The 144,179-nt window shown below is 37.2% G+C and overlaps 3 protein-coding genes across 4 annotated transcripts; 1 reads left to right on the forward strand and 2 right to left on the reverse strand.

The window, feature by feature from the left end:
* Positions 1-1,746: 1,746 nt before the first annotated feature.
* Positions 1,747-65,228, reverse strand: LOC139118631 (basic immunoglobulin-like variable motif-containing protein). 2 transcript variants are annotated; one of them, XM_070682047.1, is made up of 9 exons: positions 64,944-65,228; positions 45,777-45,953; positions 42,343-42,486; positions 37,808-37,931; positions 28,927-29,022; positions 15,425-15,529; positions 8,698-8,925; positions 7,356-7,439; positions 1,747-6,592 (listed from the first exon to the last, which is right to left on the reverse strand). In XM_070682047.1, the coding sequence occupies exons 2-9, from the start codon at positions 45,943-45,945 to the stop codon at positions 6,244-6,246; spliced, it is 1,299 nt and encodes a 432-aa protein (XP_070538148.1). In that variant the 5' UTR covers positions 45,946-45,953; positions 64,944-65,228; the 3' UTR covers positions 1,747-6,243. The 2 variants fall into 2 exon arrangements, with proteins under 2 accessions (XP_070538148.1, XP_070538149.1); XM_070682048.1 differs by lacking the exon at positions 64,944-65,228 and adding an exon at positions 50,716-50,787.
* A 10,360-nt stretch (positions 65,229-75,588) lies between these two features.
* Positions 75,589-114,698, reverse strand: LOC139118632 (atrial natriuretic peptide receptor 1-like). Its single transcript, XM_070682049.1, has 21 exons — positions 113,872-114,698; positions 96,920-97,110; positions 96,013-96,129; positions 95,077-95,215; positions 92,237-92,328; positions 91,530-91,671; positions 90,985-91,069; positions 90,297-90,399; positions 89,376-89,456; positions 88,385-88,462; positions 87,978-88,082; positions 87,047-87,118; positions 86,116-86,284; positions 85,203-85,367; positions 84,127-84,304; positions 82,007-82,150; positions 80,344-80,536; positions 79,349-79,523; positions 78,646-78,744; positions 77,370-77,461; positions 75,589-76,667 (listed from the first exon to the last, which is right to left on the reverse strand). The coding sequence occupies exons 1-21, from the start codon at positions 114,530-114,532 to the stop codon at positions 76,596-76,598; spliced, it is 3,153 nt and encodes a 1,050-aa protein (XP_070538150.1). The 5' UTR covers positions 114,533-114,698; the 3' UTR covers positions 75,589-76,595.
* Positions 114,699-138,748: 24,050 nt separating this feature from the next.
* Positions 138,749-140,878, forward strand: LOC139118636 (thiol S-methyltransferase TMT1A-like). Its single transcript, XM_070682054.1, has 2 exons — positions 138,749-139,274; positions 140,510-140,878. Exons 1-2 carry the CDS (start codon positions 138,822-138,824, stop codon positions 140,747-140,749), a joined length of 693 nt encoding a protein of 230 aa, XP_070538155.1. The 5' UTR covers positions 138,749-138,821; the 3' UTR covers positions 140,750-140,878.
* The last annotated feature ends 3,301 nt before the right edge of the window (positions 140,879-144,179 follow it).

Below are 144,179 nucleotides of genomic sequence, written 5' to 3' on the forward strand. Positions count from 1 at the left end.
TTTTTCCCTGGCCCTCCTGTGATGTTGACACTGGGATTGTGGTGCCAGTGGCTGTTTGAACAGGAAAACGAAGGACCACAAACTTTCTATTACAATCTCCCTTAGTTCTGGCCTAAAACAAACTAGATAGTTTCCTATTTTAGTTCCTTGTGCCTATTTTGGATACTGTCATAACCAGTCATATAATATTTGTCCTATTAAAGTGAGTATTGTAGATAGAAAATTCTCAAATTGCAGGGTACCGTAATACACTATAGGCACAAGTTCCCAGCACTGAATCACATGATTATGCCTGGTAGTCAGTCCGTATATCACAAAAGTTCTACCAGTAGTGGCACAAGCACTAAATAAATTTTTTTTGAATGGTATGTGTCAGGTAATAATATTGTTATTTTTTCTCTCTTGTGTTGCTCCATTGATTATCTTCCATTTAGGACAAATATTGTTGGCTATTGAATTCATTCATTCATGAACTTTTTTCTCATGGGTATCTCAGATTTTACATCTTGCAAGGTCCCTGGCTATTGAAGCTTTATTAAAAGCACTTTGAAAGATAAAAGTACTGAAATGCACAGAGGTCACTCAGATACAATAATCAGCAAATGTTGGGCTTAGACTTGTCGCACGTCTGTGGGTATATAAATATTAAATATCATGTTGACATTTAGGTAATTGTGCAATTGAAGCAATTAAATATACTTTGGCAGACTTTTCTTTGATGGTGGGGTGGATGTCCTAGAAAAGCAAAGTGACTAGTGGGCCAGTCAATGCTGGGCTTTGTATTCTGAGATGTTTAAAATGAGTTATCAGTGACAATGATATAATATTGAATGTATAACCATAGGATACTATTATTAACATGAGTAAAAGCTAGTTGACAAACTATTCATTTTCAGCTGAAAGAGTCTTTTCCCAGAATCTGTAGCTCTGTACCATCCCTATCCCTGGCTACAGTGCAGGTTTTCTTCTCAGGTCAAATGCATCCAGAATATCAGGGGCTACATCGCTGCAGCTAGACTCTATCCCTAACCATTAAATCTCAATCAGTTATGATTTCATCAATTAATTCTCATTCTTGATGTATCATCAATTAGAAGCCTGTAAAATAAGACTTGCTTGCCAGCAGGTCTCCCTGACTGAATAAACAAATAAATATATAAATACAAAATAAGAGCATGAAAACAGATACGAGTCATGTCTGCACTTCTTGACATTTAACAGTCATTTTCATCAATACATGTATTTATGTAGATCTCATGAATTATGATTCTTTGAATTGTCAAAGCTAAATAAAATGAGTCATTCAATGGGAAATATCCATTGGTCTTAATTGAGCATTTATATAGTTTTGTTATGTGTCGACATAACAAATTTCCTATGTAAACGACAGGTTCTGGATTTTATTTTCCTGGGCGACAAGACAACATATGTACAAGCAACTTTGCCTTATCATATCCTCATGTTCCTATATATAGATCCGTAATTGGGCAGAGATGTGGTAATGTAAAGGGTAAGGAGAGAAAACAGAATCTATCAACAAATGCTTCTCTGTAAGGTTCTAGCACAGCTTTCCTTTTCGGTTTATCTTGTTTTAGCACTTTCAAATATACCAAAGCAAGTCATGTAGTCCAGGATATGAAATGAGCACCACACTCTACAGATTTGTCAGTTCTTTTTTTTTGGGGGGGGGGGGGGGGGGCGCAAAATTTTTAAAACTACATCAAGTAAGTAGTCATCGCAATTAAATCAATTTTAATCATCAACATCTCATGTTTATTGATAGATCAGTAAAAATATACATAACCAGCATGTGACGGTGGTAGATCAACAATAAGATTCCAGAATTCTATTCTACTGTACAGGAAAATAATTTCCAAAGAAGCCGGTAGCATGTGCAGAGAATATCTAATCACGTTTGAGAAAATACATATTCTGTGCTGCTTCTTTTTTTCAGTGGACAGATATGAAAAATATTGCGTTCAAATTTGACTGTAAAATTTTATTCGCACACATTTTAATGTCAGTAACATAATAATCATAAAGTCTTGAACTTAACAAATCTGTACTTTGTGTTTAATTTGCATAGACATACCAGGACATCACAAACAGTCTCATTAGCAGAAAAAAGAACAGCTGATAAAAAAGTCAAGATTGAAAAGTAGACATTCATGTCACAATGACTGCATCTCATGATAGCATTTCACTGTTACAGTGTATCAAGTAGGTGTTCTTGTTCTAGCAGAATGTGTAGATGTTTTTCAGCAGTGTCCTAAGAAACTATTTTTCTGCAAACTGTGTGCGGAATTCTTTTTCAACTCAAGAGTAAAATCTTTCTGAAATGTTGACTTAACAGCTTTCCATCATTAACACAACATGCACTGCTATTGTATGGAATTGCATCATGTCCCAATTAAATGGTTGTAGGTTTGTTACTACAGCTGCATGCACGCAACATCTGATACTTCTGCTAGAAATTCTGACATATTTTGTCAGTGTTGTATGCTTGATTGTTGTAGCAGGTTCTTGTCTGAGCCATCTATAGTGTTCATTGTTACATTGCCAGTCACCTATCGAGTTATATTTTGTCGTTCTTGCATGAGTAATTAAAAAAAAATAAATCTAAACAATAATTTATTTTTGCATATTAATGAGAGAACAGTAACATAATTTGCAAACAGCTCTATTCAGTAGTGTATGTAACCAACCTGGCTGCATTCATGTATGCCATCCCAAGCTGCATGCCACAGATTTCACTGAAATATTCACTGCCCGAGGGCCCTCTCCTTTGGGGAACATGGAGAGCGCCCTCAAGGGGCAAACTTTTCAGTGTAACTTGGCCCTTGAGAATTTTTTGGGACAAGAACAAACTGTGCTTGATACACAGAATTAAATCAAAAGACACTTGTAATGTCTCTTCTTTAAAAAGTGGTTAAACACTTCCATTTTTAAAAACAGATACACCTATTAGCTTTCCTTCATTCAGATGGGACAATTTGTAAGGGATCATTATACACAATCTAATTCATCAAACCAAGACAAATTGTACATATTGATCTCCCTCACACAGTGTCCCCATGCAAAACCTGCATCCACTTTGTCCAAAATGGAAATCCTAACATATTTTATATGTGTGTTGTCAGTGTGACAGATCACTTATCATAAAATGAGGGCAATGTCCTGTCATTTACTGCAGATAAGCTGGTCCCTAGAACCAGCTACGCAGATATGATTCAATAGATGATAAAACACATACTTTGAGATACTGCAAGAAATCTTAGGACCATAACTATACATAATTGTTTGGAACACTGTGAAATGCTACCCTGGATACTGACAAAGTTCATTCGAGGACATCTCTCAGTGACCATCACCTGACCTTCACCCCTTGACCTTCATCTGACCCTCATCTCCTGATCCTCATCTGACCCTCATGGTAGAATCTTGGCATATATTCAATAAGGTAACACTGTCACAAGATTTCACATTCCAGATCCCACTATGCTATGGTGGGACAAAAAGAGTTTGTGCAAAATCTAGAAGTGAAAGAGTTTCTGCAGAGGACAGCTAAGGTACACGGTCCATTTATACTGACAAGAGCAAAGTAAGATTATGGGTTGTGCTAATCATAGTAAGTATTTTGCTGTGTTTGTAGAGATTGAACATTGCACTCTAACGTTCCAATTGAGATTTTTTGCCGGCAAAAAATTATGTTCTTTAGGAAAACCAGGTTGCAAAGAAAAAATATTCTCTCAAGAGGTAGGGGGTCATCAATTGATGCTGGATATTTTCATATCTAGCTGTTGTTTCAACCCTAAAACTGTACAGTTCAAACAACAGTAGATACTGGACAAGATATTTTATGGACGAAAGGGGCTTGTACGGTACAATGGGTGCACTGTGAAGAAACAATTGGAGGTTTTGAAAGAACTATGGATGTAAGATACAAGATGTCTTGTAAGGCCAGCAGAAGTCACTCAATTTCTTAGGAACCTCAACATTTGACGGTTTTTGTAGTGTAGTGACCCAAAAATCAAAATTCAAATCAATTTGGGAACAATTTTTGATAAAACTTCAAATTCTCTGTTATCTGGGGTAACTACTACAAAATAAATATGAGCGCAACCCAACCATACATAATACATACATACTGGTACAAACATTTACACATACGTGCAGACATACCTACAGATACAGAATTTACCATTTATGGGAAAAGCTCCAATCATCATGTAAGTATGACACCAAAGGAGCCACAAAACATTCCTCAGAATAGCAGGCATTTACTTTTCCAAAAATTTTGATTTTTCTCTCAAAAATAGGCAAGAAATCTGCTGCAAATGCTTTCACATTACAATTTTCCTCACTGTTGAATAATCGACAAAGTTCTTCTCATACCGCTTTCAACTGAAGGTCAATCGACAAGATGTCTTTTAAGGCCAGCAGAAGTCACTCAATTTCTTAGGAACCTCAACATTTGAAGGTTTTTGTAGTGTAGTGACCCAAAAATCAAAGTTCAAATCAATTGGGGAACAATTTTTGATAAAATATTTTTTCACAGAAAAGGAAAAAAATCAGAAAAAATTCACTAAACTTTCAAATTCTCTGTTACCTAGGGTAACTACTACAAAATAAATATGAGAGCAACCCAACCATACATACATACATACTTACTGGTACAAAATGTATACACATAGGTGTAGACATACATATAGACTAATACAGATACAGAATTTACCATCTATAAGAAAAGCTCCAATTGTCATGTACATATGAAATGAAAGGAGCCCAAAAATATTTCTCACGATAGCAGGCATTTACTTTTCCCAAAATTTTGATTTTTCTCTCAAAACGACAAGAAAACCCCTCCAAATTCTTTCATATTAAAATTTTTCTCAGTGTTGAATCATTGACAAACTTCTTCGTAAACTGAATAATGTCAATCGAAAACATCATTTTGTTTTAGTTGTTATAATCCACTGCTTCACCCAGAAAATCTGAGGGACAATCTGTAAAGAATGGGCAACATGGTTCACTGGTAAATTACATATACTAGTATGGCCACAAATGTAAGTGCTATAAAATTGGCATAACCAGAGGAGACGGTTGCAACCTATGACTGACATTTGTGGTCACTCTGCCAGGGCTGTCCAAGATTTAGACGGTAAAAGCAAGTCAATAGATGTATGATATGTTTGATATTGCATGATTTAGAAATCTGTCTCCAGAGAATACAGCATAACACTAAATGTAGACTGCACCTCAGGGACAGATATTCAGACTCTCAAAGTTTTAAGATACTTTTCTGGTCTTCCGTTGCTGGACCATCGCACATTTACGACAAGTGAGAATTCTCCTTAAAAATTTATGCATGAAACCCGCGCCATCAAAATTTTCCACAAAAATAGTGATTTGAGAGTAATCATCACAATGAATTATTAATTGGTTAATCTTCTCTTAGTGTAACAAGTTATCCCATTTTAACTTGTGCAGCAGTCCCGTAACAACAATATAAAAACACCCAATACTATGTAAAACTATAAATCTGCATATTTATGAATATAAAAGGCACATTTCAGACAGTTATTGTTTCTGAACAAATGACAAAAAACACAGAAACTTTTTACAAGGTGCAAGCATTCTTTGGCACCATATAGATTTAAAACACACTGGCACAGAATAAAATTACTCTTGTTTCTCTCCCGGTGGTTCATCTCTTCACACACTAGACTACCACATTTACAAGAAAACACACTGCTTCACATTATAAGAGAAAGTTTGTGTGAACAATCAAAACAAAATACATGTAAATTATTATGTTTCAAAGAAAAAATAATAGTTCAAGCATCCACACTATTCATTTGAAATCATCAGCTTTTAAAATAATTATAATTTCAAATTTGTTGAGAAGAAAAAAACACAACCGTGCATAAAAAGCTTAACTCTGTACAAGAATCAAACATCCTTCATATAGCTTTACACATAACACAGTGCAAACACAGAGAATTGTCTCTCACAGAAAAAACAGTTCATCTCTCAGGCAAGTCATGTCTGCAAAGTAATCTTAATTTACTATATACATCTCTGAATTCTGTGTACATGCCATCTTGCCGATAATATTTACCACACAGTGTGGTACCTTGTTCAATGCCTAGTGTGGTTGGTCTGTCATAATATGGAGCAGAATCGAACTCACGGAATTTTCACAAGAACCGTATTATATCTAGTTTCCCTGCTGTGTATCGTTCAATCGTCACTACTTATCGATTCCTCGGCGCTGCTATCCGCATCTGCGATGTCAACCACAACTTCTTCCTCGAGTCCGTACTCACATAAATCAGTGAACTGTGGAGCACCATAGCTATCCGTGTCCCTAACACCAGACAGGGCATTCTCCTCGTCATCTTTCATGTCACCGGACTTGTTTGCATCTGATGATCTGACGCCTTGGTAAAAACTCTTCTGGTACGCCATGATGCAGTGTAAATTTCCGCCAACTTTTTTCGTCTTCCTTTTCTGTTGGCCCAGATGAACCTTTCTGATGTTCACATAGTCTGGACTCTGCAGATTGAGATCTTTGACAATATCTTCCCATCTGAAATATAAAAAGAATTACCGTTAAGGTAGTACATGCCTAAAAAGTAAAAGACTTAAACTTTTGCTATACTTTCCTAAACGATACTTTCAACCTTTCTCCTGAGTAAAGAATAAAAATCAGGGGTCACCGTGAAAAGTTTGCTACAAGAGAAACAAATTACCTACAGTGTAACATTTACCGATATTTGATATTCAAAATGGCTGCAATCCCTGTGTTCCTTATGGAGAAAAATAGAACTTTTCGATTTTTGAAATATTCAATCAGTGAAAGTTTTTATTACTCTAAGAGCTTTTAAATGAGTCCCACAAGTGATAGATTAGAATATCTGTCCCCTAGGCACAGTTTACATTAAAAAGTAAGTACAATGTATGTGTCCTTGTCAGAAAATCCTCCCCTTAAGTCGCCATCATTGTTCCCAAAGAACAATTATGAGTACAATAGCTTTGAGCCCTAAAAATACTTTTAACACATGTATACATGCAAACAACTCAAGTTGAAGCTGGATGATGATAAAAATCTTAACAACCCAATTGAAACCGATGACTGATTGTGCAATGGCGCCCTCACAAGAGCACAAAACAAATTCTTTCTATAAAGATGCTGTATTAGATGACTCTCTGAACAGACATCTCTTGACTTCCCACTATTGTTAGTAAGTGTCCATTTGTCTTTCTTGGACTAACTTGATGGCACTATTTCCGATGAAAAATTGCATTTTCACTTCCAAACATAAAGTGTACAGCTATTCAGTGTTACTAACCTGACACACTGTATACCAGGATGTCGTCTGCTTGTGTCTCCAATAAGTATCCAACTTTCAACTTCATCATCAGCTAAATTCTCACTGAAACACAACAACAAACAAATATATTATCAGCATATATCAATATTCATCTGCAAAGTGATGTTATAATTTTATTTGTTCAATTGCCATCCCTGTGCAAACACCCTACAGGTTCCAAGTTAGCAGTTTGGGAAAGAGTAGCGTAGTGCCCCTCAACGGCTTTTTTTTCCCCTCTTAGGTATTAAGGATATACAACACTTTTAAGTATGCTAACCCTAACACTAACCCTAACCCTAATTCTAAACGCCTTCCAAAAGATTTCCAGCTATGTGGGGGCATAGGAAGTCTTGCTACACTTTGTTACTAGTGTCATACTGTGAAGCTCAAGCTGATGATTGTGAGTTTGGCAACACAATGGGATTGCATCCTTCACTTGCAGTTGTGCATGTTATAGAGGCATTGCCACCATGTAATGTTGAGTTCACTGACTTCCTTGGACTATAAGTAAAAAACCTTGGTGCAAAAGGTTAGCCATACATTCCTCAAGGTCACTCATAAACCCGGGCTTGTGAACCTTACAAATGTCGTCAACACTGAAGAGTTACGTGATTGGCTACTAATAGGTCATTCACAACAGCATGACGGCACTTATCAATCACACTAGATTTGTACATGCAGGCCTGTTCAGCTAAGGGATGTTTTGAGAGTGGGTACCTAGCCAAGGGAACACCACTTGGCTAGAGAAAATATTTTTCACAGATCTTTGGACCTTTAATGACAGGCTAAATAGCCAGGGCACTCTACAAGTTCAAGCTGACAACGAAACTCAGATTCTTCACCTAGCAAATCTGCTGGTCCTTGACAACTTATCGGCAGTAAAATTTATTGTTCTCACTTTTTTAATTGGACCTACAATGGTAGAATACACCTTGGGTCAGATATTCAGACTCTCAAATTTTTAATATTCTTTCGTCTGCTACTGGTGGGAGTCCATTTTGAAGATCATGAAGTAAATAAACATTTCACTGGCTTAGTTTTCGAAATTTGAAAATTTAATTTTTCCCCAAAGAGTTAAAAGGGGATGGCGGCCATTTTGAATTTCAAGTGTCAATGAATATCGTGTAATTTATTTCTCTAGCACCAAATTTTGCACGGGGACCCTCGATTTTTATTCTTGATTTTAAAATGGATTGATTTAAAATTATTTGCAAATGAAAGTTTGAGTCTTCAAATTTCGGAGCATGTACCACATTAAAGGGAAATGGGAGTGAAGAAGGTGAGCAAGTGGTGTAAATTAAATAACTGAAAAATCACATACCTGTATGCATCTATGGCCTTTGTTGGCACACTTTCAAATCCGATAGGACAAAAGTAGTGATTCTGACAGTGATAAATATAGGTGATGTTGGGGTCTCTCAGTCCAGCTTTGAGAAGCCTCAGTGCTTCCTCGGATGTCCTGCCCATGGTGCGCCCTTTGCCGTGGGGTTTGTACAGGTAGTAGGAACGTCCTCGTACTTTGTAAAATTCATTCAGTTGAGTAAACCATCTGAAATGATCAGGGTGTACATGGAGTTATTATCCAATGAAGAGCTGAAAATCTGTCAGGAAGAATGAAATCTATTCGCAGGCAATGCTGTTGTAAAGTCTATGTGAGGAATGTGACATAGCATAGCAAATGTAAGACAAGATATCCATGCAAGTTATAGAATTCTGATCATATTTTGTTGCACAAAAAAACAAAAATGGCCTCCCAAAACAAGTTGGATAAATCCTTCATAGTAGATCACAAAACCTGACATTAGCTTGAGATATGAATTTTCAATATGGTAAGAATCCCTACCATTTCATATATTGTTTATACCTCATTGATTCTTCTCTCATGTTAAAGGGCTTTGTTGGCTGTAACCGCAACCCTAGAATCAGTTTTTCTGACGTAGCAAAGTGCTGAAAATTTACATGGTTCACTCATTTTGAATATTGTACCGTATTTATGTATTTTACCATTTGAATGAGACATTTTGATATGTAACACTCTGTGGAAGATATTATGATTACATCATTGATACACACCTTTCAATGGCGCCCTCTATTGTCATCTGAATTTTACAATATCAATATTCTTTGTATTTTGAAGAACTTTTCATTTCAAAGCTTTGATGTGCACCTCATGACAGCGCCCTCAATGGTCAATGGTCATGAAAAGCATGTTTGTCAGGAGAGATTTCGTTTTCAGTCTCCCGTGACTATCATCTGAGCACTCTCTATAATAGCTGAAACTGATATAGCTGCAGTATCTCATTCATGTATTTGCAATTTCCTTTCCACATCATTCCATTATTCTTTATCAATTAATAACCATTTATTGGTCTTTTTAGACGATTCAGAGATAGTGAGATTTTTTTTGCTAAAATGATATGGCACGGTATCTTTTGTCTGGAATGAAAGAAACCATGGACAACCATGGACAACTTGTCCTTTCTAAGCAGATAGCAAATGGATCAATGCCCATCCTAGATTTTCAGACCTTTTAAATCGATGGAATTAATACAGGCTGTGAAATCAAGTCCCTTGTAATACAAAAGCAGTGTTTTATCTGTGAGAGAAATCGTGAGTACAGAGTTCTGAAGAGATTATAAGTTCTCTCTTTTTTGAGAGGAAAGGTGGATGTACAGTTATTCTCCCTAGAAATTTTCATGAAAATAAAAGCATTAGTTAAAGACAATGATTTTTTGGATCAACCCTATCTTTTAATGGCCCCGAGGAGAAAACTGATATGGTTATAAAAAAGAGAAGAACAGCGTTTCTCAAAATTCTGAGACATATATTGGCAGTATCAGAAATGCCATGATCATCTCAGTGTAGTTGGGAAAATTTCACTGCATGATTTGACAATGATGTACAAAAATAACTTGCCCGATCACAGCTGTAGGTTATATACTTTATGAAACTGAATCAAAAGTTTGTTTCAAATCCCGCCCGTCAGCAGCAGACTCCAAAAGGTTTCGATAAACAAATACCAGACAGTATTAAAAATCAGCTGGGGGGGGGGGCCCAAACTCATTTTGAAGTTTACACAAGCTGTTGTTACAATGACAGACTAGATACATGGAACATTCTGTAAGCACTGTATTTGCCATTCATGTCTTTTCAAAAACCACAGCTATCCCATGATTCAACCTAATTTGTACCATCAGAGATTTAAGAATGATTTTAGGTATGTCTCTCATGTCTAGAGATACTACTGGACTTGTTCAGTGAATTCTAAAAACATACTTTTCAACACGGCATATTTATTTCATCTCCCATTTTGAACCCTTTTGGAAAATTGTTGATTGAGAGAGGAGATGGCAATTTTGTGAAATTTTCAAATGCAGCAAGACTCAAAGAGTACTGGTAATACAGGAAAATAGGGCAACTATAGTCACATCTGGTTTACTACGCAGCAGAATATTGATTTTTTTTTCAAAGAACATGACAAAAGTAGCTATAAACACATCAAAGTACAATATACTATGACCACCTTAGTCAGCTTTTATTTGCCTTGATTTCCAAAGTATGGCATTTGTTGTATTCATTAAGCTTGATTTTTATGGCCATGTAGTTGCAATTTTGATGTTTTGATCCTATGTATATATCAACATACCCCTAGCACTCTTGTCCTGTGAAAAGATCATTTTTACGTTTGAACTTCACATTAAAATTAACAACAAAACAGCGAATGGAAAGACAATCTGCTATTTTACAAGTCAGAGGGACTTATGGGTAATTTCTGGTAATGCATGCTGCCAGCAGACAGTATTCGAATGAACTTCAACATATTTCGGAAAAAAAACACAGATCTGAGAACAGTGATTTAGGGAGGCCTACATGTGACATCATCGAAGTCATAAATAACCTTCAAGTAACGAACAATAATTCAGCTTTGATGCTGATTTTCTCAACACGGTCATAATTTTACAATTTGGGTCTAGTGTACCGGTAGAAGAATTATGGGACTGCCAGAGACAGACCAGTGACTGTATGACATGGTTTGGTAGAGAAATATTTGTCCAATTAGGGACTTTTCAACATGAAGCATTCACTGTATCTTCATCTACACGCCTTCCCTACACTGACAGCTGACACCCTGGCATTTTGAAAATAAAGTCACACATCTTTTTGTCATTTTTATTAAAGACAAATCAAAAGGTCTCAGCAGAGTGTTGATAATGCTACTGGAGATTGGCTTTGATGCTGATCAGTCAATCAATTCTACAAATGCTACAACCGACTGAGCACAGCTGGTTTCAACAGCCTAAAGTTGAACAAAGCGAATTCAGAAAGAGTCCATTAAAGATACACCTTAGGACTGTTAAGGGTTGGGCATAAATGGGTTCACAACTACAAATGAAAGAAATTAAGCTCTGAAACAATTTTTACATCATACTATGTCAAAGACACTAATGTTGGATAATTGGTTTGTGTGAATGGGTTTTATCAGGGACATAATCACCCTTTGAGTGCTGTAATTTTTCCCATAAAAACTTTTGTGCAACATTTTACAAATTTTTATGAATTTTTCTGTAATTTTTTCAATAATTTTGGACCAAATGGCCATCACATTTCATTGACTACAGTTTCTTATCAAAATTTTGGCAAAAATCTGAAAAAAATGACTGGGGTATATTTTATGAAGGCGGCAAAAACTTACTTTGCCGCTCAAAGGGTTTTCATTGGTGCTTTCAGGCTTGCACGTAAGATCAACAGCTGAATATTTCACTTCCTCAATAGTTATTTCATACTGGCAGTTCTTAACCCATTCATCCCATTTCCCAGTGTAGAAGTCCAACTTTGCCATAGCAGACAATAGGAATGGGCCAAACCATGGTGGTGGCAGGGCTGGTAGAACATGCTACTCCAGGACACTCTTTTAAGTCTCAAACTCTTATTATTTCCTGCTGGTCTACAACTTGGGAGGTCTGATCAGAAACTGCATCATGTTTTTGTATACTAAAGAAATACTGAATTAGACTTTTGCAACTGGGGGCGATTTTTTTCCCCTCTTATTCTGAAGCGAAAGGCAAACTTAACACTCTTTAATATGCTTTTTAAAACATCATCAGTTTAATACATTTTATATCTCTCTGATTCCACTGCCTTTACTAACTTGGACAAACCCACACATGGAATTTGGTACCGCTTGACTTTTAGTGAAATCACATTGTTATCTTTGTATTTATACTAATGCCAAGTTGTACAACAAGAAATGTCGCTCACCATGACAATATTTTTACATCATTTCAGCATTGACACTCCTGTGGTTGTTGATCCACTGTGTGAACTTGGCTGTTCACACTGGACACGGGCAATTTAATTGTTCAACATATTTGCATTTGTTGTAAGCTCCACTGGTTAAACCTTTCTCACTATCATGCATGTAATTTTTCTCACTTTTGACAGATTCATTAACCTGTTTCAGTTCATGGAACTAGCTTTGCATATAACCACATTCTGTGAAGCAGCTAGCCATTGCTGCCAGCCAGCCGGCATCGCATATTCAAAAGTTTAACCCTTTAACCACATGGTTTCACCCAAACCAATGGTAAATGTGGACCTGTTTACAGGGAAATGGGGTGAGCAGGTTAAATTTTCCTTGAGCAAAGAATAATTGAAATATCCTGGCCATGAACTACACAAAACGATACTAGGACTACAGTACATACATACTGCCAGTAAATTAAGGCATGCCATTGGCCAAAACCAACTGAGCTTTTAACAAAGTTGATTTTATGTATGGAAATAGGACAACAATTCAGCAATTTACTCTAAGTCGGCAAATTACTGAGTGGATATTAGCGTAGCCTGGCAGCATCTCAATTCTTTCTTCATTATAAAATGCATTTGATGCCCTCAGAGATGCCTTGTGAGTATCAATCTAACCCCGGGCGATATTGTTACAGGGATGGTAAAATTGATAAAGCAAAATTTTCAATGTCTGATTTTGCTTCTTGAGGGTTTTGTGACCTACTGGGATTTGTTGCGATCAGAGTTACTGCCGGCTAAATTTCAAGTCAATTTCCAGTGAAGTACATTAAACAGCTCGACAAAGGATAATCAAATTGAAGCAGAAATGAAGTTTCTTGTCTGTTTCACTGTTTATTTGTTCCTTGCCTGTAACATTATTTATCCGTCTGGTGGGAAGGTTGGCGCTGAAATCAAGAAACCATTTTTCAAAATGATAGTGATTTTTTGGGATATTGATTTCTCTGTTTTATTCTCAAAGCTGCATCATAACACTGATAGCTTCATTATCATTCAAGTGCATGTGAAAGAATTGATCATAAAAAAAATATTGGAAGTATAAAGTACTGATGATTTTTGAACCAAAAAAAAAGGTTAAACACAAAATCTGAAGGGTAATTGAGCATTGCACGTATCCATAGTTTCCATTGCATTACAGTTTTGTGAACTGATAATCAAGTAAAGCTAAAACCCCTCTCTATCCCTAAACAATAAATGGGTTTTGTTTGCTATGCATGTGTTTCACAAGAGAATGTGCCTCCGGAACGGATATTTGGATTTTGCAAATTTTTCAAAAATATTTTCATTCTGCTGCTTGTCAGGGCTCATTTTGAAGCTTTTGGAGTAATTAAAGTTTCACTTTCTAAGTTGTGCAAAAATTGAAAAATTTAATTCTTCCCGGGAGATTAAACACAGGAATGGCAGCCATTTTGAATTCCAAATATTGGTAAATGTTGAGTAATTTTGTTTCTCTAGTTCCAAGATTTGTACAGTGTCCCCTGATTTTTATTCTTGATTTTGAAAGAGATTGGTTGAAAGTTTCTCTGAGGAACATTTGCGCAAAAAAAATACGTAGTTCATTTTTGAGGCACATTCACAGCTCCTGAACATGAGAGAAAAAGCACACTCTTGAAATTTCCCATTTGTTAAAGATTTCAATATGGAATATCTTTTGATAGACTGCAGTCTACTTCTCTTTTCCATTTGTAATATTGATGTCAAAAACCAGATAACGATTTTAATGTTATCTGAAATTGACCCCTTTTATCGACAACCACATTCTACTCGGCTTGCCGAGAGACCATTTTCCATCACATGACAAGAAATATTGTTATTTGAGATGACTTGTCCCGCAGCAGTTGGCTAAAAATTTATGATTTCCTTGGGCAGAATTCCCATGACCTTTCAAACTGATTGTGTCTACAATCTGTCAATGTTCGAACTAAGACCTAACCTGAGCCACCAAACCATAAATAATACAAGATTGAATACGATATATCACAGTTATGGCTTATTTTTTATAGCAGAAATGTTTTCGCCTTATACTGATAGATCTTGCATTCTGAAAAAATTTGAAAACACTATCCTAGGGTGTATATACACGTTAGCAAGGTGTTCAAAAATGTTGAATCTCCGTAAGCTGCCACACCTACTGACTCTCAACTAGCTGTAACATTTGATATACCGTTCACTGCATTTGTTCTTTGATGTAAAATATAGATTCATGCCTTCTCTTAAATACAGCCTGTCTATGTGTCATCACATGTCAGTGTTGACGATGTAATTTCAGTCAGACCAGAATCAACCTGTCTACCCTAATGGTGTATACTATACACAATGAATTGCATTTCAAAGGCTTCAGATACTTGGTTTCTGCAATAAAACTACTAAAAATATTACGCAAGTTGCAGGAATTGTTTGTTTGACTACAAATCTTGAAAAGTGAATTCAACAGTTCAGATTACCCTTTCTTTGTTCACTTTGATCCAAACCTTGAAGACTGAGGCAAACATGATGATGCCCAGAACTTCTTTTAACCCTTTTACCGCCATGGTTTGACCCAAACTCATTATCAAAGGTGATTGTGGACCTGTTTATACTATAGGGCTATAGGGAAATGGCGACAGTAAAAAATACCTGACCTGTTTATCGGTGCTAAAGTCAACATGTACACATCTAAAGCAATGATTTTACCCAGTATAATATATGACATGGTTTGGAGGCAAGATTAAAGGTTTACGATATGGGCTCGATTGGCGTCTTACCTCATCAGTGTTGCGTTTCCTGTGAAGGGGCCGAATCTGATTTCCCCAAACGGTGGCTTGAAACCCAACACAGTGAGTGCTTCTTCTTGGGTAATTGGTTGTAAGCTTTGAGGACAGAAAAAAAAGAGAAAGAAATGACATTAAAAGTACATATGCATGTAACTTTACTGATATCGTATCTGAATAAGGGTTGCCTGAGCTGTACCCCCCTCCCCCATCCACGCAATTTGGCCCTCACTGCCCTCAGCATCAATGGTAATACTATTAGCAGTTCTGTACTGTAAGGTCTTAGCAACAACACGCTATATCAAGACTGTACAAATAGGGCAGACTCTCTGAAAAGATAAAAAAAATTGAAATCCTAGAGAAGGAAGAAGCGCAGAAATTGAAGTATATGCAGTGCAATGTAAAATTTATGTGAGAAGTCACTGTAAAGCACATAGCCTCTTCTGCATAATATATCACAGGTTCAGAAGCCATAATTTAAAACCCATGCACGGTTTACACATGTGAATGTGGGTAGACTCTACCTCTCTGGCAGCTTTACATTTGAAAAAAGAAATTAGATGTGTTTTACCATAAGTTGAAACTTGCCTGAAGTCACTGGATTAAGAAACAAACTGTGATTAAAACACAGGTCAAGACAAGATAGCAACTTTGCATAAGCTATTGGAGACAAGGGTTTATTTCTTCTTCAAAGTGCAGTGCCCTGGTCCTACATTTGAAATAAATCTGTTTGAGTCAGGTAGGCTAACACTGCACAAAAGATAGGTTAAGCACATCATAAAAATTTATGCAACCTGCATATTAAACCAACATTTCAAACCAATCAGACAGGTGGTTTCAGAGATTTTTTTAACCAAAAATACAAAAGAGTACCCTAAAATACAAATATGAAATTCCAGCATGATTTAAACCTTACTGAAGTCAACACATGAAACCTCAATAAGAAGTTTCAAAGCAATTGGACAAGCGGTTTCGAAGAAGAGTTTTTGACCAAAAGCACCAAAAATTGCCCTGTACATGCAAATTATGCAAATTCCACCATGATTTCAACAAACCTGACTATGGTCACCCCTAGCAACCTACATACAAATTTTCAAAGCAATCTGACGAGTTTTTTCAGAGATGATTCCGTTCCAAAAATATGCAAATTCTGCCAAAATTTGAACAACACTGACTAAGGTCACCCAAGGGAGCTGCATACTGAATTTCAAAGTAATGGAACTAGTGGTTTCTATGAAGAAAATGAATGTTGACAATTGACAGTTGACAAGCGATTGTTGACGGACGACAGATGGATGACAGACAATCCACCTATCTGATAAGCTCCTTGTTGTTGAAAGTGATGCTAAACATATCAAAGTAATCATACATTGCTGGCTACTGCCCTTCAAAACAAATCAATTAATATTAAATATCTAATTTATAAGGACTTTCCTTGTCACTAATAAAGCAATTCCAATAATTACAATTAATTCCTGGCAGCCATATTGAATTACGTCACTGAACAAAGTAACATGAAGCCCTATTTTTTTTCTGATTTTTAAATTCAGTGGATCACAGTTTGCATGGAAGGATCCATTCAAAATCATCTAGAGGACGATGTAAGAAAAATTTCTCACTTTCAAATTATATTTTCACTTTTACATATGGTAATTTGCTCCACTGGTAAGACAATCCTTTTCTTTACACTATTTCTATTTTTGCCTATACTATTTCAAAGATGGCACTTTTCATATCTACCCAAAAAGCATTTCTGATGGTCTATATTGAATACGGTCTTCACCGTTTATAACAATCTACAGATTTTTTCAATATTGAATTCCACATTAGGCACTTGGGAAACAACCTTTGTAGCAAGGTTTGGTCTAGGTTTTTTATAAGTAATTGTTACATTGAGTGAATTTAAGACAAGTCAGCATAACACTAGACTATAACATTTATCCAAGCATCTGATGAGTACAAAAGCGTGAACCAGTAAATGAACTATGTGCCATACACTGCTGCATTTCTCCAGGATTCAGATCATGTAATTTTCTTCAGAAATAAAGGTGGGTGTTTGCACAGCAAACCCACTGAGACATATTCAAAAGTGATCATAAGTGGCTTGCTACTGATATGCGAATGACCTGTGGTCTTCGCCTATTGATACTGACGCACTGCCTTACTTCCTATTTTTATTTTATTTCCTTTATATTTCCTTTGGTAAAGCATGGAAAAAACAATCTTTTAAACATAAATGTGAATCACTTCTATTACAAATGCTATTGCGATATCAGAGCCATACATGCACAGTATGAGTTGAGTACCTGTGAAGGAAAGCCAGTTCTCATCTTACAATCAATTCAAGAAAAGGAAAAATATGGACTGCAAATACTTTTGCGGACAGTCATCACGATGATGAAGCTTCTCATTTAAACATCTTAAAGGACATAATAACCAAGTTAAATCCATTAAACTTGTACAAAACTACAGCAAAGCACTTACAGAAATTGAACAGAAATTTCTCATCCCAGTTGTGATTGTGGAAAATTGGGATGGGAACTTGCCTAAATATTGCCTCCGCAGGAAACTTCATTCCAAATTTTGGCTGGGCATTTGCCAAAGCATTGGCACTAACATGGAAAAATCTAGTAATACAAATCATTCTATCAATGGAATTTGATCAGTTTCTTAATTCGGAAAAGAATTTATCTCACATGGGAATTTAAATCTAAGCACAGAATCCCACTGCTGGTACCATTTAAAAGAACTAATATTTTCAGCAGTGTATCTGTGTACATGTTCTACCATTTTTTTCTCTGATATTGAAATGAACACAAGCTCTCACCATCTGGCTAAATTTAACCCTTTCACCGCCATGGTTTGTCCCAAATCCATTGTTTTCTATGGTAAAGTTGGACCTGTACACAGGGAACTGGGGGTGAAAGGGTTAAGATTTTACACTCCCTGTGATTAAAATTCTCTTCACAGATATTCCCCAGGATATATTCTACTTTTCTGTGTGAGAGACGAAGTGCCAGACATCTAACTAGGTGCATGACTGCTCATTTATTAAAAAGTAAATCTACATGCTATCATAATTTATAAAATTTTCCATCATATGTCTACCAGCATGAGAGAAGCAGTATTGGGTTCAGGTTTGAACTGCTTTTCGGCTGAAGACGGATTGGTAAAATTATCGCATGATATCCGGAAACAATATCTGGAAAATCAATCATGAGTACAGTGAGGAAAAACGACGAGAGACGAAAAGCATGTATTCCACAAAATTTAAAGTGATAATCAATGATAAACTTTCAGTAGCAATTTTGAAAAGAGAAATATGAAAAAGGTAGTCCATGATACAGATAAAAGAATTCCCCTCTTCCAAAGTTTCAAACATACCGTATTTATATTCTAATCGCCATTTTCAATTACAGAGAGCAATTTGTCAGTAATCTCTGGAGAGTCTGCCCTCTGGGCAAGGAACCATTTATGAGTAAATCCTCCATCTATTCCAACTCGCTCATATTTTAGCAAATGACTTCAATCACAATATCCTGCTTTTTTGACTGTGAATAACTTCCGCAGATTTAAACCGGATCTGCTCTTAGTGTTTCGTCCACAAATCAATCACGACAGTCGCCTATTGTATAGTCTTGCGCAACTGTGCAAATTCTTTTTGTGTATTTCCACTTAACTCTCAACATGACGTATGGTGATTTGCTAACTTTATAACCGCGTCTTCATTTCCCACCACATAATGGCATAACTACAGAGAGCACACATTTCAAGATGGAAATTTCTACCATACTATACCACGGTGGTATTTGAAACATAATTTGGGAAATGTATCTTGAAATATCAAACAAAACAAAAAAAATAATGTCACAACCAAAACTTCTAGAAAATAGGAGTAGATGCAGAAACTTTGACTTAAATTTAATAGTATCACATAGTAAAGTAACGGTGGTTTGAGTACAAATTTTTACTCTTTTCACTTGTGTCTTCAGAAACCATTACATTTTTTCAAATGTCTGAAAGTCTGTTCTACTATATATGAAATCCACATCTTTTAAAATTCCGATTTTCTGTTCTTAATTAGTGGCTTTTGTCAATGAAATACAATGGTAATGCAATCACTAGCATTGCGAAAAAGGATGAAGAAAGAGATTAACTTACATGTAATTAATTCCTTCCTACAGATTCTGAACCGATTATCTGACACCATCCACTGTTCAACCAAAATCATTTTTATTCTCCTTGTAACAATGAGTGATTTATTCTATAATTTTGACTACTGCGCTTACACAGAACAGGAAACTTGTTCATATTCTCTTTAATACCCAGAACCCCAACTTGTCTCAAACACCAAAGACACAGGGGTCTTGTCGGGGACGGAAAGTGCTCAATATATCAGTGAATAGCAGTGCTGTATGATATAAATCATTTTTATGTAGAAACTTACATTCTGTCATGTCACCTTTTGAAATCAATCCCTTATTCTGCTGTGAACTCAATATCTGTAATTACTATTGCATTCACTGGAATGTTTTTTCAAATAGTCTAGGATCAATTCATTCTCTGGTACCCAAAACTGCAGTACCAAATGATGTAAAGATCCTAGACTTGGTTCATGATAGCTGGTGAATTATTCATGGCACTTTGCCCCAATTTGCAATATTCTTTATTCCTTTCCAGTGTCTTGTTATTAAACATCCTCACCTCATGTACAATTACTGTTACGAGTAATTAATTTATATATTTCTTTTTTCATTGCCCGGCACGGTGATATTCAATGCAACAAGTCACAGGGTTCGTCAATAGAGCAGAGCACTTGATTTCCCAGAGTCCCTTCTGTGTCCTGTGAGATTTGAACAGATAGTGCTGAATGCATTCAGTAATCACAGCTGATAAAGTCACATTGTGATGAAAGTTTGGAACAGACAACCAATTCAGTGTTATCATGCAAGTACCTCGTAGCGTACTTCTTTGTATTTCGGTACAACTACTCAACGGTATAGGCATTATGATCACTGATATCAAATGACTTCAAGTAAAGTCTCCATTCTTCCTCAAACACTGGCTTAACCTATTCTATATCAGATTCTGTCTGTTTGTACATCACTACCATATATGATTGGTTTTTCAAAAACTGGGATTAACTTTGATTTCAGAACATCTCTCAAAAGTCCCTGCTGATGTGCAGGGTGCTCGTGCTCGGAAGCTTATATCTGATTGGTCGATTGTCACTTTTCACAATAACTTAGGGAGTCTATTTGTATTATTCAATTATAACGGTAAGATTCAGCAACCCAATTGGATAGTAGCTTATGAGACGCTGTACACTAGCCCAAAAGTCATGTATGAAAGTGATGTAATGGCGTCACACCGACATTTTGCCACATATGAGTGTGTGTAAATCTATAAGATGAAAACATCATGAAAGTTTTGATGACATGTCTCTTCTAAAACTGAGCAAAATCAGGACTTTCAAAATGCATGGTTATACATGTCAAGGGATCAAGCCCAATTATCAAGACTTCATCAATGTCAAAATTGAAAATGGCATCAGATTACCGCAAATCACTGACTTTCTAGAAAGTTAATGCACATCTCAATGCTTTCTTTCACTATTTCAAATAGCTAAAGGTCATCATGTCAGAGTGGTAAAGTGTTTAGTTTCTATGTTTTTATATATTTCCGGCAAATTCCATGGCATCCATGGGCCTTAACCACTCACTTGCAAACTCCCCAACTGTTTCAGACAGAGGATATAGATATCATATGGAGGGTACTGCACTGGAAGGTCAAAGGTCAAGAGGTTGAATAAGCAAGTTAATGGAAATCTGCAGAGATTGAGTGTCGGTGCGTTTCATGCAAACCTTTCTAATGGAAGTTCTCCAAACCATCACGATGAAAGTCATCATTGACATCGAGGTTATATTGCCTCGCTGAATTTGCTCTCTTCAGGTTTTGAGTAACAGCTAGTGAGACCCACAGAGAAATATTTGAACAAATATGTAGAGTGTAGTGCGTTATTTCTTCCAGCTAGTGTATCACATTAATGAAAACAGTAAATACATTGACATGAATTACTTTACACTTTTCAGTGCTAGATTTTGTTTAGTTATTTGTTGACTGTACATTGAGTATTAGCCCTTTGAGTGCCAAAGTCGATTATTGTTGCACGTATAAATATAGTGTAGACAATTTTTTCAATTTTAGACAATTTTTTGTTCAGATTTTCCCCAAATTTTGATCAAAAACTGTAGCTTATAAAATGCTATGTCCAGTTGATCCAAAATTATCAACAAAAATACAGAGAAAATTCATAAAAATTGGAAATCTGAATCACAAAAATTTTGGTGGGAAAAATTACAGCACTCAAAGGGTTAAAGCCCTGGTTGCCTTAAAATGTGGCAGAACAGTGAATTTAAATGCACCGACAATCAAACTTAATCTCTGAACATTTTATCCCCTGACCCTTACACTTCCAATGTGTCAATGAATGTCAGTTAATGTTATTAATTTGTATGAAACATGTCACATATTTAAAATTCAACTTTTTTGAACAGAACTGAGTGTTTCAAAGTGATATATGATAATACTAGCAATATATTCTCTGACGTTTTGGCCATGTAAGTTAGTAAGATTTACTCCACTGTGCTATAACAGCCCTTTGGTTTGATGTATGGCAGCTCAAGTGTCCTCATATACCTTTCAATGTACCGGCTGAACACATCTAAAAGAAGGTATACGTACCAGCACATATTTTGAGTAATGCATAATACCCCCATTGTAGACATGTCATTTACATATGACATTAATACAGACACTTAATAGAATCATTGTACCACACTGATTTTGTTTCTAAACCTAACATGTTTTGATTTTAACTCACTACACATCTGTTATGATCTTGGTAAACAAAGTTATGTTTACTTAAAAATAAATTTGCTAGTAGCTGAATCATAGAATGGTTTGAAAACAAACATGCTGATCACTTCTCTCAAATTAAAAGGATTATAATTAAAGGAAGACCAGCCATGAATTATTATTTTTCTCACTTGGTCGAGGTTTTTTGTCCAAATTCAATGAAACAAAACCACTGTCCTGTGTACTTATTACTTTATAGGCGTAGATTCACTTCAGTGTTTTAATGAAGAACATTCACAACATTTCAGAAATTTATCCTAAAAAACTTGTCACTTTTATAATTTCATTCATGTGACTTGCACTTCCTTCCAGGTGACATTGTTAACATGACTATGATACACATGTATGTTTCTCAACAGAAATATTACACATACGGTATTGAAATCTTTGGGAATGCTCAACTATATCAAGACACAGAAGTCTCATTTGAAATACTGAGATTGGCCAAATTTCACGATAGAGTGAATATACGGTGACATAATTTTTTCAATCAAATTCAACAAAACTTTTAATTAGAATTGGCAAATATTGTACAAAACCAGCAGAGGCAGTTGATTATGACAATGATAATATTACACAACTCTATATTTATATAAGCAATATACCATACCACAGGCATGATGAGATTTGGATACGATGCGTGATATAATAGAATAAGAAACAAGGAAAGTGCTCCAAGGGGTGGACTGTACACAAATTAAATGTATATACCTGCCTGCAGAGGAGTTATTGGCATATAGCAACATTAATTGTGTCTGTTTAGTTTAAAAAGTCATCTCCACAGATTTAGCATCAAAAATGAGGAGAAAGCAGATTTTGAAATGGGGAAACTATTGCACAGAGTAAATCAGAGCCAGGGACCAAGCATTGTTACTGAGCAGGATAGGTTGCTATGGCAGCTGAAGTAAAGCAGACGACATAACGCTGGTATGGCAAAGGTAAACCAAAATGTTTTGATAAGGCTGTTCCAAATGCAAATTTCATACACATATACGGGTTGATGTATTTTATCATTTCATTGGTTCTAATGCTGACTTTTCCTGTTACCTGAATGAATTGTGTTTGGCATTAACCTTCTAAGCTACATGAGGGTACCTCTTTGCAATGGGTATACTTGTATTAATATTTAAGCACACCTGTGTGGGCATTTCAGTTAGAATTATGCATTGGTGTCCTTAACACTGAGAAATACTATAATTTTGCCCTCCAGAAAAAAAGATGATACTGGTTTGCTTTTGATAATTGGGGGAACCCAAATTATGCGATCATATTAATATTAATCATCTCTTTTCTAAGTATATCTGAAACTGCACCTGCAGTTTCAGATATGCTTACAAGAGAGATGATTAAGAAAGCCTTGAAGTGTAGCAAATCACTACAGTATATACAATTCCGTACTGGTTTTTTTTTGGACCAATATATTGTTGGTACTATCATCTTTCCAACGGTTGCATTTTAATATCTTGAAAAATAATCATTTCTGCTTGAAGGAGATACCAAGATGATTGACAGCAATTTTGATATATTTTGATGGAAAAGAAGGAATATCCTACTTGAAGGAGTGCCGTCTGAGAAAAGGATATTGATTTTTTTTTTCAATGGAAATGACAAAAGAAATTTACATGTTCAACAGAGGGTATTCTGTGACCAGTTGCTGATAATTTTTCTTTGAAAAGCGCAAAATTTGTAGCATGTGTAAGGTATCTTGTGTGATATGCATTTAAATTTTAGCTTGTCAGCACAATTTCCACATGCATTTTATTGAATTTTTAACAATCTGGAGTTGAGAGAAATGAGCTACAGGCGTTCTAGCACAATGACGTGAATGTATACAGCTTGTGCACTGCAAGAAGCACAGAAAGCCACTGACAAAATTTATGCCCCTTGCATCCATAGCAAAAATGTTATCATGCACACAGTTTAAAGAGTCAGTAGGCTGAAGAAAATTGCTGCAGACACAGCTTTGGGTTACTTGTCATAAGACATGTGTCAAAGGTAGGGAAATTTCATTCCTTGCTAAGCGAGCAAGGCAGAGTGAGATTTGGCTGTTTTTACAGCTTTGCAAATGTGAAGCGCAAAATCATGAAAAGAGGTCAATGGGAAGTTTGGAAATGATTGAGGGCCAACAGGCAGTACTCCTTGTGAGGAGTGGATGCCGGAAAGGTACTACGCTGGAATTGTAGCCGGATCAAATGTACAAAGTAGTTGCAGACATCTTTTACTTCCCCTCCCAATTTCAGTTTTCTTTGAAACTTTTCAGAATGGTAAATTTATTGGCAAAGACACCTCAAGTTACAACGATCTGGTCACCGGATGGTTGACTATCCCTGCAGTGGTATCTCCCTATTTCAGATGGTACCATGATCTGGTAGAAATTGCAGGACCCATTTTAGACTGAATGGCTAAGATTTTACAAATCATGGTCAAATGGGCCACACATATACATATACAGTGTTTTTGCTAAGGTTGGGGAATATTGGTAATGAATTTGGAGGAATCCAAGTAAAATTTCTACCACCTCCTAGTTCAACTACATTGATACAACAAGGGGTACTTGGGTAAATTTTACCTAGTTACCACCCTTAACAAAAGCACTGATATAGCGCTTCTATTGGAATACCTTCCAACCCATCCAACTGCCACACCCATCCTCAGGGATATAGAATCACAAACCAAGCGCCGCCTAAGGAGCAACCATATCTAACCAGGGCTTGAACCTAAGATGAGATCCTCAAGTAAAATATCACAGGCATGACACATGCTAACACAAGATGATCAAAATGAATTATTGATCTGAACACAATCAATTGAAGGACATGAAACTTTCCAGTTGACTAGCCGGAAAAATTTGTTATTGATGGATCGCCTCCCACCATTACGAGGTAATTATTGAAAATTCTACAAATTGCCTATTAAAACTGATAGCTTGAGTTGCACTATCATTCACCATATAAATGGGACATTGTAAGCCTCAAGAAACATATGAGAACTGTAGCTATACAATACTGCTTTGAGATAATTGTGTATCATGAGACACTGATGAATGCAAATCAGTGAACAGGCATAAATATAATACCTGTGAATTTCCGGTGGAACAATCGTTTCCAATGACAATGATACGACTGATCAACCACATTGGCACCGTGACTGTATGTATTCATTCTATACACTTAACTCTTTGCATTTGATGATAATTTACAGTGCTGAGAATGAAAGCGGACAACCAGACATAATTACACCAATTTGGGGAAATGTGACTGTTATTGAAAAGGCAGTATTCTATAACACGCCTACAGTTTTCCAATCAGCACATGGAGCAGTATAGTGATTACGCTCAGACTGCAGACGGCTATGCATAAAAATATAACTTTTACTGTGACTCCAACAGACATCACACTCATAAAGAGTTTTTCAAAAACATGGACACTGGATTGATTCAAATGGCAGGCGACCTGATTTTGTGAAAATTATTTTATGTCTTGTAGTGGGAGTGACATTCAGCTTCAATTACCAGTGCAAACATTGGTTTCTACAAAATCTTGGCGCATCCAAACATAGCCTTCAAATATCAATTTCATTGTCTGATCGTGACAAATATCAAAGTTGCACAGTGTGGGCATAACTAAAGGAAACCAGGTCTTCTTTGATTAGAGTTTCAATGAACAGACCGACAGCATCTGTTGTTTACGATGAATCACAAGCTAGATGCTTTCAAAATACCGAACACCTGTACATCCTAAAGGCACATGGCACACCTATCCTTTCATAAGGCCAGTATATGGTTGATTCATTCTAGAAATTCCAAATGAATAGTAGATATAATTACAAAGTTTGAAATATATGCTGCTGATCAAGACAAGACATGTAGACTAAGTCAAGATTTTATCAACCAGAACATCACATTTTCCCAAGTACGAACAGAAAAGGTGTAAACTCTCAACTTCATTTCATGTGGAACAAGCTTAATGTGTGCTTTACATATGTACCAGTGTGTATGTATATATGTATGTATGTATGTGCCAGGTGTATGTATGTGGGTGTATGTATGTATGTATGTATGTACTATGTATGTATGTATGTATGTATGTATGTATGTATGTATGTATGTATGTATGCAGGTGTATGTATGCGGGTGTATGTATGTATGTATGTACTATGTATGTATGTATGTATGTATGTATGTATGTATGTATGTATGTATGTATGTATGTATGTATGTATGTATGTATGTATGAATATAATGTTTGTATGTATGTATTTATGTATGTATGTATGTATGTATGTATGAATATAATGTTTGTATGTATGTATTTATGTATGTATGTATGTATGTATGTATGAGAGTTTGCATGTGTGTGTGCATGTATATATATTTATATATATACATGTATATGAGTGTCATCAACTCAGTGTCTGGAGCAAAAAACAAAGAGTTGCTCTACACATATTTTTCATTTCATATTCAATATTTCAATGATACAGAGGTATGCAAGCACATGCACACTGAATAGCCACTCAAACTCACATCATAAAATAACAGCGTGATTTTTCATCACAATGTAGAACTGTAAATGCTACATGCTATTACAAGTAATCCATCATCCATTTCCATTCTTACTGCTTCGATGATCTGAGTACTTCATCAAAAATATTAAAAATCTATCCCTGCATTTCTCACATGAATTATCCACCATGTTTTCATTTTTTTAATAACCAATATGAGATGAGAATCCTTATGTCTCAATATAAATGTGTCAAAAATATGAGCATGATTTATTTCCTCCGTCAATAAAATTCAAATTGACGATACAAAATTCGTGGAAATACCGGACACGCAATAACTCATAGCACTTTCATTGATGAGAGACAGGAAGATATTGCTTGCAGGTAATTTGCAATTAACAATTTTATCATATATGCCTTGAACAAACTGTACTTGCAATATTTTTTTTCTGCGAGCTAAAAACCTATCAGTTTATAACTAGAATTTTGAGTCAATAGACTGGTTTTACTGGCATTCATGTATAAGTGGTCAAACAACCACAGAATATGCTGAAACTGATAAGGTCAAAGTAATTAAATTCTTTGTTTTGCGTCCCCACCCGCTTAGGTTTTTAAGGTTTTCATGAAAAACACACACACTGTATTTGCATAGAAAATTTTGGGATATACCCACTTAGCTTTTCTGAACTAAAAATTTTGTAACAATTTTTTATTTGCTGCAATCAAATTACATTGTGTTAATTTTCTTGTGTGTGTTTTCACCCACTTAGACGCGTACCCTTTCCCATTTTGAGTGGACGCAAAACAAAGAATTTAATTACTTTGGCCTAATGAGTGAGAGAAAGAGTGATAAAGTGAGTTTACAGAGTTAGTGGAGTTAAAATTTGAAAAAGTTGATATGTTGCTGGCATGGACTGTCTATCTGCATTTTAATTACCGGATTGTACCTGTGAATACCGTTAGTCTTCAAAACAGTGTGATGTCTTATTCCTGACATTTCTCAGGGAAGAATGTGCCTCCGGCAGCAGATATTCCGAATGTCAAATATTTACACTACATATTCCAGGCTGCTACAGTAGCCTCGTTTTGAAGCCTGTGAATGAATAAACTTTTCACGGCTTTGTTTTAGTGAGAATCCTTAATTTACGGTTAACTCACGCACTCAGCATTTGAATTTCCTATATCAGTAAAGCTTACGTAATTTGTTTCTCTAAATCCAATATCTGAGGGATGATCTTGGTTTTTTTATTTTTTATTTTAAAAGAGATTAGTTTAAAGTTATTTTGAGGTAAGTTTGTGCAAATTTTGCATCGCTCAGTTTATGAAGGTGTGTGTGACATAAACTGTTCAGTCAATTTCAGAATTCCAAGAAATTTTTTATCAGCACTGTACTGGTAACATATGCAATATGTAAAATCTTCATTAATCAAATAGAACTTTATTTAGTCAGCGACGTATCAATTCAGATTTGAGTTGCCATTGCTGCAAAATATTTCCGCATATCACAAGACGTACTACAGTTGTAAATGCTTGGATACATTTCGGAGAGGGGGGGGGGAGGCAAAGAACCAGTGGTCAAGTACAATTGCACACATATGAGGAAAAAACATACACATATACATGTAGATATTTTTTCACTTACATTTAAAGGGAAAGTTGCCGTAACTTTTGATGATTTTTCCACTACTTTTGTTTTTAATGTTGACTACAGTTTCTTGTTCTACTCCCCATGGTATGTTGAGATACTTCAGCTTGTCAAATCAGCCTCATGTACATTTATACTGTTATCGTTGACAAGAGGATTTTAGTCCAGACTAAAATTCAAATGTATTGACAGTGCATTTTCCGTATAACACTGCCTTTACAAGCTGTACAGAGAGACTTTCAATATGTTTTGAGGATTATAATTTCAAGAAACTGTTATTGACGTCAAACCAAAAATAGTGAAAAAATTATAAAAAGGTAAACTCTTTGATACAACTTAACATACAAGTCTGAAATTTGAAAACCTCACATGAAGAAGATAATGATTTATTTTTTTTTGACAGTGCTGCTTTTGTAGGTGCAATTCTTACCTGCCGACACCTATAGTACTGTATAAATAATTCCAACACGAAACAAGAGAAGATATGCCACAAGACTTGCTGTACTGGGGTCTGCTGATGCAAAACCTGTAAGACAGTAAATATAGCACACAAGAGTTTGTTAAAACATGAAGATACCAATATTTAAATAAATACAGAAATGATTTATGGGCTCTATATGGATCGTTGATTTTCACAAAAATTGTAACCTCAAGTTTCATTAACATTTGTTTAAAAATGTACTTCAAGTTTTAAGAAATTTAAATAATTAGGATTTGTAATGATTATGCAAACCACTAAACGGGCTACTTGATTTGAAATGACATGTTTGTTTAACAATTTGAAAATCTGTGGTAAGAACTTCGTTTACATTTCTGTTTGTACCGTAAAATTCCCAATTGAAGCCGCGGCTTGTATTAGAAACATTTTTGAGGGACCCCTGGGACCACGCACTGAAGTCATGGTGCGGCTTCAATTACGTACATTTCCTGTGTTTCGATATTTTTCTCAATGCTCACCAAGCATTGCAGGGGCAATCGCTATTGTTATGCAAATTAGTACAATGAATTCTGCGTGAATAAATTACCCGCATAAAAAGTCCCTACCCTAGTGTAACTCCAATATAGAAACGTTAGGAGAGTGTATTTGGTCGTTAAACTTGGTAAAATCCTTTTAGATAATAAGGAAACTATTAAAAGATGTTAAAACAATGGGAAACTGGAGTTCCCTTGACAGCATCATAAGGAAAATGACACGTTTTTCCAGCACTTTCTTGATTCTCTGACCCTGGTCACCCCCGTCCTCTAAATAGAATAGTCTCACTAAGGTCGGCCATGTTGATCAGCAGCAGCGGGCATGATGTCTTTGTTTCAAGTGGTTTCAAGGGGTTTTTGGACGCTGAAATTTCACAAAAATGTCACTTCTGTATTCAGAGATTGTACAATCAATTTCTTTGGACGTGTAAGTCGATTTTGAAAGCAATAGAAGATCAAATGGTGTTGAAAAAAAATCGTGCATAAAATTAGCATAAATTAAGCGTCCACTGCAGATGGGTCCCCTTGATTTGTGTTGCCGAACCGGTGGCTCGTACTCGAATAGTGCAATAAAGGCAAGTGAATGACCTTTGGTAACTTTACTGGCATGTTTTTGTGAACTACTTTGCGGTCAAATTTTATTTTCTCATGATCAAAAACGGAACGTGTACAAGCTTATACGCACCCACCATGGTCATTCAACAGCCACAGTACAGTATAGGCATGGCAGTTCATTATGGCAATATGATGCAGGTGGTGTTGTTGTACGTCAGGCATCGGTAAGGGTACGTGGGTATTGAATGAAAACTACGTATTTGAAACATGGTATCTCAATCTCTCAACTATTTTAACTTGTACACAAACACCGTTGCTTCAAAATTGTTGCATCAGGTATTGACTATGGCGGTGTTTACCACACTGACAAAAACTTCGGCCGTGTTCAAACACACACAAACGTACCGATACATGGGGCATTGTTTGTACTTTTGTTACTATCATTGACAAAATGCACAATGGTAGAAGTGTTAAAAAGGAACTTTTTATTGTGTATTTTTTCTGTAAGAAAGACACCTGTCAATCATTAGCACAAGTCAATGACGCATTGCAAGCCAGCTGGTGTGAATTTCAGCATGCATTGTTTCATGATGGGCTCAGAGAAGGGGTGCGGCTTCTATTATGGTACAATTCAAAAACCCAAAATGGGCAAACAATGAGCCAAGACAATGTTTCAAAGTCAGGGTGCGGCTTCAATTAGAGGTGCGGCCTCAATTGGGAATTTTACGGTAGTTGTAATAATCTTCATATACGGCAATCTTTATCATTACAGTGTAAATTTTCATCGGGATTTAATTTCATTATTTTTATGTTTGAGACTTTGCCAGTAAAACAACAGATTCTAATGTTATTTTCACTAGAATTTAATTTAGCGGATTTTATGTTTCAGTGAAAATAGTGAAATTAAATCCTATAGTGAATAATTAATGCTTGTACGGTACAGTGTTTCAGATACATGTACATTTTATCTATTCATTTATATGTTTGTTTTTGTTTTTGCTTTTTGTTTATTACGGAATCAATGGGGGTTTCATCCAGTTACAATTTCTGCAAATGACAAAAAAACAGACGTGCTAAGAGAATCCAAAATGTCACACCACTTTGAGGTTTTAAGAAATCAAACTGCTACAGAACATCTCAGTGACAATGGGTTGCGTTCGAAGAGAGTATTTTTATAGTATCCATTTTGAAAATCACACAACACCAAGTGGTGTGGGGACTGGTGTGTACCGGTATGAGCAGAAATCACGGTGTATCATTTACAATTTATGCAGTGTACGTATGGTGACCCTCTTCTGCACTGATATAGCAGCCATTGTCAACATGCAATGCAGTGTATTTTCACTACAGTTCAGAAACCATTGTTATATCTGTCCCCTTTGATTGAACTGATAAATATGGACAAACCCAGGACACTTGACTGGGAAACCCTGATTAAATTCACAGGGTACCGCATCAAACAAAAACATTGAAACTATAATGATTTGTTGCCATCCATGAGTTTGTGTAATAACAATTTTGACAATCTTTCTTATGTCAAATGCACCACTATAATTAACATACTTATTCATGACCACCCTAAGAGCGTGTACGGAGAAAGTGCACATGTCGAAACAATAACTTGCACTCCAGTCTATGTTCAAATATTGATGCACAGTGTTGCACACTCTTTTGAAGTAGTGGCACACGCATATTGTATAGCGGCTAACACAGTTGCTATGGGAACTAAAAACCACTCTAAGAAGAGAAAATAGCCATCAGGAAGGTACCGATAACACTGCATCAGTCACGCCATACATCTATCGCATATCAACCAGTCATACACATGCACGCTTTGTAAAAGAATTGAGATAAGGTATTTTCTGGGAATTTTTTCCAATAAGTAACTCAGGATAAATATATATCTAAAGCAGTCAACTTTCCCGTGGTGAGGATCTGCACCAAATACTGTAAAATTATGTTTTTATGGTCACACAAAGACTGGTATAGCACATACAGCCATTGCGGTAGGTCAACATCTTCTGTTGGTATTTCATATTTAAATAATAAAAATTTCCAGTAACAGCGGTTTGAATGTTGTGAATATCTCTGGGTACGAAAATAGTTTTACATGGTGAGGACTGCACGCAGCAACATCCCCTAAGGCTGATGGCATACTTTACTTGAGCTCTTCATGCACATGGTGTATTGCATCTCAAGAGTACTGGCCGAATCCCCATTACAGGATATCGGTGTAATTAGTTGGTCTACTACAGTTACTCTACGTGATGAACACACAGAAACTTGCCATTTACAGAATGTTGAACTGTGATATGGTTTGGAGTACAGTCTTGCTCAAGGTGTATATGAATATGCACACAGCACAGTGGCCGGGGATTTCAACTCATGGTTGGGTATACAGACTTTGCGAACCACACGCAGAAAGCGTTTTCACCTTTTCATCACAGAATTTTAGTGTAATCCAGGTTTTTAAATGTGTGGCAAGATGATTGGACCATTTGAGGTAGCAATACAGTGTATGCCAGTTATGCAGTGTCTTAATTCTCTGCATGCTCATGAAAAGGGGCAGTTAGTGTCCAATTCATCAATATTTAGCAAGTTTACGCAGACTTGGATTTTCAGCGAGGCAGTTTCAATTCCATCATTGATACCATGTTTCAAGTTCTGTTTTCGAATTTCACCATTATCAGAACATGAAGATAAAATTGTGTCCAGTATCGATGGAGACCAAACCACACATATGCCATCAGCTGTACTTTTGGGCACATGCACTCCCCATCACAGATGTCACAAAGCAGAATGACTGGTAAATTTTGACTTTCGTGAAGGAGTAATATCACTTTAAATGGCAAATTTCCTGGCTTGCTGTTGTGCTGTGTATATCAGTGTACTTTGGGTAACTTTTCTGAGCAAAACAATAGCTAGAAAAATGCATTTTGCAATTGTGCAATCGAGAAAAAACACTGTGCATGTCAAATAGGGTTGATCATGATTTCAGGTTTGTTACTACATATAGCTGCATGTGTATGACATCGGACAATGCTGCCTAAAATTCAGACAAATTTTGTTGTTGCATGCACGGCTGTTGTTGCAGCTTTTAGTCTGAATCATAAATTCATACATATTGGTGTGACTTTTAGTAGCCATTGTCAAACTAACAGGTTTTATTTTAGTCGTTTGTGTGGAAACAGCATACAAATATTTATTCATGCACATTTACGAGAGAAAAACTGACGTCATTTGGGATCAGCACTGTGTGTGTGGACTGTAATTCCTTTACCAAAAGTGACATTCAAATATTCTGACAATAGCAAATTTTTCTGGTAATATCATCATTTTCCAGCTTCTTGTCAAATTTATCATTCACACAAAAAAACTTAATCTGAAGTTTACATTTGTGACATCTGCCAACTTGACTGTTCATTACACATTTTCATAGCTCGGCCGCCATGCATGTAAAAGTCTAGGTAGCTACCACCAGGCAAAATCTCTCATTGCAAAAGATTTTCCAGAACAAAAACTCCACATCAATCCAATTACATCTTGCCTCCAGCAACACTGCCTTCATTATTGCCGTTCTCAATTTTTTTGTGCGATAACTTAATATTGCATTGTGATTAAAAATTGAGCGTGCAATGCAATGCCCTCAGCCTTTTTGTGGTTTCTGGTTGGCATAGTGATGACGGTAATATGATTGACTCCTTTCCCTCTTGCGAATTATGTCTGTGTGCAGTATTTGTATTTCAGCCAATTGGGAATGGCAATGCTGTAGTCTGTAATGAGCTGGCTTTTGTGCTTTTCAGGTTCAGACATTTGCTTCTGACCATGGTAAATTCCTGTCTTTTTTATTTTGAGAGGCAGACGCACTGTCGTTCTGTTTCATGTTTTCAGTTTGAACAAATACTCGAAATAAAGATTATTATTGTACATCCGGGTAATGATGCTCATATAATGTTCTCAGCGTCAAATGAAAGCCTTGCTGTACTGAAATAAGTCATCGTAGATGACACAGTCCCCACTTGTTAATGGGTACTTTGATTACAGGTCCTCAGAGAGGATAAAGTCCTCTTCATTAGGTCTGTGATAAAATACTTTTGAATAAAATTGCTTGATACATGTCTGAGTTGTAGTTCAGGACATGAAAAAATCATAATAAAATGGCCACACAGTGGCCGTATTGGATCGTATCACAAAACAAATAAATGTGCATATGTATGACATAAATCAATGTCCTTGTAGCAAATTTGATTAAAATTGGTTGAGATATGCCTGAGCTGTGGCTTGTACATGAAAAAATCATAACAAAATGGCCGCACAGCAGCCATATTGGATTGTATCACAAAACAAATTAATGTACATATGTATGACATTGGTCAATCTCCTTGTACCAACTTTGAATAAATTCGCTTGATACATGTCTGAGTTATGGTTCTGGATATGAAAAAATGTAATAAAATGGCCACACGGCGGCCATATTGGATCGTATCACAAACAAATCAATGTGCATGTGTATGACACAGGTCAATGTCCTTTTACCAAGTTTGAATAAATCAGTTGAGTTATGCCTGAGTTATGGCTCTGTACATGAAAAAATCGTAACAAAATGGCCGCACAGCGGCCATATTGGATCGTATCACAAAAAAAAATTGATGTGTATAGTTATGACATTGGTCAATGTCCTTGTACCAAGTTGAATAAAATCTGTTGAAACGTGCCTGAGTAATGGCTCTGTACATAAAAAAATCGTAACAAAATGGCCGCACGGCGGCCATATTGGATCGTATCACAAAAAAAATTGATGTGTATAGTTATGACATTGGTCAATGTCCTTGCACCAAGTTTGAATAAAATCAGTTGAGTTATGCCTGAGTTATGGCTCTGTACATGAAAAAATCGTAACAAAATGGCCGCACGGCGGCCATATTGGATCGTATCACAAAAAAACTTGACGTGCATATCTATGACATTGGTCAATGTCCTTGTACCAACTTTGAATAAAATCAGTTGAAACATGCCTGAGTTATGGCTCTGTACATGAAAAAATCGTAATAAAATGGCCGCCTGGCAGCCATATTGGATCGTATCACAAAACGAATCGACGTGCATCTGTATGACATATGAAGTAATCCTTGTACAAAGTTTGAATGAAATCGCTTCAGGCATCTCTGAGATATCTGCGTGAACGGACGGACGCACGCACGCACGCACGCACGCACGCACGCACGCACGCACGGACATGACCAAACCTATAAGTCCCCCCGGACGGTGTCCGTGGGGACTAATAAGACCCTATTGTCATAGATGTATGACAATATGGGAACTAGGTTTAACTTTGTATTTTGTGGCATCTCATGAATTACATCGGATGCTTCCTTTATGTATCCTGTATTGTGAACAGGGTTTAAGTTGTGGTGGGTCACCAACTCTTTAACCTGCTACCCCCCGATCCCTTGTAAACAGGTCCACATTAACAATGGATCTTGGGCAAAACCATACTGGCGAAAGGGGTACATATGTGTCATGATCCTCACTATTATGAAACTGGCTTCAAGAATGACAGTAGTTAAATCAGCTAAGACTTTTAATATATTTGGTCGTACATATTTACTCGGTTTGTAAAATGCAGTTTGTCAAAATGCCCATTGTTCAACTTGTCAACAAAGTCTGTATACCCCATCTGATGTGCAATATCATTGTTGACAACAGAATTCTAGCCTGTACCTGGATTCATTTCTCTACACTAACATTGCAGGAAGTACACAAAGCGTTGACTAGACAAGCTTAACCCTTTGAGGGCTATAACTTTTCCCACCAAAATTTTTGTGCAACATTTTTACGATTTTTTATGATTTCTTTCCGTCTTTTTTGACCAGATGGACATTACTTTTCATTGGCTACATGTTTTTGATCAAAATTTTGCAAAAAATATGAAAAAAATTGACTGGGTCATATTTTATACGTGCGACAAAAATCGACTTTGGCACTCTAAGCGTTAACTCTTTGCATTTGAGCATACTTTAGGGAGAAGAAGAATATCTGCCATTTTTCTACAACAAAGTAATCAATCTCTCATCGAGCACTTTATCGTCTCTTTCATGGATCAATTGATATGCTTTGGGGATAAAAGTACATTGACATAGGACTGCAAAATATAACACTATCACATGAACATGAAACAACCATCGCTGTATGTACAGCTTTACCTATACCATACCATACTACTGACACACTGCATGATTATTTGAACAAACATAGAACCAGCAAACAAACAAGTAAACAAACAAACAAAACAAATTTACATGCACTACAAATTGTGAGTTTCAATGCAACTATTTGTGGGTAACACTAAAAATTGCTTTAAGTAATTAGAAAAGCAGGAAAATATATAGCAACCTGACAACTGTATTGTGGTATACCATATTGTGAAATGAAAATAAATTTTTGTACTTCTTATTTCTAGTCATATTCCAGTTTCAGAAGACATTAACACAGACACGCCTGAGAAAAGGCTCCAGACAGCCTGACAGACTTGGACAGATTCCTTGAGTTCAGCAGTCTCTGCTCGGAACTTCCTTACGCTGGTGATCATTCAAGAATCAAATCAACAACACACCTCAGTGGTCCATATTGACAGCAGGGTGCCAGTAATTTATCACAAAAGGTAATCATTTTGTCTGGGATTCGTTAATGATTTCATACTCCACTGAACCACGTGAGGCACGTCTGAGTGGTTGGATGGAAACAACTTCTTCAGAATGCCTATTCAACATCTATGAATGCCTTGTCTCAGGGGGGTCAACAATGATATAGAAAAGTGACTGCACTTTGGTAACAGTATTACACTGGCACTATGGGCAACAGAGTGTAAAATAATCAAGAAAGGCTAAATTCAATAATTACAGAGAAGGCAGTGTCTTGTTTTTCACAGGATACTGCTCTCTGAGGTCAGAGAAAATTTATATCAAAACGAGAGTTTAAAGAATCGCATTTTTAGTCAATTTTGGGATTTTTATCACAAAATTTGTAAACCATCATATTTCTGAAATTGTAGAGATTCTGGAGCCCCAAAATGAGGTCCTTCTTTGACCTATAACACGAGGACGGGGCAAAATAAGAAACAAGATCAAAATCGTGCAAGTCGGAAAGATTTTACTATAAAGGAGTAATTATTAGATTCAGTTTTACACTGCACAATGTGTATCTGTCTGTATGCTCTGAACAGATACAGAATTAAAACTTTATGAATATATAATTTACTTAATTCATTTTCAAATTTTAAGACTTATTTTGATACAGCTGACATACCTTGGATAAACAGAAAATACTACAGTATTTAAAGACAAAAACGTGACAAGTACTGACAGATTGTACAATTGTATGATTAATGACTATGCAAACTTCAAAATGTTTGCTAGTTGCACCAACAGGTATATCGCACAGCTACAATGTACAGTATTTGCACAGTACAGCAAATAGTAACATTTATTTCTGGAGAAGAAAATCTAAAATGAAAGAAAATTCCCAAAAAATTATGGGAAATTCCAAAATTAGTTCAGAATGCATTTTGGATAGTTTTTGCATGACACTAAATGGTGACTACTTTGTGCTTGCATTTCGCATATTGAATAATACGTGTGCAATTGTGCATATCATGGTTGCTCAATAGGTTAAATTAACATTCAGACTTGGATTGTTCCTAAACACTGTGCCCTGGAGATGTACTTTTTTCTTTCTCCGATCCCTAAACTCTTTCATCCAGTCACTTTTTGCCCGGGAACACTTACCATCTCCTAACATCCAACACTTTTCTCTCTGCTATCATTCTCTGGGTGGCATTCACTATTGGTGGTGCATATTGGTCTTTAACATTTGTCGATCCTTCACCAGCGGCCTTTAGTCTCCGAATACCTGCAGTTGGACAGATACAAGCCAATTCACAACTTGTGGAATAAAGATCTAGGTAGAAATGACTGCAAAGAGCAGAGTATTATGATTATAAGCTAGTGTGTGTTTATTAAAAAAACACTCTCTCTAGACTTTCATTTCAGCATTCTGTATACAACAATAATAATGGTAACAAATGGTAATATTCCATGAAAATATAATTTTGATAGGCATGACAAATTTTACGTTTAAAACAGTAAAAGTAATTAAAAGGTAAGTAGCTTTAACATTTGGTGATTTTCTCACTATTTTTGTTTTCAATATCTATAGTTTCTTGTTCTATTCCCAATAGCATGTTAAATACACAGTATTCAGCTTGTCAACTCAGCCAATACACCTGTAGACTGCATTGTTATTGTCGATTAAAGTGAACTCTGGCTGATGTCAAGTTCAAATGTCAGCAATGAGTGTATTTCACATGTATAGAGGCTGTGTTGACAAGCTTAGTACTTGACTTTGTGTTTCAACACCTTTGGGAGGCAAACAAGCACTTCACATTGACATCCAAAACAAAAATGGTGACAAAAATTATCAAAAGTTACAGCTACAGCCCTTGAATTGGAAGACAACAGAATGAAAAACGTGCTGCCTACTTGTAGCATTGCATAGAAATGTACTGTGTACGGAAATGCACTGCACACAGAAATGTACAGCAGCCAGAAATGTACTGCACATATAATGTAATACTCAGTAAAGTATTACACAGAATTGCATATAGAAATGAACTACCACACACATAGAAATATACAGATATTGCATCTACCAGTAGAGATGTATGGAAAATAGAAATGTACGTGTACTATACTGAATTCATAGAGAACACCCTATTTTTGTCACTCACAGCTTGCTGATGTAAATTAACTAAGTTTTCAAGGCAAACCAAAGCCTTTTTAATATTGTCCTAACTACACCAGACAATTTTCAAATCAATCTTTCAAATTTTCATGCTCCTCAGCAAAACAATATTCAATATTTTATGATTTGTATCTACTGTAAGATCAACGGTGCTTAATTAGCCTACGGTGGTTGGAAAGGCTATTTTTGCACCAATTCTTTTCTCAGAGTTAATGTCAAGTTTCAAGTGTTAGAATCAAGATATTTAGTTCAAATTTTCAGGATAACTCCCTTAGTTAATATTTTCTCCAAAGAATATAAAAATTGTATATTTGCAGCCATTATTTTGAAATATGACACCAGTAAATATTAAAATTTAATTTTTCATATTTTTTTTACATATTTGAATTTAATAATAATTGGATATTATTAATATTACCAAATTAGTTATAAATATGTTGACACTATTTATTGTAAGATTTGTATGGCAGGATTTGTAAATAAAATTTGTTTTTACGATTTTACATGGGTTTATATCAAAAAATTATTAAAAATTCTTTCAAATTTCAAAATGTGATTTTTCAAAAGTACTTCAAATACAGGAAAATTGTGCCGTACAAATCTTATCTGTAACCTTGTTAATAGGCTGTAAAAATTCAATGTCCATATCTCATTTCAAAGTTGGATTAAATTGGTATACAATTATGTAGGAAAACTGTTATTCTGTCAAAAATGTTGAAAACAAGCCATATTTGCACCCCTCTATTGAAGTCATAAAGCAGTTTTTTTTGGTTAATCTCACTTTTGACACCTCTTTGACACTCAAAGAATCTAAAAATGCATTTACAATAGCAGTCACTCACTCTGAATGCCAGCACCACCTTGTCAAACTTTCCTGAAAAACAGCAAATAATGACTTTCCCTTTTCAAACATTTTATTAAAAGCTAGGGGACCTCTACCATAGTTAATACACTAAGGACTCCCCAACTTCTTCTTATTTGGTCAGTTTTTCAGAAGTTTTAACAGGCTATAACTCTGCAATGCCTTTGTGCCCAAATGTCTAGTTTTTTTTATTCCACAAAGAATGTTGACTACTTTATATATTAATAGTTTTGTTGAAATTTATAACTGACGCTCTAGCCTTTCCAACCACCTTAATTAGCCTACGGTACATCACCTGGTGGCTATTAATATTTCAATTGTAGATTAACTATTCTACTTTTAATTTCATATGTTACTAAAGTATGCATGTAAAATGAAGATCTGTGGTAATTTTAATAATCTATGAATGATAGTAGCTTCCACGAAACATTAAACAGAGTTTACCGAACACTGCTTCTCTATTTTCACCTTGTCCATCCCATTCTACCAACATGACGTCATTTTTTTTGAGTCACAGCTGACAGCCTCCAATTCTTTCATGACAAAAATTTCCTTCAATCAATGTGCAAAAACACTAACTCATACGGTCGCAAATTTAGTAATGCTTGGGAGAACAAAAGACAGTAAACTTTTTTAATATTCAAATCTTTGTTTAAATTCTCAATGTACACAGATGCAAATGAACCTTGATTTTGTCAAAAAAATGCATTAGTATTTCTATCCAGTACAATTGTGAATAACTTAAGGGATGGGTGTGTTCAAAACATGAGTTTTATTTTTAGAAGGTAGTATAACAGGTCCAAATGGCACTGTGTTGAAGGCAAAATTGCGGTAACTGTCTAAAACATGTGTTTTTTCTTTAAGCACAACACTTTTGAATTAATTTTTTGAGGTTTTGCAGATATGCTCTGTACATACCATACATCAATTTATCATGTCTGTGTGTAAGTCTGATCTTGTCGGACAGACTTCCTGGAGTCTTTTGGTCGAATTTCAAGCGATACGATCAGACAGAGCCATTCCTTAGGAAATGAGAGTTGTCGGCATTATTGGAAATCTGTCCACTTCTCATCCTTACTTTTGCTACTTATCTATAGTTGCAGTAATTGAAATTTTATATTTAGATCATCTTCAAGACTTTGTTTTCCATCAGGGGTTTGTGAAATAAATTTGCCCGTTGTGATATCATTTCACTTTGCAGTTTCATGTATTACGTGATACCCTACAGTAACAACATTGAACGGTGGTTGAAACTGTGAAATTTTAAATTCTGTGAGTTAAACAATATTTAATAAATGCAATACTGTTGAAATATCAAAATTTTGAGGTCAGACTTTGTCAATGTACACTTTTGCACCCTGGCTTTAATGAGTACATATCCTTCATATGCCCACTCCATACTAAATAACAAATTACAACAGCTATACCGGTACATATGGTGAAAATTTAGATACAGCATCATTCTAAAACTGCGTACAAAATGTAAAACATTCAGGCTTTAATGATTTCCAAAAAATCTGATTTAAATGGGAAGGTTATTAAAGTTCAAGTTCAGTACCATGCCTCTGATGCATCTGAGAAATTTAAGAAGTTGCACGACTTAGAAGAGGGAATCAGACAGAATATTGCAAAACAGCATTTGGTTGTTTGTTTTTTTTTCCTGATAATTTGTAAATCTCTTGATGAAAAACTGATAATTTGTAAATCTCTTGATGAGAGTTCTGTGAAACAGTGATTAATGCAAAGAATTTTATGCTGTTGGAGAGTCTGACGAAGAAAGAAAATATGAAAGCAAGAGAAAAAACAAGTAATATTAATGATTTTTCGTTGATGTATGCCAATATTGAATATATAACTATAAGATTAGATGTGTACAGCAGCATGCCTGCAGGCATTATGCATTAGACATGTTTTGCAAAGGGAAATACGAAATTGCTGGAGGTTTGGGTTTCACTGTAAGCCAAGTCATCGTCGATAAAATATGGAAAACCTGTGGGTACTTTATCTATCTGTTCAGTGGTTCCCCCAGGTTGATGTGAAATAGTCGATCAATTACCGATACATGTACCTTGCTGCAAATTTCTCAGGTTGCAATCAGAGGATTTTGGGGCAAAGTAAGTGTTTTCAGTTTGAGCAGAAGTTTGAAAATGACAGATGAAGGAGATGTTCAAAAAATTCCTCCTTTCCACCATGCAGAGGAAACTTGCTGAAATCAAAATTTTGGAAATCGGCCTATGGCACTTTTCTACCTTGTTTAATCATTAACCACTTATTTTCCATTTGACTGGTATTTTTTCCTTCTGTTACATGTTTCTGCTCAAGCCAGGAGTCATGTGTAGTGATTTTAATAACAAAGTAAAGATATTACAGCAAACAGAAAAATATGATGAGATATCCAACTATCGGCTGTACTATTAGTCAATCCACTTTGTAGAATTATGGTCCTGGTATACTGTGCATATACCGCAGTCCTCAGGGCTAATCCAGAAAATTTCATTCAGTTGTTCCTACAATCATTTCTGTAAATTTCTATGAATAAATTGGCTATGTTTAGCATAAAATTCCCATTTCGTTATGCTCTGCAATCAACCATGGAAATACTTCAGCACTTCCAAAGTAGTTGTGTCTTCGGGATATGAATTAATGAATTAAACCAACCTTTTTGTCGTGTGGATCTGTATCTCCTGAACGGTTTTGTGTTGCCGTCCCATCCTGTGACATCGATCTCCCAAGCCAGGACTCTCTCTCGTTTCACTTTTGCTTCGTCTTCGTCTTCCAGTAGGGGGGTGACGACACCTGGTTCTTTGGGAAGATTGGAAAAAAAAATTTGATTTTCATGAAACAAAATGATGCATGTGAAATATACAAATAAAACCTGACATTGATATGATGCAGTGGAAATAAATTGGATTCTGACATCGATGAAGGAAGCAATACACCGGTAGTAGTGATAATTACCTGCTGTAATTACAGTAATTAAATTGTTAGTGGGAGAGATATACAAACACTTTCAGTAAAACTGCGGCGCCAACAAATTACAATTTACACATGAATGGCAACTGGAGTCAACGTTCCTCACAAAAGGTTGTTCAACTTCTCACGCTATACAACAAAAGGACTTTCTTCTCTTCGGCATCTCTTGAGACGAGTGAAGTGATACAGAAGTAAATTACTTAACAAAAATTTTTGAAGTGTGCATTGAATCGGCTGCTGATTAAAAACCAAGTGAGATCACAAAACTATACCCTTTGTACCGGTGAATGACCTGTTCCTGCACTTTCTTTCCTGTGAAAATTGTTCCGGGAGACTTAAATAATCTATGTATGGTGCCGATACCTGCATCTTTTAGGATTTCATGGTTGGAGTAAACATGTGAGCAGACTTTATCGCTGTCAAATCATCCTCCCAGGGCAACGGTTTCTGGCTGACCTCAATACATATTACATACATAAAGAGTGTAAAAACATACACCCCACCACACCTGTGCTTCAAACTCAATCTGAATCTAGCACATTCTACAGATGCAACATCGCCGCGAGAAGGGACTGAAGAACACTTTTGTTGATTAAACACCTCCACGCAATTAATTTTTTTTATCTTAAACACCCCAAACCACAGTAGTCCCTTTTGTGGAGGGACCGTGCACAAATCCTCCTATAATCTACAAATAGATTAACAGCCTCACTGAGGTGTCTTCTGTAGCGCAAAATTACTCTCAAGAAATACACGGTATTTCATTCTGAGAGAAAGACATGTCCGTACACCTTTCTTTTTGATAGTCAAATGCATTCTACTCAGCATTCCAATGTAAAGTAAAACTTTATCAAAGGGACAAACTCACATTTTTGGACTTTATATTTGTCATTTGTAAGCACTGAATATTTGAATTATCATTTTTACCATTCAGTATATTCAAACAACATGTCTATGAATGGCACATACAGATGTACATATACCAGTATGTGTGTGTGTGTGTGTGTGTGTGTGTGTGTGTGTGTGTATATATATATATATATATATACAGTACAAACATTACCAGTATATACATGTATATATGAATATACATAATTAATGTACATACATACACACTGTACATACCTGCGCATATGGTAGATCTGATATACCTGTATACATACATGCATATATACATAATACATACATTCATATGTACATACCTACGTACAGATTTGACATAAAGGTGACAGACATTGACGGATCCCATAAGCTCCGACTGGACATATTGGTGTATCAAATGGGAAGTAAAATGGTTGAAAAGACGCTCTTTTTCAGGTAAATTTGCAGACACAACAGATAAAGTGGGTGGTTTCATCAGGATCGGTCCGTAACATACACTAATGAGACACTGCAATATTATCAAACCTACCAGTAGTTGTAAAATACTACAAGGTTTTATTTAGTACCAGTCACGTACTGAATTGGAATGGCATTTGAGTTCACGCATGAGAAGATAGGTAATGTTCCTTCAAATCCATAAAAATTGTCATAAAAGAAAATACCTATTAAAACCGTTTGAAGAACATCCCCTCAAATTTATTAGCTCATGAACACAAGCAAAAGACTATTACTGTTAAAGTAATAATTTTTGTCTGCTGTCATTCAATGGACACACCAGACAATTAATCAACCATCAGTCTCTTTCTCTGGAAGAAGACATTATGAAACGGATAGTGTTTGATTAAAACTGAACAACTGGTCCAATTCCCTTCACTTTCTCAATATACTTTATTGGACCTAACCATTTGACAATAGGGGTGAGGGGGTTAAATTTGTCATGTAATAGTCAAAACTGAGCGATTGTCATAGAAGACGTCCAGGGTGCACAACACATATTGTGGGACCTTTCTAATTCTGAAGAATGAGAAAGGAACAGTCGTTGACAATAGATAGATGAAAACAATCTGGTAAACATGGCGGAACATAAATACAACATCAAAATCTAGTCAATCTTACAATAGATAGAAATACATTACAATGGTATTCCCACACATAAAGAGGTACCAGGTTTACATTTAAAGGGCCATTATTTGTAACTTTTGACCATTTTTTACCTCGGAAAATTCCATGTTGGAGGCTCACATTTGTTGCAAAATGTTGTTTTACGAAGAAACAAACATGATTAGTGATGTTATAGCCACATAAAACTGCTAATTTTTGTTCAAACGTGTTGCCCTTCCGACCTCGTTAGTTGACGTCTGGCATGTTCAGCGTGCTGGGGAGAACGCAGATATGGTGACGCCGCGATCACGCGAGATGTACAAGTTCACGTTTATTGCAGGATCAAAACAACATTGCATCGTGGATTGCCAGACATCTGGCTTCGCAACGTGCTGGGACAATGGACTACGACGTAAGTACCGGGCATAAGTAATGAATATTTATTTTGAAATTGCTGTAAATGGCTCGCGCAGGTGCAGAAGAATGCCTACGTTGCAATCTGCATGTCAACAGAGTTTGTATTTCTGTTCGGACAAAAATTGAAATTTTCGTCGTAAAATCTAATGTTATTTAGTTGTAGGGCACGTAATGTTTCCGAATAATATGCGATTCTCTGTCGTTTGACAGGCTATTCAACATGAGCCAGTGATCATTTCAATCAAAACTAACGGAAAAATCGCCAGAAGATACAGCTAATGGAACTTTAAGGTAGATTGGGTCTCAGGGACAGATATTCAGACTCTCAAACTTTTACAATTCTTTTCTGATAAACCACTTGTGGGAGTTCATTTTAAAGCTCTTGGTATAAGAAAACTATTTATCGGATTAGTTTTTCAAAATTCGAAAATTTTATTTTTCTATATAGAGTTAACATAGGGATGGCGGCCATTTTGAATTTCAAATGTTGCAAAATGTTGGGTAATTTGTTCTGCTAGTTCAAAAATTTGCATGGTGTCCCCTGATTTTTATTCTTGATTTGGTAAGAGAATGGTTGAAATTTTCCTTGAGGAAAGTTTGGGCAAAAGTCTAGGTCTTTCACTTTCAAGATGCATACTATCTGAAGTTGTGTTGGAATGAAAAGTGAATCTTTGGATAATGATGATTCTGACAAATCATGCTTTTGTCAAAACACTCACCTTTCTGTTCTAGGTTTTCATTGTTTTGTTTCCGGGAGACAATGTTGTGTCTGTTTTTTGCGTAATCTCTGCCGATGTTAGCCCTCTCTTCATCGTCAAGCGTATCACTCTCCTCCGTTGGCATGCCGGTAGTTTCATCTGAATCACTCTGTGATGTCACATTACCCATCTTGTAAACTGCGAAAAAAAAAGAGGGGGAAAATAAATTAATAAAAGGAATTATATTCCTTGTCACCAATATGACCATTTTTCAAGAATTCAGAAATGACAATATGGGAAATGAAATGTTGGCAAAACTGAAGAAGGAAAAATTTTCCAATTTATGCAATGAGACTTCCATCAAAGTGGAAAATTGCTTGTAATAATATCATATTTTTCCATGATCTGGAAATGGGAACATGTGGCACACAAAATGTTGGGAAAAGCTTTCAAAATTGCAAAATACTAGATGACAGAGAAAGCATCTGATAGCTAGAGTTGATATTTGGGACAGCAAATACGAACTAGAACACTCTTGCGTTAGCTACAGTAAGCAGACAAAGTGATGTGACTCTGACGGTAACTTCAATGGCACAACACAACGCCTGCATATTCTAGCTTGATAGGCCATATGTTACTATTTCAAGGAATAAACAATAAATCATGATAAACTGCAACCCATTTTTTTTGTCCTAAAAACAAAAATACAGCAACAGCTGTGTCAAAACTGCAGTCACACTCCTTGGAATACATAAACTACCCTACAGTTTCCAATTTAATGAAATATTAAAAGAAAGATGCCTTCTGTCCCTGTTACTCAGGTTACATAAAACAACCATTGTTGGGGCCTTGCTACTTTTGGTCATATTCCAATTATTTTTTGTTCCATTAAGGCAGTATGTGACTCGAAAGTGAAAGACTTCAACTTTTGCTCTAACAACCTACTGGTAAATGACATTTTCAGGCATACTCTTATAAAATCAAGAATAAAAATCGGTTGTCACCGTCCAAATGTTTGTACATAGAGTGACAAGTTACCCTAACATTTACTGATATTTGAAATTCAAAATGGCTGCCATCCCTGTATTAACTCTATGGGGAAAAATAAAATTTACAATTTTGGATAAAAAACGACGGTGAAAATATTTTTTACTCCAAGAGCTTTAAAATGAGCCCCTACATGTACATATACAAGTGGTGGATCAGAAAAGAATGGTAAAAGCTTCAATATGTTCCCGAAGCACATTCTACCTTAATAAGACATTTTTCGTATTTTTCTCTTTAAAAAACAGTATGTTGTATTACAAAGTATGTGCCTTGCAAACACAAGGAACTGTGTCCATATTGAAATGGTACTATGGACAAATGAATTCCAGTTTTGATGAAAATACACCTGTTTCCAATAACATTAAAAATTTCACACAGTCAGACAGGCTGTTTTGAGAATTGAATACTTGTAGAAGTAGAACCATGAGTTGAATTTGTTATGAACAGAACAAAGTACATCAAAAGCTACGATTAATGAAGTTTTAAACTTTGTCAGCAAGATCATTATAGTTTTGGGAGGAGGGAATGGGCTGATTGGGTTGAAAACAAATTTTCAGGCCACAAATTCACTTCAGACAGACCATTAACAGTACATACATGTATTATATCATAATGGTATATTGTGTATGGTGCAAAACAGCCATCTGATTGGTCAAGATGTGAAAATAACAGTGAGCTATATTTGCAATATGGCATGGTTAGAACATCCACGAGCTCTCAGCTATGGAAACATTCCTAATTTGAAATTTTACACCAGAATTTTATCATACTGTCATGTTATAATAGCAATAAAACACATCAGCAACAGGTATTACCACTCGGTTTTGATCAATTTACTTCATATTTGTATTTGCTATTACTCATGCATACATGTCATCAACTGGTTAAACTCTCGTGGTACACTGTCATTGGGTGTGGTTTAATTCTTAATCATACCATCGCTATTATAAAAACGCAATCATGATAAACTGATTCAGCTGAAGAAGATATTTTCATCCTATTGTCAGTTTTGAATTGTATGGCTAATTAGTAATAGCAAAGTTCAATTTACTTAACTTTCATTAGTAAACCACGCTAAACCGGGGACAATATGAACAGAAACCTTTGGGAGTCTATAGAAAATAATGAAAAGGGAGATTGTACTTGCATTGTATCAGCATTTTCTTATGTGAGTAATTAGCCTCTACATGTATGTCAAAAATTAAAATTAAAATCGTGATTATGTTTCTGTAATGGACCAGGAGTCATCAACATTGGAGAATCTTTAGATTTATGAAACTGGGATTATGTCACATTTAACATATTTTCCTTACACATGAAATAACACCTCTACTTGTCACTATGTCAAGGTCTACTCCATAAATATTACAAAATGTACTGCTGAATCAATAAAGTAGGCTTTTTATTTTTATATGCCGAAGGTCATAACAAATTGGTCATAAAATTAGACCAAGGCAATTTACTGGAAGTAGGTCCCCAATGGACACAAATTTCAATAACGAATAGGTTGTCTTCATTTGGTAAAATTAATGTGATCAGCATATGAAGTTTGCCTCACTTCCATGGTCAAATACTGGAATGTGTTCTGGTTCCTGTATGTCTGTTTCAAACTTAAAATGACTGAAATGGACGTATGCTGTAGATGCCGGGTTGTCTTGCCAATCGGTCACACTACTTTCATCTGATGAAGAGAAACTATCATACTGAAGTTGCTGTGTGTGAAATACAGATCTGCACAGCTTGAGGCATCAATGGAGAAGCCCCCCTTCCACTAACAATCATGAAGCCCATCGTGATTTGCTCAACCACTTGCACAATTATAACCTAAGATTTTAGCTTGAGCGTTCTTTAATTTTGACTTTTGTTCTGAAGAAAGCAGTTCATCACATGATCATGATGAAAAGTGAAACTGAAACAGTTGATATGCTGAGAAAAGTTCCAGCAACAGCAAACAAAGTGTCAATAATAGTGTGAAAAGTTATGGCGTTTTGATTTGTTTTTCTGACAGAGAAAACTGCACATTTTTGAACATGCAGAAGTGGACTGCATTGGTGGCTGCCAACACATATTCTATGTATACATGTACATGTACACATGTACATATACCGGTAGGGCCGTATCTGTTGATCCACTAAATAGTATAACTGTCTCACAGTGGGTTTGGTCTCCATATCCGAAACATCATTAGACTGAGCATATTGTACCAGTACGTACCATATACCATGCATATATTTATCAACATTATGCAATATTTTTAGCAAGTCTGTATTAAAACCGAAACTGCAAATATTGAACAGAATAAATATTATCATTTTGGTACCAGGCATCCACAAATGGAAAGTACATTATCAAATATTAACATATACAATAGTCAGATAAAAATACAGATACAGTGTATGCATTTTGCTGGTTGCTGCACTATCAAATGTACAAAACACAATACGATATCATCATCACTCTTAGCTAGTAAAAAAAAATATTTTAAAAAATCAAATCCTCAGAAAATATGTGAGAATGAAAGGACACAACCAAGCCTTTGAAGTTATTGCCATTGTATCACATGCAAGAAAAGGGAAAATCATTAGAATTTCTACGTAGAAGCAACAATGGGAAACCCCAACCAGCGATTTTCATTTTCCGCTTCCAAAATGTCACGAATAACTTGTGCGCGTATTTGATTACACAAGGGAGGCTTTGATAGGGTCCTGATGATATCTAAGAGAACTGTTACGCCGACGGAAAATTCAACCTACATTCTGACACCTTCACTTCTCAAAATATCAAAGCTCTAAATGTCAGAATACAATGGGTACCCCACGTGCGTAAATTTGGGCAATTGCAAAACAGCCCTCCGAAATGCTATCATCTGACATAAAAACATGTCAAGCTAAAAACATGTCAAGCTAAAAACATGAAAAACACTGCCCTGCAAACATGTGTCAGGCATAATTGGTTTGCACTCACGATTCAGTTTGAAGAAAATGAAATCTATTGATGATATCGTCGAGGCGAATCCTTGCTCGCAGATACATGTAGCAGATGAAAACATCTAGTTGGATGTCAAGCAATCACACTTTTCAACAAAAACCTTATCACTGCTGAAGTTTCATACAGCCCTTTTGTTTCCTCAGGCAAAGTTGGACCTCTACAAATGAAAATGAGGGTGTAGGGGATAAAGCACATGCATGCCCTCCCCATATTGACCGTTGCATCTTCAAAACTGGCAAATTATCTTTGCCTGACAGTGACAGTGCATACAAATATGAACACGAGATAACTTGTTCTTTGACAGATACCAGTGCAACAATGAACAAATTCTAAGTTGTCAAATTACAACCAGCTATATATCCACCAGGTAGCTTTTTCTCAAAACCTACGAAACTCTGAATGACTAAACGTTGAAAATATACATTTGGTTGCTTTTAAACCTGCACAGTGGTGTCTTTACAATGAAATTTTTCACAAATCATTTGGTAGAGTGACAAAGAACTGTGCTATGCAAAATTCACACAGACTGGAGAGCTGGTATTTCAACAAGCTTAAAATATAGAAGGGGAACAGAACTAGATATGCTGAAAAAAGAATTCAGCATTTACATTCCAGGTCAAAGGTGAGCACTTTCACTGGATAAAAAAGACTCTAATAAAGTCTTTTTCAAGAAACAGGAACATACATGTACAACATCATATCATACACGAAGCAAAAATATTTAAATTGTACACATACATATAAGTCTCAGAAACAGCACAAAATGCTCATGATCTAAAAATATTTGCCTTCTGGTTCAGAAAACTGTACACTGACAGCCCGATTTTCCCCACATTTCTCTCCTACCATGAACCAAATACATACAGAGTGCTAAAATAAACTTCATGCGTAAAAGCCTTCTGGATTGACATGTACTGGTACATACCTGTGGTGTTGCAAAGGAACTAAGCACACAGCATGAAGTGAAAGCCTTTGCGATGAAAAAAGTAGTGATACATTATTCATGAGTTTTGTGTGTCATCAACTTAAACAGCCAATCAGGGATAGATTTACCGCAAGAGGGGATCCCAAGTGACCTCTCAAACAGATAAAAGCGAGGGAGTTGTCTGATTGAAGTCATTGCATATGTCAGAGAGAGAGAGAGAGAGAGAGAGAGAGAGAGAGAGAGAGAGAGGGCGGGGAAGGGCACAAAGTTGAGTTAAATATAACTCAACAGCAAAAGTCATAAAATCCAAATTACTTTTGGTTTCTACAACAACATCACTGAATTTTGCTTCAGTACATCCCTTTAATTGAAGTTGTTCACATTTTATTTAGAGAATTGGGTCTATGCATATCAGAGTAGTAATGTTTGGAGAATGTATAGCTTTGTGTTTGAAAAAAAGAAAAATTTAGATTCACAAATTTTGGGTACTTCAATTTGTGGTTGCACCCCAAGTTTTGGATTTCTGATGCAAAAATGTACTGTAGGGTGAAAAAAAATGAAAGTGCTAGCTAAATGTATATTTTTCTTTTGTTTTTATGTCCCTGACATTACAGTCATCCATAGTCAATTTTAACCCTTTGAGTGCTCTATTGATTCCCAGCAAAATTTTAGTGTAACATTTTACCAATTTTTATGAATTTTTCTCGAATATTTTTGATCATTTTGGATCAAATGGACATCACATTTCATTGGCTACAGTTTTTCATCAAAATTTTTTTGCAAAAACTTTTAAAAAATTTACTGGGGTTTGTTTTATAAAGGCGACAAAAATTGACTTCTGGGCACGAATGGTTAACACTGGATGTATTACCTCAGACATCAAAACTGTCCAAAAGTGCAACCAACATGAAATTCCACGAGGAAAATGCAGACATTCTGGTCAATACAGCATCAACTATACCATGCAGCAACAGCTGCAATTCTAGGGAACTGTACAAGCTTAAGGGTGGATATGAATTCAACCTGCACATTCCATCATCCCCATGGTGGTACTAGTTGTAATCTGTCTTTCCTTAGGGTGTCTTTTTATATCAAATAAAAAGAATCATACCCTTTAAGATACTGTTGAATTGCAATTCGGCCTTAAAGCAAGAAGTGGGTACCTGGTTTTTGTCTTACTGAAATCTGAATACATGTGTGTCTATCAGAAGTTATACGATTCTGTTATTAAAACCACATCTTTATCTACAAGATGAGGACAAGAAAAACAGAAAAAAAATTTGATGAATAAAATTGCTTGCATCCAATTATAAAACAAAAGAGGAATATACCTTGATCCATCTTAGCATTTTCTGCAGCATATTAAGGTAGTATGCACCTCAAAAATGAAAGACTTAACCTTTGCTCATACTTTTGTCAAGCAAACTTTCAATAACTCCTTTTCACAGTCAAGAATAAAACTCTGGGGTCACTGTTCAAATTTGGGTTAAGAGAAGCAAATTACCCAACATTTACCATTTGAAATTCAAAATGGCCGCCATCCTTGTCTTGTCTGTAGGGGAGGATAAAATTCCTGATTTTCACAAAACTAAGCTGGTGAATACTGTATGCCTTAAGCTTCAAAATGAGCCCCCACGAGTGGTAGACCAAAAGAGTTTGAATATCTGTCCTACCTTAAGGATCAACATTTGAAAATGAATGAACTGACAGATGCAATATGTTTTAATTATTCAACAAACTCTTGGAAGAACTTTTTTTCAACAGGACTCTATCTACCTACACAGTCACTGTTGATACTATACAACTGTGGAATGGGAAATGTGATCACACTTACCCTGTAATTTGGTTTCCAGAAAGGATTAAACACACTTAGATAAACTAATTGTGCCTGTAGGTTTGTTTCTGAATGTAGCAAACTGTACATGGCACTGGCTGCTGAAGACACACATTGAAACAAATATTGTCTACTAAATTTACAAATTTTTTATCCCAACAATTCACACTTCCAACCACAAAAAATATACTTTTCATTCTCTTCTTTGAATGATAGCCATTTTTGAAATCCTTGAATTTATGGTATGTACATGTAGTATAACTTTTGAAAGTCTTCTCAAACATGGCAGACGTCATTTATTTTTGCATATTCATGATAGACATGAAATTTGTTTGAAATTGCATTCAGATTATAGTTGAACCCCTAAAATACCAATATCGCACGGAAATATTTGCAACTGGCAAAGAATTACTGTCTTTACTCTTGCATGCATAATTTTCTCTAAGATTCTTGTAAAAATTTTGGATACATATTTATTTTTGCATTGAAGTGAAATGGCGCTGAAAGGTTGTATACAGATATTTGTATGAAGAACAGCTGGAGATATTTGCACTGAGCATGATTGTTGGGTCCTTTGAAACTCTGTGAATGGCAAAACTCGAGTTCTTGGAAGTGAAATGACAAGAGACCCTGATGAATCCAGCTCCATTTTCGTGAAAAGCGTACTGAGTTGATTAAATGCGATTTTTTTTCTAACCAAGTTCTTGCATGTGTTGAGTTTGTTGAATAATTAAAACCTTGTCCTGTGAGCGTGATGGAAATTGAAACTAAAATACATCACCTCGGGGTAAGATTTCTGTGAAAAGTGGAGCCTTCCACCGTAAATTTGCCACACTGAAGTGTGTGTAATATGCCGTCTTACAATAAGTCATTACGCCATTGATAGTGACGGCTTCAAGAAAATCAGGGGAATCATAAATTCCCTCCAGATGTGTCCTCGGAATTTTCAATGAGGGAATTTCTTCTCTATTTTCTGAAATCTTGTGCCAGTCACGTACGACTCCTTTTTTTAGCTTTCATTTCTTCAGATAGCAAGAATAGGTAACAGTATGCTCCATTTTCTCACTTGTCATGAGAATATTAAACCATGGTAACCTTTCACTGTGAAAGTGCAAATGGCATGTACTGGCCATTCTTGCTAGCTAGAGCTCTTTATTTTACAAGGCTATGATTCTCTGCAAAATTCATACATCCAGATGCCTTCACAAAAGGGTGTGCAGTTGATTGACATTTAGTGCTGGCACTTGAAAACTTGTATGAAGGTGACATGCATAGTGTCAGCTTTATGGGACAACTGCTAAACGCTCTCAAAGAGTTGATCTTACACTTTTCACAACCAGACTATATATGGTATATCCCAATTGTTTTCAGTAGAACAGGAGTGCCAATGTACAGGGAAATATGGTGAAGGGATTTCAGATTACAAAGCAGTACGTAGTACCCACTTAAAGTTAAAGTTACCCAGACTTTCATTAAACCATGCCCCTTAAAAATCAAGAATAAAAATCAGGGGTCAGCCTGCCATGTAAATTTTGGTCTGGAGAAACAATTTAAAAACCTAACGTTTACCAATATTTGAAATTCAAAATAGCCATCATCCCGTGTTAACTCGATGGGGAAAAATGAAATTTCTGATTTTCATAAAAATCAGCCAGTGAACACTTAATTTACTCCATGAACTTCAAAACAAGCCCCCACAATTGGTAGACCAAAAAAGTATCATTATAAAAGTTTCAGAGTCCAAACATCTGTCCCCAAGGTGCTACCTAAAATACTCTACCTCAGATACAGTCTATAGAGTGATTTCAGAACTCTAACCGGAATCTGGATCACCAGGACATCCAAGAAGATGTGAAAGTCAAACCTCAAGCAGCTGGCTCCTGTAAGTCTCATCTGTGACCACACCAACGATATACGGTTACTGATGCCTCAAGCATTTACCATGTTTGAACAATTAGGTCTACTTTGCTGAGTACCATAGGGCTATAACTATATGATTATTTTTGGACAAGATTTGAAAGGACACTGAGAGGCAAAAGTCATGACTGAAAACAGTCTCTAAGTTTTCAAAATGTATGGTAAATTGTATAGCAGTTGATTGTAGATTACAGTGTACCTGTAGCACAGCCCTGTATACATCTGCTGTAATTTTTCTCACGTGAAAAATTTTGAGATGGATGGCCACATTCGACCAAAGTCAAAGATAAATTTAAGTTATTTTGTGAGTTCTGTGAAATGAAAGCCCTGGTCAGTGTTAACAGATAATGTTCAGCACTTTTACCCTCTTTTCTTGTGTGAAGGTAAAACTTTTCCATAGAAAACAACAGGGTTGTGCATAAATTTGGTGTTGAAAATGTTGAAAGTCGGACTTACCATGATTAAAGAGTATGTTGAGGTTGTACCTGCCTTACAATTTAAATACTTAAACTTTGAAACTGGAGTATCTGTGGCAAATGAAGACGGTTTTGTTTTGCATTATCTATTCTCATGTTTGAATGGCAGGGACTAAAAAACTGACAAAAAAGGTGACTAAAAATCATTATAAACAAAGTCTATTGTAAAACAAAATTGTCGTTATGTCATATAGTATTTAAAAAACACAATGTGAAAATTTCATCAAATTTGATTCAGCTTGAGTGGGGTAAATTGTTTTCAAATGTTGAACATGGGAGAAAAAGAAGCCTGGAAATCGGCGATTTGCATATTAAAATTTACACTTCTTTTTCACCAACCTTATGATTTCTTGTTATGCCAAAATGTCAGCCCTATCAATATTTTGATCTTGGGTTGATAAATCAATGAAAATTGAATGAATCTTTGCAAACAAAGTGATTTTGAGTAAAATATGCCGCGTTACATCCAATGCCATGCTGTATCTAGAATATCCCTCTGCTTGTATCAGTCACGTTATTTCTCTCTAATTTTTACTTATATCTCTCTAAGATGATGTAAGTACGGTACAGTGCAGTATCTCTGGTTTTTGTTTGTGAAATACCTTATGACTTGACAAACTGTTATAGTGTACATTACCAACCATTACTGTACCTGCCAAGTTCATATGTCACCATCAAGACAATTTAACTATAACTAGTGAGGCATAACATGTCCAATGCACTATGTCACATTTTAAGAAACGTGAACATTTTGAGGGCCCTTGAAAGCAGATACTTTGAACATGATTTTTACTGACTAAACCTGCTTTGACATACGGTATACATGCACCATACCAGGTAGTTGGTACAATGTATAGGTTTTGCCTCAATACCACTTTTTACAGACTTGGCAGATCGGGAAGTGATACTGTCTGGATAAGGCGTAAGAGTGTTAAAACAACCAGCTGCTGCTGATTACATGCACTCACTCTAAGATTCAGAGAAGAAGCTAAATTCCCTTTGAAATGTGTCCCTGGCACATCTTGTATCTATATGCCGAGTCAGCGTTATGAACTTCAATTATTCAGCTGTCTAACGATAGCTCGTAAAAATTAATGATGTGGCTAAAAATATGCATTGCTGCAAATTGTTTTCACTGAAATAGGAGAATAGCTGAATAGTATGAGAATCCCAGTTATTGTCTTGTGTACAGTAATATGACAGATGTTGTCCATACAAAAAGGGCATTCACCCCATTAACCCTTTTCCTGCCAGACAGTAATAACTGTATCACTTCCCCATCAGCCAAGTCAGCAAAAAGCGGTATTGAGCCAAAACATGACGTATTTTCACCCACTATGTTATAGCATCTTTTGTCCAAAAAAAATAAACTTTACAGTATTATGATTTCAACAGTCTTCAAATGTATAGTATTATGTTAAAATACATCATATGGAATACGTTGTGTTTCATTAATTTTAACCATCTTGACCTGGTGGTGAAATATGGACTTGGCAGGAAAAGGGTTAAAATGATAGAAGTACCTTGGTAATGTTCACTAGCTTGAAGAAACTAACAAAACACTGATGATGGTGAAAGACTGAACTGATATATAAATAGAAATTATGAAACGGCAGCTCAATACATCGTTCTCACAAATTTTATTTTTGGCAAGTCACATGACAGGCCTTCAATCAAATGTGAACTGAGGTGCAAAAAATAAGCAGATGTCAGGCAAATTATCCATAACATTGTCATTTTTTAATGATGTCAAGAAGGACTCTGAAGGAGAGCATGATTGTTATTGAGTCACGACAGTCGTCACATGTCACTACCACTTGAAAGTCGTGCAACACAATTAAACTACCCAGTAAAAAGGAGTTATACGACTGCACTGGGGTGGCTAAAATGTAGAACTCCAAAGCAGATTTCAGGAAAAAAACAGATATTTTGGATAAATATACCTTAGCAACCCTTCGTGTTTGTACAGAAAATGGACAAAGTCACAAAAAAATATTTAAAGTGTGAATGTTTTTAGACTGTGCATGTATGTAGTTATGAAATTTGCAAAGAAGTTTTGAAATGACGACCTTGCACCTTAAAGTCATTTCCAAAAGCATGCCAAGACTTCCAGTGAAAGAATTCCCTAGCAACATTTGTGCCATATGCAGTTGCCATGGCAACAGTGCCAGCACACTTTAACAATCAAAACAAGGTCGATATAAGATGTGCAAACTGCTATTCCGCTGTCTCCTCTGTTGCTATGGCACCAAGCTATATTGCAGTCTCTTTTGCTTGCTAAATGATTGATATGAAAATTCAGAAATTGTTTTTTTCCAAATCACCATTGAAGATGAAATCTCAGATGGCACTTGAGGGTCATCTTTACGGTCATAGCTGTGGGATATTCCCATTAACTCTCAAATAATTCTCTTTTCTTCCAAATCCCGTGACATGGGAGACAATTTAATAAAGACAGTCAGTATTTGTTCGCTGTGGATTTGTCAGATCTGTATGTCCTACAGGAAAAATTTATAAGCACCTTTCAACGTCATTGAAGCTAAGCCGGAGCTGGGAAGAGAATTTCACAAACGGAAAATAGCCTCTGGAGTTTTACAAGAGTTTACGATAATCCCTCTCATGTACCTTCAGCACATGGTGCTTGTGCTTGTGACAGAATCCGTCCTGCATGGAATTATCACACATCGACTAACCTAATTGTTCTCAATAACATATTATCGAAATTCTATTCTACATTTTACGTCTCATGACTTTCCGCAAAAACTAATACCTGATTAATCACAGTCGGTTTGAAAGAGGCTCCTTCGGTGAGATTTTATCTGACGCAAATACTAGCTCTCGTTTCAGCCGGAAAAATGAAGGCAAGGGGTTTCATATGCATGGAATCGGAAAGTTCTCGTTTTAACAATAAAGGGCACAGGAGATTATTTGCTCTGATGGCAACAACATACTGTATGCTTGGTTAAAAAAACTGGCCAAAAGAAAAAAAATTATTACAAAACAAATAATTCACTGATATAAACTCTGTAGCAGCACTGCAGATCCTGCTAACTGGAGTTCCAACTCTTCAATTCTGTATCAGAAAACGCAATCCCACTCATCTGTAATGTCTCACCAGTAAAGTATACGAATGAAATGTGAACATGACAAAAAATACCGCAATTATACGGTGTCGCTCACATTTGATCAGAATTGGTACATGCCAAAGATCAACAATAAGTGTTGTTTCTATCTGTTCAATGCAGGAAAATTCTACGTTGATGTTATGACAATGATTTCTGCACAGTACAACCAGAAAAACAACAAGAAATATTTAAACCAGAAAAACAAGAATGACAAAAGTAACTAAGGTCTGAAACTTTAGGTACTGGAGGTCAACTTTAGCAACATGCATAGCAGAGAATGTTTCAACCATGGATGTACAAAAATAGACATCCATGGTTTGAGCAGGTCTGTTAATATGTCACAGTTCATAAACAATGACAGGAAATGACTAATAAGCTGTTTCAGTTACTGCCACCACTCCCACACATAATAGGTACCCTGCATACAAATAGTTAAAGGTCAAAAACCTCTTACTCAGATGTGTGGGCTGTTTCAGTTACTGCCACCACTCCTGCTAATTTGCAGGATTTCCCCTTTTTCTTACCTCATTTGCATATTTTTGACACTGACACGTTCATTTGAACAACGTCAAATCTCAGCCCCTGCATCTACCTGTACACCAAATACTGAGATAGTAGCTTTGGCGGTATGGGAGCCTTCGTGTGCGACGGACATACATACGCACATACATACAGACATACAGACGCCATCGACTCACCATATAAGCTCTTTTTGGTATTTATATAAATACCAAATATGAGCTAAAAAAATACAACATTCTTCCCAGTTATAGACATGAAAATGAAATCACATCTTATTCAACGTGTACGGCAAGATGTACTGTAAAGATTATCCCAATAAAAAATTGTTCTTGCCTTGAGAGTAAACTTTCTTAAACATTTACAGCCAATACTGTTTTGTAAAATATTATTAGACAGTTTGATGGCCACGGCAGTTGATTCTGGAAGCCATGCAAATGTTGGTTTCTCAATTATTTTTTCGATTTCTAAATTATTTTATCGACAGCAAAATTTTCTTGAGTGAAAAAATTTTTGCTGATATTCCAACGCATTATGACGCTTGCTTTCATTTCCTGTACGTTTGGCAAAATATAATTGAGTTTAAAAGGGCCATGAGCTGTAACTTCTGATGAGTTTTTCACTACATTGACTTTTGTATGTCAATTGAAGCTCTTAGAGTCTAGTTCTACTCCCCAAAGTAGGTATGTTGTTACACCTACTGTGATGCTCTCTAGACATGCAAAGTGCACTGTTATTCTTTACATTTGATTCCTAATCTGGACCAGAATTCACTTGAAAACAATAAAAATGCAGTTAACACATGTACAGGTGGAGTTGACTAGATGGTATGGGACAGGAATTTTTCGTTGATAGTTTTTTTCAATAATCAGCTATTGGTGCCTCATTCACAACATGGACATTCTTATAGAATAAGAATAAATTTGAAAATAGGGTTGAAAAGAGATTTCATGTGCATGTACATCAGCTAAAACATGAACAAGTCAAAATGATAATGGCTTCTCATGGACTTCCAGCCTAAAAAAGTTATTTCTAAGATGACGAAAAAACTGCCCATTTAGATGAACAAGCATGATGTCGTTTGACTTATTGGTGACAGTGATACCTTCACAATTACAGCACAGTGAATTTCCAGATTTGTTTTCCATCTTGAGATTTTATAATATGCAGCATCTATACTTTCTTGGCGGATTGAATATTGCTACCATAGGAGTAATTACTAGCTGCCATTTCAGCAAAGTCCTTGAATTTCTGACTGTACGGTATAAAGAAACCTGCACAATATAAAATGCCTCCAGCAAAAAAAAGAACATTTGTTTCGCCCATGCTGCTGGCGTGTTCTCTGTGCACGACACGATGCACTGACAATAATCTGCTATCTTTACATCTACTCATCTGCTCGGAACACGAAGTGGAATTTGACACCTCGCTATCCCCTTTCATTTGAATCCTTATTACAATCCTGTTCATTTCACCAGCATGGTTGGTTTCATTGGGAACCAGCAGGCAGGGGAGGGGGGAGGGATAAAGAGGGTGGGGATGCTTCTGATGCACACAAAGCATGACATGAGAGAACTCATTTATGCAAATATTTCATTTATTAATGAGCATTGTTTGATCATGGAAATTCTATAATGGTTCGTGATCATGAGGAGAGTTAGTACTGCTCTGAATAGGTAAACAGGTATTTCTCATGCATTGGGCCTATCATCAGTGAACATTTTTCCCGGAAAAGAGTTCCGACTCCTAGATCTCTACACATAAAATTTGCCATTATCAACTGTCACAATCCCCTCTCCCTTTTAGGAATATTTTACATCAGGATTGACTCTGTACATTCTAAATGTCGGCTGGAAGTAAGCAACAGCTTCAGAAAGTGTCCAAGGACCACAATATATTTTTTATTGTTTATAGTGGAGTCTCCAAGGGATTCATTAATTTTTAAAGTACCGGTAGATGTGAAAAGAAAGTGTCAATTTTACTTGCTTCAAAGAATTTTATTTGCAACATCGAGAAAGTAGAAAGCAGCATTGCCATCAGTAAAAACAAACTTGGTAAGCATATAAAGAAATGGGGAGACTATACACGAATGCTTAAGGTAGATTGCGCCTTGGGGACAGATATTCAGAATCTCAAACTTGAGCAATATTTGTTAGGCCTACCACTTGTGGGGGTTAATTTTGAAGTTTATTGGGTAAACAAAATTTTTACCACCTTAGTTTTGTGAAAATCGGGATTCATTTTCCCCCATAGAGATATGGATCACAGCCATTTTGAATTATATTTTATATCATTCTATTTCATCTCTCTCGTACCAAATTTTGCACGGTGATAACTGATTCTTATTCCTGCTTTTGAAAGAGAATGGTAAAAACTTTGTTTTAGGAAAGTTTCAGCAAAAGTTAAAAGTCTTTCACTTTCGAGGTGCACACTACCTTAACAGGGGAAATTTAAAGTTTGATGTATCACAGTAATTTCCAAAACAATGGAGCAGATTTCAGGTTTGTGAACAGTTTCTTCTGATTCCAATAAAATCTTATTAAATAAAAATAATTACTGATACATATGATGTGATATCCTCACCCAAACTTTGTAAATGTTAACAGTAAGCACTGGTTTTGCATTCCTAATCCCCTTACAGTGCAAGATGGTGAGAAGGTCATTAGACACATACATTGATATTTCTATACTGACATTCACAACATAACAATACTATTATCAATATTTCACATAAATTCTGAGAAGCATTCCCACAAATGAGAAACTGTTTACCTTTCATGATCATGAAAGTCCAGGCTAAAAATTGTCATGTTCTCTGAGTGATGAATTACTATGCATAACTTACACTACACTTTGACATATACTTGACTTTCTGATGATGAACAAAGAGAAAACTTGAACAGTGCAGATCATTATGAGAATCAACACACTAGCATTTTTTGCAGTCGGGATCGAGAAACTTTTTTTTTATTTATTGTTACATATTATAAAAGAAAGTCTTTGATTTCATAATTTGTACGGCCACAAAGAGTCAACTTTAGTCTGTTTTCACATCAATTTCGTCTCATTGCCATGTGTATCGAATAATATGCAAAATACTAGACAGCAAGCAGCAAGTTTTAAGATAGTATGCACCTCTAGGACAGATATTTCAACTCTCATTTTTTCAGTACTTTCTGGTCTTCCATTAATGAGGGCTCATCTTAAAGTTCTTGGAGAAAGAATAATTTTCACCATCTTAGTTTCTTGAAAATTGATTAAACTTTTTTCCCCCTACAATGTTAACACAGGAATAGCAGCCATTTTGTATTTCAGATATCAATAAATTTAAGGCCATTTATTTCTCTAGTACCAAACTTGGCATGGTGACCCCTGATTTTATTCCTAATTTGGTAAGAAAATGGTTGAAAGTTTCACAGAGGAAAGCTTGCACAAATGTTTAAGTCTTTCACTTTCGAGGCACATACCACCTTAAACCTGGACAATGATGATTTATTCCAAGCAGAAGGATTTGCAGTGCTTATTGATGTATATCTGGCAACATGTTGCCCCTGTAGGCTTCCTGAAACATCATCCAAATCCCCTCATAATTTACCAAAAGCTCTCAGAGCCATGCATAACGGCTAAGAGGAAACCCGGACAGATCATTTTCATGCTTTGTGACTTAATGCCCCTGACTGAAAGTGACAAATCTCCCAGTCACAGTTTGCTATTGCAGAGTGTAGGCTTTCCAGAAAGCATCCCTTTATTTTTCGGTTTCATGAATGCAACTGACAGGGGGATGAAAAGACATAAAACTGTATCAAAGAAATATAAAAATTGAGTTAGCAAAGGCACAGATGTACCTCGGAGTCCTCAACAGCTTCATTAGTGCAGTAAATTATCTTGGGAATAGGTTTGAAAGAAAAAGTTCAAACTCCTTCGAAATCTTACCAACAATACATCTTCACTGGCAAATTTGAATGTACATCATTTTGAATAGTAAATTAACATTAATAAAATCAGTGATATCAAAGATAAAGTTGACGTCATTTTTTTTTTTGTCTGAAAGTAACAATGGGACGGTTTAAAGCTTCCTTAGAGCAACACACAGTGTGATAGTTCCGGGTTTTGAATTGAAATTCACATGGTACACTACCATAATTTGAGCACAACATGGTGTCAAAATGTCACTGCAATACAAAAGCATAAATATCTGCAAAATAATGTATATGACTCTGAACAGGTACAACTATTCAACACATAATTTTGGTAAAATTGAAATTAGTATTGTGTAAATGTGACTGACAATTTGGCTACGGATAATACTGGATGGACACACAGCCCTCTTCATAATAACTCTGAATATGACATATTGCCAATACACATGTAAAGACAAAAATCCTGTCATTATCCAACGATTTCCATCCTTCACTTCACAAGATTAGACCAGCTTATCTCTCAAAGCTTTGTTCTCTGTAGAAAATTGAACGTAATAATCCTGACAGGCTTTTGCTTGAAACCTTTCAAGATAACAAGCCATACCTTTGTCACATTTGCTTTGACATCACTGAGCCATCTAAATGGGAGCAAAATTGAAGATGGGCATGACGCACGGATGTTCATCCCATTTTACAGTCCGTACATCAATATTTTTTTCCCTCATCAGCTATTTAGTCAGTTCCATACACCCTGGATTCATAGTTGAGCAAAACTGTATTAGCACTTTATAGGCTTCATCTCTGAATGTGATATCCGTCAATTCCACACGGTACGCCGAGTAACAGATAAAACAATAAGTATCTGTTGGCAGTTTGATTCCTAGAGTGTCCCTGAATCACAATTTGAAACGATACATTTGGCGGTTACTACTTACACACTTCATAATCTTCCAACCTTTCCATTTTTAAAGATAATGAACAGAATGTTAGATCTTGACTGGACGTGGTCAGAATAAGAAAAGTTTTTCCATACGAGACATGATGTAGTAAATACCATCTATTGAAGGGTTTGCATAACTTGTATTTTCTTTTTATCAGAACTCAAAGTTTTTACACTTTGCTGTCATGAAAACACTTTTTTGTAAAACGCTGTGACAGATCTGAGATTTAATTACGAACAAATTCACAAAAGATATTTTCTTCCATTTTCTACTGCTCCGATCTATGCTATGGTAACCATGGCTCCAAGTATTTATGCTCAGCTTCTTTAAGAAACCCACAATCACATTCTCCTGTCCAGTTTCAATCCTGGAAGTTTCTGTGATTTTTTTCTCAAGAGTTGTAAATCTGGGACATTTTAAACGATATATTCTGTACAGTTTCAATCATGTCCTTCAAAAACTGAGGCAAATTTCATAGAAACATATTGATATCAAATTAGGTCCACTGGTCATTCCATGAAACCTAGGCTGTGAAAAAAGACAGCAACATCTCAATTAATGTGAATTTGCTTTTGATTATCCATTGAAAGATTCAATCAACCAATAAATTTATCTGCACATTTACTTATACATTGAAGTCGCTTTTGTATCAGTTATGTTATTTTTATCTTTTTTGATTTTTTAATTTTCTTTTTATCTTTTCCCCTCTCTGAATTTTTTGTGTGATTTACATCGTCGTCAAATTTGCCCCATTCTTTGCTGTAAATCGATTACTGTCAATGAGGTTTACATGAAGTTTCAATAACTGAACACGCCCCCCTCCAATACAGACAGTGACACATGCTGGTACAATAAACGTGACATTTATTGCTCCATCGAGTTGCCGAGAAATAATATAGTTTGGTATTATAAAATTTGTATACACTGCTAGCTGCTCCCGTACAAGTATTTGTAAATATGTGAACATTACCGGGGATATTGTAGGGGTTCATTAAGTTACAGCACGATTGCTTTTCCAGTAACCGTGGTGACAACAAAGAGAACTGAACGGTGCCGCATACCACAGCAATGGTCGGCAACAAAGATACACAAGAATTGTTCTGCAAAATGCTACGTTCTGATAACCATAACCTGACCGTTACTTGTTCAGTTGTTGCGTTTCAAAGTTCGCACTATAGTCAACGTTCCAATGGTTTCAACGACGCACTGAGCACCGACTCTTTTCCAGCTAAATCGTGTCGTACGCACATGTCTTTTCTCTTGATATGGGAGCACTCGCTGATCAGCAGTGCAGAGCAGTGTTATCAGAAATACGTTTACATGTACTGTATAAAACTTTCATCGAAATGAGGTGTCTAAGTTCAGCGAATACTGCTTGCTCTACATACATGCTTTGGTTTGCAAGATAACTCTGTATGGGTAATGCTATCGTGCTGTTTTCGATCCCCGCCGCGATGCATCTCATGCTACAGTAATATATAGTATTTTATACCCACCTGAACAGCTAACAGATGAATATACTTCAATCAATGGTTCAATCAAATTGCAGCAATAAAGCGGGTACCAGTGCAGAGTATTATGCTGTTGCTGAAGCTCCAATACTGAGTCAACGTCAGTAACAAGCCCTTGATAGTATTCGAGCCACAAGGAAATCGTCTGTACAGTTAGTGTAGTACCAGTACACTTTTGCCTCCGACGTCAGATTTCTGGCCTGCCTACTCAACGTTACATTTCCATTTGTTTTGGTTTGACAATTTTCAAAATGGCTGCGAAACAATCTGCGCCTGCGCGTCCTTACGAGTTTCCCGTCATCCTCCACGAAAGCGGCAACTCTCGCAAACTTTGAAACTTTCCCACTTCATGAACCGGCAGTGTGGGCAGACCTCGTCTGTTGGTGTATCCCCTTTGAAATGCGGGAAATCCTCGAAACTCGCCCTGATTAACAGTAAAGGGACAGCAGCTGTAACTTTTGATAATTGTTTCACTTTTTCGTTTCGTCCGAGTCGTCAACTACAGTTTCTTGCTCTCATCTCCGAACATGTTGAGACACACAGCATTCAGCTTGTCAATTCAACCTGCACATGCGTAGACTGTATTGTTAGTGTTGACAAGAGAGTTTGATGCCGGGCTAAAATTTCAGTGTAAACATTAACAGTTCACTTTTTTCACTTTAAACGTGTATATGCTGCGTTGACAAGCTGGATTCAGAGTATTTCAACATGCTTTGTGGTAGAACAATACTGGCAGTTGAAATACAAAAGAAAACTAATGAAAAAATAATCATCAAAAGTTACAGCTACTGTCCTCTTGTTTTTTAGAAGTTACAGTGAGCAAAGAGAAGTTGGAGTTGCATTGCTACCACGACCAGTTAACAGTTGTGATACTTATCTGTTGACGCATAGCCTAGACTGGCAAAATCTCAAGTGTGCTGGTTACTTTTTACGATCAAAATATATCTCGGGAGAACACAAGACAGGTCTGAACATGAGGTCTAACATTTGACTAACTCTTCTTTCATCGATGTTGTTGATGACCCTATCTTAGGATTGACAGTCAATATCTTGCGACAAATTCAACTGTAAGTAGGCTTCATTTTACAAACGAAGGCAATATACCGCTCATTTTCATAAGCGCATCTGTGATTAACTTTTAATTACCATTTTGGATTTTATCGCGAGCAATGTTATTCAAAGTAACTAGTGGGTGGTTGTTTTAATACACTCAATACTGGAACGTCCCTTGAAAACGTCGGATTTATATGAATTTACGGAAATACTATTACGTAAAATTCATGACGAACTGTGCTGTCTGCCGGTCAAGGGGAATATTACTGCTAATTCGTATTATTCGCAAAAGATGTATCCAGGCCTAGGTCTCTTATAGGTGGAACTACTACATTTCTAGAAATGAAATGTCACAAAAAATTAACGCGTAAAATGGATCAAACTATGGTAAATCGCATTTGAGTGCATCTCGCAATTAAATTTACATAACATCTATCCTTACATTTGTCATATGTCAATAGGTAAAATGTAGTTGGAACCACATGGGAAAGAAATCAGTCCCCTGGGGTGGGGAGGGAGGGTTTTTTGTGCAACGGTTTACCTTATTTGATTTTGTTAATTTTGACTGTGATATTTCAAATAAAGAGTTCAACTCCACACCGTCTGACTGCTTTATATAGTAGTAATAAAATATACGTGTGTGACGGCTGTGGTGTTGACTTAATCAATTAATCCGCTGATACGGACAGCGGATTTAGCAAGTTGGCAATGTTTTCGGAGTAATTATAGTGGTGTATACACAAGTTGGAGAGGAGATAAGGACTTGTCGGTAATATATAAAGCGGTCAGACGGTGTGGACTCCAAATCTTTATTTGAAATACTGCAGTCAAAATTAATAAAATTACTATGGCATGGAGGTAGGTCTGCTACCTCCATGCTTGTAGTAATAAAGAAAGCAGTCAGACGGTTTGGAGTTGAACTCTTTATTTGAAATATCACAGTCAAAATTAATAAAATCAAATATGGTAAACCGTTGCACAAAAAACCTCCCTCCCCACCCCAGGGGACTTATTTCTTCCCCCTGTGTTTGAACTATAAGTAAAGCTACAAGCAGCTTCATGAGGCCCAATCTTCTTGCATACATTGGCTCATGGGACTGATCAGTTTCTTCAGCCTGGGGCGGGGTATTTCATGGGAGGTCACTCTGTTATTGACTTTGGTAATTGGGGTCACCATGTTTTTCAAATGCGCTAAAGGGGTCAGTGTGTGTTTGAATTTCGACACGGGCTCATACTTGCCTAAAATGCATCGTGTCAGCCACAAATTGCACCATTCAGTTGCATTTTTCTGCGCGCCCTTTGGGCACTTTACTTTAATAATCAGACATTTTTAAGGTGCGTCCTTTGGGCACGTGACTTTGTTATATCAGACATATATCAGAGATATCTGTATGTTTAAACTTTTTGGCACGGGCGCGTTACTTTAAAATATCAGAAATATTTTTCAGCATGCCCTTCAGCCACATGATTTTCATATATCAGACATACCGTATATATCAGAGATATCTCAATGTTTAATATTTTTGGCGCGCCCTACGGGCGCAGTTATTTAATATATTAGAGATATATGTCAGAAATATCTTGATGTCTGCAAATTGAAAGTGTACTAATCATGAAAAGCTTGAAAAGTTCCCGAAACTTTTCTGTTTTCTCTATGAGAATTCACTATAAGAAAGCAACATGCACTAATATTTCACTATGTATAGTGAATACAGTGACATGCTTTAGAAAGAGAAAAATGACAAGATATTGTGTCATAGGTGATTCTGTAAAAAGGTACTTTTTCATGACTAAAATAATAGTTAACGAAGAGGCAGTTTTTGTCATTATTAGCTGTGCTTCATGGTTTCAATGTTAAAAAAAGACCCTCTCAGACACTGAACTGCGTACATCAGATTTGGATAAAACTTATACAAATAGCTCTTTATGGCTTCTCAGGAGATGTAACTGGGTGGCTGGCATGTCTAAACACCCATCAAAATTTTTGATTTACTGCTTTTCTTTCGTCGATATTAATAATTGACATTCATTTATGTACGTAAGTTATGGACATCTGGTTATACATAGAAAGCGGAGAATACATTCACAGCTCATTCACTTTAATTTTTTTTCAAGAGCAACCTCTCGGAATCTTTTTCCTCCAGAACAACAAGCTTCCCCCCTATCAAAAAGTCCTACCCTACAGCATTTTCCTTAATCCTCTGAAATCAGTGGAGGGGCTTGTAAAAGTACAAGCAGGGGCTTATACTTGGACAAGTACAGTACAGATATTATATGGTACCCAGCAGTAAAAACCAACTTCAAAAAGTTATATACAGTTTGTACAACATGTGAATTGAATTGGCTTATTTTCATAGCATATTTCCACTTTAAACTTTGGGGTTTTTAGGTGTTTTGTCTTCAATATTGCATTCTGTTTATAATTGTGGTGTCACTGCACAGAGGGATGATGAAATGTACCTACCTATGGCATAATAAAAACCTCTACTTTCTCACTCTAACTCTCTGTATAAGAATTTTAGATGCATCTTAGTCATCACATTTCCGTGACAGAAATATAGTGTGCTGATCTATGGTATAACTGTGTTACGTCAAATATTACAAGTGGGACACATCAGTCCATTGTCAAGGTAAGTGAACTTAGGGGCAGTCGTTTTTTACGGGGAGGGGGTTGATGGAACTCAAAATGCGCTGCAAAATTGTACTTCTGCAGCTAAGGGTTTAACCTTCCATGCATTTCCACTGGCAGATCTGTTCATCTCTATCAAAGAGAGGTGCAAATTAAATTACGTTTTGACAATTATTATATCAAATTCATTTATGCACCACATGAAGTCCGTCATCACCAGATTTTTCGATGAAAACATTCAGAATTAATATGATTGTAAAGTTTCCACACCATCCTCTCTTTGCTAGTAAAACTAAGATTATTGGTTATATTCGAAGAACCACTTCAACTTGACCGCACTCAGTCATAAAATATTCAAAATTAAAATATCTTGTAAAAGTTCAAGAAGAAGAAGTCTACAAAACTAAACATTTCCATCTAGCATAACCGCTATTCTTACAAAACGGGATGGAAACAATTTGAAGAGAAATATCTGCAAATTTAGCCCTGAATAGGTCTCGTTGATACCTTTAATAACTCGTTACACAACTTTGCACTTTCAGATTTTTTAAACTACTGTTGCATCCGTCCAGATGTTCAGGTCATTGCGAATAGTGGTCATTTCGGAAACGTTACAGATATCGTGAAGAGATCTGTGGAATAACAGAACAAGCTGTTATTTCACAGCAAAACTATTAGAAGATCGTAATTTATGTCATCGAAGGTATACTTTAGTACCAGATTATTCACAGCCTTTCAGACCGTAACTGTATTATCTTAACGTCAACCCCTGCCTCCACGAATTGTGAGACTCAAGTAAGTGAGGCATCGCAATGCGTTCCTGCATTTCGTTCCCACGCCACATTTTGTCTGTCTAACGAACAGTATTTGTTGGATATATCATAAAATATGGAATCTGCAATGCCGTTATCTAGATGTAGACACAAGGGAAACAAGCGTGATACGGTTGCATTTCACTTCACACCCAACTTTATCCCTACCGTCATTTCTAGCATAGTCCGCCGTGGCGTTTTGCAAGATTTCACGGCCCACTCTACATTTACAGTACCACTTGGATATGAGGCGAGCGGTATAGAATAGCGCCGCCTGTTGTTAACCCGTGTAGGTAAGTAAGACTACTCGGCTAAGAACGAAGGCAGATTCATCTGCGCTGTTAAATGTCGCGTAAATTCCTGTATTCCTATATAAAAATCAGTCATCCTCCATATGTTTGGTTGTTTGTAAGCACGTTTACCAACGAACTCCCAAACAATTCTAGTTATGCGTGTCTTAGAGGAAACTCGTCTACAGAAGTTCCATAAAATACCCGAGCATATTACGCCATATTCAGAAACGACAATTCAACTACTCCTAGTTCACATTTCCTGTGAGAACAACTGTCTCCCAAAGAATATAGCCGTTAATTTGCCATGTTATCGTTCACATGTTTATCGACTTTGGTACACTGACTCAAAACGAATACTAAACACTGAAAGTCTTACAAAATAACCGCCATGCCGAAATTGAGAAGTTCGAGGAATCAAGAAATTCCTTGAAATATCGAGAAACAAAACACTATTGACACGATCGATATTATGCAAATGAGAGAACTCAAATTATCTTACGTAGTTTGATATTACATCTGACAATTCAATTTTGATAATAAGTAGAAAAGTAAATCAAAGGTTTTCAGTGAGAGGGACTTTCTGTTACGGCATATCAAACACGGTCACCAATTATGTCATCGTCATGTCAGCTTGGAGCTTTATTTCGCTCTACCAAGCGATAAGCTTAATGTCAGTAAAATATGTTGGAACCGGCTTCGGCTTAGATCCTGATTAAAATACTGAGTGACGTGAGCCACGCTTTTGAAGAATTACGACCACCAAGCCGTAACCATGGCAACGCTAAATGCTTCGGTATTGCGCGACGGATCGATTATACGGAATATCACGAACGTAATGGGAAGGGCGTTTTGGCTAATATTACGCTCTGCGCCCACTATGAACTGACGGCCTTCGGGGGATTCAATCAATTTGAGATAAGCAACGCCACTTCTCCGTTCTTTAAAGTCCTCCGAGATGACATGACATTAATCCCATTACATGCTGTGGTAGCACTCTGTATTCTGACGATATGGAGACAAGACATTGCTTTCAAGGAATACAAACCTCCTCAAAATATTGCTGAGGTATCGAATGGCGCTTCTACATAGTAAACGGTTCTCTCAAAAACATCGAGTTTCTCCAAAGCTAGAATCAATCGGGATGGATATGATCTCTCAAGACCGAGAAAATGAAAATTGAGGAAACTCGGCTATATATTCGAGGGTTTTCCTATGTATTTCAGCGAAAATCATAGTTATTGCACGGTTGATGCATTCAAGAAAACAAACATATCCACATAATTTCCTAGAAGAAAATGTGTTCAGCAGTAGAGGAGAATATGAAGAACTTGCAATAATGAACGCTTTCGTAACACTATTATTCTAAATAATGGACACGCGTACAAGATTTTTCATCTGTTTCATATTTCCATACCGCGCACTTTGATCAGAGCGTTGCTAATGTCCTGATGCATTTGCCTTTCAAAGGATATCATTCAATTTTACTCTCACTGCCTCTAAATCCCTGATTTTGTTTGCATTATTAACTGTGTTGGTGATGATATTACCACCTCATAGCGAAATATTCAAATAGAAACTGCTATTTGAACGACGCCCTCAGCACAACAAAACTAATGGGCTCTCACCGCAAGATATTAGCTTCTTCAAACTTTCAATTGGTGCAGTGTTTATAAACAAATACCAAAGGGTCACTTCGTCATTTCCCCTGGGCATGAATATAATGTCCAAATTTTCACATTAACCGTTACATTGGCGGCCAAGTCTAGGGGGCGCACCTACAGATAAAGATTACGCTCAAATTTACCTGTACGTTTCATGAATCACTGCAATACATGTAGACACACATTACTGCGTGGATAAACAAGCACGATATAGCTCTAGTTTGAAACGGAAATCGTGAAAAGACGAAGCAAAGTTTTAGGACATGATATGCAGGAAGAATAAACACGAGCCATTAAGGTTTGTTCGGTGGAAGAGGGCATCAAGATGGGGTCTTATAAAGCAGAAACCTCAGTCTTTATTTCTAATGACTGGATGGAAAATTCTGATTCAATCCGACAGATGCCTTCCTTGTAGTACACGTGTATACATTCATTAGTAGAACAAGATATCTCGTTGCCATATTTGTTTCAAAATTGGTCTATGAAGTAAAGAAACTAGCGTTAACTTTCAGAAACCCGACACATGGCTTTCATTGTAGTTTCATATACCACACCAAATTTAACCGAAAGCAAACGGTCTCTAAAAAGCTCTCACATTTTGGGTATATGTTAATGTGAAATTAAGAGCTTCCTTCACTATACCCTCGATTGATGCTATACAGTATCCTTATCGTCTTAAGTTCCGTATTATTCAGCTCAAAGCTATCACCTGAGTGGACTGTTCATATCTTCAACCAAACAACTGAAAAGAAAAGACATGCTTCGAAGTTTTTGAATAGAATTCTACTCTGTGTTTGATCTACATATGTAAGGTGATTAGGAATGTGTAGCGTCGTGCCCGGCTTATGCATTTCATTTCTTCGTACCTGTAGAGGGCGTGAATATGGTCCATTGTGGACAGCAACTTTCAGAAAGTGTAACAAGGTGTTTTACATGACGATGTGTCAATTTAACGAATTTGAACAACGTCAAAGTTTGAAATGTAACTAGGTGAAAGCTACTCCTAACGCCTTCCAAACAATTCGAACAAGCCCCTCCATGAACCATTTATCCCCACCAAGAGATGTTGCTGCTACTATCCGTACTAAAATAACCCAAACTGCCCTCTCTTAAGTGCAAACGATCCTCTGCTCTTTGCCCTCTCTTTGCCACAGGCTGTTGCCACTCCAATGAAAAACAGCTTAAAACAACCAAATTATAACCTTTGCCTGCCTTACAAGTCGTAAACCGAACTCGAGCAAACGAAAGAAATCTCTACTCTCTCTGATACGATTAAGATCTCCGCCCTTCCACCAAGAAATCGTCTTCGGACACCTTTTTCTCAAATAGCTTTCTTGGCCGTCTCTGCCATAATACTGGCACTTCATGTTTTTCATGACGCAAACTCCACATCTATTTCGTTACACAATGAAATAAAGTAAAGGGACAGTAGCAGAAGATTTTGATGGCATTTCACTATTTGTTTTTGTCAAGTTCAAGGTCTTGTCCTCCTCCAAAATCGTATTGAAAAACCCGTTCTAGCTTGTCAACACTGCGTCCATAATTGTAAAAATGCACTGTTATTGTTTACATTTTCACTTGTCAACAATATTAATGTGCTCTACGCATGTACTGTCGGTTTTGAGGAGCTGAAGACTGTATATCTCAACATTCTTTTGGGAGTATACAAGGAAAACTTTCTGTAGTTGACATTAAAACTGAAAAAATCATCAATTTTTACAGCTGCTGTTATGGAGTTGACTTGCTGATGTCAGTCCAAAGGAATAACTTGAAATTTAAGTGTTATCAGCTGAAACTAGAATTTTGTAATTTACGCAAGGGTCAGAGCTACAGGCCAACGTTTTGTAAAGTTGTGTTCTGTCAATAGCGGTCGACTGATTGCATATGTTTTATGTTGGTGGCGCGCTAACTCTATACGGAGATGTCAGTCACGCGTCGAAGTTCGCTCATATACAGGCACAAATAAGGGCGCCTTCATTAATTACGGGGGCGTGGGCCGGGGGAATTCCGCGCACACCTGTACCGTAAAATGTGACCCTCCCCCTATCCTCCTGTCTAAAATGTGACCCTCCCCCTTGTCCGACATTCTAAAACTTGACACCAACCACTGCAGTTTTCTCCCCAGGAATAACTGAAGCAATATCAGCCAATTTACATAATAATTGGTTTAATTGTAATGTAAGTTAGGGACAAATTACAGAGGGGAAGGCTGGTGAATAATTTTTTTCAAATGCAAAAAGAGGTAAATCTGTGCATTTGTGTACACTTGATTATTGATATAAATGTTCTTGATTAGACTAGAGTGGTTACAAGTCCATGGTTGTGCGAAAAATTTGATTTTGGAATTTCACCAAAATGTGGATTTCTTATAGATGGCAGTCTATAATGAAACTATGAATAATTTTTTTCCAATACAAAAATAGGTAAATCTGTGCATTTATGTATGCTTGATTATTGATATTAATGTTATTGATTAGATTAGAGTGATTGTAAGTCCATGGTTGCGCAAGAAATTTGATTTTGGAATTTCACTAAAATGTTGATTCATTGTACATGGTAGTCCATGAGGGAACTATGCAAAATTTTTTCCAATAAAACTAACAAGATATTTGCATTTATGTACTTTGATAATTGATATACACTTTTCCACCTGTTGCATATGTTTTTGTCTCTTGTCTTTCATCAGTTTTGATTGTTCGAGGTATTTTATGTTGGATACCACTGCATCTCCTTTGCTCGTGAAACGTGTGGATAATGTGTACGTATTTAAAAGAATCGGAGTCTTTCATTGGTGATTTCCTATTCAGGAAATATCACACAGACAATCAAAGGTTTGGCCATAAAATCAGCTTCTGCCAAAAGTGACCCTCCCCCAACATAGGTTTATAAAAAGTGACCCTCCCCTTTGAACAGTTTTCTAAAAAGTGACCCTCCCCCATTCCCCCGACCCACCACCTGTAATTACTGAAGGCTCCCTAAGAGACATCGTGGTATTATCGTTCCGGAAGTATGCATTCAGTGTATATACATCAAGGTCGTTCAAAAGGTTGAGTGTACTTTTCGTGTACCCGGAGGGTTCGAAAATTTGCATTAGTTTACCCGGAGGGTTCGAGGTTCGAAAGGTTACATAAGGTATATTCGGGTGGCCTACACATAAGTAAAACAAGTACCAGCCCTTAACACTAAAGTGCGAACCTATAAGCCGCATCAATAATACCTACAAGCGTGCGATAGAACGATTTCCTTCCATATTTTCCGGAAAGAGAAAAACAGGGATGGCAGATATTAAATAGGCTAGCCTTGTCGGGTGTTGTAACTTTTCCAACACTTGTTGGATCATCATAGTTTCACATTACATGATGAATTTGCAGATCACAAGAAGTCTAACACACTTCGTCAAACTTCGCTTGTCGTGTTACAATAATGAGACATTATTTTTACCGAAAAAGAATGTTGTTATATGGTGAACTGGGAAAGCTCATTGCTCAAATACCCCAGGAAAAAAATCCCAATCTTTGTTGATATTGTAATTTGAGTGGCTTCCAGTACAGAAAGCTGGATTCCATCATTGCCCAAGGATTCGAAACATCTATAATGTTACCATTCTTAGGTTCATCTTCGTTCAAGGCAGTTTTGACGGGATATCTCTAAAGAATCTCATTCCATTTAATTTTGCAAGAACTGTACCCAGGCTATAGCCCCGAGGTCGAAGGTAGGCAGAAAACCTTGACGATGTGAACAATATACACGTTTGGTCACACAACTTTTGATTCATCAAAGTAAATGCAAACAGGAATTTCATTTACGATGCTGGGGCCATTAAGAGACCGTAAAGTCGGCACTTCGGGGTCGAGATTGAAAAAGTGCAAGGTACTATGACAAATTACCTTCCAACCATAGGCGCTGTGTCATGATTTGGGTACATTTATTTTAACCATCGCCACCGAGGGTAAAATGCTATCAACAGCTTTAAAAACGACTGATTTCCCCCTAAATTGTACTCAGAAATCCTGCCAGCAGCACCAAACACTAACTAGGCTCAGTTTACAGTTAATGCTATACGAGAGCTCAGCAGACGTACTAGTACATAGCGGACACACAGACTCCCTATGTTCCAAATTTCACCGCACCGTTGGATCAGCCTTTTGATAACCACATACAATGAACAACAAATCTCAGCTGCCAGATTCGAAACTGGGTGCAAGCTTTTAATGATTATTAATATCAAGAATATAAATATCAATAAATAACAGCAATATAAATGTTTTATACATCTTTTGTCGTTCAAATACTTAAAACGAACCTCTACAAAAACCATTGAAATACATTATCATATATACGACTGAGATAAAGTACCAAGTTTTTAATGTAAATGGCAGTAGTTAATTGATAGTCCACACATGCTCGATAGCATGCAGAAGTACGTCTTTATCAATAGGAAAAAGATGTACATTATACAGAAACACAGATAGGGATGCAGGAGAATTAGTACTCTGATTATTTTGGTAGAGACCCTTAAGTTTTTTTTTAAATTGTGGCATCTACTTTATTGCATACAAACCTGGCACGGAATGTGTAAAACTCGATGCATTCTATGTCCCTTGTTTTTTAGTGATCGTCCACGGTACTTTAGCTTTGTTACAATACATGAAAACGATTTTGAAATTTAAAGATTTCAGGTTCATCTGAATAGCGTTGAATAGTTTAAAAATACAGTAGCTCAAAGGTTGTAGAAAAAGACAAAATTGTAATTTGTATGACCAACAACTTACAGCTACAAGTATCTGGGATAGAAGGTAATCTCGAACGCTTATAATACATGTATAAGTAATTGTAAATGACAAATAAGTCTTGAAGGTCAGATTCTAAATCCGGATGCTCGAAAATAGCAGATGTATATTGCTTTTAAACCCTGCATGATGTCTCGTTCTGGAGTGGGTTCCATTTGATGAGTATAGTTTCTGTAAAACTGAGTCTAATTATAATCCGGGTTTCATGCTGTTGAGAGGCTTGCATATTCAACATTTGAGGGCAGTCAGCTTTACTCCCTGATGTTCTATTGCATGTGAGCCAAGCTCAAGAATCCGTTTATTGCAGTTTGGATGGTGGACTTCCCTCGGATCAAGCACTCTTCGTGCAACGGTACGGCTTTGCTCGGAAATAATGAATGCAAACACAGTTCCCGTGGTCTACTGCTGGTCTCCTGGGACGTTCCCATCTGCGCTACTCGTCAACCAGTACGTAGTTACTTTGCCTTTACCCTGTACCGGGAAATCACAGGCATGTAAGTTGCCATAAATTATTTAAAAATTAGGAAAGATTTATTTGGTAGGTATAGACCCAAATTTTAGATTCCCGGGGTGCATGTACAGTTTGACTCCCCGCAACCCCCTTTGTAATATCATATAACATGATAACTTCAATCACAGAATTACAATAATAGCAATACCACTTCATCGTTCGATCCCACTCTCTCTCTCTCTCTCTCTCTCTCTCTCTCTCTCTCTCTCTCTCTCTCTCTCTCTCTCTCTCCCCTAATAAGTTCGGAAATTTTTTCGTCTGATGATCGCTACAGAGGACACATATAGCGTGAAACTCTGAGTAACGGTTAAGTCCTGTTATCTACTTGTTATCAATTTTTACCGTATATATATATATATATATATATATATATATATATATATATATATATATATATATATATATATATATATTCTTTCGATGTGATTTTAACAGTGGTTTGCCGCAGAGAAAGACTTCTGTACACATCTGTGATAAAATTTGGCAAACCCGCAACATATGAAGAACTTCTTGTGCACCGTGAAAAGAGCCGCATTCAAAACTATGAAAATTGCCTGGTGAATGGCTTTTGCAGAAAGTGATATCAGACAAAAGGTAATTATATCGAGGCATTAGAAAGCTCACAGATGATGTAAGTGATACGATATGCCACTCAGCCGTACCTTCATGTCTACTTCTCCCCTCAGCGTGATATTGAAACCCCCAGTTTTATTTAACAAGTCACGTGTCGTCGAGCTCAGATGGATTTTCATGGCTGTAAAATAACAAGAGTTCATTTAAATAACGGTAAACTAAACCTCTGTAGAGTAGCAATTACATTCGGTTTGAAGAGGGACTGTAATTTAAAGGGCGCAGTGTATTGACTCCTAGAATCGACGCCGTGTCCGTGCAACTCTCACATGGTAGTATCTTAAAACTAAATATTTTGAAAAACATTTCTTTTCTTCACGAGTAAATGTTTTAAAAAGCATGTCTTTTAATCGTTAGTTTATGTATGAAATAAAATGAAAAATAAAATGCCGATAAATGACAATATACAACCATGTTATCAGCATGAAAAGTCACGTGTTCACATCTTCTGTTCCAACGCAATGTTAACCATAAAGCCCCGGCTTCTGTGCCATTGTCTTCTATCTGTCATACATCATGCTGACATGTCATGATAATTTCGTTTCAAGTTGAACCCCCCCCCCCACCCCGGTTTGAATATACGTCTTTATTGCAATGGACCGATAGTTTTTATTGTCAATTTACCCCTTTTCTCTCTACTTTGTACAAATAGAACATATGAAGAGCTGATAGCAAAATTTGTGTTATGCAATGCTAAACCTTTTTCGTCTACAAAAGTTCATTATTTCTGCCGTGAAGATACGATAACTGCCAATTTCGACTAAAACCGTATGGCATTAAGTACTAGCATTTCATTTTGATCAAAACACAAAGTGTGTCCCGTAAATATAATTCTTAAATTCGTACATTTATTGCGATTTTGAAAAAAATGACACATTTCCCTTTTGTAATTAGATTTCAGCTTAATTTTGCGATGCTTGTGTATTTTTTCTTTTTCATATTTCTTTCCCTCTGCAAAGGTCGCCTGAACATACACGTTGTTCATGCGGGGCATGGCTTGGGGTTGACACATAGACTTTCTGATTACACTGCGCCAGTATTGCTTAATCATGGCTTACACAAATATGACATAGGCCAGATTCCTTGACTGATGAAATACTACTGAAAATTCCAAGGGTGGTAGTGCAGGTTCTTATAGTAATCACTGCTGTTATTACAGTGATACGAGTTTTAAGACTACATCCACAAAATTACGGATCGAAGCGATGATCTCCAAAGTATGGCGTGTGTTGAGCAATATTATCGATGGTATTTTAAAGGTTCTTATCGAGTGGGCGGGAAAATAAATTATTACTTATCGGCTCTTACCGTAACCGTTGGATTCCATCCTTGACGCTGTGTTGACTGTGTCCCCAAAGAGACAATATCGTGGCATTTTCAGACCCACAACGCCAGCTACGACCGGCCCTGTTAATAAACCAATCAACCAATTACAATGATAAATTAATCAGCTGATAACAGGCGCATGCAGTATCGGCAGTTCTCCCATTTTAGTTGAAATAGTTTATTTCGAAAAGAAAGTGCCCTTTTAGGAACAAATTTTACGTCGATGCCTACTGTGGGGCAGAGGAGAGCTAAACATGAACGAGCGCAACACAGATTGACACGGATCATTCGCATATAGTTTTGTGAACATATGAGGAAACCGTAAATGAAACGAGATTCAAAACAAGCAATGGCGAAGGGTCTTCTTAGTGAAATGGATTTTCAGTAGAACATTTACGTCCTTGTTTCAATGCCTTGATTTATGAGAACACTAACTTCTATTGTGTTCTTGTGGATGGCGTTGACTTCTTTTACGATGCCGTGGGACAAGGAACTGGCCTCTCCTTGACCGTCAGCTCCTATTTGAGAGTGCGAGCTATTAACCTTGACTTAACCTTGACTTTGAATACTGATGAAGGAGTAGCGTACAGAATAGTATAGGATCAGATTTTACCCCGGCCCTCAAGTGTGATTTGAAAATTATAAAAAAATGTACACGTTTCGGAAGTTGATATCCAAGCCTTACCAGAATGAACTCCTATCCGGAGCTGAAGTTTGTCATCGGGACGATGTCGTATTTTGAAGGTGGCGATAGCCTTCAACAAGGCCAATGCCATCTTCGCTATCTCCCTGGCGTGAAAATGACCATTGCGAATTGGTAACCCTGACACCACCATGTAAGCATCGCCGATGGTCTCAACCTGTCATGCCAAAGTACACCCAAAGATTACATAAATATGAAGTTAATAATAATTTATATAATATCATAACATTTGTTTTAGCCTCGAGTGTGTTCATATTTTTGTTTTAAAAATCAAGATTTTCCGACGACAGAAGTGACTGTAAGACTCGTATACCTCAACAGGGCATGTCTTTAACATGTACTCGCGCGTTAAATAGGGCTCCCCGAACTTGTTTTATTTATGTTTTGTGTTCCCTGTGACAGTATGCACAAGGAACAAAAATTGGTAAATTCACACGTTACTTTTGAAAAAGCGTAAAAAGCTAGGGTCGGGTTATAAAGTATCCTTAAACTGTTCACAGGGCACTCTGCTTCTATAACCCTCTGGACAACGCGAAGACTGCCTGTCTGAAAACCGCGTTTTCCATTCAACATCTAGTTAGTAACTCTGCACGTAGTAGGACTATGATTCAGTTTAACGAGGTGAACTACTGTATTATCTTTGCTAATACATGAGATGAACCGTTACTTTTAATGACCCCTTTGTGTAAATGAAAACCATCGATGGATAAAGCTTTAACATTTTGCCCATCACTCAAAATGCACAGCAGTTAACAAAGGAAAACATCTTCATTTGTTTTCACGTTGTATTAAACCAACATGCATTAACATCCCGTCTTTTTTTAACGGTAGTACACCTGTGCGTTACAGGGTCTTGATAGTACATGCAATCAAGTTCGAACCCATACGCGCAATTATTGTTACAAGTTTACTTCGTGTAATGCTTTACTGCATTCTACTGGTTTACCTAGTAACATAGAACTATGAACATTCCTCACCTTGTAGACGTCAAAATTGCCGATGATGTCATCAAAAGTTGTGTACAGGTCGTTCAGGAACGCAACAACCTGCATGGGCGTGCTCTGTGACGACATCGCCGTGAAGCCAACGATGTCACTGAAGTAAATAGTGACGCTTTCAAATGACTCGGCTTGAACCATGTGACCTCGCTTCAGTTGTTCCGCTACAGTCCTGACGAGGCAAAGCAGACATATAGCTTACAATCATATACATCAATGAAGACGACTAGAAGTAGTCTGTTATGAACTCCCTGGTGAATTATTTCCGCGCTACCTTATCAGTAAAAGGTTATAGCTTTTACTTCTAATTCATTAACTGTAATAAAACGACAACAAATTTGATGGTGACAGTATGATGATGCTCATGAGATGTCAGACAACACCATCATATAGTGATGCGCACAATCTACAAACCTACACCTACACTCTATGCAAATCCTTTCAAAAAATTAAAGCTCCCTGTCACATGATTTCGCTCTCTTTTTAGGCAGTTTCACCCCCAGTTCACTACAGTTCTCTTAACTGTCTCTCATAAATTAAGTTAGGCCTTTGAATGACTAACCCCAGTGCATAGAAATTATTAAATAGATTAATAGAGAACACCATCATATAACAATGCACAGGCTTCTTGTTGGTCACGTGATAGCGTACACTGTAAAATGAGCATAAAATGTATCTGTCATTACATTTCTGTTCACTCTCTCCAATAAATTAAGTTGGGTCTTTAAGTGATTAACTCAAATACACGGGAGATATTAAATAAGATTAATGTATCATAGATAGTAACCCCTTGTGAACTGTAATTGTGATTTGAATCACGATGCATTCCTCGTGAAAGGGCAATTTCCCTAGGCGTATCTCTGAATAGTCGTCTCAACACGAACACGACTCTTACTCCTGTCATAATTAGAGGGACTATCCAAAAGCCTTTGTTGAACTCTTGACAGTAATGTTCGCTGTGAGAATCATTCTGTACTATGTAAGCCTAGAGGTTTTAACAGCCCATGGTCGTCCATGTTGACATGATAACAACAGATGTGACATTTATTCGGTTGGTAGATTGTGGGTCTTTCAACATGTTTTCGTCTTCAGCGAGATACTGAAGTTTAAAACGCGGAACAAAATATAACGAAAATGGTCAAGGTATGTATTTAATTTGGCGGTACAACAAACCATACCTATGCCTTTCGCGTCAAAACATATTTCACACAGTCGATAACTAGTAACCAGATGTGCTTTGCATTTCAATATACCCCTCTATAGTGTTTCGAACAATATCAAATTCGAAAGCCGGTCAAAGCTGCATGTCCCCGCAACCGTTTGAGGATTAATCCCCACTTTTTCTCATCTCCCCACTGGACCACGACAGGGAAACTCTATGCAAATCCTTTCAAAAAATTAAAGCTCCCTGTCACATGATTTCGCTCTCTTTTTAGGCAGTTTCACCCCCAGCCCGAACCCTTCGACCTGCTTAGCTTTCCTAAAGTTACCCACTTAGCAAAGTAACATAAAATTTCATCTCCCACCAAAGAAGTGTCCAGCAGCCAAGAAAACTTTGCGGGCACATTTTTCAGCCAATGGCTTTGTCGGGTGTCCTTTATAATATTTCTAGTCTATCTTTCTACGGGCCATATTTACATACTTTGGTAAGAGTTGGTGGAGGAGTTCTTCTGACTTCTTCTTTTCCTCTGCAAGCTGTGCTGTCCTCGCAGTGACGATGCCTTCCAAGTTATTGGCGTACTGTTCCATTCGCGAGAGAAGATTGTCCATGATGTTGTCGCTGTTTCTGAATTCAGAATGGTAAAAGTCAATCGTGTTAAACCACGGGAATCATTGGCAGTATGTATGGTGCGTAAGGGAAACGGAACTCACCCGCTCCTGGTTTTAAATATGCATATGTGATGCGGAAAATTATCTTTTCTCTTTGATTACTTGCTGTTACAGTAATTATGTCAGCAAACACCGCCTGGCGCGTTTATGAATTGACCTTATCAAAGGATAATTTTACATCGACCCGTAAACATAACGTGCGATACCATCGAATGTTTTCACAACGATAGCGTCTCGCGTGTGTCAATAACCAGAATATTACCGAAATATACAGTGAACTGCAAGATTCAGTCGTGTATTGGTGCTCCGCAAACTCCAACCCAACCATTTCAGAGATGGCGAAGCACGAACACACGAATGAACCTTTGTCTATAGAGATACTATCGAACCAAATATCTTGTATCACGGGTTCACGGTGGAGTACAAGAATATATCACATATGTCTGCCAAGTTCTTTCTCACATTTCACCGTGGTAGAAGCCAGAAGCACTGCCATAACTGTCATTAAGTGAATACTTGTCAATATGCAAAATACACAGCAACTCAACGATAATCTTCTTATCACTGTAATTGAAATCGAGGCTATCAATGCAAATATAAGCGTCATGCATGGCACACCGCTGTGCGTTTTCACTTTTTTGAATGTAGCAAGAAGCTGTGACATACGTGTATTAATTCTGTTACTATTTTCACTAAATTTATCGAAAAGTCTCATGATACCTGTAACCTCCACAAATGTAATAATCTCCACAAATGTAATATCAACCACAATTGTAATAAAATGCACCCATAAATGTAATATCGCCCATAAATGAAACAAAAATCAACCATAAATGTAATAAAAACACCAACCACAAATGTAATAAATGGTAACCATAAATGTAATAAAAAAACACCCATAATTGTAATACTTATCAACCATAAATGTAATAAATCTATTTTGTCGTTGCAATTGAGGAATTAGCCCTTAAATATTGATCTATGTAATAAGGAAAGCAACTCCACACATTATTCATTTCTTAATTGTTTGCGTTTAGTGTGTTTTGCATATTTGAAAGTGTATTTTACGTTTCCCTGTTTTGTGTACAGAACTGATTGGCCATGGCGAGACACAGCTGTAATCTGAACGTCAGTGCAGTCTCTACTCCAGAGTGGGGAAGACTGTATAACACTAAGATCCTTTAACGCCGTTTTTTCGAAAATTGCCGTACTTTCTTAATCAACTGCCTCAAAGTCGTCTTCAGTGGATAAATTGTGTGGAATAATCGATAGATTGTCTGTATTCCTATGTTGTTCCACTTGAAGTTTGTTCCTTCACTAGGGATGCCAGGATGTCTAATTTTGTTCTACTGCGTTCAAGGTAGTGTTCGTATTGTTTTTTACTTGATTGAAATATATGTTGTCGTCAACATGTTTTGTGTCGTAAGTTTCTGTTATAAGGTTTTATATTTCTCTGTTATTTGTTCTGGGTCATCTGTCATAAACTTTGTGTGGTATCACTGGTTGACGAGTTATTTTGACGCTTCCTTATTATGTAATTATCAGTGTCTAGAACTGCTGTTCCACTTCCATTATCTAACGGTTTGATCAGTACCTCGCCGTTTTCTGATATTTTCTGATGGTATTCTATTCTGTGTTTCGGAAAGGAAACCTAGTTTCAGGAAAGTATGCAATAACATTACACTAGTCTTATTAAAGTTATTATTTACTCAGGGCATTGATAAACAAATGATCACATGTGCAAGTTCAAGTTTATTACATCTATGGTTGAGTTTTATTACATTTGTGGTTAATTTGTTTATTACATTTGTGGTTGCGGGTTGTTACATTAATGGTTGACTATTTTATTACATTTGTGGTTGATTTTATTACAATTGTGGTTGATATTACATTTGTGGAGATTATTACATTTGTGGAGGTTACAATACCAACCCAAGTCCGCTATTCATCTTTTTCAATCTTGTTCTGATTCGAACGAAGTCCGGTCTGCTGGCTGCTTCCTCGTGCCAACATTGCTGCATCAACTCCGCCAGTTCTTTCGGACACTCGTTGTCGCCTAGCAACGGCCGGAATGGCGGCGTCCCTCCCCGTTGTACCTTCTCGACGATCTCTGCAAATTGTAAGATGATGTCTTATTGTTCTCTGATGATAGAAAACTCGCACGCATTAAGGTAGTATGCGCCTCGAAAGTGAAAGACTTAAACTTTTGCTAAAACTTTCCTCAAAGAATCTTTCAATCATTCCCTTTCAAAATCAAGAATAAAAATCGGGGGTTACCGTGCAAATTTTGGAACTAGAGAAACAAATTACTCAAGATTTACCGATATTTGATATTCAAAATGGCCGCTATCCCTGTGTAACTCTATGGTGAAAATAAAAATTTTCGAATTTCGAAAAACTAAGCCGGTGAAAAGTTTTCTTTCACCAAGAGCTTTAAAATGAACCCCCACATGTGGTATATCAGAAGAGAATTGTAAAAGTTTGCGAGTCCAAATAAGCTTATCTGTCCCCGAGGTGCGTTCTACCTTAAGGCAATACGCGCCTCGAAACTAAACAATTTACTCTTTTTCCCCAAGGAAACTTTTAACCATCCTCTATCAAAATCAAAAATAAAAATAAAAATTGTATTCGGCCTGTTCAAATTTTTGTTCTAGAGAAACAATATGAGCTTTCATTTACCGATATTTGAAATCCAAAATGGCCGTTGTAAACGTGTTACACCCATGGGGAAAAGTTAAATTTTCGATTTTCAAAAAATAATAAGCAGAGGTAAAGTTTATTTACTCCAAGGGCTTAAAATGAACCCACACATGCCAGAAAAAGATCGTAATATTTTGTGGGTTTCATAATTTTACCCGGCAAAAATTTTGTCATGAAAAACCTACGGCTTGAAACAAACATCTGTTCAATCAAAGTAAGAAACGCTTGGCTGTTTGAAATGTTGTGCTGTTCATGTGTATTCAATTAGCATGAAATTAGCAAATATTAATTTTAAGCATCTCGAATACCTTTTGGCGATAGAGGTTGATCCTGGTCTGATTCACCGCTGACATAAGGACCGCATCTGGTGACTATTTCCTGTAGAATTATTCCAAAGCTGTACACGTCAGCTGTCTGTGTTCCTTTCATGGGCATTCTAACTCTAAGATGCTCTGGCGCCCTCCATAGAAGACCTGGAATGCAAAATTTTGAAATGAATAGACATGAAATTATTTTGACCAACATTCTGATACACAAAATTACCGCAGTGTGTATTTTCAGTTTAAAATTAAATATCGTTGGAGTGATCATGCAATTTACTCTTCCAGGAATGCCGCTCATATTGTGTTGAGATCTGAAACACCCCTTCATTTGTGCAAGAAATCTTTAAACAGTTTCTTTTCATTACTTGTAAATCAGGAATAAATGATGTTCATGTAGAAATATTTGGATGAGAAAAGCAAAAGCTAAAAATATACTGGTACATACTTGGAATTCAAAATGGTCGCTATTGTGTTTTTAACTCATGGATGGGAAAATAGTTGCGATGTTAACAAATTACAGGACCATGGAAAAGATACGCTTTCAATATGTTTGAAAACAAGTCCATAAAAGAGGTAGACTATGAATAAAATGAGTCTTCAAGTTTGCCATTGAGGTGTATTCTGACCAAACGACACGGAAAGGATGTGTTACCCAACCGACCATTTTATTTTCACATTGGATCGACGACCTTCCAAAATGGCAAGTGGCGCACACGTACACTGACCTCTTTTAAAATATGCGTTCAAAAGTTGCCTCTTTAATTTATGACACAAATAGTGCATGTCCCTACAGATTCCTATCGAATAACGGAAATTAAATCAAAGTATTCGCTTTTTACGTTCCAATGAACTTTCAATCGGGTAAATAAATGTTGAAGAAAAGGCGGGAAATTCTTACTTTTATAGTCTGCGTACGACGTGGCTTGGCTGACATCAAGTACGATATTTCGCAATTCGTTGACGCCGAAATCAGTTATTTTCAGAACAAATCGGCTGTCAACCACGCAGTTCGACGATTTCAAGTTACCGTGACTTTTCAGGGCGCTGTTGTGGAGGAATTCCATTCCCTGTAAGAAAGGGTCGCACATCAAAATGCATCTGACAAACGCAACAGTAGAAATCATTTTGTAAAGAAAACTGGTGATGAGGGAGGAGCTGTGATTTAATGCGGTGCATTTCTTTATATTCTCGATAAACGATATTATATACACTGTTTTATTTTAGAAACGAAGAGTTGAGCAAAGGAAATTTAAATTATTGAAAGCAAAATTATTGTCATTGCGTGCAGTGCATGATGGTTACCTTGTCAACAAATACAACATGTCTTCATTTCCAGTCTGACGCTTTTACCAAATTTCCTGAATATATATTTGTTGGAATTTGTGTTGAAAACGTCAAGAGAGAAAGAATGCATTCTCCACGAACCGGTTGATACAATAATCAAGGCTGTTATTATTGGGACGACACCTGTAATTTGTTACAGTGATTTCGTTATTTTGTTTTGAAACCAAATACAATTTCCTCTCTTCCTGCCCCGAAGTATGTTCAAATACCAAGTATTAGCCTTGCGCACGCAGCGCACTGTATACAATATGTAATATTATAGCGGACAAATGAAATCTCGTTCGGATTTAAATTCAGTCATCGACAATGCCATCGGATACTGCAGGCAAGTTGAACACTGGATATTTGGTCCCGAGTAGACTGTATATTTTCCAGATAGGACAAAAATTCTGGAAGATACATGTGTCAACAGTTACAGACAAGTCAGGTCTAAGATCAGGCTGATTTTCACGATTTTCAGACTAAATGCAATAATGTCCACTTACCTTGACGAGGTCAAATGTCAATGAAAAGCGGAACATCCAATCTAACCGGATCGATTCATTTTCTAAAATATCCTGAAAACATAACAAACAAAAAAACAACCGAAAGATAAATTTCAATGTAAACACTACGACAGAATAGAAGGAAGCAGGTGCCGCAAGGAACTTTGTAAGACATTTCTGTAAAGGAACATTATCTAATTATATTTCAATATTTTATTTTATTATGTTATGTTATGTTTGTTGATATGGCGGTATATCTTGTGATAAGTAGGAAAGAAAGTAGTGAGAGATGATCACAGAGACATGGGAATAACAAATGAGACAACAGAAAAAAATTAATTCCTCCGACAGGAATTAAATTAAGAAAGTGAAGTTTAATCTGTGTGATTAGTGCAATTTGCAATGGCGAGGGCTGTAATTGTTTAACCCTTTCACCCCTATTTCCCTGTCTAGAGGTCCAACTTTACCATAGAAAGCAATGGGATTGGTTTAAACCATGGCGGTGAAAGGGTTAATGTAGTGATCATGGAGTGTCACCAGCTCATTCGACAAAAGGCCTCTGTACTATCACGCATGCAACGCAGCTAGCAAGGTCGGTGGATAACTGGCAAAATGGAATTGTCAAAATCAGTCGTACAAACGCATAGCTCTGCTGAGCTTCATTGCCTAATGGCAAACTCAAGAAACGATAAAAACTAACGACATGCAATATCCTCGAATAATTATGCTGTTATTACAAGATATAGCCAGACCAACAGCAGTAAAGTAAATCCATAAGACGCACTGGAGCGATCGTTCCCGGAACATGGTTTATTTGTTGCCGTGTGTCTGTGTCGTTAAAAATTGCAATATACCGCTGTTCAAGACCTCGTGCACTTGTTGACGTGTTGAGTCAGGCAGAGTTGTACAAAAAAATCGAAAGGTTACATACCTGGAGGCTTCCTTTTGGACAATATTCCGTTACCAAGCAACTGACGGGTGGATCGAGGCATGCGCCGACAAATCGAGTTAGGTTCGGGTGGTGGATATCGTATAGCTTTTATTAAAATGAAACAATGGAGATACTTTTATTTGAATGTTATCGCACAGCAAATGTCCTTTCACTGGCTATAAATTCTTATTCACATCGTAAAAGTTGTCTTATATCAGAAATATTATGTAATAAAAATAAATGTTGAAATATAATAAGCAATCAATTTTGTGATATCGTAAATATGAAAATTCGTGTCTGTGGGCGATGCCTGTCTTTCACGACATCCGAGTAGACGACCGAAATGACGTTGGACCACATGTCATGGGGAAAAAGAAAAAAATGCGACAAAATCCAAAAGATTTTACCCGTTTTAGCTCAATCAATGTGTTCTGTGTCAAAGCCACCTTCTGTTGGTCAAGGAACTTGACTGACTGACGGGCTCCCTAAGAAAGACGAAGAAAGCAAATATACTTGAAATACGATTTGTATATTCCTCGAAGATTGTGTTTCATACTTACCAAACAGCTTATTCAGAAAACAAGTATACAATTGCACAAATTGCAAGATTATAGGTTTAACTGGTATTTAATGCTGCATGTTCAGAATATATAAGGGGGTATTCTCTCTCTCATACACATGTGTATACATACATAGATACATAGATACATACATAGATAGATACATACATAGATTCATAGATACATAGATACATACATACATACATACATACATACATACATACATACATACATACATACATACATACATACATACATACATACATACATACATGCATGTATGCATGCACACATGTATACACAACACACATACATGCATGCATACACAACATAACATACATACATACATACATACATACGTACGTACACACATACATACATACATACATACATACATACATACATACATACATACATACATACATACATACATACATACATACATACATACATACATACATACATACATACATACATACATACATACATACATACATACATACATACATATACATACATACATACATACATACATACATACATACATACATACATACATACATACATACATACATACATACATACATACATACGTACATACATACATACACAAACATACATACGACATGAAGATATACATCCAGTACATTGTGCGTGTGTTTGAGTTTGTCTGTTTGTTTCTCTTTCTTCCTGCCCATGTTTATAGATATTCACTCTATTATACATAAGCATAACATTAAACTTTCCTCTCTGACATATTTCCATGAACAGTTATAGGTTAAATATTGCGACGAGGGCATCGTGTCACATGATGTGTCAAATGTTATGGTATCCTTACCTCGTATAGTCCCGTACGTGTGAATACCTGATCTTCCCAGAATGCACCTTTCAGCGATTTGGTGGACGAGAGTAGGGACAACTGCGAATGATTCGAGGAATGATTAAATTATTAAAATCAACAACATGAAGAATCGATATATGGCGCGTAACAGATCTGGACACAGTTAAAGTGTAAATTTGTTCGAGATGGAGAGTGAAGTTGTTTTCGATCCATTTCAGTCGGGTGCCAGCGCGTGTTGCCATGGTTACTGCTTTGACGGCATCGATTCAGGGGATTCATTCCAAGTTAATTAGAATAATGGACAATCTTTGATGTACTTTTTTTTGTTTCTTCCGACAAAGCGTTTGTGAATTTAACGTTTGGCCCTGAAGACCGTTCTTAACACTCATATCTTTATTGAATTATGTTCTCTCATTTCCCCGCCAGAATGACTAATCAACCAATGTGATAAGTGCTTCAGCTGCTTGTCTGTCATACGCTTTCTTGTAACAGAAAAATTTTGAGGAAGTCATGCGTCTCTACATCTGAAACACGTCTATGCCATCCGGATGCGGGTCAATAAATGTGCTAAGTGTACGAAATGCAGTCATACAAAGGACAAAAGTTTTTTTTCAGTTTAGCGGTAAATCATGTTATTTCCTTTCCCTCATCAAGTTTCATCGTCGTAACTAAGAGGAGAGCTCGTACTCTATTTATCCAACACGCAAAGTAACAAGATAACGTTACAAATTTTATACAAGAACGGCAAACTGATTAAGCTATGAATATGCGATTCGCCAGGGCACCGCTTACATACAGCTTCTAATTAGCGAGGTACTCGGATAACTTGGTATCGGGTAAATTCAATTATCCCATAACAAAATGAAAAAAGTAACAAAAACAATTTCGTTTTCTCTGAATGGTTTTATATTTACTTACTCTGGATGAAAACGATTCTCCGTCTTTTCTGTCGCCCATGATTATGTCACTGTAGTTGATTTTCCAAGGCATGTCGGCGATCGCTTTTTGTATTTTGTACCGTCTGCGGGAGAGAGAAATATAGAGACATAAAAACATCAAGACTGATCTAAAAATGCTACTTCGTAGGCTCCCTGTTTATTTGGTTTTCTTTACATAATTGCATTTTACACCACTAAGGCATATAGTAATCTTCCACGCTTACGCTGCATGTTGCATCAACATATTACATAATTTAGCAAATTACGCAGTGTTTACGTCGCATCACAACTCTAGGCAGTATGGTAAATATTGAGAATACCCTTGGCAACAAACAAATTTGACTAATTATTCAGCAGAGCAAAAAAAAAAGAATAAACTACACCCATGTCTCTGGTTCGTACATTTCACTGTCGCCACTCCGCCGTGTATACGTGATTCGTTTGATAAGCACGATTTCCAAAAAAACCCAGCTTACTTCCAAACCATTATTGCATTTTAGACTGAACATACAAACTTTGCACTCAACTCTTTGAAGTTGTATATTCAAGTTCTAATATTTTTAACCTTTTTTAGTCGCGATGATAGACTGCAATATTTTACTTTCTTTATTAAACTTATTCATCCTTTTTCAGTCGCACATTTCAATTTTCTGACTTACTCTACTTACCTAAATAAAATCAACAACAGTCCAACCAGAGTTACCAATATACAGACAATCACGATTCCCATTATTGAGACGGGACTAAGTCCACCTGACAAGGTCAAAAACACAAATGTGGTGTGAAAGTGATGCTAAAAATGATAAAAATTCATGGCATTTCGGGTCTACCTGCATTGAAAAGTGTAATCTGTAGCTTGGGCCAGCCTTTCTGAAATTTGTTGCCATTGTACACAAGGCAAAGCACCTGATCCGATCAAATTCAGAAGCTATACCAAGCGTCTTTTTAAGCTCTCTGCAGCCAGTGTATTATCATGTAATTCAGCGCCCGAAACTTTCAACTAATCTAATAACTTAATTGAAGCTGAAAACAGTGGGTCCGTACTCAGACTTCTCCCGAGCATTATCTTAAACTTTCGAAATACAAGGAGTAGAACGTTTACATTGTAAGCTTATGTACTAGTACAACGGTTACATTTTTCGTGCGTATGAAACGATCTTTATCGTTAATATTAATGAAAGTTTGTGATAGAGTCCAGAGTGGCCTTACTTACCGTTGTCGATACATAGTTCCCCTTTAAAGCCACACAAGGGTGTATCCAGGGGCGGTCCGTCCGCACCACTTGGCCACTGAACTGGAATGTTACCCGGTATATACACCTTGTCTTTGCCGTAATAGCTACCAACTTCGGTCAGCTGCAAGATGTGTATTCGTGGCAATATTTTAGTGATATTAAACAACAAACGTCCCAAGTATGAAGCCACCCTTCCATGTAGGCACATTCATACATATATGATAAGTTAACGTACACACTGACTGACAGATAGATATATGGGAGGACGAATGGACGGACAGAAAAAAAAGACGCAAGTACATAACACAAACAAAAGACATACATAGATACATACGTATATATATATATATATATATATATATATATATATTATATATATATATATATATATATATATATATACATACATACATAGGTACATACAATAGATACATAAGTAGATAGATAGATGGATAGACAGACAGACAGACAGACAGATAGATAGATAGATAGATAGATAGATAGATAGATAGATAGATAGATAGATAATACATACATACATAGTACATACATACATGCATGCATGCATGCATGCATGCATACATACATACATACATACATACATACATACATACATACATACATACATACATACATACATACATACATACATACATACATACATACATACATACATACATACATACCTTGTATGACCCGTCAATTTTGTACTGCATATCTTGTAACATGTAATCGGTGTCTAAATCTCCATTGTTATCGATTGTCATCTTCAGTAAACCTGAATATTAATGGAAAGCAAAATTTATTTTGTTCTCATTGAGACAGGGCTTGGAGATAAAAAAAATGGCAATTGTACCTTGTGGTAGGCAATACAGAGTATCAGGTTTTCGAAATGTTTTTATCAACTCCAGAACGTCTAGTTGTAAGCAAGGTACAATCGAAGCAAGAATAAGCTTATGTCTGGGCAACAACTTTATTTATAACGTAAACAATCCGTGACATTTTGCGGCTGAACGATATATCCATTTTCACGCTCGCCTCCCAATATGTCGTTATACTAAATGACGATCGAAATATAGGACAACCTGGGAGTGTCATCTGTCCCACTTTCGCAAACTAAACTCTAGCGATCTCACTTTTCGAATTCACATCATCTTGCATTTTGCTGCCATGCAATTATTAGAACAGGAAACGTTCCGTTTTCATGATTCATTAATTTGGAACGTCTTATTTTTCCGTTGGGGATTGCACAGTCTTTGCAATTGACCGAATCTTCGATATCGTTATCTGAGTATCTTTTGAAAATGACAACTTACTGTAGGGCATAGGATTCTTTTTTAAAGTGGCCGGAGGAAATTCTATCAGAAAAACAAAAACTACGTTTATACTGACGCTATCTTCACGCTGTTCCAGGGAATTCCCTGTGGAATCACGGAGGTAGCGCGCAGGCATTTAGCCGTATTGTTTAAAACATAAGCCAGATCAAAGAACGGCGCCGACTGAGGATCGCGCCACAAGAACGGTACCTTTGCTGAAATGCGCAACTTCAAGTTTGCTTGCCCAAGTCTCTCTTACTTCTATCCGCCGTCCACCTCAATCGAGATGCGGACCTGACAAGGCCGTACTACTTTTACTTTTGTGCCAAGAGTTTATTGGGGGGGGGGGGGGGGGAGGGAGCCCGATTCATGACATCAACAGTTTTGATTAGCCGATAAGAATAGTAGTTCGTACACTATGATTAATCAAATTTAATCATATAATTTAAAATCAATCATCATACTCGGAGAGTCTCTTCACAGTTGCCGCCGTATTTCCCTTACCACGTTCAATTTTATATAGTTGACACCTAAATTTGTCTACAAGTAACATTATCAAAAAGAAAATACCCAATGAACGCAGTTGCCTCCAACTTGTTGCTGGAGGTAACCATGATCTGGTTACATGAGGATGACCCCTAACTCATTTACATGTTGACCTTTACATCTTGTCACCGCCGTATAAAATCACTTAGTATATATATAGCTACAAAGTCAGTCTATTAAAACCCTCGACCTACTTCCCGCCCGTTTGATACATAATTCTGAACAAGATAGATAATCGGCAAAAACTGAATTAGTTAATGCATATTTTCATTACAGTAAAACCACATTTCTAAACCATATGATTGATGTTTTTATCGAACAGAAACGGAATGACTTGGCTTCGTTGTATTCGAGTAACTCTATCCACATTGTTAAAAGTGTAAATAGATAAAAATATAATCAATAAATGCATAAATTAATGCGCGAATAAATAAATAAATAATTTTCGGTCCAGATTTTCACATATTGCAAAATGTTCCGTAATTTGATTCGCTAGTTCCAAATTTTGTAAGGTGACCCCTGATTTTTATTGTTGATTTGTTAAGAGAATGTTTGAAAGTTTCATTTGGGAAAGTATGGGCAAAAGTTATTGTCTTTGACTTTGAGGCGCATACTTCCTTAAATAGTAACTTTCTATATTTTAATGCTACATCCTTTGGAGGGGGCTTCAGGACGAGAGGCATTATATGGAAGTATTACAAGGCCTACTTATATCATATCGACCTTCAGTGGAAGAAATCCATGGTAATATTGAAAGGGGGGGGGAGGGTGAAATATTACAAAAGGACGAAGCTTGCAAAACAACAGACAACTGGAACATACATATAAAATATATTCCAGTCTTGATGCCACAGCCAAGAGGATTGCGCACTTTTGGCTGTATACTTATTGAAGTATCGATCTTGAAAACGGGGAGGGGGGGGGGGGTGAATTACGATGAAAGAGGGGCCGCTCAAACACTCTTAGCAAAATGTGGGTGTATTAATATCCGGCCAACCGTAGCAGGTATGCGATTGAACAAAAATGCAGCAGATGTGAAAACGAGATTAGTTTTTCCTAAAACCTAAAATTACAAACGTGGTATTGAAGGATGTTGCCTCGCAGTCCGCTTATTGTACTAAGATATTAAGCAATTTAGACTGACACAGCAAATGATAACAGTATATAATCCATTTAATAGCAATCAGAATCGATTTTTTTGTCTGTCAGCTTATTGTGCTTAGACATGACAATATAAAGGATGATAATATCTTAATTATTATTTATTGTCGCGATTTGCATTATATTGGCTTACTTTCTCAGTCACGTGACTCATACAGTCGTGGTTTATTGAAACAATTACTGAGATGAATGTGTCACTTCGTAGTTACCTGAGGAGTTAGTTGTCAGATATGAAATATGACTGTGTGTGTGTGTGAGAGAGAGAAAGAGACAGACAGACAGATAGACAAACACACAGACAGATAGACAGACAGACAGACAGACAGACCTCTGTCTATACATGGAGGTAGGAAGTCTATAGATATGGTCTAACGTAATGCTTACGAGTATGTTTTAAGTCAAATGCTTTGTAGAGGCAACAATATTGCAGCTGAGTTATTCAGCTTTCTTCATTTATTGAACAGAGCACTGTTATATAACGCCGAGGAATGCATTTAAGTTACCTGGTAAATCTTGACGTCCAAACATTCTTCTCGCGATCGTCAAACCATCGTAAGGGTCGCCGCCCTCATTGATCGTTTCGTTCAGAGCAACCGCATATGTGTACACGGCTTCGTGAAGTAGAGCAGAAATCACCGATACCTGGAATGGATAGTATCCGAATGTTAACAGCAACAAAGATATGCTTTCAATTTAATTTGGTGCGAGTATGTTTAAGTTTGCACTTTTGCGGGAGTAAATAGTAGTGGCACTTTCCAACAGCTGCGGCAAACTCGTCGAAGCCATCCAATTAGTTGACATAAAGTCACCTAAGTAATCGATTTTCCAAAAATGGTAATAGTGCGATCGGGTTGACAATCACCTTATCCTTCACAACAAGCACTGTCGCTACAACCAAATAAAAAAATCGGCGCATCCGTACGTATCTCGAGGCAAAAATTGAAATTCATTCTTTGCAATGAGCGATGATGAAAGCCAAAGCTAATCTGCTGACACAAAGCAACTATGTCCCTATTTTATTGTACGCAATTTAATCTGTATTGAAAAATAATTTGTATGAAAACGTTTCGTCAAAAATCTTTAATGTGTAGTATTGATAAGACATCGAAAAATATAAGAGAAGACTAAAAATATCTTAAAGGGATAATATATATATATGATTTGTCGTTGATAGGTCAGGTTGCAATGAATAATTTATAAATATTTAAAAATACACCTGTCAGATATACTGTTGTTATATATATATATATATATATATATATATATATATATATATATATATATATATATATATATATATATATATATGATCCCTCCTGTTACCGTGAAATCATTCTTTTATAACATCTAACATCTTATCTTAATGTTTTAATGTTCATGGCTTAGAACCATAGGGTTACTAGAAATCTAAGGCTGTAGATAGTGATACAAAAACTTACGGGCTCGTTTTCTGCATATGCGTAACCATACAAGGATAACGATTTCGCTTTGACACTGGCGATAAAGTCGATATACTCTTGATCGCTCGGTATGAGAGGCCCAAGGAACATTAAAGCCTAGATTAAAAGAGGGAGGCAAAAGAAAAGGTAGAAAACGTTAGCTTAGGATGTTTGTCAAGTATCTTTAGGTAAAGAGTAATATCATAGACAGTCTATGATATTACTCATGTTCTTTAGGTAAAGGCCGTTTTTACGGCAAGAGTGGCGGGAACCACCCGAGGAACAGGTACATGTACGTGGTACGTTGCCACGGAGTTAGAAAGGTACTTCATTGTCTATGGTTTCGTTCAGAACATGTAATACCGTGGTCATAAATTTTAACAGGTAATCGCGCGTTTAGAATAAAACTTGTCCTCGACAGGTCATTTGCCATGGATAATTTATGAATTGTTAAGGTAATATGCATCTCGAAAGTGAAAGACTTAAACTTTTGCTCTAATTTTCCTCAATGAACCTTTCGATAATTCTCCTAGCAAAGCAAGAATAAAAATCAGGGATCACCGTGCAAAATTTGGTACTAGAGAGACAAACCTAAGATTTCCCTATATTGAAATTAAAAATGGCCGTCATCCCTGTGTGAACCCTATGGGGAAAAATAAAATTTTCAATTTTCAAAAAAACTAGGCTGGTGGAAACTTTTCTTTCACCAAGAGCTTTAAAATGAACCCCCGCAAGTGGTATATCAGAAGAGAATAGATAAACTTTGAAAGCCCGAATTTCTTTTCCCGAGGCGCGTTATACCTTAAAATACACCTGTCAGTTATACAGTTGATAATTGAGAAGTGTAACCACTTAGCTAACTCGATATTCCCCGAAAACCGATCATTCTGAATAATTGGTGACTTACCTCGTATGCCTCTTTAGCGATTTGATTTTCAGTCTGGTTTGTGCTCTGGTTCCACTCAAAGTTGCCGAATGAGATCCTATCTTCGTAGTGATAAATGCACAGAAATGCGTAGTCTCCGTTCGTCAATCCTTGTTGATGGGCAATTATCATGAATTGTCTGATCTGCTGTCCAAAACCTCCCAGAACGATAACTGTAGAATAAAACATGTGTATTTTTTTCAAACGATAAGACATTTCTGACTTTGTTTATGTCAATATCAACAGATGTGAACCTTTCAATTTCCCTTCATAAAGGGTCAAAACTATTCGAGTCAGCGCGGGCATTTGCCAAATAAAGTGAATATCCAAATATATGCTATTTTGTAAATGTCTGGGCTGCAGTGTTGATTTAATTTCCATTGGAGTTTTCGCCATCACTGACAATTCGTCCTATGTGAAATATACTACATGTCTGCTGCGCATGTGCTGACTTAGTTGCTTTTTTTCTAAGCGAGACCTTGCATTTATTGCTAAGCCTATATAAAGTTGAAAAATAACAAAACAAAGACAACATCAAATAAACAGTGTTGCTTGTCTTGGTTTTAATGTGCATCAGAAATATATGTATTTTGGTGTGGTTTATAAAAATTTATAGGAAAAGTATTGAGTTGAATTTTAAAAAATGAGTTATATAGGGAAATGGTCAGATTTGCCCCAAGTCTGTGAGCATATAAATATCAAAAGGGAGTAAATTGAAAGAATAAACGTATATAAAGCAGACCTGGGGCGTTGATTGTGAGGTGATTGCCAGCTTGAAGCAATATAATATATATATATATATATATATATATATATATATATATATATATATATATATATATATATATATATATATATATATAACCTCCCAGGTTTTATATATATATATATATATATATATATATATATATATATATATATATATATATACATACATACATACATACATACATACATAATATATATATATATATATATATATATATATATATATATATATATATATATATATATACATACATATATAGGCCTATATGCAGACTGTCGCATACATCGTCGGATGAGCGCGACGGACAACCAGTAACTGTTGCGATCCTGGAGATCAGCCAAGCGACCAGAAGCCAGTCTAAGAAATAATCCGAGACTATAATGAATTATTACGGGCCAAAGTTTAACTGGACTAAATGTATTCGGGTAATGACTGCTAACTCTGTTTACCTATTACCGTTCGAGGTACGAGGGCAACCTACGTATTTAACCCATTTGTTCACGTGCAAGACAACACGATTCTGTCTGACTACTGCAAAGAATATATTTAATTCTGCATGTTAACGTGCGAGAATATTCTATTAGCTGCTTTCTGTAAATGATCACAGCATCTTGAAACATTAACTACGACACTGATAAAATCAGACCGTAGGACTGTTTGGGTGTTCAGAACAATGCAAATCACTCGATTTCCTGGCTCATTTTTTCCTCCGTCTTCAGCATTTCAAAACAATTTAACTCCTCTCTTTCTTTTCACATTTTGTTTGGAGAGTCATTTTAATTTTACTTATCATGATTTCAATCACTTTTCCGAATCCCAGTCTTTCAACTCCTGCCATTAAAGAATGAGGATAGGTAATGCAAAAATGATCTTTTTTCGACATATACGCTAGTTTCCAATAACATATCGAATTTCATTGATTGGTATCAAAATCTTTTTCTTAAATTAATGTTTATCATTCTTACCAAATTTGAGGTTTTCTATCCCAAACATGTACCCTTCATCCTTCGAGTAAGCGATTACTACCATACTAAGCTTTAGATTCTCTTCTTTTACAAAATATAGAGGCTTTTATTTCATCTTTGATAAGAAGTATTGCTTTAAATGAGTATACCGGTTAAGTTCAACTCTACCTTATATTAGTCAGACTCTTAAGATATCCCCCAGATACTCCCGTGATGTAAGTAATAGAGTCACGTCATTGTTTTATTGAACGTGATTGTTTGCAAGTTTAAGGTAGAACGCGTCCCGGGAACAGATATTCAGACACTGAAACTTTTTTCGATTCTTTTCTTATCTAATAATTGTGGGGCTCATTTTGAAACCCTTTGCGAACCAAAAATTTTCACCGTCTTACTTTTTCCAAAATCGAAATTTTGTTATTTTTTCCATAGAGTTAACACAGGGATGGCGGCCATTTTGAATTTTCAAATATCGGTAAATCTTTGGTAATTTGTTTCTCTAGTACCAAAATTTGCACTGTGACCCGCGATTTTTATTCTTGATTTTGAAAGTCAATGGTTGAAAGACTCCCTGAGGAAAATTTGAGCGAAAGCTTATTCTTTTACTTTCGAGGAGCATACTACCTTACGTTAAAAATGTCGAGAGATTTTTCTTTGTTTGACTTTATCCAATACATTGTCACCAAAATGTGAGCCTTCATGCCTGAAAAAGGAGGTTTTATTAGTCCCTCATAAACTAATATCTGGCTACCTAGTAGGTTTCGAGACTTCACAGTTCTATAATTTTCTAGAATGTTTGCGCTCACTTAATAAAATTTATCCATGGAGAAACTGAGATAATCCGCAAAGTGTAATTGTATAATCAATAATGACTGCAACCGTTTCGGATACCGACAAAGAGATAGTAATAAACGTTATGTCAGTCTTCGAGCCGGAAAAGGACGAAAGACAACCGACTTTGTCATCAACTGGACCAAATAATTTCAAACGGAATATTAATGAAAAATATTAATAAAAACTACTTTGGCATATCCTGCCTTTAATCATTTAGCCGAAGGATACACATTAATGGACGAGGAAATGTATCTGGCTCTCAATGGTCTGATTTTCTGATCAGTGAATAAAAAGTGAAATCTAATATTTTAAGACGAAGGAGGCGGCAATAACTTACCAACTTTTGCATTAATCGCAATAGCTTTTAATAGATGGCGTCCGTGTTCACGTCCCCTGTGAGCTTTAAGCGAATTCGTTCTCGCTCTCATGTGAACGAAAGATGTCATTTTTTAAAGCGACAACAAAGAAAGGACAATTTCGTAATACCATAAGCTGATTGGGACGCGAACATAGAGATATGGCTGGCACCATAATCAAAATAACAGAGATGAATCTATCCCTGCAACGATCAGAATCAAGCCACTTTATTCGATTCCGTCTTTTTTGCTTGCGATTTTACATGCTTCTACGTTGACTTTTTCAACATTGCCCACTTTGATCAAATTGTTGATAAATTAGCTTTCTTACTTTAATAATACACCAACACCTTTCCCCTGGGGTGCTCACGCACGGACGAGAACAATTTGCTCACGATTTAAAAGCATTGTGGCTAATTTTTTTCTAAAAATACGTCAATACTAGTTACACAAAAATTTGTCGCCCTTCGAAAGCTGCATTCACTGGATGAATTAATATTAATGTCCAATGGATTGAGAAAAATAACCCCAAGGGTTCAATTTCAATGTTCTTGTTTTGTGCGCCATCGACATATGATTAGCCAGTTTAACAGTTTTCAGATCACGTCTTGCCTTAACTCCTGAAATGGAACTTCATCACTTTGTAGTTATTTGGTCATTTGTTAGGTTGTTCATGTAAACGATCTTAAATTGTCGACGAACAGACAAATGGCGCGCATATCAATCATGTCATAAAACCGAGAAATAAACCTATACTTGCTCTCATAGTAAATTTCACAACCGTTTATATTCTCAGTATATCCTACATACTTCCAAGATGACCTGGCTCTAAATATAGAGTTGCGCTCCAGAAAAAATTGCGATAAACACAATTCAAAGGCATCTTCGAAACACCTTCAATCTCAGTAACAGCTCAACGATTAAATTAACCCAGTTTCTGTCTGTCAAGAATTTAGATCATAACCGACATGATTTCTGAATGGCAGTTTGAAGTTAATTTTATTTTAAAAATTGTGATCATTCATGCTGTTATGCGCCTTTAATAAAATTCTTTCTTTGCCGCCCACGGGCGTGTTAGTACTTTTTTATACAAAGCGATGAGAAACAAACACTATGTTTTACGTATTACAAATCAAAAATAGCTACATTCTTTAATCCAAACAAGAAATAAATCGGAAAATTTGTATGTATTTACGCTGCGTTTTAGTTCTGTGTTTGGGTTTTTACCTGACGGGAGGGTAGGCTTGAGGAAAATTCGAGGGAAAACAAATATTTTTATTAAAGGTGTCTTATTTCGTGGAACACATCATTGTACTTGAGAGACATTGCGACCTTTGACCTTATACGGGCACATCTCCTTCGGGTGCAAACACACGTATTCAGACCTTGAAAATACTGTAGAAGCTCGATAAAAATTCATCGAACAGGCATATGTTTCCTGGTGAAGAGTGCATCAATCAGCGTACAGTGAGCATGTGGGCCAGTCCCTCCACCAGGAGGGACTGTGATGTGGGCTATTATCTCCTATCATAAGCAATTGACCCAAACCTAAATCACTCAATCAATAACGAGCAACATTTAGCATCCAATTGTTTCCAACATGTGTATATAATATTTTAAAGGCCGCACGCAAACCATATTATTTATACTCTAAAGTGGGTGCTTTTTAAAGTCTATATTCAACTTTATTTTTGATTTGTTTCTCTCCAGGTACCCACTTGACTGAGTACTGTTCTTAAAGTGCATCTATCAATTATCGTATACATAGAGAATATACAGAACCAGAAGGTACAAAGAAAGTGAAAGATTGATGTGGCCACTCTTCACAACTGTCGCAATTGAAAAAGAAATCGTTTAAACCAGACCATATTCCAGCATCAGTCATCTCCTTGAAACACACAGCAAAGCAGCGAATGATTTAAAACTTGAGTTAATTTTCCCAATTATCTTTTCTGGTCGTCATCGTTTCTTTTAATCACTGACAGAATTTAAGAATAAGTGAAGTATTCCGTTTAACTTGATCGATGACTCTAAATTAGCAAAGTAACGAGAAGAGAAGAGAAATCCTATTAAAGGTAGAAAGCGCCTCGAAATTGAAAGACTCAATTTTTCGCTCAAAAGTCCGGTGAGGAAAATTGAAACCATTCCTCTTCGAAATTATGAACAGAAGTCAGGAGTCACCGAGAAAAATTTGATACAAGAGAAACAAGTTACACTTGAAATTCAAAATGGCCGCCTTACACTTGAAATTCAAAATGGCCGCCTTACACTTGAAATTCAAAATGGCCGCCTTACACTTGAAATTCAAAATGGCCGCCTTACACTTGAAATTCAAAATGGCCGCCATCTCTCTGTTAAAGAGCCAATAGCTTTCCATGATATTTTCGCTATTTTTTATTGTATGTCAACTGCAATTTTTATGTCGTTCTGCACAAAACATGTTTGCAGACTCACTATTTGGCTTGCAACACAGCATCTCTACGGGTAAAATGCACGGTTATTCCCCGGGGATTATTCTTTCTAGTTCGGACCAGAAATCACTGAGAAGCTGAATGCGATGCATCTCAACATGCTTTGGGGAGTAGAACAAAAAACAGAAGTTGACATTCAAAAACAAGAAAATTTTCATCAAAAGTTACAGCTACTGGTCATTTAATCCTAGAGGGAGAAATAAAATGTTCGATTTTCACAAAAATAAGTTGGTGAAAACTTTATTTACTACCAGAGCTTCGAAATCAGTCCATATAGTGGTAGACCAGAAAAAGGATTTAAAAGTTTTCGGATACGAATATCTGCATTCTACCTGAACCCTAATTGATTTTACAATCTACTTTTGAGTCGTGAATATTGATGGACAAAGTTCGCGTGTTACTCATGCTTGTGTATAAAATTAGTCACTCTAGGGGGTCTTTAATCTTGATTTTTATGATCAAACTCTTTCTCCACGTTCCACCAGATGCTCATATGCACTATTGTTGACACGAAATTATGTTTACAACACCGTATGGTTAATCAGAACCACTTTCATGATTGTCCACAAGTTACTCATCATACCTGAGTCGTCAATCATCAGTTTCCTGTGTAAAAGTCATCCTATTAATTGCTAGTGACTTGTCAGACTGGTATTGCGTTGGTATCGTGGAGACAGACTTCAATCCACACTGAACTCAAGTTTCCTGCAAACATCGCGTTGAGAAATTGCTCGAGATAATACGTGTAGCGTTTGATTATATTTTCATTCTTGTTCTTCTCTTCGAACTATGTTAAACCAAAATGTGTTACCCGTTCAAAAATCATGAATACAATATGATATGTTATTATTGACAAATGAATTCCAGTCCGGATTATAATTCAACAAGAACGCCAAACACTGAATACAAACACGCTGTGTTGAGAAGATTGACACTGCGACACTGGGATGTCGTGGGATACAGGACGAGAAATATTCTTCCACAAACAGGACAAAATAGTAGGAAAACATCACAAGAGAGCTCATAAACCTTTAGTGCAGCTTTGCTCTCTACAGTTTTTGTACTACTTAGAGTGTCAGAATTGATGAAAATATCTCCTTTGAAAAGAAGAAAGAGCTGTCTTAAAATGAAAACGAATAACTATTTTCCCACTTGCCTTAATATATTGCACAGTGCATGTTTACACTGGTTGGAGATGACACTATTGCACGTACACGATATAGGATCACGTGTTTGACTTTTACGAACCTCTCTCAAAAAGTCGTTTAGCCGACTGTCACGATTCCTCTTCACGCCGATTTTTACGAACAGGAAAGCTGACGTGAACATTTTGATATGAACTCAGTTAAAAAAAACTTTGTCATAGACTTTTTGAAAGTAATCCTTCATTTACCATGTGTAATTTTATATCCGTTTTGAAATGACACACAAGCCAACAACACTCCATTTAAAATGAATGTTTAAGATTAAGGGGCAGTTTTTTATCAGCTGTATCTCCGAGCAAAATGACTAACTATACACATCTTTAAAAGAAGAATAATGAAGAATAATTAAAAGTCATATAAACGGCTCGAAATTTGCTTACAGCTAAAATATGACACGCTGTCAGACTCCTCTGTCAACAGGAAATCTTTTCACTCTTTTTCAAAATCAATTTCAAATGGAAGTAAAATCCCCATTTTTTGGGCTTCATGTAACAAGGACGACAGATATTCACGGGCGAGTTCAATGATATTACGGCTTTCGAAAAAACTACAAAAGCTGCAAGGATTTCTCGACGAGCAATTGATGAATAAATATGTTTTAAAAAGCCAATGGGCCGAGGCATATCCCTGAACCTTGCTGTTCACAACTTTTAACTTGGCATGTCCTCGATATCTGCCTTCTTTACATCACATATGAACCAGCTCACCTACAAACTCCCCATCTTCTTCCTCTCATTTCTTTTCTCCGCCCTCTATGTCTGTCTGTCTGTCTGTCTCTGCCTGTCTCTGTCTCTCTCTGTGTCTATCTGTCTTCTGTATGTGTCTGTCTGTCTGTCTGTCTGTCTGTCTGTCTGTCTGTCTCTTCCTCTCCTTTATTTTCTCCGCCCTCTATGTCTGTCTTCTGTGTCTGTCTGTCTGTTTGTCTGTTTCTCTCTCTCTCTCTCTCTCTCTCTCTCTCTCTCTCTCTCTCCTCTCCCTCTCTCTCTCTCTCTCTCTCTCTCTCTCTCTCTCTCTCTCCTCCCTTTTCCAGACTAACACTTCAATAAGAATAAGCTGGAAGCACGCAATTCCCTTAGCTCTCGATGCATATCTCTCTGCCTCTCTCTCCGTCTCTCTTTGTCTAGGTCGGTTTGTCTGTCTGTCTGTCTGTCTGTCTCTCTCTCTCACACAGTAATATTTCAAATTTGACAACTAACTCCTCAGGTACATGGTACATCCGAAGTGACACGTTATTCATTTCAGTAATTGTTTCAATAAACCACGACTGTATGAGTCACATGACTGAGAAAGTAAGCCAATATAATGCAAGTCGTGACTATAGATAATTACTAAGATGTTTAATATCCTTTACATCGTCACGTCTATATAAACACAATAAGCTGACAGACTGTAATAAATCGATTCAGATTGCTATTAAATGGATATATGTAGTTAGGGAACGAGCACAATTAACGGCAGGGGGGAGCTGGAAGAGAAAATATGTGGTGCATATATTTTTTACAGGCCCCCCTCTAACACCAGCAAAAATTTTAGTGGCCCCCATCACCGGCAACAAAAGTTTTGTGGCCCCCCCCCCTCCCTAAAAAAAAAGATTACATAGGTACAAAGTTGTACACATATATATAATCCTTATAACTTTTAATATATGCTTTAGTGAAAACAACATTCTTGCATTCTTGAAATAAATAATAAACAAATAAATGTATAAATAATAAACAAATAAAATAACATATGTTCAAGCTTTACTACTTGTAACACCTACAGCTACTTTCAGTATCGTGTTGTGCTATTTTAATCTCAAAGAATGATGAAATTACCAAATACCTTATAAACAATCTACAAGTTCATTCAGTGCTGTTATAGTTGTTATAGTTGAAGCATTGACTTAGACATGAATTATTTTTAATGATAACTGTGTTCACTGCACATCTCCAAGTTAGTCTAACAAGCTCAATATTGTGCATTTCATCATACTCTGAGTAAAATAAGAACTTCAAGTGAAACACACAGAACACAAAATACTAAAATATAGCCAAATTATGTACAGCTACTGACCCTCAATACCTTTCCAAATGATGCATACTTCAAGGCAGGAGATCAAAATAGAACAAACTTTGAACAAAAAGAGCAACAATTGTCACTAAAGCAAATATAAACATGAATGGTCTGGAAGAGGTACACAGTATAAAAGCAGATACCAAGTACAAAGATGTTGGGGGAAAATGTAGAATATGACCATTGTGATTTCAATGCACTTTCCACAACCCAGTGTCTGCCTTTCTATGACTACCCAAGATATTCAATGTTACTCCACTGTAATGACAGTCTGCCATTGGAATAGTCCTTCATGGGCTAACTATAAAAGACCCATTAATGCCATTTTTTCTCCTCTTTTTCAGTATTTTTTTCCTGTGTGTCCACTACGTATTCTAGTTCTTCCTATAGCATGATGAAATAACCAGTTTCAACCTAGCCTCTGTATCATTATCAACCATTATTATTGTTGACAAATGAAGTCAATTTTCAATAATAATATTGCTCATTTTACACATAACAACTGCATTGTGAGGTTTAAGACTTGGTATTTCATCATGCTACAAGAAGTTTAACAAGGAACTCCAGCTTCAACAAGGAAGAAAAATGCTGAAAAATATTCTCTGTCTGTCATGGTGTAAAAATTTTGGTGGCCCACCCCTTACCTTCCCTGGAATTTTCATGGCCCACCCCAATAACACTCATTTTTTTTCGTGGCCCCTCCCATTTTCTCTTCCGGCCCCCCTGCCGTTAATTGTGCTCGATCCCTTATTATTTGCTATGTCAATCGAAACTGTTCCATATCTAAACAAAGTGGACTGCGTGGCAAAATCCTTTAATGCCGCGTTTGTGATTTTAGGTTTTAGGAAAATCTAATCTCGTTTTCACGTCTGTTGCATTATTCAGAATAACATCGTCCTTGTTTAATCGCCTACCTTCAACAGTTGGTCGGATATTAATACACCCACATTTTGCTCAGAATATATGGACGGTCCCTCTTTCATCGTTGTTTTTCGAGCCAACGCGACACTTGTGACCGTACGAAATACGAAGGCGTAGAATCATGGGTGCGAGGGAAGCTTGAGAAGGCATATTCCTGACAAGCTTGACAGCGCATTGTTTCAACCGATTTAAAATTCAACGGAAAACCACAGTTTCCAATGTGTGACTTAGATAGGTACAGACACAGAACAAAAGGTACATAACGTCAAGAAATATGCCCCTCTAAGCGCTTTGAATACACAGGGTCATTAAAACACGTGCGCGGCATGTTACTTGACCAATATACAATATTTGAGATTTTGAAGCAGGCCACTGAGTCCTGTCTGTTTGTCTATTCGTGGACGTAATAGTTCGTCCATGGTCGGTCTGTTTTACGATCCCTCCTGGGAGAGACCGTTGATTCTCATCTCTTTGTTGTCCCTATTAGTATCCCAAAATAAACTCGTCCACTTCTATTGATTTACCGCATTAATCTCCTCAATTAGTTGCTCCGACGGATTACCTCCGTTGAGCGCTTTGACCAGACAGTTCTTTCACAGATCATTAACTTTAGAGTCATAATCCTCTCTGATTGTAATTGCCATCGTAGGATAGTCAATTAACTGAAATCATTGACTGTTTTCTTCAAACCACTGGATAGCGGTTGTAAAGGGTTAGATATTATAATAAATAATAAAAAAGGCTTCACACTTACCTGCATCGCAAATTCTAATAATTTGTATATATTCATGATGTTGTTATAAAAGAATTGAGCGTTTCCGTTGTATACGACGACAAAACAATCACTATTTATGTAAACATGCTAGACAATAATCTAATCTCTCTTAGGATAAATACATAATAACCAATGCACATTTTTCATTATATTGTTTTGATCTTCATGGCTGATGAAAAAGTTTCAATTTCTTGGAATTGTGGTATGTATGACGTCTAACTCAGAACTGACAGGATCAGCTCCCTGACGAAGACCCCACATGTTGAACTAGTCTAGAGAGCCTCTATCAGTTTTTCAAAAGTCTCGAATGTACAGACTCCTCGTCAGGGGCAGATGCGCGTAGGCTGAAATTTATCCAGGTAGTGTTGATAAGCTTGCGTTGTCTAGTTTTAATGCTCTAAATAAGAAAGGATGTCTTCAGTCACATTTGATGAAAAAAGTTTATCTAGCAGGAATACTCTGCTTGGAGCACTAGCTCTTCAACAGAGTGACACTCGAGACAGATTTGTTGGGTCGGCTTTGACGGCGGCGCGCTATAATCATGAGGCTCTTGCATCAACAACAAGATCGAGAGTACGGGGCACTCACCTATGCTAGTACGCGCCTGGACATTAAATGTCAAACCTCCCTGTGAGAACTTTAAACCTTTCCCTCGAGAAATCAAAAATGAAAACCAGTGGTCACCGTGCAAAATTGGGTTCTAGAGAAACAACAACAGACGCAGTTGCCCATGTGATATACGTTCCTCTCACTGAACACACCAAGGGCTAGCTGCAGTAATTGTAGCCCTTCTGTGCTGGGCCGTGCGGCTTTGGCTTCTGTCGTGCGGCCTGCGCGATGCCCAACCAAGCGCGCAAGTCGCACGGCCCACCATACCAATGATACAATTATTGCAGCTTACCAAGGGCCTGTTACAACAACCGCCAATCATTCATGTAGAAACCGGATCGTGACTACACTAAAGCAAGTAGCTCACGAATCGTTAAACAATTTTCGAAAGTTTTGATTGCTAAACTAACTGTGTTGCTTGCGAAATTATAATTAATCGTATAAGGTTAATAGTTCATCTTATGTGCAAATTAGTCGATGCCACATATAAAACAAACTACATCACGGTATGTAAGTCCGCCAGTTGATACGATGTTGACTTTTCTCCACACATTTTAAACTGAATTGTAGGAAGTTTTGGAGGGGAGGGGGAGCTAAGGCAGGTAATTAATATTCATGAGCTGCTGTCTTTGAGACAATAGAGATAGTTTTAAGGGGCTGAATAGGCACAATATCAAGGTTCGAGTGCATAAAATGTTCGACATCTAATATTTGCGCTATTACATTCTATGGAGCGCTTTAGTGCCAATGAGTCCCTGTAAAATCAACAGTGCTTAGAGTGAATAAACGTCAGTGCGCGTGCGTAGAGTCGGCATTCCGTGTATTTGCAAAAACTACTGTCTGTCCAACCAAGGGCACTGATTTAAGTAAATACTGTCTAAGTCACACCTGCGGGCATCGATCGAAAATGTTATTCATCACCCTGAGCGCCGCTGATTTTTGTTTTTACCACAGCAACACAAATCTTCTGCCTGCATTAACTGGACCTCATAAACAGTAGGATGACAACAGGTGTGTTTACTTTGAAAACATCACGTACGCCATCCTACGTGTTTTTGATGTGACGTAATGCATATTCTGACGTCTTGAAAATTCCAGAGAGCAAAAGTGAAATAAGAGATGACGTTTGTTATCACTTTCCCCGTGTCAAGAGTCTCATACACAGTCAGTTGTCATCAATAATACTGTCATAATCTTCCAAATTGGCGCACAGAATAGTAATATTTCACGCTCACAATACATTAGCGTTCTGGGACGCGAGTGATCAAGCTGACGTTTCTTTGTTTGGACTCTAACAATGCTGGCGCCACGAAATACCAGCACAGTATCGACGACATGATCTCACTCATTTACACATTTACAAGAATTACTTATTTTTCTCATGGAGGTATTCTGCGTACTACCCCCATGTTCTATTGTGTTTCAACCAATCGTAATATTGAGCCGTTGTTATCATTTTAATTTATTCATAGCGTGGGTTTGAAACAAAAGAATTGTAGCAAGCCACGCACGGGCAAGTGATAATTTCTACTGTTGTAATCTTTTCTAATGTCGGTAAATCAAAGCATTTTCTTATTATATTCTTTATGGCGTCGGCATCCGACATAGCCAAGATACTGTATAAATAGACACAATAACTCAGAGAACAAGGAGAACTGGAGGACCGATAACCACGGTCACTCTCCTGTGGAGTGACCGAGACAGGACATTCACTCAGAAAGAGGAGAACAAGGACCGATAACCACGGTCACTCTCTTGTGGAGTGACCGAGACAGGACATTCACTCAGAAACTAGAACTTTGACCGAAACTAGGAACTGGGACTCAGACAGACTCATGTATCAGCGGCTGGGCCGAGAGGCCTAGTCATGATTCCGTATTCAATAAATAAGTTCCAGTTATACATCAGCACTCGTCGTCAATTCCAGCTTCTTTCCCTATATGTTACGACAATACGGTCAACAGCCTGAGGCTTTGGCAGATCGTGAACTTGAACGCAACAAAATTAACAGGCAAGCTAATTACAGTGACTGCTGACTTTTTGGCGGTTTGTCAATATTCGATTGTTACGTGAATTTGGTAAAATAGGTCTTTTCTGTCACTTAATAGAAGTATATTGACACACGCTGGCGCACTTCGCCTTTAAACCAAGTCACGGTGAAGACGCCTGGTATTCTCTTTTGAACAAGTGATTTCAAGTTCGGACACGAATTCAGTTTTGACGAGATACTTACATTGTGTACAACTGCACTTGTATATCGTACGCATGCAGAGTTCAGTTTATTCTCCATGACATCAAAAAGTTATTCGGATAATGAATAACACAAGAATTATTCATTTCAATTTCTCGGTCAATATCCGCATTAAAGGTAAAACGTCCCTCGGGACAAATATTCGGACTCTCAAACTTTTACAATATAATACTGTATTGGTCACCCACTTGCGGGGGCTCATTTTCTTGCTCATTGAGTAAACAGAGTATTTGTTGTGAAAATTGAAATGTTTTTCGACATAGAGTTAACATGGGGCTTGACACTACATGTATTTTGAATTTTTGTGTCGGTAAATATTGAGCGATGTGTTTCAAGTTCTCTGGCACCAAAATCGTTGGTGGCCCTATATTTTCATTCTTGATTACCAAAGGGTATTGCTTTAAGCGTCCTCGATGAAAGTCTGAGCAACTGTAGTATAGGTCTTTTAATTTCGATGTGCGAACTACTCTAAGCTTCTAGATACACCTAAAATTAGCGACTAGGCCTGTTGAGGCCTCCTGGTGTCCGCAGTAGACAAGTATGCACACCTGATTTTCCTCAGTGGACAACCAGTACGCACTCACCAGTCATAAGTCTTGCACGGATGGCTAACTTGAATAGAGAAGACTACATCAATTTGTGAGCAAGTCAGGCGTGACAAGTTTGCTTTTAAAGTTAGATAAACAGTGACTGAACAATAGAGCACGACTTTTATCGTGTTAATAAAAATATTCACAGCGACCTATAGGGTCAACAACGGCAATAAAACCGTGTATTTCATATAACATCGATCCTAAAAAGAGGGAGGGGGCGGGCTGATGATGAATGGGGAAGTTCTAACTCTAACAATATAGATACTTGAAAAGCTGAAAGTCAAGCATTAGTTTTGACCATACGAACAAAATAGCTTAGGGTTGGACCATTTGATATTGGGGGAGAGTGACTTATTTTTTTAACTGTGTGAATTCTGGCATCTTTATTCACTTCCACTCTCAGAGTAATCTTTTTTCGCGTGCGAATACGCGCGCTGAAATGCCATTGACTGGTCTTTTTGTAGAGATAATTTTCGTCCGATGAGGTGACATAACTGAATAAGGAAAGAAATGTAAAGCAGCACATGGTTTACATGGAAGTATAGGCAAACAGCACCTGCGTCAGGAAGCGGGAAAATTGGAAGGAAAATAGAAGTATCCATTACTGCAGCAAAATTACTGAGATAAATCAGAAATCATTGAGGGGTTAATTTGTTCTCGGTGGTCGTGTGGCACAAACCGACCAAGGATTTGAAAGACTTCAAATGCACATGCAGAGGTGGTGGAATACTGAAATGACACAATTAATCCATTTACTTTGGGGGTGGTTAGGTGGGGGTGTCCCCCTCCTGATACAGAAACTTTTGAATTTTATAAATTAAAATGGGGTTATTTGGTGGCCATTTGAGTGCTTTAAACAATATTTCATGAAGACTCAAAGTTTTTTACTCCATATTTTACTTCATACTTTTTTATTTTTTCTGCCATTCTTGGCTGGATTTTTTTCAAAGGCATCCTCTCGGAATCTTTTTTAATCTTCCAAGCCCCCCAAGATATCAAATGATCCGACCCTTAGGATCGGGAGTATAAAATGGGGTTAGTCGGGATGACGGAACACAATCGTTTTCTCCTCTAGCAGCTAACGATAGCTAATGTAATGCCGAATCGGATTTGGGCATAGAGACAATGTTATCTTTACAATCAGATAGGAATTCACATAAATAGAAATTTACAGTCTGACAGAATAGCTGAATAGTTTTATCTACTTCTCGTAGATATCAAAAGATATTGTCATTTCCTAATCCGTTGAACATGCAAGCGAACGTGTATTCAGAACTTTTCTAGATCACTTGATTAGAAAGATCCAAACCAAAATGATCGCTTTCTCAAGTATTGGTAATCGATAAAAATACAAGCGACAACCTAGTGGAGCGACTTTGCATGCCTCTTTCACAAGTGGGCACTTAAAGTTTTTTTTTTATTTGTTATGTGCACGACCGGGCTGTTGCACGACGCGATTGATGAGAAAATAAGCGAACTCGGAAGGAACATGCAAGACTGCATTCGAGCAAAGTTAGTAGTTTTTCTACCGTTTGCGATTCGTGCGATATTATTTATCTTTGTCTTCAAGTACTGTCATAAGTCAACTTCCGATATAGTTCAGCATGTTTACTCTTGTCTCATGGCGCCGCAAATACGGTTGGGCAGAAATGGTTGTCACAAATACATCGTAAATACCACGTAACCTTTCGACATATGCCTTTCGATATATCGACAAGCAGAAATCTGACTGCCATATGGTACGCTGTGTTTTACTCCTCTGTCAACAAGGAGGCAGGCAGACAGACAGACAGACAGACAGACAGACGGACAGACAGACATGAAGGCGCACAGAAAGGTTCAAGATAACTTAAGATCCACACGGACGAATTCTACAAACACTGCACGCAAGGCGAAGATTGTTCCATTTCCAAACAAAGACAAACATTCACATAACATGTACTGACAAGAACGCATTTTAAGAAACACTCAATTAACTTTACAATTGTACTTTTGTGGACATTCAGACCTCCTATTCACTGACACAGATGAAAACCCGACTGCGCATTTTAGCTAGGATAGGTGGATAGAAAAGAGCCCTGACAGATTTACAAATAGCTTATCGGGAAATTGGGGCAAAAAGATTAAAGGTTGTGACTTAAGCGACACTCTACCCTAGCAAAGAAAAAACGCGAACATACAGAAACTACGCTTTCTTGGTCAATGACATGCGCCGGGTGACTTCTGAAACGCGAAATCTGTCAACAGGCAGATGGCGTCATCGCAGAAACCTGTTCGAGTCACACGAAAGAGAGGTACGAAAAAGTCATGGCATGGCATTGTCCCCTGTTGACCCCGGGCTACATCGTTTCCAGGCAAAGCCACTCGGTGAGGCTAGACTAGTCAGTGTAACGAACCTGTTTACATCCGCCGATATATTTGTATTATGATACACGCACCCTACGTCATTGTAGGTTTACAAGGAATTCGATGCTGCTAGAATCATTTAATTAACCTGGGCGTGTTTGTTCTGCGTTTGATGGCGCGCAATCAAATCACGGAAGTTGGGAAAGTGGAAATTCCAGGCACCGTTACTCACCAATATTACGCAATGTAGCCAAAACCGGTTATTTGTAGTCAAGCTGTTGACGGGTAGAGTTTCGATCTAATGTTTGGCTAGCGTTGAAAACGTGTTCTGTGAAGTGTATCTAGATTTTGTTTGCGGTCAATTATGATTTTAAGTAATCTTTACAGACATAGGCCACCATTCAAACCCGCGAAAGTCTACAACGCATGCCCACTTTGAGTCAGAATTAAATTACGCAAAATTTGAAGAGTACTAAATATACGAAATTCAACTGAAAGTGTTGTTCTTTTGTTCACGTCATGTCTCCGTGATGTAAACGTGAAACAAGCGCTTGTGCGATTTTTTCGGACGTCAATGCGGGTGTGTGCGCGGTAATTTTAATCGCACAGGTGGCGCGATCAAGTGCATACCTGTGTCGTCAATTAACAGCGCAGTAACGACCTATAATGAAGTGATTCATAAGTTGTTAAAATAGCGGTGCGATCTTTCAGTAAATTATTTGTACCTAGGTGTGCTGCGCTTTTCTTATTTGTTGTACTCGTTTGTTCTTACGTGATTGCAACTTACTTCTTGAAACTTTTGCGGCATCCTGAAGAAGCGTCGCCATGTCCTCGTTCGCCAGACTTCCCTGGTGGTACGACGCTATGGTAATGTTGGCCTCCTGCAAGGCCAGCTGTATGCCGTGCATTGGCACACTCCACACGAGGTATTCATCTGTGATCAAACTGACCCGCTGCCAATCGAAATGTTCACACACCGCCCTGACCAAACCGCCGAACTTGACCTGTATTCCCGTTGTCCGAACCAAAGTAGTGAAATCCGTTTTGTCCAGCATTTCGTTGTCGGTGCAGAGCGCGCTGAAGGTCGGTAGATTGTAGAAGGCCGCCAGTCTAGCGGTGTGTCGACAGACATTTGAACACATGGGACCGATGAAGGCACTGTAGTTTTGCACGGCCATCGCCTTCACAGCTTTTCCCAAGCCAATGGTGGCACTGCAGTACGTGTCCATCAAGTCATATGTGAGATTGTGGCCTGGCAGAAGAGACTCATCACTGTTAACAGCGTCTATGGCAATGACGGCACCAGCGCCGACGCGAGCAATGTTGAACGGCAGGACGCCGGGGGAGGGTATCATCACCAACAGACGGAATTCGTCTGCCTGGCTTCGTAAAATATTCAAAAGTACGACTACCCATAGGACGGCGGAGAGGAATCGTACGGTCGCCATGAGGCGGCGATACGGTCGTGCGCCGAGAGATTAGAATGAGAAGCGAACGAGAGTGTGAGACACTCATAAAACGATAACACGCACCGCACGGCACTTCTTCCGTCAATGATCCGACTATCCACACACGCAGCGTTTTTGAAAGCTTTCAGACTGTTCTATTTGCCCGTATGGGTGTAAACAAAGCTCCAGTCCCGCACATAGCCTAGCGTAGCGGAAATAAATTGCCTGTCCTGTGCGAATACATGATATATTGCACGTTTATCGCTTTAAACGCATGTAATGTACGGTGTCTACACGCCTGACATCCCATATGTCAGTGTTTTGATTTCAGTCAATGAGTTAATGTTTTGCCTGTATTGGAAGTTGGAAAGCGCTGTCATTGAGGTATTAAAATCAGCAAGGGTGCTCCAACCTAATACTTAGCGACTACGAGATTCTTCTGGAAGTTATCACAGAAGATTGTTGTTATGTTTTTTTTTCTCATGTTTATTTCGTTTTTCCAGTCGGTTTGGTCAATTTCTGCCCGTCGCTGATATTGCACGCATGTGAAGCTAGTGGGTGCAGAAGCCCTCCTTGCCCAGCCTACCAGAAGGGGCAGCCAACCAGCCCTATCTCAAGAATTTTCAAGGCGTTTTCAGTGGTTTTACGTATAGGTGTAAACGCAGCATTTAAACGAATTGGGAGGGGGAGAATTGGCGGGGAAAGTAAAAGCTATTCGCACCTGCCCTCCCACGACGATTTTAACAAGCTTCCACTCCCACCAAATATTGTTCCCCTTTTCCCTTCCCATAACAAAAGCTCCTAACTGCCTCTCATTTACATATGTTTAATCCTTCCCACTAAAGTGTGCTATCTTGCTGGTTCGTATTGGCTTAGTTCTACTTTGGACTGAAAAAATCTCGTTGACAATAATTCGATGATGATAATTTGCCCGATGTTCGTTTTTTTTAAGTCACCCACTGTGAAATGGACACTGACTCAAAAGAGTTGTCCTCTTCTCCCCTCCGAAGATATAAAACAGCTGCTCTCTTCCCCGTCCACTGAGACAATAAAATATCTGCCCTCCCACCACAAAACACCTTGCACGGACCTTGTCATTCTCGCCAGCCAGAGTTTTATTGCCGCTCCACTAACCTACTAACGTAGGTAGCTGTAGCCGTAAAGAGGCCAGTTACGACAACACTAGTGGGGGGTTGTAGAGCTCTTATCATAATAAGTAACGCTCGAAACCGTCAAGAGAAAAAGCGATATGACTCGGAGGGAAATAGCATCTACTTCCATCTCGCCCCCAGGCCCCACGCAACCCCACCTTCTCTCAACCGGCCTTCATTTGCATGAATGTCTGTTTTTTTATTTTTGACAACCCCGCTCCCAAGATTTAAGGTCAACCCCTAGGTCAGTGTAAATACTAAAATAATGGAATGAAAGTCTAAAATGAAGCTATTGGAGATTGCTTTTCTCATTTCCGTAATGAAAGAGAATAGTTTTGTGAGAGTGAAAGGTTAGAAAACTGTTGAAGCTCAGCCTCACAGACCGACGCTATTACGGGCAAGTGGGAGGCCCCATCGTTAATGGCGGGATCACATAGTATGACACGGTCCTTTCGGGATTTGTAATCCTGCTTCACTCTAAACTCATTGCAGTAAATGTTTAAGTCTTCGCGTAACAACGCCGCCTTCTCGAGGAATAAAATACGCGCCCAGTCTTCGTGAGAAAACAGTTGAGTCTCCTCAGGGCTCTCAATGCTGAACAAAATGGGAACCCTCAGTTTTATGTTGATTCGTAAATTGTTCAACGTAGTCGTGTATTCATCAGTCGTTTAGGAAATTATTGATATCATATTTTACTATTTGAGAACAATTATACTGATCAGGAGCGTGATATACGTGGTTGACAAATCTTCAATACTTGCAACCTCGCTTACAGATCGAATGGACAGAGAAAAGGATCACAATTTGTAGTGTCAATCAAAATATCATAATAGACGGGCGGTTATTTATTTTGAAGTATATTGAACTCCATATCGGTATTAATAAAAGGACTTCCAGTGCAAATTATGGGTATAATAAATTACCCAATATTACCCGACACTGAAAATTCAAGAAAGGCCGCCATTCGCCATGTTATGGGGAAAAATTAAATTTTCACTTTCCACAAAAATAAGCCACGGAAAATTAATTTTATTTACTCACTTAGCCTCAAAGATGTGCCCAAAGAGTTGTAGACCAAAAAGGTAATAGTCTGGATGCACTTGTATCGAGTCAGTCGGAACAAAAGGCGTACCTCAGCTAAACTACGCATATGTTTTATTTGAAAGGTCTGGTATTTGAGCTTTATCTTTGAACGGACTGATCAGGTCAACACGACTTACGAAGGAGAAAAAAGGATGAAAAACACATGAACAGTCAATGCTAACTTGCTCCCCAGCCGCAAGATCTCTCCCTTTAAATATACATCCATTAACACCATCATTTGGTAACGTGTTTGATTATACGAGGTAAAAGGGTTGTAATAAATTTTGAGCAAACAATTTAAATCAGCAGCTTTGTCCCTGACCTACTCGTTTACCTTTTCACGTTTTGGATTCGCTATTATGAATGTCAGGAGGGGGTGGCGATGGCCAATCAACTTCACTCGACAAGAAGACAATGGGACATCACTTAACCGTAATACCATACGACCATGGAAAATTGATAGTCCCTTTCAGCGTTACTACGGGAATCCAATCTCTTGATCGTTTTGTGTCTAATAAAACTACCTGAAATATAATTTTTGATTATATTAGTTATTGGGTCTCTTCTCAAATGACTCTACGAATCGATCTAAATAACGTAGTAGGAATACGAACATTTAATAATTATATATATACTATTACAATTATTATAATGATTACAATTGTTATTGGGGCGAGTATACAAGTCGACAACGATCACGGGCAAATGGCGTTCTTCTCATCACTTTCAACAATTTAATGTTGATGTTGTTGCCTCATAATGCACCTGTGCAACAACAAGAACAATGGTATGCTACTAAAAATTATTTACTTTTAATAACTAAAAAAATCCCGGATTCTCTATGATGTCAATCGCCACAAGGTCATAAATGCTTGAATAAGTCATACACTGTGCTGGGACCGTTCAAAATCAAATACCGCAAAATTCGATAACATACATGCCGTCTTTTTCAAAGAACGATGTAGGAAAAATGATAAAAAGACAATAAAATTACCTCATTCCAAAACTAGGCAATTTCCTATGAAACATAATCCGTCATGGTTGTTGATGACCTTGAAGGATTAATTTCACCCTCATTTGACCGTGACGCCACACTGGCAATCTAATTAATTTCTGAGTATATCAACTCCTAACCTTTGCAGACTACACATTATTTCAATATTCAATGTGCATCTTTTGAAGATGTATGCTTTACGGACTCCTAAGACCATGAGAGATGGTTATGTATGCGATAGAATGTATATCATCCTTTCTGGTGTCTATTTACAATCTCCAAGGAAAGCCTTAGACGCGGATGCAAATTTATATCCGTAACGGTAAATTGTGACAGCGTGCCCCTGTCGTTAACAAATCAAATTGATTTTTTAAAATATTTTTGTTCATCCAAATTAGCAAGGATGGCCCGTCAGATCTTTAGAGGGGAGAGGTCAAGATGTAGATGTGCAATTTTTACAGAATTTGATAATGTTTTTATTGGGGACAATTTTTTTCATGCATACATTTCCCCCCAAAAGATCTAAAGGTCAAGCCCTGATATCCACAGACATTGTTCTGGCTAATGTTACCACAAATAGACTCGAAGGAATTCGACTGATCTCTCTAATTGCAGCAATTTGTTGATACCGATGAAACCTGGCACCGTCCTAGGACTTGTTCTTGAAGTGGCGAGAGTAAGGCGCCACAGGCGACAGGTTAAAACCAAGACTACACAGTCTGCCATCATTTTTAAGCATTATTCTTTCGTTTTAAAAGCACTCGTTGTTTTTTGGGAACTGCGTCGTCGGAGTTTCACGATCGTGCAGTTGACACTTTTACTGTTCCGGAAATTCTCACACACAGGCTCATATTAACAAATGGTTCATAGGGGACATCAGAAACGGGGAATGAATATAGTCTATTCGCCTTCTTCAACTTGTGATATTTCCAATAAGGGGAGAACCATTTGATTTCGGGGGGGCGAGGAAATGGATATGGCAGTAAATTTGTTTTGGTCGCCACTGAGGTAGCAATTTTTTTCTCTATTTTCTGTCATTACTAGACATTAATACATTACTGGGTCAATTTCTTCTTCTTCTTAAACTGCCGACAATTTTTCCCCCAAGTCCTCCAGCTCCTCCCAGAAATCAAATGGTTCCTCCCTAAAGACAAGTATTCGCTACCAACTGTCTCCTCTCCTCTTACTGAACACACTAATTGCAATCCTTGTTCACTTGTCGCATCTGTTCTAGGGTCTATGCTTGACCTTACATTGCTATCATCAGTTGACAAACGCTACCACGATTCCAAACGTGTTGACCTTATCAGAGGATATATTTAATCAGTCGACATCCTGGAATATACTGACGAAGGGAAATGAAAGACTGTGGGAAGCGGAACGGCCCTGGGGAATGAATGTGCGCAATTTTCCCTCTTCAATCTGTGATATTTTCCATTAAAAGCATGTATTCGCCACCAACGGCCTCTTCAGCCATGCGATAGTGAACTCAATGCGTTTATTCGTCACTTGACAAACTACTATTATCACTATCAGTCACAAACATTGGGCATAGAGGCCACACGTGTTGACCTCATCAGAGGATAAATTCAATCGGTCAACATCGAAAAGAAAGAAGGCGGAAACCGTAACAATTACGACCTTCTTGAATTAATATACAACTTTCCTCTTCAATCGGTGATATTTTCAATGAATGCATGTAATCGCAACCAACGCTACTGAGAATTACCAATAAATGCGATCCTCCATCACTTGACCTCACACTATTGTCAGTCCACAAACACAGCCAGATCGCCTACAGTGTTGACTTTGTCAAAGATGAAATCGATCCGTCAATATGTACTAATGACGTCCCTTAGATTTCTTCAGAAGGACGAGATAAGCGATTGTAAAGTGTATCATTGATGATCGATTATGGAGCCAGGAAAATATCTGATTGTTCCTCGATAAGCTGTATTTCCTTGGCATATTCCTTACAGCATGTTCATACATAAAATGTAGACTTTGGCAAGACGTTATATAGTCAGCACATAGATGGTTAGTTGATACTGTTATTGCTGGCAATGAAATTCAAGTACATAGAAAGTCAACTATCAAAAATGCCAGTTCACGTGGTGAATATACAGGCTGTGCTGACAAGCTGAATTCAGAGAATTCCCACCACCTGTGGACAGTAGACGAAGACTCGCATAACTGTTAAAGCTTAAAACAGTCGTTGCAAGTTAGGATTTTTTTACTATATGCACAGGCATCTTTTAATTATAGGAAAGCGGTTGACAGCTCATTATCAAATTATTCCAAAGGATCTGAAAGAGACACATGCCAATCTATGTATGAAAACATTTTGCAAACAGCGGCATAGTTTAATCACGTGCGACTTTTTTTGTTTTGGTGCGCACATAGCTTACACAGGCACTCTTGCAGTTGCACACACAGTCATACACATTCTAACGATAGCACCGGTTCCCTAATAGTGCGCTTGATGACGTGCCCATGGACGCCAAAAGATTGGCTAGTTGTAACCCATCAACGGATTAATCTCATAACTTTTGTCAGGCCCCTCCTGACTATCTGCATGAGCCGCATTGGAGACCTCAAGGACACGGTGTTTATCTGAAACGAGACACGGTGTTCATGTTTGCGCCATGTTCTTTTGTCGCAACAACCCAATATCCTTGAAGTAGATTTTCCAATCAAGGTTTCTTTCAAATCATAAAGAATGCAACGCTTTCTATCTATTTCATCTTTAAGATTATTCCTATTAATATGTTTGAGTCGCGTTTCCATTTACAAAATTTAAAATCTCGTTCTCTTCGCTACTATTACCTTAACTCATTAAACGTACGTTAAATGAAACTTAAAACGCTTATTTCCTTCTTCTAAAATTTGATGTGTTTACAAAAGAAAACAAAGTCCTCAGATGATTGACAGTTCAGTCACCTTTAAAGACGATTTGCTGTTATGAAGATCCAATCTATGTCTGTTTGATGTTTGAACAGCATTGATGACACGGTTCGTAAGTAAAAATTCTCAGATGCTGTGAAAAAGATATCTCTGATGCTAGTATATCATTGAGGCAATGCTTCTGATGTACATACTATCAAGACAAAGTACTTGTCAATTATAAATGATGTTGGTGCTTGAAAACTGTATATTCCTATGACAGAAATACGTCTGCGCTCATTGCTCGTAAATGACACGGCAAACAACGCAAAATGAAATTTAATGTCTAAACGTCAAGCCTCAGAGTTGAATTAACTGAAAGCTCAATTACTTCAATAAGCTATTTTTTAATGTATTTTTTCATATGTCAACAAGGACATTGCGCAATGTACAAGAGGAGCTGTGTTTGCAAGGCAAAAAAATTAGAGTTTCGAATTCAGTTACTTAAAGAAGAAGAAGAAAATTTAATTTTTCAAATGAACATTTACTACTACAACCCATCTCCTGTACAGCTAGCCTAGTGAAAAGTACATATCAGTTTAATATTTAAAGACGAAAAAGGCAAAAAAGAAATCAGATTAAGCGCAAATAATAATGAGAAGAACGGGAATAACTGTTAAAGTGGAAATGCGATGAGAAAAACTGAGAAAAAAAGAAATTGACGGTAACATCTGATGATCAATCACTGATGTGGAACAGCAATTGGAAACTGGAGAAAATGATCAGCAATATCTGGAAAACCACAGGCGCCCGTGGGCTGGGAATAGTATGCTAGATCGATATACCGGGCAGAAAATCGATCGATCAAACTGACTACCAAGCCCACGGTCGCCTGCGGGAAAAATAAACTGCAAAAGCGGTGACACCAAAGCAGGTACGAGACAGGAGAGATATCTGATGAATACAGAGGTATACCACAGTGACATCCTCAGATACAACAGCGACATCTTCAGATATATACCAGTGGTTTCTGAAAGAAAGCATTGTGTAAGTCAATAACATAATGCAAGATGCTAGATGCACGAAAATTCTCCAATGAACAGGGGAAAGCAGTGAAAATTACGAAACCGAAACAGAGCAGGAAAACGTAAATTGCAAAACTTTGGGACAGGAAAACAAACACACCTCACTTCTTACACAAAATACCGCTAAATCGCCTATGAGAAGAAGATCTGTCTAAAAACCCGACAGTGCTAGCAAATAGTCTGACTAACGCCCCTCCCTCTGATTCCGAGGAGTACGGCGCCCATGACGAGTTAGGTGTCGGCAAATAGCAACGTGTGCTCAAAAGTGATAGCACACAAAAGACAGGTGTGTAATCACAACAATATTGAATCAATATTAAATTTTCCATCAATGTCTACAATAGCAATGATGTCATTAACACACTGATCAGTTTTAAACGTTTACATTTGAATTGAGCTTAACTGTATTAATCTAAAATACGAGAAATAACTCGCCTTTTTAAAAACAAAAACAGGCATATTACTGGTCACGGGATCATTATTAGTTATCACATTTCGTTTCGTCGCATGAATTGCAATTTTAGCTGTTAAATTAAAAGCGCACAAGTGTTCTCGTCCATGGAAGATTCATCAACAGGTTAGCCTGAAAAAAACTGCCAGTACAAAATTTTACACTGCTGTCAAAGAAAACGGTGACAGAGTTTGCGAAGGAGAAAGAACAATGGAGACAGACGAGGATCTCTGGCACTGTAGAAAACACAGTCAGAGGATGAGCTACACCCTGAATGGAACATAAACGAGTCGGTTGCATAGGCACCATGGAGTAAATGATATTGAAGATTACCTTCCTTTTTTCGGAATTCAACTAATATAACAAGAAGTGAAATTAGCTTTCATGTTTTCCGGAAGTGAAAAATTACCTCTCCAATCTGTATTCTAACGCGTATTGTTACTAGGGAAATCAGACATGATAAAAAATCAATCAATGCTACCTTTATTAAATTTATACAGAGGACACTTACAATGAAAATAGTAAAAACAGTATTGTCATCACGACTTTTACGAATAAGTTCTAATGAATACGAAGGACGATGACAAGAATGAATTAAATTTAAATTAATTTCTTCTCTGAGAGAACTTTGAACTTTGTTTTTCCAATCAAAGGGGATGGAATCAACAAATATCTTGACCGAATTTGATAAATCCCATCCAAATAAACTATGCTTTTAAACTGGCTTTGGGATAGCAAATTTTTATGCACAGGATTAGAAGAGAAGTAGAAGAAAATATCTGTGTTTTCTCGAAAAAACAAATGAAAATATCAGAGGTAGCGCAGCCATTGCCACACTTTTAACCGAACACATATGCACTTTTGTAGTGTGTGATTTGTGTATCACTCCCATGTTATATATACGTATATCCGCTTCGTTATAAGCAATGTTGTTGTGACGTTGCCTCCCTTTACAAAATGGAAATTGGTCCGTGCGATTGGAAAGACGGATGGAGACCCAGCATTTACGGAAATTCGCAATTGACATGTTACTTGTCATCGTTTTGCAATCGTGCATGTCTTAAGTTAAACTCAACATATGAACATGTAAAACGTCGCCTTGTAACAAAGTTCCGAATCGGTATATACCAGTACTTTAAGTTGACAGAGTAAACATTGCTAATTTAAGTTACCACGCGCGTCGAACTAGAAAGACTTAAACTTTTGCTCAAACTCTCCCTAAGGAAACTTCAACCATTCTCTTCCGAAATCAGGAATAAAAATCAGGGCTCATCGTGCAGATTTTGGTACTACAGAAACAAATTACCCAAGAATTACCGATATTGGGATAATTCAAAATGGCCGCCATCGCATTGTCAACTCTATAAGGAAAAATTAAAATTTTGGAATAAAAAAGAGGGTGAAAACTTTGCTTACTTGACAAGTTTCAGAGTAAACCCCAAAATTTGCAGACCCAAAAATATTTGAGAGTCTAAATATCTGTCATAATGGGTCATCTTCACAATGAAGAGCAAACCAAAGAAACCTATCAGAATGAGTATGCATGTCATCGTCTCGTGGATTTTTAGAGGTCGAATAACACTCATTAGCTACTTATATTTGAGTTATTTTTTTCTATTCACTGTCATTTTCGCTCTGTGTGTTGGAAGGGAAATGACAAACGAAACATTATCTTTTATATCTGGCCTATAAATTTGTTCTGTGTTTGTTCACCGGGTCCCGTCGGATCTCTAAACTCACGCCGAGCACGGATCGATATACCAAAGTCAGCACTTCAATCTTCGGGTAGTTTTCTTGAGAACGCTTGGCATCGATTGTTGATCCAAGCATTATTTGTTATCAATCAATCAATGAATCAATGGGTTTCATACAGTGTTGTTTGCTACATATTGGATTCTATGACGATCAGAATTCTTTGGAGATGGATCCATTAACGGTAGTTTCAAATCTCGGTGGACCAGACCTCTTGAATAATTTAACATATGGCAAGAACCAAATATGATAAAAAGAGACTATAATTCCCGGTTTGACGATTAATGTTCCCTTCCGAAACGTTTTCTCCGTATTTTAGTCTCGTAGCACTCCTAAAAGACGGAAATAATTAAGATGAATGAGGCGAATACACCATTAATCAGAATCCTAGGTTGTTAACCAAGAACGACCAAGACATATATGCTCTTATAATCTTGGCGAGGGATGGATGTGGGATGTATCTTTAAATCTAGGTATAGGGGTGGCAAAAATGAGGACATGGCAATTTTGTACAGTTTTCGAGATTGGACAGTTGTCAGGGGGTATAGACAGAACCTGAGCATTTCCTTAGCATTTCACGAGTTCTTGCCCTGTTCCACTAATAATATTGTGAAGGTAGCAAGACTGAAAAAAACGTTATCTATTTTCACTCCTTGTACTTATATCTTGACTACCCCTCCCCGGATAAATGGTACATCCCCGTCCCAGATGCATGTTTTGTTATTGTTGGAAGTTTGTTCTGATCACTGTCGACTTTCCAACTCGAGTTATTTCGTTCAACCTAAATGGCTATGTGCATGGGGAATTTGGTTTTCAGTCAAGGCACCAGACTATAAATCTTTGCCTTAACTGATAAAGGGCCAGTAGCTGTAACTTTTGAAGATTTTTTCACTATTTTTGTATTATACGACATTTGCAAGTTCTTGTTCTACCTCCAAAAATACGTCAAAACACTTATTATTTAGCACGTCGACGCCGCGCCTATACGTGTAAAGTGTACTGTCATTGTTTTAATTTGAATTCTAGTCCAGACCGGAATTCATTTATCAACAATAACAATACAGATTACACATTTACTGGTTGATAAGCTGAAAACTGGTTATCTCAACATGCTTTTTGGAATATAACAAGAATCTGTAGTTGTCATAGAAAACATGAATAGTGAAAGAAATCATCAAACGTCAGCTGCTGGCCCTTTAAGTCTTAACATCTGAAGAGTTTGAGTAAGTCGCACCTTCAAGGTTTGTGGGTATCTGATCCAACAGTGTGTTTTCAAGCAGACCAAAAAGGTGACCATTTTTACTCGCTGCGGCAAATGATGCATTTTTGAAGGATTTCAATGTGATTTACACTTGCTTGAATAACCTGTAAAAACAGATATAGAGGTATCTAACATTTAGCTGAAATGTATATATTTTGGAGAGACGGACAGAGAACACACATTTCTTGTGTTTGCAAGAATGTACATTTGGTACATGTAATTGTGCATCATAAGGGAACGCCCAGTCAAGAAATGAACCAAGTCCAGATTATTCAGTTTGTGAAGAGTCGAGTTCATAGCTGTATGGACGACCGTCGTCCGGCCCAACAAGCTTGGTTACGTCGGCGAAGTGTAGTATCTCTGTCCGAATAAAATACCCAAGGCCAACGAAGCTGCTTTGGCGGACGACCAGGTCTCATGAACATCATAGTTACGCGCAATCGTCACGGTTTCATGAAATGAATCGGTCGACTAACATTGGGGAAATCGAGCGTCTCAAGAGGTAGAGGTAGACTTCGTAACCAAACATTGTGGTTGTCTGGACAAATTATTGTGTACCTGTCGACAAAGAAATGCAGTGTCGTGACATTCTTTATGTGAGAAGTGTGTGTTTTCCCTCTCACTTTACATTACCCATATTTAACATGTCTCTTTCAGGTAGGTTTACTCAGTGATTAGACTGAAAGATTCCGTCGCGTGCGGGCGCTCCGGCGCACTGCGTCTTTCAGTCTACTCAGTGATATATAAGATTACAACTAAAGTATTCCAAAACAAGGCATGTTGCAACACAGGGAACGACGCGAAAATCGATTTCGTATATCTTTTTTTGCGATATCTGTGATATTTCCAATAAAGAAAGGTATACTATGTCAATGTTGACTGGCCCCCGGTCGCTTGGTTTTTCTCAGCAGAATTTACTGCCAGACCGCAGTCCCTCTATCGGACTGTGGCCAGACCAAGCCGTTCACCGACAGAATCTTCGCAACAACTTATCACTAACACGACAGTCTGCAGAAGTTTATTTCTTTAATTTATTCTTTTCGTGTATTCATATGCCCACAGACCTAGGGCAAGTCTACTATCAGTGGTCTCCTCTTCCTTTACTCGATATCATAGACCCTAAAAAGGATACCTTAGTTCTCACCTCCGATCACTTGATCACGCACTGCTCTTTGTCCATAAACACTGCCTCTTGAGCAACCGTGTTGACATTGTCAGGAGAATAAATCTGTCATTTAACATTTCGCGATACCACAGGGTCTCGCGAGCAATATTCGTCTAGAAGTTATGAATATGATCAATAAATAAATGTCTTCTAATAAACTATTTTTCATTATACAAGCCTTACCTGTGTCTAGTGTGTGCCTATTACTTTACCCTAGCTATCTGTGTATAGCATTCAAAGAAAACAGTTTATCTCTGTTAATTGCCCTCCCTAATTCCCTTCATTAATTTGTTCTGCCGATCACTGACGCGGGGGCTTATCGCCCTGACCAAATACCCCGTTAGTAGCTCATAAGGTAGTATGAGCTGCTAACGGGGTGCAATGCATCCATTCACAATTCGGTTCTAGGGCAACACATACAGAAAATTAAACAATGCCTACTTAGAAAAATACAATGTGTACGAAAAGTTTTGACTTAAAAAAGCGTAGAAGTGATGTATATTTAAATGCCGTGTATTTTTCACGAAATCTTTAAAAAGAAAGGACGTACAACAAAGGACTTAGTTTACTTTGCCGTTTCGGTTCAACCGAGGTCGCGACCGCAGAGAACGACATTCTGCTAACATTTTACGCGAGAATTTCAGCGGGAAAAACACGCCGGTGCGTTGACTTATTTTCAGGAATCGATCTAATAGGAATATTTTTGGATGAGCTTGTGGTCTGCAGCTCTCAATAATTGTGTATCTCCTAATATCATGAACGAATTCTATTTGCTCCATGCATTTGATCTAGCGTGACTATGAAAAGTTTCCTAGGACCATAATCGTGTTCACCACAATAAAATAATTTTAAACGGCATTGAAAACGATTTTGAAAATTGTGCTTTTATCGGCGGTTGAACTAATCTGAAGTGTGAGAAGGGCATGGCATTCTATGAAAAAGTAACAAATTATTAGGGCTGAGTTTCAACGAACTGAAGTTCATCTCCCAGTTCATCTGTGCTGTCAACAATCCGAAATTTACATTTAAACTATTTATCCTAATCATAACATAAAAGATTAAAATAGCGACTTGCTGTGAAATCTGTTTTGTGTTCATATTATTACTCATCCGTGTTCAGTCATTTCGAATGCTTCGATCGGCAGTGCGCTGTGCAACGGCGAGTGTTGGATGGGAAATTGACTTTTCTGACGTTGGTGGCGCTTTACCAGATGTAAACTCAAATAACGGCATTATTCAAGAAGTTCACGGTTTTTATTCCATAAACAAATACATAGATACTATTTTAGCAGTTATTCTTATTACTAGCGAAAATGATACCAAAAAACCCCACATTTTTTTTCATGCCCGCAACCCGCAGCCCGCAACCCGCAAATTAGCGCATCCCGCGGTTGGGGGAAGTCGTTGAGTGCTGATGCTAATAATTTCGTGTCGATCCAAGGAACGGCGAACGTCGGTGACCAAGTTACATCCAACGTATACTTTCCACTTAGTACCAAGTGACACGAACAGGATTTTATGATGTTTATTTTCTAATGTTGGTTTATGTAATATCTCCCACGTCAGCATTTTACGCGACAGCATCTTTAATTTAAGAAATTGGCGTGATGTTTCAACGTGGCAATAAAAGTGCCGACAATGACTGTAAGTTTGCAGAGTCAACATATCATGAAGAGTCAGCATTTCGTTGTATCACGAGATGGTGTGTAGAATACGGTGTGTATTACTTTTAGAGTAAAGGTATATTACGTTAGAGAGTAAACTTAAAATTGTGATAAATGAGAAATGGCATTCATTCAGCGATAGACGATTATGAGAGAGCTTAAGTTGTAACTCGGGCTGAGTTCCCGTGCTGTAAATAAAGCCATCAATCTCAATTCTGCCGGCGTGTTCGTCTTGAATTACAAAAGTATTACGGTCACATGGTACCTCCGATATCTGGTAAGGACTGGACAATGAACAAATACTGTTCGCAACAGACAGCTTAAGGCTATTCCCCATTCACCGTTTTCAAGCACTCCAAGGATTCTGGTGCCATGAAGATGGTAGATAAAGTCTTTTACATCCACCAACACCAACCTCTAATAGTGTTCGCGGTGACTTTTTTCTCCTCGCGTACGGCATACGCATTAGTCTGCTAAAATTGCGTAATGGCTGGATTTGAGTGCGTAATTTCACTTCCGCACTCGATTGATGAAAAAACTGACAGCAAAATACAATGTGCCGTTGAATAAACCTACACTACATATTCGGATTGTACGATGTAACATAATGTGAAAACAGTTTAACGAACAACTCGAACAATGTTGAAACGTAATAGCGATGGGTATACATGCAACCCCGTCACAACACATCAGGCAACCCAAAAGTTAGAGTTATAGCAGCTTATCCAGACGGTTTCTGGACGTTTCGGCACCAAGTCGTTTCGGCCCAAGATGTTTCGGCCTTCCAATTTCAGGCCCCAAGTCCGAGTCGTTTCGGCACCGCAACCCAAGACGTTTCGACACCGCTGAAGGCTACCTTTGGGAACTAGTGCTGGAGCGTAATGTTACAAATCAAAGTACTAAAAATTATAGTGTCAACTAACATTCATGTACTGTCATGCTTAATCTTTGTGAGAACATGGGAAGAGACCGTAAGAAAAAACTTCATATCATTTTCAAATCTGTGACAGAAGTTTATCGATATCAATAGCCGCCAACACGGAAAAAGTTTGAAAGCGGTGAGCAAACAGCACGGCAAAATTCACACAAAATGCACATAAAGTACTGGTCAGAACGCATAGGTCACGCTTACGAATATGACGGATCAGTCAATACTAAATAGTTGGGAAAAAAAAAATCGAAACACAGATGCCGAAACGTCTTGGGTTGCGGTGCCGAAGTGACTTGGGACCGGAAATTGAGAGGCCGAAACGACTTGGTGCCTGAACGACCAGTTACCATCCAGACACTTCTGCAGTGTTCAAAATTTATCAGGTTTCCGTCGAGCTCTACCAATGAATCATTTTTTTCACGGACTCGTAGAGCAAAGTTGAAAGAAATTAAAACAGATTTGTCTGCTTCGACGCCATGCTGCATGTGTGCTTGATCAAAATTTGGGAACAGCGAGACGCGATGATCGTGCACGGTTGGCATTTATATAATTTGTCGCAACATTTCTGTCAATCACTCACTTTCAGAAACTATCGCTCGCCTGAAAATTAGCAACGTAATTCATAGGCACAGCTGACATGATAACGTGCCTAACGTGATAACGTGTGGACTACGATGCCGATTTTTCAGACAACGCCCAGAGAATCCGAACTTTCCACACAAAATGAGTGATTGACAGAAATGTGTTGCAACAAATTTCGTCTGGTTGTCGCCTAAGCTCAGTCGTGGGGAGTGCTTTCGGTGTTATCCCTTGCGTATAGAAAACGCATAACGATGAAAAAATGCGTAAAGAGTCAATTTCAATGCGTAAATACGCACGATTTTTGCGTAAACGCGAACTCTGCTCTAAGATAGTCAGCTCCCCAGCTGTCTTCGCATGGAGGTCTTCTTACCGATCAAGGGTATCTGAATAATCTTTGGCGGGCTTCTTAATATGCGAACGTTTATAAAGTTTGAAATATGAATATTCAGTAGTGTGTTTGCATAATGAAACAATGCTTTTTATTACCTTCAATGCTGTGAGCAGGTGCTACCAACCAATCGACCATTTCACAGGCAGCCCAGACGTATTGAGTTTTTCTCACTGTTTCTCTATCAGTTCCTCTCCTTTTCTTCATGCTCGGACTAATGGAAGGAAATAAAATAAATGATTATATAACCTAAGCTAGCCTCTTGACTTTTTATTTTACACCCCATCACAAGGACGTTTATCTCTCGTATACACACCTTGTCTTTATTTTAATTATCTGAACGTTTTATTTAATGTTTTTATGTTTAATAATAGATGAATAGTTTTTAATGCGGAGGTAAAAATTGTTAATCGTAGTAAAACCAGTAGTAACTGATAAGCTTAGAGATTGTGAGATGCAATTTTATATAAGTATAGAGGGAAAGACCACTTCGACAGTTGACATGATTTTAAGGTTCCAAGACAAGAAATTGACCTCTTTAATCTAACAATTCTCTGGTGGTTAATAAGCTCAGAACCCCCGTAAATTATATATTTTTGGAAAGCCTAGATATAGGGAAAGATTTTGGTAACCACAGTGTTACCATTGTTTACATAATTATCACGTGACAGGTAATTTGCATAACCTTTCAAAAATCGGTTTTCCCTATGTTTTGTCTCAATACTTCAAAATATCTGACTGAAACTTTCTTGAATGCAAGCTGTCACAACGCTCTTCCAAAGTGTGTGTCAGATTTTTTATATCTTGCTTAGTTTTATTTGAGCACAATCTTGAAGAAATCAACTAGAATAAAATTCACCGCTCTGGAAGTTTTTCTGGCGTAAAATTTGTTTAAGAAGGTTTGAAAAAATTCTGAGACACATTTGGAAGATCCTGAGGACAGCTTGCACTCACACAAATTTCGGCCACATATCTCAAAGCATTGAAACAAAACATAGGGAAAACCGATTTTTGAAAGGTTATGCAAATTACCTGTCACATGATAGTTATGTAAATAATGGTGACACTATTGTATCAAAAATGTTCCTCTATATCTAGGCTTTCCGAAAATATATAATTTACGGGGTTCTTAGCTCATTAACCACTAGAGAATTGTTAGCTTAAAAAGGTCAATTTCTTGTCTTGGAACCTTAAGCAGAAGTAATATTACAATTTAAGTCCAAGAAAACTTTACGTTTTTGCGGTTCATTCCAAATACAGATATATATATATATATATATATATATATATATATATATAATATATATATATATGAACTTTTTAAATAGAGCGATGAGCTACAGTATTGAAAGATTTTAGTGAAAGCGAAGCACATTTCGTCGTTAAATTGACAAAAGGTATCAGGACAAAAGCGGGCAACTGCCTGGGTGTAAACGAATCTAGAGGCAACATGTCTACTTCATACTTCGTAAGAATATGTTTTCAATTGAACTTGTACGATTTGCATGCTGTATAACATCACTAGGAATATGCTTTAAAAATGCACTTCAGAGTTAGCGTCTCAAATTTTCCACAAAAGAACTAGTTTTTTTTTTCTGAATGAATCATCAAAGTCATCACCTTATTGTTAACACATTGTCGCCTTATTAATCAGCGATAACTCGTCTTCAAAAACTTTCATAAAAAACTGAGACACGTTTATAGGGATCACCTGTTTGACAAGCAGCTTTGAAAATTTCACGCCTTCTGAAGTTAAAACTCTGAACGGTCTGCAAAGTGAAAACTCACTGAGAACTAGATGCAATTTTCTAAACTGGTCTAGATTTTTTAACACCCCAACGTTAATCGCGGTAAAGGTTTCTTCTGTATGGGCAATAAATGGGAAATATATACTTGTTCCTCATGCTTAACTCACAAACAAACTGGCGACAAATGAAGAAACTTGCAGGCCTAGAAATTACTCACATGGGAAGTACCAAATTTGAGGAATACGTTCAATAAAACTCAACCTCCGTGCCTTTTATACATTATTACCCATCAACCTGTGTATGTCAATGACTCTTAAATCTGCAGCCATGAATGCGATGTTTGTACTTTCATTGAATAACAAGAATATGCAAATAAAAAGTATCTTTATTTTGCATATTTCTATTTCATTAATGTAATTTTATTATTAGAAACAGACTGTACCCGTCTTTTCAACTGATTACATGTAAGATAGAAGATTTTATCTTGTTGCCCTGTATTGCATCTGCCTATTTATGATTCAGTTTATCATGGCGGGTATCCGTCTGTGGGTACTGTTGTTTTTTTATCAACAGTCAAATCGACAAAGGTCGTAGAAGGCGGTGAGATTTTTTAAAACTTATCTGCAATCGAGTCGTTTTCGGCGAAAAATGTTGGTCATTTCCATCAAACTTCTGATCTTAATATCACAGAAATAAAACGGTTCAATCGACTACGCTTACTTACTTATAGGCCAAGACTTTATGCTTTTGAGAGAAACAGAGCTTTTAGCGACACGGCAAATAAGTGTGATGAGACAAGCGAACAGAGCAACAGTGGCGTTGCCCTTAGTTACAGACATGATTAATGAAGGAAAACGTACTTCTTACTGCATAGCAACCATAAATTGGTGCCATGACATAGGAATCATCATTACTGATGCTAAGTTCGATCAAGATTCTTTTTAGTATTTGACGGACTCTCGTGCTGCCAGCAAAACTCTATGTTGTGAATGGTGGGCAATGCGCACAGTAAAGCAAGGCGTTGAAGTTACTGCAGTAAAATCACGATGAAGCCGATGTACTTTTCCAAAACTAAGTCCTAAGTCAGAATTTCATTAGAATAGCCATATTTTACAGAAAACTAACATTAGGCTGCATTCACAAATACTGGTGGGGGGGGGGGGGGCAGAGGAATTCGACTGAGATTTTAAAATTCTAGTAAAGGGGGAACTTGAAAGTTTGCTCTGCGTATAAGGAGGTGACCTGAAAATGTTTGGTTCGCTATAATTATTTGCATTTTCAGTTTCCAAGGTTTGGTAGGTAATTCAAAGAAAAGTGAATGGCATTTTTATGTCATTCAATAGTTCTAATGTTAGTGATAATTAAACAAAATCTAGAACCATTTTGTCGCTTTTCATGACCTTTATTTCAAAAAAAAAAAAATTGTATGGATAACATTGTATTTTCATTAGGAAAACAACAAGTAGGCCTTGTATATAGGGCAGAAGCTGCAACTGTTAATATTTCTATGCCATGTATCAAATACAGTTTCTTGCTGTCTCCCCAGATTATGATGAAACACACAATATTCACGGTGTATCACTGTTTACAAAAATATGTTTGACCATAATACACAAAAAGAGTGCATCTCCTTGAATGTAATGGTACAGTTTACTTAGAACTATTTCCTATATGGCTTCCTGTATTTGTCATTGTACAATGAAAACATTGTCCATTTAGCGCATTAAAGATGTGAATGATCAGTAGGTATGTTAAACTTGATTTTTTTTAAACATTGTATTGTATATCAACATCATTTTTTCTTGTTATTTTTATTTAAATCATGTTATTCACACAGCTTGAGTATTGATATGCAGCAGTCATGTGATACAGTGACATTTTGATGTATATGAAATGACAGCTATACAAGTGTACATATTAACCCTTTGAGTGCTGTAATTCTCTCCCGCCAAATTTTAATGCAAAATTTACCAATTTTATGAATTTTTCTGTAATTTTTTGATAATTTTGGACCAAATGGATATCACATTTCATTTGCTACAGTTTTTCTCAAAATTTTTGCAAAAATCTGAGAAAAATTCGTTGGGGTTTATTTTCTAAAGAGGACAAAAATAGACGTTGGCGCTCAAAGGGTTAACACAAGTGTATATTGTGTTAATAGGCTGAATGCTGTATACTTCAACATTAAATAAGATGTAAAACCAGGATTGGAGTTAATACAAAAGCAAAATACTGAAATATATTAAAATTGTATGTTTTAATATTTGCTTAAGGGTGTATGATCCAAAAAATTGTAGCAACTGTTATACTTTTGCATATTGGGGATTTTTGAATTCTGGTATATGAGAATAATTAAATATTAAAGACAAAAAAGGGTTTACCAAGCTTGATTTTCTATAAACGTATGATGAAATGTTACTGTTCAATGAAAATCACTTAAAATCAATACATAAAATCAATCATTTCAAGTTCATGCAGTAAATGAAATGTTTACATTCTCATCGTAAAATGACAAAAAAATAAAATTTGAACAGTAAATAAAAAAAAATTATGACTTACTGGAATTTTTTTTATTTTTCACCAAATTTGCCATTGTTACACCCCAAATTTAAGAGATTAAAAGTTTTATTGGATGGAAAATTTAAATTTATGGTATTGTCAATTTTGTAAATTTTTTAGAAGTACCAAGGTCATATATGTCCGTACATTTTTATGAAAAAATTCTTCGATAGGTCACCGTTCTCAGTTTTTCACTATTTGGCAAATGTAGCCAGGAATTGACATTTGCACACTCTATCATGATCGTAATTTGGGTGCTCTTCAGTGGGTTCCATTGAGCCGACCAGACTTGGATTAACTCAAGTCTACGAATCCAAAACGTCCAAACGATGCATTTAAAAATGAATCAATTAAGAACTTGCCTTAGGAAATGGCTCTACAAACTGCTGACAACATTTCTATAATCACTAAAGAATATTTTATGTGTGCGTCAAAAAAGGTATGGGTCCCCCATTATTTGTTGACGCAGCTAGACATGTGACATGTTGAATCATTGTTAATGAAAATGATAAGATCGTGGTTCAGATAGATATTTTAGTAATCGGCGCAATCTGTGGCACAATACGCAACATTGCGCCGCAATATGCAACATTGTAATACGCGTTAGGTACCGTTCAGTTTTTACGGCCGGGGGGGGGGCCGGCAAAATCCAGGGGGGGGGGGTCATCATAATTTCAGAATCCGCAAAGGGGGGGTCATCGCTTTTTCACTGGTAGGAAAGGAGGGGTCACCACATTTTCAAAAACATAATACCAACAATAAAGTTCACTTTATGCCATGGCCATGATCGACCCTCTTTACCGGCAATCTTACCGTAAAATTCCCAATTGAAGCCGCAGCTTGTATTAGAAACATTTTTGAGGGACCCCTGGGATCACGCACTGAATAATGGTAATGGCCGCGCGCCTTCAGCGGCCCTGTCCAGTAAAGTCTACTTTATGCAATAGCCATGATCGACCCTCTTTACCGGCGTGCCACCTTTGATGGCCCACTAGAATAAAGTTGACTTTACGTAATGGCCCATGACCCTCTTAACCGGAGGGCTGCCTTTGGCGAACCACTCCAATAAAGTTTACTTTATACAATGTCCATGGACATGAGTTGTCTATGGAAATGAAGTTAAAAATTGCCTTACAGTCGTCCTAATTAACAGACGTTTCAATGGATGTGGCTGAGAAGTTTGTGCACTGGCATCGAATAAAGTGCGCCGCGTACCGGAGTTCAAATCCAAACCATGCGGGTAAATTTGACATATGGGTTTTGGTTATTTTTCAGGGGGGGGGGGGGTCATCAATTTTTTTCGTCTGACAAAGGGGGGGGTCATCTCTTTTCACAAAAAATGCAGGGGGGTCTATATTTTTTTGAACACCGGCGACAAGATTTTGCCGGCCCCCCCCCCCCGGCCGTAAAAACTGAACGCTCCCTTATTGCGCCGCAATACCAACATTCACCATCGGAATCTAGACATCCCGCTGGAAACATGCCGTACATTGCACACGTAGCACAATGGGACATGCACATCAACTTCAAAATGATACTGCCGAATCGCATCTTGTGCGAAAAACTAAAACCATGAAAACTGTCAGCCATTATATTACCATGCCCTGCATGTCGCATTTTGATTGGTCGAGCTGAACAACGTGACTGACCACAAATACACAGTAATGGTTTGTTTACATGCCCGTGAATATGAATAATAAGATTAACAACTCAAAGTATCGTAACTTTACAGCTCAAACGTAAATCATAATCAATCACAAAATAAAATGGAGCACTTGTAGGTCAAGTTGAGATACTTTTTTCTGAAAACATCTCCGGATTTGCCAATTTTTTACAGCGCGCGTGACAGTGCGTCGCGTTTTGCTCAGTTTCTGGGGCCTAGTTGTCGTTCGCTCCTGAAATTTTCGGAAATTTTGACGGTTTTCTTGGAAATATAATGGAAATAACAGACTCCGCTCTGACCATTAACGTTCATTGTGGGTGCGGGCGAGAGGAAAGCCATATTAACGGGCTCGGCAAGCCTCATCCGTCAATTTTTGACTTTCCTCTCGCCCTTGCCCACAAATAAACTTTGAACGTTAATGGTCAGCGCGTCGCCCGTTATTTCTGTAATAATATTTTACTTTCAATATGGTATTTTTCGGCTTTGACTGTGAGTGTTAATTGCTTACAACTCAGAGATCGTATGATTGGATAGCGTATCCACATGTCCCCATCTGTAGGCAACTTGTCTATCAATATGCTGTGTGACCATGGTAACATTTCCCTGCGACTTTCTGGTAATGAAAACGATGACAGACACCCTTTCCTTAATATCACTGTGATTTACGCCTACCATCAGTTTGTCGCAAAGATGTTTTTGCAACCAAGTGCAATATTTTACCATTCTTACCGTGCGTACAAAGTTTGAAGATTGAAATTAAACCACAGACATCAATCCGTAGCACATTTCGGCCAACTAATGGACAGGTTTGGCTACACGTTTTACGTGAACGTGAACGCGTAACGTCACGAATTTTCTGCGATGATGTCATCGACTTGTGCGTACGGTCTCCACGTACATGGAGTCGGCGTCGCGTATTTACTTGGAGACAGCTGTTTTCACGTAATTTGTAAACGTGTAAATTTATTTTCATCTTTAGGTATCAAAACATGATATAAACTGTGAATCATTCATGCGCGTTGAAGTCATGAATACGAACAATAAATGTCACATATATTAAACTTGTTTTCATTATACAAGCTTTACTTGTGTCCAGTGTGTGCCTATTACTTTACCCTATCTATCTCTGTATAGTATTTCAAAGATGAGCTCCCGCTCATGACTTTTTCAAAGCGTTTGTATTTTTCGGTAAAACTGTGTGTTCATTTGCAAATGTAATGTCCGATAATTATGAAGTAATGACAAAATGATTTCGTTTTATGCATTTTAAGTAATTCTTCGAACTGTATCCTTCAGAGGGAATACACACTCTTCCTTTCACATCATGTTTAACTGGTGTGAATATCATTTTCTATCGCACAGCTGTTTTATGCAATAATCCCCATGCTATACTGTAAGTAGTTCCGGTTACAGAGAAAAGATGAATCGTAATTTAACTTCTTATCTCTACTTTCGAAACGATAGGAAATAGCAATATTGATCTAGACACAGGATATATGATGATTTTTAGTGAATTTATGTAATTTAAATTTCATTTATCTAAAGAACTTTATTGATGTATGCCTACTTTCCCGTTGCATTGCTTTAGCATCTTGAGGCCAGGTTGTTAATTGTTTACATCAGAACTGTTTATTCGAACACGCCTGCCCCTTTGTTAAGGCCACCAATTTGTCCATATACGACAAACATTTTCTCTACCTGTCCTAGAAATTTATGGCTGCCTGCAGCTCTCTGGCATGGTTTCCTGTGATTGGTCCATTTTTACACTTTTCATTCTAAAAGCAATCTTTGGGTTTGTTTTACAGGTGCGTAAACCACACAACCAATGGCATTACGCCTACGTCTTGAGGCAAGCTGCAAGCCGTCCATAGAGTTACGACGGTTTTCGTTCTCCAGCGTTGCAGCACCAGACGGGTTCTTACTTTCTGATCTATCGCCATCTCTTTGTTTGTTCGTTGCAGAGGGCAGCATTTTACAAGTGGTATAGCCACAAACTGATGACGTCAATCGCCGTACACAAAACTCAGGCGCCTTGTAATTATGGCACTTTGTGTATTGAGTACGGCAATTTGACGTCATACGTTTGTGACTATACCACTTGTAAAATGCTGCCCAGAAGTAATCTCCTGCAAATTGCTGTCTGCATTCGGATGATTATATCAGGCTTACGTTCGATCTTTAATTTGTTCTGGCCTAAAACCTCCACCCAGGGCAAAGTGACAAAAAAGCAATTCTAAAGCAAGTACAGTTACACCCGTTGGTCCGATTGAGACTGCTTAGGCATGCTTTGAAACCATTTGGCAAACCAGATAAATACGGCCATTTCGTTCCTTCCTTGAAATTTCATTTTGTGAAATTGTCAAGATACATTTTGGAAACAACAACCATAGCCTTGCTCACGATTTCTTTAAATCGGCTAGTGGGTAGCATTTGTGTGCTCATACAACTGGCTTGATCTAGATTTGTACTGTCGAGTGAAATGCCAATATTCAAGATTCAACTCATCATCAGCTCTGGATAAGTTGTCATAGATTGTTCTTTGTGCACTGCATGACGGGCATGATCAGGACAGACCCGCCCTCGTCAGAGGTCAAGACATTGATCATGGATCTACACACCTGTTAAACAAATGCACAGATTTCGTTTAACAGTGCGAAAGGGATCAATCACAGACAACCTTGCAGGAGAGGCAAATTAATCTCACACTTTCGAAGAGCATTGCGAACATTTTCTTGAAATGGTCGATTGGTTGCATGGTTGCACCTGCTCACAGCATTGCAGGATAATAAAAAGCATTGTTTCATTATGCAAATACACTACTGAATATTCACATTTCAAATTTTTTATAAACTTTCGCACACCAGGAAGCCTGCCAAAGATTATTCAGATACTCTTGATCGCTGAGAAGACAAGAAAGCTAGTGTCCAAAATGTATGATCTCAGCCTTGTCGTCGCAGTGCTGGCCCAGTCATGGCAAGCTAAGCTGCAGGGATTCATCATACTGGGCTGTATAGCAGTGGTCGTCGTGGTGGTTAACGTTGTAAAACTGCTACGTCTTTGTATACCACCTGTAATGGATGACAGTTTCTGCAATTGGTACAATGGCAAGATGGTAGCGGTAAGAAGGAAGTTGCTCTCTAACTTAAAAGACTTCCAAGCGAAGACAGCTAGGGAGCTGACTGTCTTAGAGGTTGGCGTTGGTGGGTGTGGAGACTTTATCTACCTTCCCAAAGGCACCAGAGTAATTGGAGTGCTAGAAAACGGTGAAGATCTAAAGAAAGTCTCAAACAACAGTGTCGACACCGTTGTGTCTACCTTGGTTATGTGCAAGGTACGAGATCCAACGGATTACGTTCGGGAAGTAAAGCGAGTTTTGAAACCAGTAAGTATTAAAAACTTTATAAGACACCGTAAAAGGTGAGCCTTCCTTCAGCCTCCCTACCAGAAATGCATGGCATAAAACCTGACCTTGAACTTCAGGGTATTGAAAATTAGGATTCGGTTTTAAGCGCCTCGAAAGTGAAAGACTTAAACTTTTGCACAAACTTGCCTGAATGAAACTTTCCACTATTCTCTTACTAAATCATGACATTAAAAATAAGGGGTCATTGTGCAAAGTGTGGAACTAGCGAAACAAATTACCTAACATTTTGCGATATTTGAAATTCAAAGTGGCCGCCATTGCCGTGTTAACATGTGTTTCTATTGCGGAAAAGTTACATTTTGGATTTTTGATAAACTAAGACGGCGAAAGTTTTTCTTTCTGCACGAGCTTTCAAATTAGCCCCACAAGTCGGTAGATCAGAAAAGAATTGTAGAAATTTGAGAGTCCGACTATCTGTTCCCGAGGCGCGTTCTACCTTTAAGGTAAGTTAAACATCAATTCAAAACGCACCATACAGAACCCAAGAGGGAAAGCTAAAACCTTAGGCAGGGGCCTTAAGAAAGTCGTTCCATTTGCTGGTCTTTCCAACATTATATTCCTACTGAGGGTAGCGAAATCTAAGTTTACGATGTGCTAAAATTGTCTACTTTAATCTGTCAAATTTCTGTCGCTTTTATCTTTTGGTCTGGTAGAATTTGAAAAGCTACCCAAAATAAATTCAATTATAAGTATGTTCAAATTTTGAAAATCTTCACATCAAACTAATACATTCGTGTACTATCATCTGGTTGTGTATTTTATTTGTTTGCATGGACATTTATAGTGTAACATCAGATTTTTACTCATAAAATTTCAAATTACGCTTAACAGATTGTTAGTTTGACTGTTTCAAATGTTTGAAGCTTTCAAAAGATCGCTTGGTGAAAAAGGAATTAGTAAGGAGCAATATCTCAGAAAGGAATCCACAATATGTTCCATTGATTGTTCTAAAGAAAGCGAATGGTTGCTTTTCCATTTCGAGTCTTTAATTTTTCAAACGCGACCATTATGATGTAATCTTGAGTTAGGCGGTTGTTTGATATTCTCTCTTTTCCTAAGGCGGACCAACCTACCTGGATTCACCTAGTTTTAAGGGCAACAAAAATATAAAAATGTTCTCCGCAATCAAATATTTTTGCATTCGATATGAATTATGACCACCATCTTGTTTTTGCCTTTATTTTTATTTTCAGGGCGGCATGTTTTGCTACATGGAAAATGTACAAAGCAGAGAAAGAAAAACCCGTATTGTGCAGAATCTGCTGAGTCCGCTGTCCATCTTCTTCGTAAGCTACCGTCTCACACGCCAGACATGGCGATATGTGGACGTGGGGGGCTTCGACTTGTTGGAATATTCTATCATCCGTGCCCCATTGAAGCGTTGCCTTTCCATCTTCTCACCACATTTGGTCGGCTACGCTGTCAAGCGATGACTCCAAGTTGACAGATTTGATGGAAGAAAGCTGCCAGCTTGGTTCCAGACTCGCCTGACGTTTTGAACATAGTGCACTGGGTTTCTACGTTGCTCATAGCCAAGGTCAGACCCAATCCGGTATCGACACTGATGTTTGGACGGTCTGATGTCTTCACCGTTTTGAACTACTCCGGTTACTCTGCTGTCTTTAGGGATAGTAGTTGGAATCTTCACATCTCCAACATCCTCCCAGCTTTCTACACCTAGAGGTCTTCTAAGTTAGAAAACTATACTTCCTTCAGACTGCCCCCATCTTGCAATTTTACCGATTGTAGAAACTGTCATCTTACTTCGGTGTACTCAGATGTAGCAGTTTTTCTTTACCAAAAAGTTGAAGATTCAAATTGTGTGCAGGCCATTGTGATGAACACTGGCAGCTCACCTATTCATGACTGTGGGCATACTTAGCATATGACATAATTATACAACAGATATTGCTTTCATTTTGAATTTGGAAATGAAGAAATTTTGAGAAAATGCAAATAAATAGAACATTTATGAGTTATTCTTAATACCCGAAACACTTGTCTGTCCCTTGTATCCATCGATCGGATGTTCAAAGTCTCAGAGTATAAAAGGTGATTGTATTCCATCCTATAGCATAGCCTTCGTTTTTACAGTTTTACGCTTTTATGCCGCACCACAAGTGATACATGTTGTAAAGCTGTGAACGGTTTGTTTTTGTAAGTGAGGTCTCTGAAACTGTTTTTGCAACTCCTTTTAAATGAGCTGACATTAACAAACTTTTGCAACTTTAGTAGTTTAGAATAGTTGTTCGTCTGCCACGAAACACTTCAGAATCTCTGCATGTATCACCAGGGGTACTTGGTGTGAAAATTGATACTGGATCGTGGAAAATGTTGAACAACTTCTCTTGTCTCTAGTTGCTGTGTGACTATGTTTATTCATCGGATGGCTAATTTTCGATTTCTCCAAAGGAGCTTAGACTTTGCATCTACGACTTTAGTCTTTAGAAAACTATTCGCTGTTTGCTAGGATTTATCATATGCAGGCTTCGGGGTATAATCTAGTTTAACTTTCTCGCAAAAAAATGGATAAATTTTCTCAGCCTTCTACAAAACTTTTCCAAGCAGACTAATTTCACAGCTTGAATATTTTCTTTATTATGGACGACCTTTTTCGGATTCCTTCGAATGACGGTGAAAGCTTTTTAGCCTAATCGTAATATTCACGGGTCATGCTCAGACATGTATCAATCTAGATGTTATGATAACTCGTCTCGTGCTCCGCCTCTCCTTAGCATAGACCACCCCTAAACTCAAATACGAAATGGGAAAATGGCTAATTGGAAATTAGGTTGCAGTTGCCAATTCCCACTTGCAGTTTTGAAAGGTAAACACACTGCGCAGAGTTACCTAACATAAATGAAAATAGGCACGTTTCTAAGATAACTATCATTTACGATGACGCGTTTGTATGTGAAATACTGACTGGCCGCAAAGTACCATCCGCACAAGGGTTTTTACCAATTTCTCATAATTTCATCGCCGTGAGAAACTTAAGTTGTTCATTTCGAAAAGGACCGAAAAGCGCTTCATCAACATGAAAAAAAAACATTAAAAAATTGATTTTTAGCCTAATTTCTTTTTTCTATTTGAATGAATAAATTGGAATATCGACTGGCTGCAAAGTGCCACGGATTCAAAGACTTGGACAGATAAAAAAGAAAATACATAGGCATTAGCTAAACAGCATTTTAAAAATAATAGGTAAAGATAGGATTTTTACATTTAATGAAGCTTTCCAAACAAAATTAAGATTGGCCGCAATGTACCATCCTCGTAAGGGCTTTAGCCTATTTCTCACACTTTAACTTGCGGCAAAATCTAATATATTTAGTAAAAAAGACCAAAATGCGCTTCATCTGCTGGCCTAAAATATTTGAAATTTGATAATAACTCTCCATTCTATTTTCTAATAAAATACCTAAATTAGAAAATGGACTAGCTGCAAAGTGCCACGGTTTTCACTGATATGACCGTTTTTGGATGAGGTTTCGGGATGTCGTTTATAGCTGTGCAAAAACCAACCAAATTAAAAAAAAAAACAAATAAAAAACTAAACGCACTCCTCAAAAAGATAAAAAATGAAAGTGAAAGGACAAGGGCAAATGACTGGTCTGAAAAAGTAGCTACTTGGCGTAAAATATGAAACAAAATCAAATAAAATGCTTTCATTACAGGAATTCTTTCACACAGTCGGATCTGTGTGGCGTTGCAGAGAACGCCCTCTTGTGGCGAAAAACATCTACAAATTGACATTCCAATTTTTGTGCAACGCAGTGGCTTGTTAATGTCAAGAAACAATTTTTCGGTAATCGTTTTTCATATAATAGGAAGCAATGATGTGGATGATTTGGTAATATATAGATCATATGTAGGCCTATCACCTGTGGACGCGACGACTTTCTTAATGAAAGATTGTGATGCTTCAGATTGCACGTAAATGTTCAGTTTCACAATACGCCCTAAGTTGTTTTCTTCATCCATGCCTGCGGCACCGTAACATGATAGATCGACAATTCTATCATTGTACTGCAGCTGATATGCATTTAGTGATGTACGTCGACGAATTGTTTATACCGACATTTAATATTTGTCTTGCAATAGGTACAACATGCAAATGAAGTTAATATATTAAATGATTATAGCTTCAGTTCACGATGATAACTTCCGATGTGCATTTAAGCCTAGAGACAAACTTTTCTTAAAGAACGCTGGAGTATGTTCAGTTCACGCGTCTACCAAGTTTAAAAGGTCATAAAGTTTTCTTCGAATGAAATAATTTCGCTTACTCGCGTTGCACTTGCCCCGTCCATTCTTCAGATGCACAGTGCTGCAATGTCAGCCCTCCCGTCCAATGTAAGCCCTGAAGGTCACAATTCGTCAATGACGGAAAAACAAATTATGCTCAATCCTTTTTAAATACGGTAGATTCCTGATGACATAGCAGTTTCACCACTAACTTAGGCGTATATGATATGGAAAGAATAATAGAGTTTTCGATCGAAATTCTGAATCACGCCATTGCAAGGTAGGCCAACATGTGACATGTAGGCCTAATATTACTTATTGTGGTGAAAATAACAAAAATTTCATGTCTTGTCACTAGATTTATAAATAGCCTGGACCAAAGAGCATAAAAACAAACAAACAAACAAACAAAAGAACAAAGTTTGTCCGAATTTTTGCTGACAACGATCTCGATACATGCTTCTCTTTCTGGAACAGACCTTACGATCACAATCAGTTCTAGGCCTATATTGTCTTAGAATTGTAATGACAGCTCGCCTGACCTTTCCGATCGAGGTTAGATAAACTGTTTAATCATAACAATAGTGGGCACAGGAAATGCAGATAAAACTTGGA

Source organism: Ptychodera flava, chromosome 19, assembly GCF_041260155.1.
Source record: "Ptychodera flava strain L36383 chromosome 19, AS_Pfla_20210202, whole genome shotgun sequence".
In the NCBI taxonomy this organism is placed as follows: Eukaryota; Metazoa; Hemichordata; class Enteropneusta; family Ptychoderidae; genus Ptychodera; species Ptychodera flava.

Excerpts from the sequence above, each read along its gene's own strand:
- LOC139118631 (XM_070682047.1), bottom strand. The coding sequence starts at position 45,945 with ATGGGTAATGTGACATCACAGAGTGATTCAGATGAAACTACCGGCATG. Across the intron at positions 7,440-8,697 it reads AAGGCCATAGATGCATACAG|TGAGAATTTAGCTGATGATG; the intron begins GTATGTGATTTT and ends GTTGTGTTTCAG. Across the intron at positions 6,593-7,355 it reads CCTGGTATACAGTGTGTCAG|ATGGGAAGATATTGTCAAAG; the intron begins GTTAGTAACACT and ends TTTATATTTCAG.
- LOC139118632 (XM_070682049.1), bottom strand. The coding sequence starts at position 114,532 with ATGGCGACCGTACGATTCCTCTCCGCCGTCCTATGGGTAGTCGTACTT. Across the intron at positions 91,672-92,236 it reads AAATTGACGGGTCATACAAG|CTGACCGAAGTTGGTAGCTA; the intron begins GTATGTATGTAT and ends CACATCTTGCAG. Across the intron at positions 89,457-90,296 it reads GAGAATCGTTTTCATCCAGA|TTGTCCCTACTCTCGTCCAC; the intron begins GTAAGTAAATAT and ends AATCATTCGCAG.
- LOC139118636 (XM_070682054.1), top strand. The coding sequence starts at position 138,822 with ATGTATGATCTCAGCCTTGTCGTCGCAGTGCTGGCCCAGTCATGGCAA. Across the intron at positions 139,275-140,509 it reads TAAAGCGAGTTTTGAAACCA|GGCGGCATGTTTTGCTACAT; the intron begins GTAAGTATTAAA and ends TTTTATTTTCAG.